Source organism: Narcine bancroftii, chromosome 11, assembly GCF_036971445.1.
Source record: "Narcine bancroftii isolate sNarBan1 chromosome 11, sNarBan1.hap1, whole genome shotgun sequence".
NCBI lineage: Eukaryota > Metazoa > Chordata > Chondrichthyes > Torpediniformes > Narcinidae > Narcine > Narcine bancroftii.
Window position 1 is genome coordinate 35,416,519 of NC_091479.1, and position 144,179 is coordinate 35,560,697.

Sequence of the window (144,179 nt, forward strand, 5' to 3'; positions counted from 1 at the left end):
CACTCGCCCCTCCGCCCTCTGGGTGAATATGATGCCCCTCAGGTCCTTTTCAAATCTTTCCCCTCTCAATTTAAACAATGTCCTCTGATTTTACATGTTGGGGAAAAAGGTGAATTACTTTAAGATTTCAAGATCTCTGAGGTCCCCCTCAGCCTCCTACACTCGAAGTAGAACAGTCCCAGTCTATCCAACCTCTCCTTTAATTCAAAGCCCCCAGTCTCAGGAACATCCAGATTTCAGAATTATTGTCCGAGTACATACATGACATCACATACAACCCTCAGATCATTTTTGTTGTGGGTCAGGCAGAATTACCACTTATTGGTCATGCAAACACAACTGGACTCAATGTTCTCATGTAAAGAACTAAAGGATTGGCATCTTGGCCTTCATAAATCAAAGTATTGATAGAGGAGTTGGGAAGTTATGATGAAGTTGTATAAGATGTTGGTGAGGCCAAATTTGGAGTATTGTGTGCAGTTCAGGGTCATTTAACTACAGGAAGGATATCAGTAAGATTGAAAGAGGGCAGAAAAGATTTACTAGGACGCTGCCAGTTCTTCAGGAGTTGAGTTACAGGGAAAGATTAAACAGGTTAGGACCTTATTCCTTGGAGCATCAAAGAATGAGGAGAGATTTGATCGAGGTTTACAAAATTCTGGGGAATAGACAGTAAATGAGAGTCGGCTCTTTCCACAGATTAGGAGAGAACATGGATTTAGGGTGAAAGGAGAAAGGATTTGGGGAACATTAAGGGGAACTCAGAAAGTGGTGGGAGTGTGGAACAAACTGCCAACTGATATGGTGAATGCCTGCTCACTCTTGAATAAATTGAATAGATTCACAGATGGGAGAGGTCTGGAGGGTTATGGACTGGGTGCAGGTCAATGGGACTAGCAGAATAATATTTTGGAACAGACTAGAAGGGCTGAACAGCCTGTTTTCTGTGCTGCAGTGTTCTATGTTTCTAACTGTAAGCAAATAAATGTAAACAAACTGCAATACAGAGTGAATAAAATAAAAACTCAATAAAGTGCACAATTGAGAATTCTTAAATGAATCCCTGATTGAGTTTGTCATTGAGGAGTCTGATGGTGGAGGGGGAGCAGCTGTCCCTGAACCTGGTGGTGCAGGGCTTGTGACACCAATACCTCTTTCCTGATGGTAGCAGCGAGAACAGAGCGTGTGCTGGGTAGTGTGGATCCTTGATGATTGCTGCTGCTCTGTGACTTAGGACAGATTAAAGCAAATCTCGTGCCATATTACAACAAAGGAATCTTGAATCTGAAATGGGGCAGGAGAACTGTTTAATGAGCAGGGGGATTGAGTGAGAGCAGACACAAGTGTAAATGAAAGGACAGAGTGAAGAGGTTCATGGGCAGAGTTTGTGTTGTGTCCCCATGTTGGGGTATGAAGGGTTTGTACTTTCCCCCCCATGACCTGTGTGGCTTTTTGCTGAGTGCTCCGGTTTCCTCCCACCCTCCGAAACATACTACGTTGGCAGGTTAATTGGGTGTGATTGGAGTAATCGAGTGGTTCGTGAGACACCACACTGTAACGTTCATATTAATACATTACATTTCTCTATGCTTGGCACATGTCTTTTCTCTTTTCTCGCTTATGTCACCCCTCAGCCTCTGTCATTCCAGGGCGATCAGTTCCCGTCGACGCTGCCTCTCTGATGACACAGCCCCAGTCCAGTCTAGAAATGATTTCTATTGACTGAAATGCAGCAGGAACTTCACAGACTAAAGGGTCACAATATCTGTCTGAATATCAAAACAGAACTCCAGAAGCTGGCGACTGCATGCATTAAATCTTTTGGTCTAACCCTATCAAGGATATTCCCCAACTTCTACCCATCTCACTCCCATTCCTTTACTGAAAATGATGCACTTACCTGCTGACGTCCACAGACACAAGACGTGGCAAGGGATCAAGACAATAACAGGCCACAAGTCAACCTTGCAAGTTACAAATAATGATGCCTCCCTTCTAGACAGACTGAACATCTATGCAGAGTTGGATGAGAAGAACAGGATTGTCATTGAAGAAAGCTCCGTGTCCCCATGATGAACAGGCCTCCTTCATAGCTGCAGGTGAGGTCAAATCAAGTTTACTGTCATCTGATTGTACAAGTGCAACCCAACAAAATAGTGTAGTCTGGATCTCAGTGCAAAACACGCAGACACAGAACTGGACACAACACAGATACCAACAAAACTGTGGTGGACCACTGCATTACATTCATTGTACTGGTTGGCCCACCCCTGATATTGTAACTCTTCCCCCTTCAGGATTCCTAATAAAGACAGTATCACCCAATCTACTCCCTCAGTACTTCGAATCGGGCCAACAGCATGCAAGATATGCCTGTAATTTTATAGTGATTAAAGCCTATTAATCTTGACTTCGGTTTGTCATGTCTAATTGATAGTGCTACAATTTAATCACTCTGTCTGCATGCCCTGGACAAGGCTATTCGAACAGAGAAGCTGGACACTGACCTCAATTATACAGAGGCCTCCATAAAATTTGGTCAGTGGCTGCCTGAACACCTTTCTGAGGTGACACGACGTTTGGAAAAATGTCAATAGGAGAGACCTGCTGTTTGCACAGGTCGGCCACCGCATCTTCCAGATGATGAGAGACTGAGATTTACTCAGCTGCTATGGCGCTCCTGAAAATGCAGTCCTTAGCCTCAAAGAATGTAATCAACACCAGATCCTTCTGGGCAGCCACCGTCATTCACCTGATGAGTCTGTTGATGAATACATTTGAGCCTTGTGGAAGCAAAGGTGAGCTTGTGGCTCACCGATGTTCTGGCAGCTGTCTACCAGGAGAACTGATCAGCGACGCCTGTGTGGCCGGCCTCGAGTCTGATAGTATCAGACAAAGGCTTTTGGTGAATGTCCTGCAGGACATGGTCAATCTTGCCAAGACACTAACATGGCCCAACTGAATGCAGAAGCTTATTCCACTGACAGGGCAGCAGACACATGGGGAGTTCAGGCAACACCACTTTGGGACATAGAAACATAGAAGATAGGAGCAGGAGTAGGTCATTCGACCCTTCGAGCCTGCTCCACCATTCAACGAGATCATGGCTGATCTTAAAGTTCAGTACCCCGTCCCCGCCTTCTCTCCGTAACCTTTAATATCCTTATACTGAAGAAATATATCTAATTCCCTCTTAAATATATTTAATGAACCTGCCTCTACTGCCCTCTGTGGCCATGAATTCCACAGATTCACCACCCTCTGGGTAAAGAAATTCCTCCTCATCTCGGTCCTAAATGGTTTGCCTATTATCCTCAAACCATGGCCCCGGGTTTGGGATTTTCCCAACATTGGAAACATCCCATCTGCATCCATTCTGTCCAGTCCTGCCAGAATTTTATATGTCTCTATGAGATCCCCTCTCAATCTTCTCAACTCCAGCGAGTACAATCCCAATTTGCGCAATCTTTCCTCATAAGTCATTCCTGCCATTCCAGGTATCAGCCTGGTGAATCGCCTCTGCACTCCCTCCATTGTAAGAACATCCTTCCTTAGATAAAGTGACCAAAACTGCACACAGTACTCCAGGTGTGGTCTCAGCAAGGCCCTGTACAGCTGCAGTAAGGTATCCTTGTTCCTATACTCAAACCCTCTTGATATGAAGGCCAACATACCATTTGCCTTTTTAACCGCCTGCTGTACCTGCATGCTGGCCTTCACAGACTGGTGTACAAGTACCCCTAGGTCTCTCTGCACTTCCCCAGCTCTTAAACTATTGCCATTCAAATAGTAATCTGCCCTCCGGTTTGTATTACCAAAGTGGATAACCTCACATTTATCCACATTGTAGTGCATTTACCATGTATCTGCCCAGTCCCTCAATTTATCCAAATCACACTGGAGCTTCCTGACCCCCTCTTCCGGGAGAAAGGGACCCCATGCAAGGGATAGACATTTTGGAAGTTGCAGACACACACATAGAATAGCAACTGAGACAGACAACAAACTTACACTGGCATCCATCATTCTAGGTCAGAGTAGCATACACCAATAAGCAAAGTCCACCATGAACATTGAGGTAAACGGCTGCATTTACAAACTACTTGTTCAACACAGGGTGCCCTGAATGTCGTGCCGACCCATATATTCTTGTTTTTAAAAAAACCTAAACTCTCCCTATCCAATAACCCTCTATTTTTCTTCCATCCCTGTGCCTGTCTAATGCCCCTAATGTTTGACCCTCCACCACTATCCCTGGCAAAGCATTCCAGGCACCCGCAACTCTCTGTGTAAAAATAACCTACCCCTGATGTCTCCCATAAACTTCCTCCCCTTCACTTTGTACACATGTCCTCTTGTCCTTGCTATTCCTGCCTTTGGAAACAGGTGCTGCCTCTCATAATCTTGTAGTCTGCTATTAAGTCTCCACTCATCTTTCTATGCCAAATCTTTCCTCCTCTCACCTTATTTAGAAGTCCTCTGGTATTCTCACCCCAGGATAAATGTGCTGGCTGTCCACCCTATCTGTGCCTCTCATCGTCTCATGGATCTCTATTAAGTCACCTCTCATCCTTCTTTGGTGTCCATAGAAAAGCCCTACCTCTGCTCACCTTGCCTTATAAGACTTATTTTCCAAATCAGGCCACATCCTGGTGAATCTCCTCTGCACCCTCTCCATAGCTTCCACCTCATTCCTAGAATGAGGTGACCAGGTGAAATATCCTCAGAAAAGGATATCCACTGCCTTTCAATATGAATTCACGACACTCAGCGAAGAAAATTAGTTAATATCTCATCCGATTTCATAAGTAGAACCTGATGAAACAGTGTCCTCTGGTTCTTGATGTAAAAACATGCAAACACACATCAGACACAAGACACATACAGAACAACGACACATCGACACAGAACCTACTTAGCAAAATGCTGGAAAACAATTCTGTGAGACGTCTCTTTTTCTACATTCGATGTAAACCCGTTACACCTCAATGCATGTCTGAAATACATTTATTAAAAATAAATATTCTTCACAAATCATCGAGTCATGAGAAGTTGATTCAGCAATTCATCCGTTGTTCAGCAGCTCTTCTCACTGCCTGTGGGAAGAAGCAGCTCCTCAGCCGGTGGGATCTGGCTGAAATCCTTCTGTATCTCTTCCCCGACATGAGGAGCTTCATCACTTATCACTTAGTAATCATCTATATACTGCAAATCTCGAAAATAAATCTTCCTAAATGAGTCCAATGTGACTGATTTCACCCCACCACCCCTCACATTAACAATAGGTCAGGAGACATAAATGGAGTATATATCTCTACTCTATTAATGAGACTTTTTTTTGGAACAATGCAGAATCTGGATCTGAATTTATTGTCATGAACATTTCACGGAATGTATTGTTCCGCAGCAGTATCACAGGTGGAAATATTGCTATAAATTACATTTTCAAAAGAAGAGAATATGAGATCGTGTCTATGGTTCGTTGAACATTCGGAAATCTGATAACAAGGTAAACGGACAGAAGCAGGTCACTAGGCCCATCGAGTCTGTTCCATGACTCTACACTCAGCTGAACCTTGTTCCAATTTCCAGCCTTTTCCCCAGGTCTCTTGATACCCTTACTAATGAGATACTTATCCATTTCCTATTTAAATTCTCCTCGTGATCTGACCTCCACTGCCTTGTGCGGCTGTGGGTTCCACAGATCCGCGACCCTCTGACTAAAGAAGTTCTTCCTCCTCTCTGATTGAATAATTTCTAATTTTAAGATTATGACCCTTGTCCTCGATTCACCCATCAAGGGAAATATCTAATCCGCATTCACTCTGTCAAAATCTTTCAACATTCAAAATATCTCTATGATATTCTCTTACACTCCAACGAATACAACCCATCAGGCACCAAATGTTCCCCATACGCCACCCCCTGCATTCCAGGAATAATCCTAGACAATCTTTGCACCCTCTCCAACAACATTACATCATTTCTGAGATACTCTCATTAACATCTCTCTGTCTTCTGGTATTTGCTCCTCTCACCCCAGGAAAATCTACCCTACCAATGCCCTCATAATCTTGTAGACCTCTATTGTCACCACTTATCCTTCTTCACTCCGAAGAGAAAAGCCCTAGCTCTGTTAAGCTTGCCTCATTTTTCAGTTCAGGCAACCTCCTCATAAATCTTCTCTGCACCTTAATAGTCTGAATCTTCCTGAGATTGCCTGATCTTGGAAGTGAAGCAGGCTTAGGACTTGGAGGGGAGACCGCCTAGAGACACCCGGTGCTGTAGATTTCTGAGGGGCGCTGGAGAAAGTGGCGACACTCTGTCCGCCTTCCCGTAGAATAAAGTTAAAGAATTTCATGTATGTTACATTCTCAATGTAGTGTTACATGATGATAGTGGAACATTTACATTTACCCTCTGCAAAACTTCCAGTAATGAGGAAACCAGAACTGAACACAATATTCTAATTGTGATCTAACAAGAGTTTTCTCGAGCTGTAACGTGACCTCTCAACTCTTGAGCTCAATCCCCAACTAATGAAGGCCAGAATACCATAAGCCTGAACGACCCTATCAACCTGCAAGGGCAACCTCGAGGGATCGGGAATTGATGGAACCACTCAGAAGTGGATGAAGTTGCATCCTGTAAAAATGTGTATCAGGAGACGGCAAGGCAGCCAGCAGGAACCAGAGGCTTTGAAATGATATAGGCTCGCAATACTGTCACTTTCTTCGTAGATGTTATCAGTTTATTGCCTTGTTACACAGAATAAAACACTTTGAATATGTCAACCACTGAGGTGACAACTGACAAACCTCTTCAACAGTCAGCTCTCCCTCATGCAGCATCGCTGTTTTGAGTAGAAGGCTGTTCTCACAAAAATAGCCATCACAAGCGGCACTTTGTTGCCCTTAGAATGCCTGGCACTGCTCCCAGCATGCACGGTGCTGCTCCCAGCATGCTCCAACCATGGCCGACCCCATGCCTGACAGCATTGGCAGAGCGAGGGTCACAAGGCCATGCCTCAAGGTTGCCGATGGTCGTAGTGTACAAACCTTCTGCATGACACACACTCCCCCACCCCAAGCTTCAAGAACAGTGTTCATGAAACAGCTATCAAGCTCTTGTGGACAGAGGAGAAGAAGCTGTCCTTGTGCTGTTGGGTGTTCATCAGGCTTCTGTACCTCCATCCCAATGGTAGCATTGAGAAGATGTCACAGGCTGGGGTGGGGGTCCTTGAGGGTAGAGTCTGGTTTCTTGAGACACCGCCTCTTGTAGATGTCCTCGATGGACAGGGGATTAATGCCCATGATGGCGCTGGCTGAGTTCACAACTCTATGTCGCCTTTTCCTGAACAGTGAACAGTTTCACATGTCTCTCCAACGAAGTGACCCAGGTGACCACCCTCCTGGAGATGTTGGCCAACGAGTCAGCAGTGTCACTGCACCAAACAAAGGACACTCTGACATGAACAGTTGTGGAGCTGAAGGAGAGACGTATGGTGGAAATGCCAAATCGGATGGCCCTGGACTACCTGCTGGCAGCTGTGCTGTCATTGGCCAGGAGGGCTGCACCTACATTCCCAAGGAATCCTCTAACATCACCCACCTGACTGACCACATTCGGGACTCGGTAGCCAAAATTCAAAAATCCAGGGACCAGATCCACCAGCATCACCACCTCATGGGGACCCTGGGGGCCATTTGGCTCCACGAGAGGCATTTGGGTGACTATCATTCACTGGGGGATTGCACTTATTTTTGTTATCATTGGTATAGTTATTCCATGACGTGATCGTCAATTTATATTCACATTTTCATTGCCCCGTTAGACCTTCTTATTACCTGTTGCACTTTATTGGCAATCAGTGTGTCTTCTAAAGGGGTGGATTGTCATGGAGAGGCAGTGTCCACCACCTGGTGGCGCTGCTGCGATCCTGTTCGGTGGACACACTACCTGCCAATCAAGGTCAAAGACTCACTCCAAGTCATCATGGTGACCCTTGCGATTGGCTCACCTAAATCCCCAGCAGCTGCAGTCCAGGCAGTCCGCCCAGACTCAGCCCTGACCTTCACCCAATTGGCCCACCTAAATCCCCAGGAGCTGCAGTCCAGGCAGCCCGGCCAGACTCAGCCCTGACCTTCACCCAATTGGCTCAGGTGAATCACCTCGACTAACCCCTGCTGAGCCCCTGCACTTGGCTTTCAGCATTGGCCACAGCAGTCAACAGGGCCCAGCCTGCCCCAAGAGATTGGCCCTCCCAGCACTGCCCCCAGAACTATAAAGGACCATGTTCCCCTTTGTTCTGCCTCTTTCGACTCCTCATGGCTAGTAAGTAGCATCTTCCACACTGGGTTGGGGTGAGTCGCGAGGTAAGGCAGCAAGAGCCATGTCCATACTGGTCAAAGGGTGGGGACTCATAGTATAACTTTGATCCTGAATTTTGAATGTGTAGGTTCATGTAATTTCCACCAGTCTCTGTCGGTTTCACCCTCCTTATTAGAAGTGTATATTTATTCCCTGCGTACTCTGTGTGTAGACTTTTGCCTAACATATCGACCCTGTTGTCCTGTTTCCATCCCCGAAATAAATGTGTGCTTTGTACCTCCGCTTTGGTCTGGTTCTTAATCTGTGGGACCCACACGAATCTGACAACAATGGAGGAGGGAAAGCAAAGTATGTCAAAATGTATTATTGCCTATGAACAGAGGCAATAGAATATTAAATTTATGTTATGACAGAGTATAAGATATTTTGAAGATGCTACATGGAAGAAATTCTTCAAACAATTAAACACAAATATGGAGAGGCCAGTGGGACCTTCTGTTTTCTCCCGCTTAGATCATTCTTAAGAGAAAGATAGGGACCAACACTGATTCCACCTAACATTAGTGAAATGGAACAAAGAGTTGGATGGGAAATACACCCAAATTTATCAATGAAATGTACGATGCTCTCCAGAGAGAAAATCCAAAACCAGGATAGCAGAGGTCAGGAGAAAGATGGGAGTCGGACTTGGATGTGACGATTTCAGAAAGAAGCTGTTCAGAGTGGTGTGAAGATTGAAATATACAAATTCAAGAAGAAATAGGGTCAGGATTGTGTCAAGAGTGTTACAAATATGATTAATGCCAGATATAAAATACAATTCTCCACATCAATTCTGCTATACTCCATATAAATTAAATGGACTTATCTCCAATATTTCTGAGAAATGTTTTCAATGTAATCAGGTGATCGGGACTTTTTTTTCCATTCGGTTTGGACCTGTGTAAAAGTGGAAGAATTTCAGTTTATTATTAGGACAAATTATGAAGATAAAAATACAAAAGGATGTGAGAATATTTGTGCTTGGTTATATATATGAAGCAGATACAAAACTGAAGTTGGATAAATATCAAGCAAACTTTCTGAGTCGAGCCATAGCAGCAGTGAAGAAATGTGCAGCACGAACGAGGGTATCAGAGAGTTTTGTAACAAGAGATGGGACACTGAAATGAAAAACTGTGTCACTATGTAACCATTTAACCATTTACAGAGCGGAAACAGGCCATGACATCCTCCACTAGCTCAATCCTCCTGATCTCCGCCAATATCCCTCTAACCCCCCTCACCTCCATGTACACATCCAACCTTCTCTTAAATGACAGAAGGGACCCTGCCGCAACAATCTCATTTGGAAGATCATTCCATTCTGCCTCCACTCTCTGAGTGAAGAAGCATCCTCTAAAATTTCTCCAGAAGTTTTGCCTCCTTACCATTAACTCATGGCCTCTTGTTCCAACCTTCCATTCCCTCACGGGAAAGTGTCTGTCTATGTCTTGTCTATCTATTCCTTTCATAATTTTATTCCCAATGAATAAACTCCCAGTCTCCTTAATCTCTCCCTGTAATCCAGATGCTGTAAGCCAGGCAATATTCTTGTAAATCTTCTCTGCACCTTCTCCACCTTATCTATATCCTTCCTAAAATTTGCAGAACAGAACTGAACGCAATTCTTCAAACCTGGCCTCACCAATGCCTTAAACAGCTGCACTCTAGTCTATGCTATGATTTATGAAGGCCAGCATGCCATATGCTTTATTAAGTACCTGGGAATCCACCTTCAGTGAACTCTGTACCATAACTCCAAGATCCCTCTGTTCCTCTTCATTCCTCGACCCCCTCCCCTTAACTGCATATGTTCTATTTATATTATTTTTCTCCGGAATGCAGCACCTCACACTTGTCAACATTAAATTCCTTCTGCCATCTTTTCCAAACAAACCAAATCCTGTCATCTAAAAAAATATACCTCACTATCCACCACTCCCCCTATTTTCGTATTGTCTGCATATTTGTTTGCCCAGTTCACCACACCCTCCTCTAAATCATTAATATTAAGGACCCAGCATCGATCCCTGAGGCACTCCACTTGTCACAGGCTTCCAACATGACATACAGTTGTCCACCATGACTCTCTGCTGTCTATCTCCCAGCCACCTCTGAACCCATCTCACTATCTATTAATCCCTAATGACTGAACCTTCCTAAATAACCTTACATGCAGAACCTTATCAAAAGCCTTACTAAAATTCAAATAGATATCTTCAGCCGCCCTACCTTCATCCACTTTTCTTGTCACCTCTTCAAAAAAACTCAACAAGATTCGTCAAACATGACTTTCCCTTCACAAACCCATGCTGGGTTCCCCCGATCAATCCCTGCCTATCCAGATATTTGAACATACTATCTTGAAGTATACCATCCATAATCTTCCCCACTCGGAAGTCAAACTTACTGGCCGATAATTACTTGGCCTACACCTACTGCCTTTTTTGAACAACAGAACAACATTTGCAACCCTCCAATCCCACGGCACCACACCCTCCTCCAGTGATCTTTGAAAAATCGCTGTCAGTGTCCCTGCTATTTGTTCCCTGACCTCCCTTATAGTCCTGGGAAAAATCTCATCAGGACCAGGAGACATCCACTTTAATTGACCCTAGAAGCTCCAAACCTCTCGCTTTACTAATTCCTATCCTTTCCATAACTAAGCCCTTTGCCTCTCATCTTGTATAGCCCTTTGACCCTTTCCCTCATGAATACAGACGAGAAAAAATTGTTCAATATTTCTCCATCTCATATGGTTCCTGACATAGTTCACTGGTCCCATCATCCAGTCGACCTATTCTATGTTGAACCCTCCTTTTACTGTTCACATATCTGAAAAAACCCTGAGGATTCACCTTCGCCTTATTAGCTATGGACACCTCATCCCTTCTTTTTACCTTTCTAATTTCCCTCTTCAAGTTCTTAAGAGTATGTCAAAATGATCACTGGATCCGAAGTTCTCCCTAACGCTCACCTCCGTCAGCTGCCCCATTGCATTCCCAAACAACAGATCAAACACTGCTCCCACTCCATTTGGCGTCTCAACATATTGCTGCAAAAAGCAATCCTGAATACAATGCATAAATACTAAGCCATCCTGCCCTTTTACTGATTGCATTTCCCAATCGATGTTTAGAAAATTGAAATCCCCAACCAACACCACCCTATTTCACCTGCATATATCACCTATTTCCTTGCACATTTGCTTTCCTAGTTCCTTTTCCCCATTTGGAGACCTATAATATACCCCATAATAGTAACCTCACCATTCTTATTTTTCAGCTCTACCCACACTGCCTCTCTTGACGAACCCTCCAGTCTATCTTGCTTTAGCACTGCTGTAATATCCTCCACACCTCCCCCTCTTGAACCACCAACTCTGTCACATCTAAAGCAGCGAAATCCTGGAACATTCAAATGCCAGTCACAACCTTCTTCCAACCATGTCTCGCTAATGGCCACAACATCATAATGCCACATGTCAATCCACACCTTTAGCTCATCCAGCTTCCTTGCTACGCTCCTCGCGTTAAAATAAATACAACTCAGGGATCTCCTACATCCTACCTTCTGCACATCCTCCTCTCTAGCATTCTCACAATTTTCACTGCAACATCTGTTTACTACTTCCTGCTTTTCCTCCCTCAAATTATTTAAACTTGTCTCTTTCCTTATTCTACTAACCCTCACCTTACTGTCCTGGCTAACCTGAAACCCTGTCCCCAACCATAATAGTTTAAACCCCTCCTGACAGCCCTAGCAAATGCCCCCACCAGGAGACTGGTCCCTCTGGGATTAAGATGTCACCCATCATTATGGTATAGGTCCCAGCTTCCCCAAAAATGTGCCAGTAGTCCAAGAACTTTCTCTCGGAATAAGTGGAACTGTAAGGAACATTCCAGGAAGAGGTTATCATCTGGAGAGCCCTGATGGGCCAAGTTTTATCAGCGAAACATTGAGGTGACTAATCGTGGTAGCTCAGTTGTGGAAATTTTGGAACAACAAATCTCTCTCTCTGAAAAACCAACGGAACTTTCCTGAATGGCAAAGCCTCGTGAACTTTATACATGTTCAATTCTGTGCACAGTATCAGAATTGCCTACAACCAGTGAACTTGGAAGAATGAGAAGTGAGATTCAACTGTGAACCAAATAACTTTTCTTAAATTTACAAACACATCATACACGTGCGCTTAGACTTAGAAGGGGATTAAGGTTAGTTAAGTTAATAGAGATAAGTTAAAGTTTGATTTTGTTTTCATGTTTAAAGATAATTAAAAACAACGTATCTTTATATAACTACTTGTCCTGGTGAACGTCTATTGCTGCTGGGTTTTGGGGTCCTTTGGGCTCATAACACCATAGTCTGGCAACGTACATGGACCTCCATCCCATTCCATTCATTTTGGACCCCCTCATGAAGAGGGAAACTTCTCTGATAACTGCTAGGGCAGAGGTGTGTGGGATGGGCCACACCTGCATCTCATGCAGCAGTACCGAGAGCACCTTGCACCTGATGACCTTGTTCTTCCCCATTACTGAGAGGGAGTGTCATTCCCACAGACACAATTTCTGGTGGACATTTACAATTGGCTCTGACCAATCCTTGTAGCATGCCTCAGCCCCTCCAAGCCAGTTCCCTGACACCTTCAGGTAGTCAGATCAGACTGTGAAGAGGACAGCGGATTGATTTACCAAAGTGCATTGCCTCGCTTTTGTTCCAGTTTACCCTGGAACATAAAATTGTATACTTCTGGGCCCAGCCACTTCCAGACTTGTGTACAACTCAGCCAGTCTTCCGGAACTGGGGGATCTCTGTGCTGCTCCCTGTCTCCAGGAGCTGGGTGTCTCTGCACTGTCCTTGTCTCCTGATATTGGTGCTTTGTTTTCTACCAGTCTCACAATTTCACATCGAATGGTCTTGCTCATCTTACATTGGGAGTCATGTGTACAGTTTCCTTATCTGAAGCGTGAGAAGTGCACAAAGATTGTCAGACTTGTTTCTGGCGTGTTTTTAGCGGGTGATAGGAGGAAAGTTTGAACATGGATCTCTTGGTCATTAGAAAAAATGGAGATGACCGTACAATATTATGAGAGGACACAGCAGCATGGATCGAGAGAGGATAATGCAAAAAAGTTGAACATCAACTGTCACAATTTCCCAATAACTGATCTGCTGCTTGAACTTTAAGAAATGTCTTCAAATGAAAATGTAATATCCTTGGAATTCTCTACCCTGTTGAAGGTTCATTTGAAATGGTGATCCATGGACTTGTGATGAGTTTATTGTCCTACACATTCGTAGAGGGATCATATGCATTGAACTTAGATGTAGATACTTTGAAAAAAGTAGCAGACATTAAATTGGAAGTGGTAATAAATATGAAGGAAAGATTGAGAATAAATAATCTCCCTTGCAATTGGCGTACAATGTATTTCTTAAGATCAGAGGAATCCTGGAGCCAGGACAAAGTGATCCTGTGTTTCCCAAGGATTTGATTGAGTTGTTGGGGTAGTATGAAATGGAATGGCAGAAGGGTCTCCTGCTCCTTCGACTCCCTGCTTTCTGTCTTGCGATGCTGATTGGGTGCGCCTGTGTGTTCGGTCGCTCGCTGATTGGTTCCTTCAGTTGCGCGAGCTCAGTGTTGATTCGGTGAAGCCACTATTGGATGAGACGCTGGAGTAGGGTTGGATTGATGGGCGGGTTCGCGGGCTGATTGGCTCCTGCTGTGAAGAGGCGGGACGTTGGGGGCGACGTCGTCTGCTCGGGGTCCGTCGCGTGGCCGCGGGCGCGAATGGGAAAAAGTTGGCGTCGGCGCCGGGACATTCCTCAGCCGCGCGGTCCAGGGAAAATGGGCGACCCGCAGCCCGCCGGGCCCCACCCGGGAGCGGCCGGTACCGGCGGGGTGTTTGGGTGGAGCTGAGGGGTCGGTGGGAAGCCTGATGGCGCGGACAGGGCGAGGCCGGAGGCCGTGGGGTAACTGGCAGCGGGAAGGGGCGTGAGAGGGGCAAGAAGAAATTTTCGAAGTCTGGTTGGCGCATGCGCGGTAGATTTGTGACTTGGCGTTGGGTGCGCGCATGTGCGGCTGATACGCACGTGCCGACTGAGGGCCACTCAGCAAAGCCTTTGCGGAAGCGCCAACTGACAAATCGCGCATGCGCACAGAAATTAAGATGGCTGCCCCCCAGCCGATGGACCCTGAGAAACTGAATCACAAAGTCAATCCGCACTTGTTGGATTTTACGTGTCCTATGTCTCTGTTCTCGTTTGTCAAATCATTTGATTTTTAAAATAGGCTCGAAGACTTCAGGGCTCCTCCTACGCGGGAAAACTCCGACTTGCGTCCATTGTGGGAGCTTTCGGGTTTCATTACGGTCGCAAGTCGGGGAGGACCTGTCGGGGTCATTGGGTCACTTAGGAAGGGATGGAAAACCAATCCATTTTTCTTTGCTTCCCAATGCTCATAGAATGAGTCTAATTCTATCAGTTTTTCCTGTTGTAGTATCACATTCTTCATAAAGTTAGATGTTATTTTTTTAAAGTTTAGTCACTTGAACAATTATGCTCCAATCCTTCTGATCCTAACGTACCATGAGTTTAAAATGTAATGTTTCTCAGTTACTTGTCCGAATGCCTTGAAAATATAGGGACTTTGGTGTTAACAATACAGAGTAAAGATTTCACCAATCCTTTTGAATTTATGATCTCTGGGATTTCTGGTCATGTTTTCTATTTAGGTTGGTGTATCTTGCAGACCTGTTTGGTTGCAGCAAGTAAGAAGTTATCACCTTGCAGCATCCACTGTGGCAGCACTACCAAATAAAGAGACACCCAAGGTGAGTGTAAAACAAAGACTGGCTTTACTGTTTTAAATTCCCCACGTGTGCTCGCTGGCCCACCCATTTCTGGTGACGTATCCCCCGACTTCCAGCTTTACGTCATTGCATCGTGGCATCACTCTCCAGTTGGATGCCGCTACGTGGAAGTGTAGGGCTCCTCAGCCCATACATGGTGCTAGGAGCGGGCTCTTTCTCAGCAGCTAATGGGAGTCCGTGCCATCTTGGACTATCCGAGTGTTGCAACGATTTGACCTCTTTTTGCTCACCCGGTCTCTTGGCGCACTACAATCTCAGTGTTTATAAGGGGGAAATTCTTTTAATGTTTCATTCAACTTTATTACAGAATTCTCCTTAGATTATCTGTGTAACATTGAAGGTTATGGGTTTTCATGAACAGGGATCATGATTTTACTCATAATTTGGTGAGCCAATAGATGGGACATTTTTTGCTCATGCCCCATGGGAATTGAAATAGAAATGATGTGACAAGATTAGGAAGGTTTGTTCACCCTTCTTTTTAAGGATGATTTTCATCTTGCTTGCTGAATTAAAATGTGATTTGTCAGTTCTTAATGGCAGCTGCCATATTGGCATTGCAAGGAGAGATGGGAAATGGGTCAGGTCCTTGGTGGTCCCAGTAATGCAACGTAGAAAGATGTCATGGGGCTGAATGTGGTTTAGGGAGGGAGAGGGTATTAATTTTTAGGAAACGTATGTGGCCAGACACCGATCAATATTTTTTGTCTAATAGAAACTCCTGCTGGTAGAAGCCATTTCCTACTTTGAACAGGCCCAATGTCATTATCCAAGTAAATATTGTTAAGAGCCCATCGGATCCCAAAACCCAGCAGCAATAGACATTCACCAAGTCAAGTCATTTTTAAAACAGAAGTTATTTTTAATCAAATTTAAACATGAAAATAGAATGAAACTTTAACTTAACTCTATACTTAACTAACCCAAATGAGCCCCCTTCAAATTCTAAGCACACATGTTTGTAATGTGTTTAAATTTAAGAAAAGTTATTTGGTTCACAGTTCAATCTCACTTCTCCTTCTTCCAAGTTCTCTGGATGCAGGCAATTCTTCTGCTGTGCACAGAATTGAACATTTCTAAATTTCACCAGGTTTTGGTGTTCAAAAGGTAAATGTTTTCCGTTCAGGAAGGTTCTTGTAGTGTTTGCAGAGAGTGATTTGTTGTTCCAGGATTTCCACAACTAAGGTACCTTCATTAGTCACCTCAATATCTGGCTGATGAAAATTGCCCCGTCAGGATCTTCCAGGTGGTAACTTCTTTCTGCAAGCTACTACAGAGTTCCATTCCTCATATTCCAAACAACAGGAGTTCTTTCTTCTGCTCAAGCTGTTGTTAGATAAACAAAACCCAGGTGTGACTTTCCTCTAAGCACCCTGCAAAAAAGTACTTGTAGATATCCTAGCTCCATTTCCAAACAATGGTCATTAATTTTATGAAATCAGTTCGATTAACACCTACATTTGAATGTCCATAACATTCTCCAGTGATCTTCAATATTTATTCAATCTTTCAAATAAGATGTTTTAAGATGTATGTGTGTGTATGTATGTAACCTACTCTAAATCTTACCAAAATCCAAAATATTACCAAATTCTCCAAATATATTTATTTATTACAATATCATGCATTTAAGAGACTCTAAGACAGGCATACATGGGTGAAAGAAAAACAGGGTTGTAGCAGACACACCGCCACCATCAGTTCACACACTTACCTGAGACGTCGCGGGCTAACAGTGCTGGGCACCAAAGTACAGTGAGTGGATCAGATGAAGCCCCTGTCTAAAGGCACGGGACACTAATGGCTTGTACCTTTAACCTGCAGGTCCTGTGGACCGGAAGGTGTTCACTAATGTTCTCATTGACAGGCAGGGAATAAAAGGTCCGTGTATGTCTGCAATAAACCACTCTTGAGTTGACAACCTTTGTATATGTTTGCCTTTATTTAGTAGCATCTTCCGCAGTAGCTGCTACAGGGTATTATTTTTTTGTTAGAAATATCAAGATCAATGCAACATCATGGGCCAAAGGGCTTGTACCGTGCTGTAATATTCTGTTATTGCTTGACTTTGAATATCTATTGTAAGCTCTGTGAGACTTCAATAATGTAGCAAATTTGCACAGCAACATTGCAGTCAAAAGTTTGTATCTCCTGTTTGACTTGAGCTTTTCACATTTTTACACAATGCTTTCTAGTTCTGGTCAGTAAGAAAATAAATATTGTGCATGTTGAATATGTCATGATGTCTGAAAGTAACACTGGAAAAGAGTCAGTAACACCAAGGTAAATAGCACCCTGTAGTGGCTGGTGCAGTTTCCTGATGGGCAGAAGTTATCCCTCAGTGGCTACAGTGATGTGAAAATGTGGGTAAATTATTTTGTATATGATTTATACATGGAAATATTAGTTGTTGTTTGTTCCAATTTCAAGTAGGTGTGGTTGAAAAGTGGGTAAGGATAGAAAATAGTTGGGGAACAAAAACTGAGGCTTGCATTTGATGGTGTGAAAGTCAAAATGGAAACTCAGAATAAGGCTAATCTGATTAAGCAAGACAGCGGCTCTTATACTTCCACCAGAAGTGAATCTCAAATTGAATTTTGAGTCATTTACGGTGGGTAATTTAAAAGTCTGTGGATTGTAAGACTAAATTAAGAGCCCTTTTTCCCCTGGCTGTGCTGAAAGATTGTTTTGTTTATTAACTAAATCTTTCTGAGAGGGAGAATAGACTGAAGCTGCTTTCCTACACATTGGTGGTGAATCTTGCAGTAGGATCTTTCAACTAATTACAGACTCCTAATTCCTCCCTGTCCTCGGGCATTTTCTCCTGCAATCTGCATCAGTCACCACCATCCAGCGATTCTCATGCAGGGTAAAGTTTCACAAACACCTCCTCCAACCATGTCTGTGCCCTCTGTGGCAGGAAACCCAATGCAGAGTAAATGACAGATTGGCTGAGCGCCTCCACTTTGATCACAATGGCCATCTTGGGTCATGGTCACAAGCCATTTTAAGTTCCATTCCATTCCCACACTGACCTTTGTCTTCTGCCTCCTCCATTGTCAGGGTGAGGTCAAATCCAGAGGAACCATGTCTTATTGCATTTGTGAATCGATAGTATGCATATGGAATTTTCCAAAATCATGTAACCTGCCCACGACCTCCCCCCTCCACAGGTTTCACTCTCTCTCCTGCTGATTCACCCAGTCGCCCTCGTATTCTCCCTTCCAAACCAGATGACAAATAAATGTGGGCAGAGAAATGGCAGATGGAGTTTAATTGAGACAAGTGTCTTGCACTTTGAGAAGAGTTGTAGTAGTGTTGCAATGAGGGATCTTGGGGTGCAAGCGCAAGCTCTTTGAAAGAGGCAACATAAGTGTAGGGTGTTAAAGAAAGTATTCTTCATTGAGCAGGGCATGAAGTTTAAATGTGATTAGGCCAAATTATGAGTATTTTCTGCAAATCTAGTTGCTGCATGACAAAAGGAGTTCATCAGGGGCTTGCTTGGTGAAGAGCATTGGGTCTGAGGAGAGGTTGGACAAATTTGGATAGTTTTCTCTGGAGCATTGGAGGCTGAGAGATGACCAGGTTGGAATTTATCCAATTATTGTAATCATGGAGAGAGTAGATTTCTTCTACCCCCACCCCCGTGGGAGATGTAAAAAAACTATGATGCCCATATTGAACATGAGAGGGAAAAAGGAGAGAAGTGAGACAGGGTTTCGCACAGTGAGGTGGGGGTCTGGCCCACGCTGCCAGGATAGTGGTGAAATCACCTCGATTTTAGAGGCATTTGGTTGGGCACATGAACAAGAGGGAATGGGTGATGTGCATGGACCATGTGCTGACAGATGGGATTAATTTAAATGAGCATCATGGTCACCACAGACATTGTTCACCAAATGGCCAATTCCTGGGCTGCTCTGTTGGGTGATGATTCATCTCTTTTCAAGGATTGTTGCCGATGGGCAGTAAACTTTTCACAGAGGTCTATCTCCAATGAATGTATTTAGAACATTTCCATGAGTTAATTCCCTGTAGAACAGCAGTTATCATTCAAGCTGTGTAGCCACAGCAATAATGCAAAGTTTGAAGGCCATCATTACTGAATCCATTTTAATCAGCCTTCACCTTGTACAATGTTCAGTTGAGACAACAAAATCAAAATGCAACTTTTAACCTCTAGGAAAGATGAGTAATCCTCTGTACCACAGAATTATTGCTGAAAAAATATTTGGAAAATTTTGTGAATTCAGCTTCCAAAGAGGTGATGAAGAGGAACCACAACATGATTTAAAAAATTAAACCCAGAACATTTATTAGAAGATGTTCATCACAATAAACATGTTCAGGTTCAGTAATGATCGATTCTAGAATGGCATGTGGCCGTAATAAAAGGAATGCAGGATAGATATATTCCAAGGAAAAAGGAATTAATGATTTGGATTGTGGTTTAAATGGTTTTGTAGCCAAATTTGCGGAGCTCACGAAGATAGGGGACAGAGTAGGAAGTGTAGAAACCGTAAAGTTGCAGAAGGATACAGACAGATTAGGAAACTGGGCAAAATGATGGCAGATGAGATTTAACACCGAGAAATATACAGTTGTACATTTTGGCAGTGGAAATAAACAGGAAGCATACTATTTGGATGGGATGAAAACTCAGACCTTGGATGTGCAAAGGGAACTGGGTGTCCTTGTGCAAGGAAGCCTAAAATTTAATGACCAGGTGAAATTGGTCATGAAGAAAGCGAATGCTATGTTGGCATTCATTTCAAGAGGAATGGTGTACAAGAGTAAAGAGGTGTTGATGAGGCTCTATGGGGCACCGGTGAGACCTCATTTCGAGTACTGTGTGCAGTTTTTGGCCCCCTATCTGAGAAAGGATGTGATGTTGTTGGAGAGAGTGCAGAGGAGAATGACGAGGATGATTCCCAAAATGGAAAGGATAACGTACAAGGAGTGTTTGACAGCTCTTGGGTTGTATTCATTGGAGTACAGGAAATTAAAGAAGAAATCTCATGGAGGCATTTTGTATATTGAAAGGTTTAGATAGGGTGGATGCGGGAAAGGTGGTTCCCTTGGTGCGTGAATCGAGGAGAAGAAAATTAGAGGTTATACATATAAAACAGAGATTAGGAAGAACTTCTTTCTCCAGAGGGTCGGGGATCTGTTGAACCGCTGCCGCATACAGTAGTGGAAGCCAGATCGCTGGGAGTATTTAAACAAGAAATAGACAAGTATCTCGTTAGTTAGGGCATGAAGTGATATGGGAAAAGTCCGGAAATTGGAAGGAGTGTAAAGTAGTTTCGTGTCAGTTTACAGAACAGACTCGATGGGCCTTGTGGCCTGGTTCTGTTCCTTTGTCTTGGGATCTTGTTCTCATTTGAGAGAGATTATTTGAGCTAACTGAGAAAAATGAAGGTAAAATTCTAGGCAGTTGTTAGAGTAGGTTATTAGTTTGTCATCTCTATGTAAAACTCCAAAACTATCTGTCACTTTGGAGCAGTGCCGGTCCCTCCAACCCCTGAGGAACGTAGATTTTCTAATATGTCATGTGTTCTTTCAGCTAGAAATGATTCTCTTATTCAAACATGGCCAGAGGTCACTCGCATTTTATTTCAGCTTCACATCATTTTGGGTGGGTTTTCTGTTGTAAATGTGGCAAATTCCAATTTGGGAGTAGATTTCTTGTCACATTTTTCAGTGATGTATTTGAGAAAAATGCTGTTATGTGGACTGCAGCTCTTGAATGCAAGTGAGCTGCATTTGTTGTCCTTCCAATGCCATCTGCTGCCTGACAAGCCTTCAACCTGGCTCCTGCCCTTTCCAAACCTTGCTCAAGTGTTTCCCTCACCTTATGACCCCATTATAATGGTGTGCAGACATGCAATAAGCCACCATATAAAGGCAGGGTCTATGAGACGCAGTCTTGTAATACCCCCGGATTATCAAAATCGCAAGCTTGGATTGGCAAGAGTTGGGCGTAGTCCACAGATCTGACAGCTGCTGTGCTTCACGGTTGCATATGGTTCTGATAAAAACTAGGGATTGGCGGCCTTGCAGAGATGATCGTCCCCTGAACAATTCCACTGTGCCTGACTGATACAATATTCCAAGTTCATAAGACTTCTCAGCAAACCTCCACGGCAAATATGCATTTGCTAAAATAGATCTAGTACGTCCTTACTATTGGATTCCATTTGAGTCTTCGGATGTCACGAAGACAGCAGTGATGCTCCCATTCGGCATGTTTGAGTTTCTGAGAATACCATTCGGTCTATGGAATGCAGCTCAGACGTTCCAGTGGTTCATGGACCATGAACTCACTGGCCTTGGGTTTTTTTTGGTGCTTGTGTTGATCGAGGAGATTCTGGTTGTAAGTGTGGATGAAGAGGAGCACAAGAGCCACCTTATCTCATTGTTTCCAAGGCTTGAGGAATGTGGCATCGTGATCAATCCCAGAAAAGTGTTTCTGGTGCTTCTGATCTTGTATTGTTGGGACCTAGAGTTATGAAACATGGTATTTTGACTGATGAATGGAAAGTGTATAGAATTTGAGAATTTCCAAACCCCCCCCCCCCCCCCTTTATGTTTGGCCAGTTTTGATGGTTTTTAGGTACAATGAATTTTTATTGCTGTTCCCTGGTGAATGCTGCAGCATCTCTATTACCTCTTGCTGAACGACTCAAAGGATCTGATGTCTGCTTCAAAAAGACATTAACTTTGGGAGACGATGCTGTTTATACTTTCCATGATGTGAACACTTCTAAGCTTGTACATCAAATGCCCAAGGCCTTGCTCTCTTACCACAGATGTATCTGTCAGTGCTGTGGGAGTAGTGTTCGAACAACGAGTCTGTGGGCAATTAGAACCTCTGGTGTTTTGTTTCACCCAAGCGGTCACTGGCTCAGGCAAAGTACTGTACATTTGGGCAAGAACTCTTAGCTATCTATCTCGCAGTGAAACATTTCAGGTTTTTTTTAAATTTATAGTTTTGTATACAGTTCAATATAATAACAGAATCGTATCCAAATGATACATTGATCAAAATAGAATAAAAAATAAATGATTTTACTGTACACAAAAGTGAGAAGAGAAAAAAATAAAAAAATACAGATCCAGGTGCAAAGCTACTGTATTAACAATTCCCTCCCAAAAGGAAAGGCAAGATATTAATAAAATATTAGATTTAAACCAACATGATAAGGTTCAACCATTAAGATTAAAGTAAAGTGGTGGGGTGGAGAAGTGAAAACATCAAATATCCAAACCCATAATATCTAAATATGGATTCTGTATTTTGAAGTATGTATCATATCCACTTCTAATATTATAAGTCACCTTTGCTAAGAGAATACAATTTTGCATTTCCCCACAATCAATTTTAAGATGGGATTCAGATTTCCATGGAATTGCTATACATCTCCTGGTCACTGCCAATGCAACTTATAAAAATAATTAATTGTTTTTTGAGATCTTGAATTAGTCTTCCAAATCATATACATTTCCCAAAAGTAAAAGCTCAGGTGTTAATGGAAAAGAGTTTTATAATTTGTTCCAAAAACTTGCCGACATCTTTCCAAAATGATGTCACCTTCAGACATGACCACAGAGAATGTATAAACGTACCAATTTCTGTGCCACATCTGAAACATAAATTTGAAAAAATTGGAATAAATTAATTGATGTAGCATTAAATATAATTGATGAATAAATTTGTAATTAACTAATCTATCGAAAACATTAATTACTGTCCCAACAAATGTCAGACCAGCAAAAAGGGTCAATTTCAGTTCCCAAATCCAATTCCCATCTTTCTTTTGATTTATTCAAGTCTGGGTTTGGAGATTCCTCTTGAAATAGTAGATACAATTTTGAAATAAATTTCTTTGTAATTCTCTCTAGAATCCCAATTTCCAATTCAATATTTCAGCTCTTTATTGGAAGGTCATCCTTTGACCATTTATACAGACCACCAGCCTCTTATGCATACTGTAAGTACAAGCACACATCTCTACTTGCCCAGAGAGATTCAGCACTTGGACTTCATCCTACAATTTTCATCGGACACACAGCACATCTGAGGAATGGTGAATGCTGTGGCTGGTGCCTTATCCAGGCGCGACATTACATACAACTATTGCCATCGATTTCACTGCCATGGCTCATGCACAGCACACTGATGCCGATTACATCAGGTGAAACCAGATCAACTCTGGTCTCCATCTTCAAGATGTGACCCTGGATGAATCGGGTGAAAAGTTGGTCTGTGTTTTTTTTTCCCCCAACAGGAAGGACTCTGCCGTTTGTGTAGCGGCTATGAGGCAGGGGATTTTCTCTTCACAATCTATCTGTTCCTGGTAGAAGAGCATCAATCAAACTGGTTAAGGAACATCTTACCTGGCTTTGTGTTAAATAGAATGTTGGATTACGGGCAAGGACTCGCTTGCTGGGTCAACACCCTAAAGTCTCCAGGCACATGAAATTCAAGCTGGATGATTTTGTTGTTTTGGATTCCTATTTCCAGCACGTGCACCTTGTGGCTTGGAAGGTCCACTTCCGCCATCTCAGCAATATACTTATCTGCTCACGTGTGAGGACTGGACTACCAGGTGGCAGGATGTAATTCCTAACATTGGCATCTCTGCAGAGACAATTGCTTGGGCTTTTGTGGATCATTGGATTCCATCTTTTGATGTTCTGGGCACTATTACAACAGATCAAAGGTCTCAGTTCGAATCAGCATTGGTCCGAGCTCTCACTAATCATCTGGGCACGACCTGAACTATCGCTAAGCATTTCAGGCCAACAGCTTCTTTGAGAATTTTAATTGACAATCGAAAGCAGGTGGCAATGCATCTACATGGAGCGAACGTTTGGCCATGGTTCTCCTTTGCATGTCTACTGCTGTTAGGGCAGATCATGGATGTTTAGTGATAGAGCTAGTCAATGGCTGTATGGTGACATTGCCAGGTGAGTTTGTGAATCTGAGTCCAGGCACAGTGCTCCACGAACAGGTCAGTTATCTTGATTGTCTTCGAGAGAATGATGTGGCAGAGAATGATTCCAACTGAAACGGTATCTTCTTATGAACCAAAGTAGCAACACCTCGAGCTTTCGAATTAAATGGAGATGAAAAACATGTCCGACCCAATCTATTTTCAATTTCATATGTTCTTTCTCAGACAAATGAGTTTCTTGCAAAAAAGCAAGATCAACCTTCCTTTTCTTTATATATGCCAATATTCCCTTCCTTTCAATCGGATTATTGTCCTTTAACATTAAAGATCACAAAATTTAAATGAGCCATAACTTAATTTCTTCCTGAGATTGACACTTAACACAGCAATTACAATTATATATATATATATTAAAAAAACCCAAACCCCACCTTTTGAAAGAAGAAAATCCTGTAAAAAACCTACGAGTATAAGAGTCGGATCCCCCTCTGTGAACCAGGTGCAGTTAATTCCACAAGTGGCAGATGACTTTAGAAGTAGCAGAGACGACCACCACCCCCCAACCGAACATTAAAACCCATCAGTCATCCCAGTGATAACACCTATATTGAGCTTGAGCTTCATCTTCAACATCACTCACCAATTCCTGTTCCCTTCCCAATCTTAACCTTAACCTCAGGCATTTTCCCCATCGATTTCTTAAAGTTTGGGAAGGAATTCGGAAAATTTAATGCACCAAAAGGACACTCAAATCATTGAGACTGATCTGGCCCATAAATCACCTTAAATACCGATGGATACCGAAAGTAAACTTATACCCTTTCTTCCACAGCACTGCTTTGACCAGATTAAACTCTTTCTGTCACTTAATAATCTCCTGACTTAAATCAGCATAAAATAAAACCCTATTTCCTTGATACATCATAGGGCTTTGATCATGGCGAGCTTTTTGAACTTTGATTTTCCAACTAATCAATGTTTTGTAACAAATCTCTCTTCTGGACATCCCAGCCTGTAAATAAATCCTCAATATGATCCATTCTCTCCGTATAATGGTCCACACAGTCCTTACAGTCAATAAAAACTTCTTCTATCCTCTTAAATTGATCTTGTCCATTGTCTGCTGTTAAACTCTTATTAATATCAACTTGAATAGATGTAATTTCTTCACACATACCAGCCATTTATTTCCTCTATAACAGCAAATTGATCATTTAAAGTTTCAAAACCTTAGTTCACAGAAGACATAATCTTTTCACTTGCTTGGATCAGTTCTGTAGACATGAAGTTGACTTCCATCCCTGTTACAGGGGCCTTGAAGACTGGGGAAGGTGTCTGTGGTAAAACAACAGCTTTCATTGGAGAAGGAGATGTTCTTAAAGCCTAAGGCCTTCCTTCAGTGAGTCCAACTGCAGCAAGTAGTCATTCTTGCTCTTCTTCTTCTCGAACTTCTGAGTTGTCCTCCTCCACCTCTTCCCTTCCACCTCCTACCTGGCAGCCAGACTGTGGATCAGATCCAGAAATTCTTTCAAGCGAGAACATCTTCAGATGCGCCACTGCGTACAGGCAGTCCCCTTCCTGGTAACTCGTGCTTGCATTCGGGCACTCACGCCCCACTCTACTTAGTCAAACCTGGCTCGTGCTCCTCCTGGCCCGGCCAAAGATCTCGGTGCTATCTTGCATCTCCGGATGTGCAGAGGATATAGACGTTTCTTCCAGCTGCTCCCGACTGATACATTGAGGCTTCAGATCCATGTCTAACTGGTCTTGAGGTTCCTTCTGGAAGGTCGGCCTTGCTTCTTCTGTACTTTTCACAAGTTGACAATCTAGTTTTTTTCTAAGTTCCTTGTTATGATATGGTATTGTATGTACTGACCAGTACAGGCACGGGCTGCCCCCCCACCCCCTCCTGATGACATCCTCTCCTAGACTCCTCCCTGAACTCCTCCCCTGTGACCCAGGCAATAAAGGTTGAGCCACCTCTTCCTTCCCTTCACTTTCCTCACTTGGACCCGGGTCTGCAGTCTTGTGTGGAATAAAGCCTATCGTTCCACTCAGTCTTTGTCTCTGTGATTATTGGGGCAACTGGTCGTGCCCAACACTGCTTTTTTCCTTTCCTCATTTCCAGAATCCTACTGTAGTAAATTACTGTTCAAAACATTGATAAAGTCAAAAAAGTCACTACAGTTCGAGTATTGAACAGTTCAGTCAGGGAGAGGTGTCTTCTCACGTCATTTTCCGATGCCCTCTTTCTATGACCCCCCCTCCCCTCAGCTGATCCTTGAACACCATCCAATCCAAGGACTCGAGGCAGTCCTGTAGCTGTCTTCCATCCCGTGACCACCTTCTGGTTGTCCTGATCTCGTAAGTGTTGTGAGCAATTTTAGGCCCCATTTCTAAGAGAGGATGTGATGGCCCAGACTTGTTTTACAAGAATGACCCTGGGGATGAGAAGAATAATGTTGGAGGAGCATTTGATGGTTCTGGGCCTGGACTCGCCCGAGTTTAGAAGGATGAGGCAGGACCTCATTGAAATCTGATAGTGAAAGGGCTGGATAGAGAGGATTTTGCCAGTAGTGGGAAAGTTTAGGACCAGTGGGCACAACCTCAGAATAAAAGGATGTCTGCTTAAAACAGAGATGGAGAAACCTTTTCATCTGGAGCAGTGATTTTCAAACTCCACCTCCCCGCCTCCCCCTCTCCCCAACACCGGCTCATATTCCACTAAATCCCTGTGCCAGAAGTTCTCTGTTAGTAAGGTATTAATTAATGTGGTATGTGATTGGAAAGAAAAAGTTTGAAAACCACTCTTTTAATTGTACGTCATTGACTTGTTCTGTGTGTGATTTCATAACTCCAGAGGAAATGGACAAATGACAATTTTTTTCAAGTAACATTTTTCCTTCACAATTGGGTCCACTGCAGTCTTTCTCAGCCTTTTTTCCCATTCATATGCCACTTTAAGCAATCTCTTACTCATTTTTCGAGACTCCAAGGAATAAAGTCCCAACCTGTTCAACCTTTCCCTGTAACTCAACTCCTGAAGACCTGGCAGCGTCTTAGTAAATCTTCTCTGCACTCTTTCAATCTTACTAATACCATTCCTGTAGCTCATTGATCAGATCTGCATGCAATACTCCAAATTTGGCCCCACCAACATCTTATACAACCTCACCATAACCTATTTTCTATATGTTAATTAATGAAGGCCAAGATGACAAAAGCTGTCTTTAGAACCCTGTCATCCTGTGACACCACTTTCATGGAATTATGTAACTGTGTTTTATCTCTTGCTGCCGATTTGTATAACTTCTCTGTTCAATTTCATAATGTTGCCTTCTAGACTATTTTATTGTGCCCCTTGATCTAGAGAGTTCTGGCAGAGCAAAACAATTTGTTTTCTTTCATCAGGTCAAATTTTGTCACATTAATCCAAAAACAAGTATTTTCACCATTCCTTCATTTCAAATTCTCTGATGCTGTCACATTGTACCTCACAGTGACGGCATCATGTTTGTCTTGTTTATCTTTTACTCCTCCATCCAGGCAGATGTGCTAATCAGCGAGTCGACTCCACTCATCCAGCATCACTGCCATTTCTGCTGCTCGGGCTTTTCATCCCAAATATTCACTTTGTTATTTCCCCTCTTCTTTTTCTCAGCAAAGAGAATCAGGTTTGTTTGATCATCTTTCTGAATCCCAGTGAAAGGTTATCGACCTGAAGGTTTTAACTCCGATTATTTTTCCAGTAGATGACCTGCTGAGTATTTCCAGCATTGAGTTTTTATTTAACTGCCTTGGTGTATTACTGAGTGCTTTGAATGGTAGAAGAAATATGGGTTGGGTTAAGTGGATATGTTTCGATCATGGATTGGGTTTAGAAAAATAGACGTAAAAGGGGAGGGTGCATGGAAATAGTTAAATCATCTTTTAAAATTGTTTTTTGAGCTATGATTGTTTTCCGATCTATGCGCAGTGTTCAGAATTAAAAATTTATTGTGATTAACATGTCACAAAATTTGTCATTTTGTGGCAACAACACAGGTGCAAATATTGTTCTAAATAACATTTTAAAAAAAGAAATCCATTTGTGCAAAATGAAGAATAAGTGAGGGAGTGACTGTGGTTCCTTGTCCATTCAGAAATTTGATTGGAAGAGGGGGAAAAGCTGTGTTTGTACCATTGGATGTTTGTCTTCAGGCTCCTGCACCTGTTTCCTTGGTGATAGCAGTGTGAAGAAGGCCTGGTCTGGGTGGCGAGGGTCCTTGAGGATAGAGATTGTTTTCTTGAGACTCTGCCTCTTGGAGAAGTCCTTAATACATGGGCTAAGGATGAAAGGGGAAAAGTTTAGTGGAAACATGAGGGGGAGCTTCTCCACACAAGGTGGTGGGAGAGTGGAACAAGCTGCCAGCTACATGAAGAAATGTGAGCCCCATGTTAGCATTGAAGAATTTGGACAAGTTCAGGGATACGAGGGTGTTGACAGGCTCTGGACTGGATGCTGGTCAGTGAGACAAGGCAGAATAAGAGTTCTTCAGTTGGTGCGTTAAACCATAAGACAGACAGCTGTGTACTCACCCATTTAATGGACTGCGCTTGGTGCAGCGTGCCGAGGAATGGCACGTTGATCTGTGGAGTCTCCTGCCGGAAAGTGTGGGATACTCACGGGGCTTAATTTAAACCTGCCGGCAGCAAACACTTCATGATGTCCCACCTTGTCTCGTGGAGCCTGGCACATATAACCATATGACAATTTACAGCACGGAAACAGGCCATATCAGCCTTTCGAGTCCATGCCATTTCACATGAACCACTCCACTCCCTAACCATTCCCCAGCCCCTTCCCACGCTCTGCCCATATCTTCCAACCCCCTCATATCCATGTACACATCCAACCTTCTCTTCAATGACAGAAAGGACTCTGCCACAACTATCTCTTCTGGAAGATCACTCCATTCTGCCACCACCACATAAGCATCTTATAACATTTCTCCTAAAGTTTTGCCCCCTAACCCTTAACTCATGCCCTCTTGTTCAAACCCCACCCCCCCCCCCCACCCTCAGAGGAAATAGTCTACTCATGTCGAGTCTATCTATTCCCTTCATAATTTTAAATACTTCGATCATAACTCCCTTCAACCATCGACGTTCCAATGAATAAAGTCGCAGTCTCCTTGATCTTTCTTTGTATTCTAGATGTTGTAAGTCAGGCAACATTTTTGTAAATCTTCTCTGCACCCTCTCCACCTTAACTATATCATTCCTATAATTTGGAAACCAGAACTGAACACAATTCTCCAAACCTGGCCTCACCAATGCCTTAAATGCTAGTCTATGCTATGATTTATGAAGGCCAGCATGCCATATGCCTTCTTAACAACCCTGACTACCTGGGAATCCACCTTCAGTGAACTCTGTACCATAACTCCAAGATCCCTCTGTTCCTCTTCATTCCTCGACCCCCTCCCCTTAACTGCATAGGTTCTATTTATATTATTTTTTCCGGAATGCAGCACCTCACACTTGTCTACATTAAATTCCATCTGCCATCTTTCAGTCCACTTTTACAAACAAACCAAATCCTGTAATCCAAGAAAACCTTCCTCACTATCCACCAGTCCTCCTATTTTCATATCGTCTGAATATTTGTTTACCCAGTTAACCAACCCTCATCCAAATCATGAATATAAATAATAAACAACAGGGGACCCAGCACCGATCCCTGAGACACACCGCTCGTCACAGGCTTCCATGCTGACAGACAGTTGTCCACCATGACTCTCTGCTGTCTATGTCCCAGCCACCTCTGAACCCATCTCACTATCTATTAATCCCTAGTGACTGAACCTTCCTAAATAACCTTACATACAGAACCTTATCAAAAGCCTTACTAAAATTCAAATAGATCTCATCAACCAGCCTACCTTCATCCACTTTTCTTGTCAACTCTTCAAACAAATCAACAAGTTTCGTCAAACATGACTTTCCCTTCACAAACCCATGCTGGGTGCCCCTGATCTATCCCTGCCTATCCAGATATTTGTATATACTATCTCGAAGTATACCATCCATAATCTTCCCCACTCGGAAGTCAAACTTACTGGCCGATAATTACTTGGCCTCCACCTACTGCCTTTTTTCAACAACAGAACTACATTTACAACCCTTCAATCCTGCGACACCAGACCCTCCTCCAGTGATCTTTGAAAAATCACTGTCTGAGACCCCGCTATTTGTTCCCTGACCTCCCTTAACATCCTGGGAAAAATCCAATCAGGACCAGGAGACTTATCCTCCGCTATTGACCCTGGAAGCTCCAAAACCCTCTCTTTACTAGTCCCTATTCTTTCCATAACTAAGCTATTCACCTCATTTATCTCACATAGTCCAGTGTCCCTTTCCCTTGTGAATACAGAAGAGCAAAAAATTGTTCAATATCTCCCCCATCTCATGCAGCTCCTCACAAACACATCGTCCACCGTTCCCATTTTCCAGTGGACCTACCCTATCTTTAACCCTCCTTTTACTGTTCACGTATCTGTAAAAACCCCAAGGATTCACTTTCACCTTATTTCCTATGGACACCTCATACCTCTTTTTGCCTTTCTAATTTCCCTCTTGAGGTTCTTTCTGCAATCTAAGTAAGGATCATACATCTCATCAATCTTTTGTTTCTTATATTTAGCATGGGCCTCCCTTTTATCCTGAATCGTTCCTAATTTTTCTAGAAAACCACGGCTCCCTTGAACTTTTAGTCTTGCCTTTCGTCCGATCTGGAACATAAAGATCCTGTACTCTCACTGACAGGCGGTGAGAATGGTGTTTTTACCATGGCCGTTGGGGTAAAAATGCCCATAAATGTGTCCCACCATTTACCTATTACAGCAAAAAGGCAGGAAACAAAAAAGCCGTCTACCATTAATGGCCTCGGCAGCTGGGACAAGTATGGGCCTATTGTATCTACAAGATGACGCTGGTAAGCACAAGTTTCTTGTAGGCACAAGTTTCTTGTAGACACAAGTGCTGAGGTCGGTTGGCTCCTGCCAACCTACTTTGAAATAAAAACCACAATAAATAACAACTCCAAGTTCACCGGTGTTTATCAATTCTTATACTGTGCACAGAATTCAACATTTATGAATTTTCACCAAGCTCTGGTACTTAAAAGTAAATGTTTACCCTCCAGGAAGGCGCTTGTTGGTTTCAGAGAGGGATTTCTTGCTCATTGGACACACAAAAACTGATTCCCTCTGATCAGCCACTTTGGGGTCTTGCCAAAGAAATTCGACCCATCAGGGTTTTCCAAATGATAACCTCTTCTGCAGGTCACCATTGAGTTCCTTTTGTTTCCCTTATTTCAGGTGAAACACTCGAGCCATCTATTTCCTCTTGTATGGACGACAAAGTTTTTCAACAGGCTGAACTGAGAACACACAACCCATCTTCAAAATGGGGTTTCAACAAGATGCCAGCTTGCCATCTCTCTCTCTCTCTCTCTCTCTCTCTCTCTCTCTCTCTCTCTCTCTCTCTCTCTCTCTCTCTCTCTCTCTCTCTTTTAGAAAAAAGCCTATTTGATCTCTCTGCTTGCAAAACCACATGACCTTCTTCGAACAGCAAACAGGTACAAGCCAGATGACTGCACTGGACCCAAACTTTTGAATCCAATCATCTCTTGCTTTAAAAACAATAATCCATTTACACCTGCTTTTGAAATTATTTAGCAAAACAGTCTCCTTGTTTTGTCTTTGCAAAGGCTCTCGGCGCCTGCATGACTCACTCTCAACAAAGCTCCTGCATTTTAAATAAAAGCTTTTTTGTGAAGTGTTTATGTTTGTTTGTAACCTACACAACTCCTATAATCCATCTCTTTCAAAAACCTATCTATATACAATGTAAAATATATAATCTGTCACAGGACAGATGCAGCAGAGGATTTGTGATAAAATCAATGGTGTCCTTGCAAAAGAAAAAAGTGGGAAGAGGTATAATCCACTTGGCTCTGGTGAGTGGAGTTTGTATTAATTTGAAACTTGAACCTATCTCTCTATTCCAGGAGACAATTTACTGATATTTAATTAAAAAGTGTCCTATCACACAAAATTGATTTTTTCCTGCTGTAAGACAGATAGATTCGCCATTGGCAGAAATTGCCTGAAATGCCTCTGGCAGACAGAGAAAGTCTGAGTGCTCCCCCACCCACGCCACCCCGAACCCTGGGCCAAGTCACTGAGTGTCTGTGGATTCTCTTTCAATGCTCACAGACCAATCCACGTCATTGGCAATGCGAGGCCCAGGTTTGAACCTCTGACATGATGAGGAACCATTTAGCACCCACTCGTATCCCAGATCTGATACCTAACACCCTTTTAGCCAGTTTTGAACCAGTCTCTAGCAGTCCATGGGCTGGTGTGAGTTCCTTGACTGCTTTGTCCAGAAGCCCACAGCCTGTGTGGGTTCCTCTCCTCAAGTCACCAACAGCCTGCCACCTATGTGGGTCTTTCACCTGCAGAACCCCTCACTGGTCTGCTTCCTTGGTCACTGACCTATGGATTGAATTCTCTGCTTCTGAGATGTTGGTGGGGTGTGGTCTTTCTGTTTTCTGGCGCCCTGCACTAGTCCTCCACTTCCACAGAGTTCGCGGTGTCGAGGAAATCTAACAAATCTAAATAAAAAAAATTCAACTGAGAGGAGAATCTCACATGTCTAGAGGAATGGAATGGGCATTATTACAAACTGAAGCCTAATATTTGAATAGTCAGGTGCCAAATTTGCAAAAGCATAGAGTATATATTTATCAAGCTATATGTATTTTTTTTCCAAAGGAATACAACTTTGAATATTTCCATGTCATATTGGCATCCCTAAAAAGTTAACATCTGATTTCCAAGAAAGTGCAAAACATTTCCTCATCACCGCTAACACAATTTGACAATTTCAATTGATACATTAGTAGTTTTAATTTGGGGCTTGTTCCTTCAGTATTTCCTAATACAAATAAGGTTGGATTTTGCGGAAAAACATCTCCTGTAACTTGTTCCAAAAATTTTGTAATTCTCCCCAAAAAGATCTTGCATTAGGACAAAGATAAGTTGAATACAAGAAAGTTGCGACATCTTCACCACACCTAAAAGTTTGATCTGATAATTCTGATTTTATTCTATTCAGTTTCACTGGTGTAAGAAGTAACTGTAGAAGAAAAACTAGTTGTGAATTCCTTCCTCACTGCTGCAGAGTGGATCTCTGGTCAATAGTTCCAGACTGCTGAGTTGAAGTGAATTTTTACAACTCCCCTGGATCAAGTGATCTCTATTGGAAATCAGCTTCTTGAGGAGCTTTTCAAATCCAACAGCCTGAGTCACCTGACTCCAGGTGCAGCTTGACATAAACTCATGATGCAGACTGTTTTCTGAGAATGGAATACAAGAGGAGGGTTGTCTAGGTCTTCTGCAGGATAGAGATCACAAGATATAGGAGCAGAAGTAGACCCGTCGAGTCTGCTCCACCATTCTTCCACTCATCCCTACTCCCCAGCTTTCTCCCCATTACCCTTGATTCCGTGACGTATCAAATACCTGTCAAAATCTGCCTTAAATACACCCAATGACCTCAATTGCACAGATTCACGATCCACTGACAAAATCAATTTTTCTACATTTGTTTTAAATTGACACCCTTATATCCTGTAATTATGCTCTCCTGTCCTAGAATCTCCTACCAATGGAAACATCTTTGGCATATGTACTCTGCCCAAGCCTTCCAGCATTTGAAATGCCTCTGAGGTCCCCCTTACCCTTCTGTACTCCAACTAGTACAGTCGAAGAGTCGACAATTGTTCCTCATACACTAACCCTTTCATTCCTGATATCATTCCAGTAAATCATCTCTGATCTTCTCAAACACCAGCACATCTTTTCTCAAATACGGCACCCAAAATTCTAATTCTGATTGAATGGAAAGGGAATTCTCCAACGACACAAACACAACAGTGAAATGATATTATGTCTTGTTGATATTTACAAAAAATTAATGAACGGTCAATTAATAATTTTCAAAAGATACCGGGACCCATTAATGGACTATTATCATAACCTAAAGAATTCGGATTGTTCTGAAGCTTGATGCTGTGTTACGAGACCAGAGGATCCCAAAACCCAGCAGCAGTAGATATTCCCCTAGACAAATGGGGACTTAAACAAAAGCTGATTTTAATTATCTTTAAACATGTTTAACTTATCACTATTTTACTAACTTACTTTACCTAACTTACCCCCCCTCCCTCTTCTAATTCTAAGTGCACGTGTGTGTAATGTGTGTGTAAGTTCAGAAAAGTTCTTTGGTTCATTGTTCAATCTCACTTCTCATTCCTCCAAGTTCACTGGTTGCACGCCATTCTTCTACTGTGCATAGAAACCAGGTTTGGTGCTCAAAAGGTAAATAATTACTGTTCAGGAAGTTTCTTGTTGGTTTTCAGAGAGAGGTGTGTTGTTCAAGGAAGTATTAGGGTGTTTTTGACTCAACGTACCAGCATCTGAAGTCCGTTATCTCTTCAGAAAAGCTCTGATAGCTTTAGCGTGGAGCAGAGCTGGACCAGGATTTTGCAGGTATTTAGGGGAGTGTGTGGGCAGGGTTTGTTCTGGACCAACAATCTCACCAAATGACTCTGCTTGAAATCAAGATTCAAACCATTTTGAGGAATACAACAGGAATTGTTCAACAAGAGCCTGGTGATCCCTGAGGAGGAGTTTTCTTTCAATAGTGGAAATGATTTTTTTTAAACCCTGTTAATATTCCTGATACAGATCTTTGTATTTAACTTTCAGGTTGCTATCTGTTGTTAACTTGGAGGCCTTTAATGGGGTGACTGGGTGGAATCTTTGCTTTAACCAAGCAGTTCTCTTGCAATTTTCCAGCTGTAGGATGCAGTGCAGTTGCTTGCAAGTTTAGCAAGTGGGATGATGATGTGAAACTGCAAGTCACAGCGTCATTTTTGTTTTTGAAAATGCAGATGTGAAATTTTAACTTTGGTCTCCTTGGTTTGCTTAAGTTTACAGAGGAGACGTTGGGTCAAGCTGAGAAGACAGAGTTGGATGCCCATTTGGCGAATCGGCTGGGCAAAGCAGAAAGCACAAAATGAGGGGCTGAAAAAATAATGAAACAGACTGAAGTGCCGTTGAACCCAAACCCAGGTCAAGAATTTAATTTTGTGCTGTGTACTTAAGAGACCAAACGATTTGGGCTTTTAGTGGTGACCTATTTAAATGAAAAAAATCTGATTAGGATTAAAGTTTTTGGAATGTTTGGAAGGTGCCACAAAAAATGGAGCATATAAATTAGATGTTGTAATTAAGGTAAATGAACAATACAATGAGCCTGGTGTCACAGTGCCTCCCTCTACCGTACATCACCATTAAACCTTCTCCCCAATATGAACCTGATGTCAAAGTATCTGACACAGTTAATTGAACATCACTGTTAAACCTTCTCACGAATGTGAATCCTGTCTCATAGTTTCTGATTCAGTCTATAGTCCATCAACATTAAACTTTCTCCCCCCTGTGAACCTGCTGTAATACTATATGCCTCAGTGAACCTTCTCCTCACTGTGAACTTGGTGTCACAGTATCTGACACAGTTCATCACTGTTAAACCTTCTCCCCACTGTGAACCTGGTGTCACAGTATCTGACACAGTTCATCACCGTTAAACCTTCTCCTCACTGTGAACTTGGTGTCACAGTATCTGACACAGTTCATCACCGTTAAACCTTCTCCCCACTGTGAACCTGGTGTCACAGTATCTGACACAGTTCATCACTGTTAAACCTTCTCCCCACTGTGAACCTGGTGTCACAGTATCTGACACTGTTCATCACTGTTAAACCTTCTCCTCACTGTGAACCTGGTGTCACAGTATCTGACACAGTTCATCACTGTTAAAGCTTCTCCCCACTGTGAACCTGGTGTAACAGTATCTGACACAGTTCATCACCGTTAAACCTTCTCCTCACTGTGAACTTGGTGTCACAGTATCTGACACAGTTCATCACTGTTAAACCTTCTCCTCACTGTGAACTTGGTGTCACAGTATCTGACACTGTTCGTCACTGTTAAACCTTCTCCTCACTGTGAACCTGGTGTCACAGTATCTGACACTGTTCATCACTGTTAAACCTTCTCCTCACTGTGAACTTGGTGTCACAGTATCTGACACTGTTCGTCACTGTTAAACCTTCTCCTCACTGTGAACCTGGTGTCACAGTATCTGACACAGTTCATCACTGTTAAACCTTCTCCCCACTGTGAACTTGGTGTCACAGTATCTGACACTGTTCGTCACTGTTAAACCTTCTCCTCACTGTGAACCTGGTGTCACAGTATCTGACACTGTTCATCACTGTTAAACCTTCTCCCCACTGTGAACCTGGTGTCACAGTATCTGACACTGTTCATCACTGTTAAACCTTCTCCTCACTGTGAACTTGGTGTCACAGTATCTGACACTGTTCGTCACTGTTAAACCTTCTCCTCACTGTGAACCTGGTGTCACAGTATCTGACACAGTTCATCACTGTTAAACCTTCTCCCCTCTGTGAACTTGGTGTCACAGTATCTGACACAGTTCATCACTGTTAAACCTTCTCCCCACTGTGAACCTGGTGTCACAGTATCTGACACAGTTCATCACTGTTAAACCTTCTCCCCACTGTGAACCTGGTGTCACAGTATCTGACACTGTTCGTCACTGTTAAACCTTCTCCTCACTGTGAACTTGGTGTCACAGTATCTGACACAGTTCATCACTGTTAAACCTTCTCCCCACTGTGAACCTGGTGTCACAGTATCTGACACAGTTCATCACCGTTAAACCTTCTCCCCACTGTGAGCCTGGTGTCACAGTATCTGACACAGTTCATCACCGTTAAACCTTCTCCCCACTGTGAACCTGGTGTCACAGTATCTGACACTGTTCATCACTGTTAAACCTTCTCCTCACTGTGAACCTGGTGTAACAGTATCTGACACAGTTCTTCACTGTTAAAGCTTCTCCCCACTGTGAACCTGGTGTAACAGTATCTGACACAGTTCATCACCGTTAAACCTTCTCCTCACTGTGAACTTGGTGTCACAGTATCTGACACAGTTCATCACTGTTAAACCTTCTCCCCACTGTGAACCTGGTGTCACAGTATCTGACACTGTTCATCACTGTTAAACCTTCTCCTCACTGTGAACCTGGTGTCACAGTATCTGACACAGTTCATCACTGTTAAACCTTCTGCCCACTATGAGCCTGGTGTAACAGTATCTGACACAGTTCATCACTGTTAAACCTTCTCCCCACTGTGAACCTGGTGTCACAGTATCTACCTCAGTCAATCATACATCACTTTTAAACCTTCTCCCCACTGTGAACCCAGTGTAACAGTATCTTCCTCAGTCTGCTGTACATCACCATTAAACCTTCTCACTACTGTAAGCCCGGGTCAGAGTACTTGCCTCAGTCAACCATACATCACCGTTAAACATTCTCACTTCTGTGAACCTGGTGTCTCAGTATCTGCCACAATTTATCTTACATCACTCTTAAACCTTATCTCCTTGGAAACCTGTTGTCAGAGTTTCTGCCACCATTTATCGTACATCACTGTTAAACCTTTTCATTGCTCTGAACCAGTGTCAGATACAGCGACACCGGGTTCACCGGACATCAGCGATAAACTTTCTCCCCACTGTGAACCCAATGTCTCAGTATCTGTTTCAGTCTCCCGTGTATCAACATTAAACCTTCTCCCCACTGTGAACCTGTGTGGCAGTTTGTGCCAGAGTTCGTTGTACATCACCATTAAACCTTCTCTCCACTGTGAACCTGTGTGGCAGATTGTGCCAGAGTTCGTTGTACATCACCATTAAACCTTCTCCCCACTGTGAAACTGATGTCACAGAATCTGCCCCAGTTTATGTTACATCACTGATAAACCTTCTCCCGACTGTGAACACGGTGTCACAATATCTACCTCAGTCTACCATATATCACCGCTAAATCCTCTCCCCACTCTTTACTCAGTTTCACAGTATCTGCCTCATTCTACCGTACATTACTGTTAAACCTTCTCACCACTGTGTGTCCAGTTTCACAAATCTGTTTCAGTCTCCCGAAAATCACCATTAAAATTTCTCCCCACTGTGAACTCTGTGTCACTGTATCTGCAACAATGTATCTATCGTGTGTCACCATTAAACCTCCTCCCCACTGTTAACCCGGAGTCACAGTATCTGCCTCAGTCTACTCGACATTACCGTTAATCTATCTCTCAACTGTGAATCCAGTGTCACAGTATTTGCCACATTATACCATACATCACCGTTAAACCTTTTCCCCACTGTTGACCTGATGCCACAGCATCTGCTGTAGTTTATTGTACATCACTGTTAAACCTTTTTAATACTGCTGTTAACCCGGTCTCACTGTATCTTCCTCTTTCTTCTGTATATCACCGTTAAACCTTCTCCCCACTGTGAACCTGGTGTAACAGTATCTGCCTCAGTCTGCTGTACATCACCGTTAAACCTTCTCACTACTGTACGCCTGGGGTCTGAGTACCTGCCTCAGTCAACCATCCATCACAGTTAAACATTCTCACCTCTTTGAACCTGGTGTCTCAGTATCTGCCACAGTTAAATCACTGTTAAACCTTATCTCCACTGGAAACCTGTTTTCAGAGGTTCTGCCAAAGTTTATCATACATCACTGATAAACCTCCCCACTGAGGTCCCGGTGTAACTGTATCTTGCTCAGTCTGCCGTACATCACCATTAAACCTTCTCCCAACTGTGAATCTGGTGTCACAGTATCTGCCACAGTTTATCGTACATCACTATTAAACCTTCTCACTTCTGTGAACTAATTTTCATGGTATCTGCCAACATTTACCGAACATCACTACTGTGAACCCTGTGTCATAGTATCAGTCTCAATCTACCGAAAATCACCATTAAACCTTCTCCCTAATGTGAACCCACTGTCACAGGATCTGCCTAAGTCTACCGTACATTAATGCAAACCTTCTCCCTACTGTGAACCCGGTGTCGCTGTATCTGCCCCAGTTTAACATACATCACTTTTAAACCTTCTCCCCATTATGAACCCAGTGTTTCAGTATCAGTCTCAGTCTCCCATGTATCACAATTAAACCTTCTCCACACTGTGAAACTGATGTCACAGTATATGCCAGAGTTTTTTGGACATCACTATTAAACCCTCTCCCCACTGTGAACCCAATGTAACTGTATCTGCCTCAGTCTCCCTTATATCACTTTTAAACTTAGTCCCCACTGTGATCCTGGTGTCACAGTGTATGCTAAAGTTTTATGTCCATCACTGTTTAACCTTCTCACTGCTCTGAACCCAGTGTCACAGTTTCTGTCCCAGTCTACCATACATCACCATTAAACATTCTCCGCACTGTGAACCTGTTGTCACAGTATCTGCCACAGTTTATTGTACATCACTGTTAATCCTTCTCCCGACTGTGAACCCAGTGCCACAGTATCTGTCTCAATCCACCACACATCTGAGTTAAACCTTCTATTCACTGTGAACCTGGTCTTCTAGTCTCTGCCACAGTTTATTGTACATCACTGTTATACCTTCTTAATACTCTGAGCTCGGTGTCACAGTATCTTCCAAGTTCTACCAAACTTACCATAAACATTCTCCCCAATGTGAACCTGGTGTCAATGTACATGACACAATTTATCATACATTACTGTTAAACATTATCCCCACTGTAAACCTGGTGTCACAGTATCTGTCTCAGTCTACCAGACATCACCATATTACCTTCTCCCCACTATGAACCTGGGTCACAGTATCTTCCTCTGTCTTTCGTACATCACCATTAAACCTTTCCCAACTGTGAAACTTGTGTCACTTTATCTGCCACAGTTTTTTTTTACATCACCATTAAATCGTCTTCCAACGGTGAACATAGTGTCTCAGTATATGCCAGAGCTTATCGTAAATCTCTGTTCAACCTTCTCACTCCTGTGAACTCGGTCTCACAGTTTCTGCCAAAGTCTACCGTACAGCACCCTTAAATATTCTCCCCACTGTGAACCTGGGATCACAGTATCTGCCTCAATGTACTGTACATCACTGGTAAACCTTATCCTCACTGTTAACCTGGTATCAAAGTATCTGACACAGTTTATCGTACATTACTGTTAGATTTTCTCACTGCTGTGCACCCAGTGTAACAGTGTCTGTCTCAGTCAACCATACATGATCATTAAAGCTTCTCCCCCTATGAACCTGGTGTCACAGTATCTGACTGAGTTTATCATACATCACCGTTAAACCTTCTCACTGCTTTGAATCCAGTGTTACAGTATCTGCCTCAGTCTTCCGTACATCACATTAAATATTCTCCCCAATGTGAACCATTTATCACTGTTTCTGCCATAGTTTATCCTACATCACCGTTAAACCTTCTTCCTACAGTGAACCTGGTGTCACAATATCTGCCACAGCTTATCTTAAATATCTGTTCAACCTTCTCACTCCTGTTAACTCAGTCTCACAGTATCTGCCAAAGTCCACTGTACATCACCATTAAAAATTATCCCCACTGTCAACCTGGGGTCACACCATCTGCCTCAATCTACTGTATATCACTGTTAAACCTTATCCTCATTGTTAACCTGGTATCAGAGTATCTGACACAGTTTATCGTACATTACTGTTAGATTTTCTCACTCTGTGCACCCAGTGTAACAGTGTCTGTCTCAGTCGACCGTACATGATCATTAAAGCTTCCCCCCCTGTGAACCTAGTGTCACAGTATCTGACTCTGTCTTCCGTACAACACTGTTAAACCTTATCCCAACTGTACACTTGGTGTTATGGTATCTTCCTCAATTTACCATATATCACCTTTAAACCTCCTCCCCACTGTGAACACAGTGTCACAGTATCTGCCTCAGTCCACTGTACATGACCATTAAACTTTCTCCTCACTGTGAACCTGGTGTCACATTAACTGACACAGTTTATCATACATTACTGTTAGATTTTCTCACTCTGTGCACCCAGTGTAACAGTGTCTGTCTCAGTCGACCATACATGATCATTAAAGCTTCTCCCCCTATGAACCTGGTGTCACATTATCTGACACAGTTTATCGTACATTACTTTTAAACCTTCTCACTGCTGTTAACCCAATGTCACAGTGTTTGTGAAAATTTATCATACATCTCTGTGAAACATTCTCCCCACTGTGAAGCTGGGGTCAGGTTACCTGCCTCAGTCTGCCAGGTACAGCACCAATTGCTCTCAGCCAAATGTGCTGTAGTTGAGTTTGGGTGGCCAGAGGTTACTGCTCAAGAAGGCCAGGGGCTGCCATTGCCCTTCAATGAATTGCTCCAGTGCGCCCCCTACTGCTGTGCTGGATGCATCTACTGTGAGAGTGGTGGGTGTCCCTGGCCTGGCGTGTACCACAAGGATTGTGTTGGCCAGTGTGTCCTTGGCCCTCTGGAACACCTCCAAATCCTCATTGTCCCAGGTAATGTCTTTACCTTTCTCCGCATGATGTGGGCCACCACTGGTATGAATTGGTTATAAAAATTAATTGTACTGGTGAATTTATGGTGTGTTTGGGTAAGCACTGAACAGCCTCTACCTTTTCAAGCAGGGGCTTAGTTCCATGCCTGTTGATTTGATGCCCCAGGAAGTCAAACGTTTCCAACCTGAACTGGCACTAAGTAAGGTTTATAGTGTCCAAATTGCTACAGTCGAGTGCACAGACGCCTTAGATCACACATGTCAAACTCAGGCCTGCGGGCCAAATTTGGCCCGTGATATAATTATATTTGGCCCGCAAGATCATATCAAATATGTATTAGAGCTGGCCCGCTGGCCGCCGTGCCAATATAGCGCATGCACAGCTAATACTACAAATCCCAGAATGCTTTGCAAATACATTGGCGCTGACCCGTCAGCCCGCTAATCGTCCCCACCTCCTCTCTTTACTTTCATTAGGATCTGCGACCTGTCGCCAAACTCACATGTAATAAACCCCTTACGAAAAATGGCCAAACGAAAGACAGAAAACAGAACCTTTCAAGACAGGTGGAAGGCAAACTCTGACCCCACAGTTTGATGAATTTGTATCTTTTTCCTATATCTGACATGATCATCTCTAATCTATTCATTTATTCTTCTGTACTTTTAATTCTTCTTTTTATTTCATTAAATTCTTGTAATTGCCATTCTTTTACTGATTCCATATATTCTTTAAAAAAAATATATCCATTGTCTTGCCCTTCCCTTCTTCTTCCATTTCTCTGTGTTCTTCTTCTTCTTCTTCCTCTGGGTTGGTCATCTGTTGTTTCCTCGATTTATTTTTACTCTCTTCTTTCTTGTTCTCGTTGTTTTCTATGTTCTCTTCTTGATGTTGTGCTGTGGCTGTCATTCTCAGCTGTGGAGATCGACTCCTTAGCTGATCCCCCCTCCCGTCAGTGTTTTTTTTTTGTCTTGCACATCACGCATGTGCGAGGAGTCACGCCAGCGCAGTTGCGCACTTTTGCTTGGCTCCGCGAGCCATTTTTGTAGTCCCGAGCTCAGGACTTTGACTGACCTGAGGGAGCAGGCTTCTCTCTCCGCAGCGGGCTTCCTCGGACAGGTAAGGCCTTCACCTTCTTCTTCTGATGTCTTTTCTTCTTCTCTTCTTCCCGTTGCTTTCGACTTTTCTTTCTTCGCTGCCATTTTCTTCCCACCTTTACTTTCACTTTATTTTAATTTTTGTGTTTGTGCCTTTGTGTTTTCAGTGTTTTTTTTAAACTTTTCCGGAGAGGGCTGGAGTTCCCCGACTGGCTACTACTCCATCACGTGACTCCTCCATCTGACACAGTTTATCGAACATTACTGTTGAACATTCTCCCCAATGTGAACCTGGCGTCACAGTATCTGCTACAGTTTATTGTACATTATGTTAAACATTCTCCCTACTGTGAACCTCGTGTCACAGTATCTGACACAGTTTATCGTACATTACTGTTAAACATTCACCCCACTGTGAACCTGGTGTCACAGTATCTGACACAGTTTATTGTACATTATGTTAAACATTCTCCCTACTGTGAACCTGGTATCACAGTATCTGACACAGTTTATCGTACATTACTGTTAAACATTCTCCCCAATGTGAACCTAGTGTCACAGTATCTGACACAGTTTATTGTACATCATGTTAAACATTCTCCCTACTGTGAACCTGGTGTCACAGTATCTGACACAGTTTATCATACATTACTGTTAAACATTCTCCCCAATGTGAACCTGGTGTCACAGTATCTGACACAGTTTATTGTACATTAGGTTAAACCTTCTTCCCGCTGTGAACCTGGTGTTACAGTACCTACCTAAGTCTACTGTTTATCACCGTTAAAACTTCTACCCACTGTGAATCTAGTGTCACAGTATCTGACACAATTTATCGTACATTAATGTTAAACATTTTCACTCCCGTGAACCCATTGTATCTATCTCAGTCCACCGTACATCACCGATAAACATTCTCCCCACTGTGAAGCTGGTGTCAGAGTATCTGCGTACGTCTATCGTACATCACCATTAAACATTCTCCCAACAGTGAAAACAGTGTCACTTTCTCTGCCACAGTTTATCATACAGAACTGTTAAACGTTCTCCCCACCATCAACCCCGTCAGTGTCATAGCATCTGCCTCAGTTTCTCGTACATCACCAGTAAACCTTTTCCCCACTGTGAGGCTGATTTTACTGTACCTACCACAGTTTATCGTACATCACCATTAAACCTTCTCCGCGCTGTGCATTTAGAGCCATGGTATCTATCTCAATTCACCGTATATCATCATTAAATATTCTTCCCACTGTGAACACAGTGTCACAGTATTTGCCTCAGTCTTCTGTACATCACCGTTAAACTTTATCCCCAATGTAAACCATTTGTTAAAGTTTCTGCGAGCATTTATCATACATTACAGTTAAACCTTCTCTCCATTGTGAACACTGTATCATAGTATCTGCCTCAGTCTACCATACATCACTTTTAAAACTTATCCCCACTGTGCACCTGGTGACACAGTATCTATCTCAATTTACCATACATCAGCGTTGAACCTTATCCCCCAATGTGAACAATTTGTCAAAGTTTATGCCACCGTTTATTGTACATCACAGTTAAACCTTCTACCTACTGTGAACACTGTGTCAAGGTATCTGACACAGTTTATTGGACATGAGTACTAAACATTCTCACTACTGTGAAACAGGTATCACTGTATCTGCAACAATGAATCGTGTATCACTGTTTACCCTCCTTCCCACTGTGAACCTGGTGTCAAATTATCTGTCTCAGTCTATCGTACATCACCGTTGATCTATCTCTCAACTGTGAACCCACTGTCACAGAATCTACCTAATTCTACCGTACATTAATGTTAAACCATCTACCTACTGTTAAACCGGTATCACTGTATCTGCAACATTGAATTATGTATCACCGTTAAACCTCTTTCCCACTGTGAACCTGGTGTCACAGTATCTGCCCCAGTTTATCTTACATCACTGATAAACCTTCTTCCGACTGTGAACCCGGTGTCACAATATTTACCTCAGTTTACCACATATCACCAATAAATCCTCTCCCCACTGTTTACCCAGTTTCACAGTATCTATCTCAGTCAACCATACATCAGCGTTAAACCTTCTCCCCACTGTGAACCCAGTGAAATAGTATCTGCCTCAGTCTCCCGAAAATCACCATTAAAATTTCTCCCCACTGTTAAATCTGTGTCTCTGCACCAATGTATCACGTGTCACCTTTACACCTCCTCCACACTGTGAACCCGGTGTCACACTACCTGCCACAGTTCATTGAACCTCACTATTAAACCGTCTCACTAATGTGCACCCGGTTTCACAGTATCCATCACAGTCCACCGTACATCTCCGTTAAACCTTCTCACTACTCTGAACTTGTTGTCACAATATCTGCCATATCTACCGTACATTAAGTTAAAAGTTCTCCCCAATGTGAACCATTTGTCACTGCTTCTGCCATAGTTTATCGTACATCACAGTTAAACCTTTTCACTGCTGTGAACCCATTGTCTCAGTATCTATCTCATTATCATTAAACCTTCTCCGGACTGTGAACCTGGTTTCACAATATCTTATACAGTTTATCATACATTAGTGTTAAACCTTCTCCCTGCTGTTAACCCAGTGACACAATGTTTGTGACAGTTTTTCGTACATCTCCGTGAAACATTCTCCCCACTGTGAAGCTGTGGTCAGATTACCTGCCTCAGTCTGCCAGATACAGCACCGATTGCTCTCAGCCAAAGGTGCTGTAGTTGAGTTCGGGTGGCCAGAGGTGTCTGCTCAAGAAGGCCAGGGGCTGCCATTGCCCTTCAATGAATTGCTCCAGTGCGCCCCCTACTGCTGTGCTGTAAGCATCTACTGTGAGAGTGATGGGTGCCTCTGGCCTGGCGTGTACCAGAAGGATGGTGTTGGCCAGTGTGTCCTTGGCCATCTGGAACACCTCCAAATCCTCATTGTCCCAGTAATGTCTTTACCTTTCTCCGCATGATGTGGGTCACCACTGGTATGAATTGGTTATAAAAATTAATTGTACTGGTGAATTTATGGTGTGTTTGGGTAAGCACTGAACAGCCTCTACCTTTTCAAGCAGGGGCTTAGTTCCGTGCCTGTTGATTTGATGCCCCAGGAAGTCAAACGTTTCCAGCCTGAACTGGCACTAAATAAGGTTTATAGTAAGTCCAAATTCCTGCAGCCGGGCGCACAGTCGCCTTTGGTGGTCTCTGTTTAGCTTCATTGCCACCATCTTGATATCTTGTGGTTACTGCCACCCTCTGCTGTTGGAGAATATATTCCTTGGTCTCAGCCCCTCAATGTGACTAAGAGCCCCTTAAATGCCCCTAATGTTTTGGCCTTCACTCCTGGCAAGGCATTCCTGGCACCCACAACTTTGGGTAAAAGAAAATACCCCTGATATCTCCCCTAAATCTTCCTCCCTTTGCTTTAGACAGATGTCTTCTAGTGTTTGCTACTCCCATCTGGGTTTCAGGCAAACTGAAGGGCATCTTTCACTGAGTTTCTGGTTTTCCAGCAGTTCTGGATGTCTGTCTCTGGATACTCTGCTCCGTGGACCACCCCACAGTATCCCATCAAGTCCTAGAGCCTCTGTGTCAGACATTCTCTGCTGACCACTGCCTGACAGACTTGTGGTCAAAAGTGTTTGTCTATGAAACCATTCCCAGGAAGGTGAAGGGGCAAAGTCCTGTTGACTGGGTCATTGAGCAGCACCAGGGCCAGACCACTCTTTCGCAACACCTGAGCCAGGTAGAACCTCAGCACATAACGCCATTTGGTGCCCTTGCACTTTGGTTCCAAGCACAGCCACACACAATGATGTCCATGCTGGTTACACCCTTGTCCCCATTGATTGAACATACATGGTCCTTCTCCAGGCTCTATCCATTTTGGACCCCCCACTTGAATAGGAAATCTGCTTTGGGAATTGCCAGGGTGGTGGTGTGGGGATGGGCCAAACCTGCCCCACGTGCAGCAGGACCGAGAGTTCCTTGCACCTTGCAACTGATGATCCGATTGACAGAGTTGGGCGTCTCTGTGGTTCTCCCTATCTCCTGGAGCTGGGGGTCTCTGTACTGATCCCCATCTCCTTGAGTTGGTGCTTTGTTCTCCACCAGCCCCACAAGACAACCAAGACCCTTGGATGGAGAGCAGAGGTGCAGAGAGATCAGTGAGAACACGGGTAGTTTCAACAGTGTGGGGTCCATCCAGGTGCCTGATAACAGGAGGAAACCAAGGGGGAAGGAGGATGCAGGACATTCATTAGCAAGACATTGCAAGAGAGTGGATTCCTCGAACTCTTGAGGGGAGGTGTTGATTGATCCATCGGTTTAGGTGGGGCAGGCTATAGACATGGCAGCTGACTGGAATTGTCAGGGGGATACTGAGACCTGGGAGAGGAGGGGAAGGAGGGAGCAGTAGTGTTCTGATGAGAGAGTGTTGAGGGAGAGGCAACATGGGTGGAACCTCAAGGTAAGGGACCCCTGATTGTTTGCAGTGATGGCATTTGTAAATAGGTATCCAGCACAGAGCCTCTTTGTCCCCCTGCCATCAGGAAGGAGATATGGAGGAATAAAAGCAGGACAGCCAGGCAGCTTCTTCCCACAGGCCTTGAGATTGACAAGGCAACATGAGCTGTCTGGGAGCAAAGAATGAAAAGGGGGAGAGGAATATGGACGGATTACAACAGCTCAGCCAGCAAGAGAGAGGAGCCGAAGGGCCTGTTTCTGTGTTGTCTATCTGGACCAGCCTTTGGAGTTCAAGCTTAAAAAAACCCAACCATTTTTAAATTTAATAATGACGGTGCAGAATGAATAAAGAGAAAGGTTGTCTGTCCAGCAGCGAGCATCAAAGGCACTTCCTGAAACGGAGGCTCTGAAACCACAGGGAGCTTCTAGCCGGAATGAGGCCCGACTTCTGCTAGAAGGAGGAGAGGAGAAGCAGGGATAATGTAGGGGAAGGGGTGGGGAAGGGAGGGGGTAGAGATACCTTCCTCCATTCACCTCCCTTTTCCTCCACCCTGTTCCCTGTCCTGGGTAAACTTGTACCTCTCACTTTGTTCGTTTTAGATTGGTCACAGTGTTCGAGCTACCATAAGAAAATAGACACCAACACCGAGAGCAGTTCAGTTTAAACAAATGTTTATTACAAATTCAAAAGCTGATTTCAAAATAAATTATGCAAGCCCTTCCCAATTATACTTATCAACGCCTGGACTGGTCCCAACTGCCGAAGCAAGGCAATGACTGCACACTTGTAATAGGTTGTCGGTGCGCTGGTTGCAGCTTCTCCACCTCCCTTGACCAGGACGTTAGCTGGACTGTAGAAGTTCTTCTTGCTGAAAGATGTTGCCACCTCTCGGAGAGTCTCAAACTTCAGCAGCGGGACCATGGCTTATATTACCCAAAAACTGCTTACCCAAGCATCTATTCCCAGCGCAGTAAGAAAGATAAGCGAGCAAGCTAGCATGTTAGGCTTCTAAGAAATAACATAATTTTTAGCTTATCACTTTGAATACAATGGTTATTTTGCATCAAGGCTAGGGATTAAGGTCTGTGACCAAAACAAGAAGAAAGATTAAATGTTCTTGGTACACAGATGTCCTTTCGTCAGATAACTGCATCTCTGGTCCCTCGGTGGAATTTAGCTTAAGTCTGCTGATTCTAAAACACAAGCAGGTTCTCAGCCTTGCAGAAGCAAAGGTTGCAAAAGTTAAAAAAAAATACGGTTTTAATCTTCCATTACATTCCCCTCCCCATTCCCCTGCCCATTATCCTCCCCATTTCCTTCTCCCGCTCGCCTCCCGGTTCCCCTCCCCCTTCCCATTCACCTACTCCTAACTCTAACTCCTAACAAACCCTAACCTTAACACGACCGATACCCCCTATCACTACTCCACATCCCCTAACTCTACCCCTACCCTGTCCCCTAACTCTATCTCTACCCCTACGCCGTCCCCTAACCCCAACCCTAATTCTACCCACCTTCCTCTAAACACTCACCGCACCTCTATCTCCTACTCCTAACCCCTTCCCCTAAACCTAATACAAACCCACTTCCCCAAACTCTAATCCTAACCTTAAACCTAGACCTAATCCTTGCCCATGTCTCCTAACCCTAACCATGATGTTACCTCAATCCCGGCCCTAACCCTTATTCTCACCCAACCCAAGCCTAAACCCTACCCCTATCCCCTACACCTCTCTCCTTCCCCAAACCATACCCCTTACCCCTATCCCATACCCACACCCCCAAGCCTACCCCTTACTCACCCCGCTTCCATTACCCTCTTTCTCCTACCCCTTTCCCCTACCACTCCTTCCCCTAGGTTAGGGTAGGAAGGGGAAAGGGGGGGGAAGGGGAGGTGAAAGGAGGAGGGCTGGGGTTAGGGCATAGATGTGAGGGAAGGGGAAGGTAAGCAGGAGGGGGTTGGGATGGAGGAGGTGTAGGGGAGAAAGGGGGTGTGGGTGAAAGGACATGGAAGATGCAGGGAATGGGGTTGGCAGGGCCAGAGGGAGAAGAAGGGGAGAGATTCAGGCCATCATGATGTTGTCCGTCCTCTGTTCAGCTGGGATGCGAGGTTCTTCTGGACTCGTGTCTTGTCTCTGAGATCGCTCCTTCTCCTGGGAAGAGAAATACGAGTGATAGAGATGCCGTCTCCGAGGCCTGATCACAATGACTTTGGAGGGTCCCAACTCTTCCCCCCATCACCACCCTCCCTACCCCTACACACTAGGGCCTTTCCACTTCCTCTGCTTTACCTGAGGAAGTGTGTTTTCGAGAAAAGCACAATCTATCTGTGCAGAGCTCAGAGCACCGTGTCCCCATCAGGCAACACCCTGGTTCACCACTACATGACAGCAAGATGCTGGACAAATCATGGATGGATCAGTCGAGTCCCTTCAGCTGACCCATCTGAACCTACCCCACAACAATATTACCCTTCCCTCCCTCACACCAGTACCCTCTGTTTTTCTTTTAATCCTGTCCCCATATTAAAATCTTTTTTATGCCTTTTTTTGACCAGCCTCCTTTAAATCAAATATTATAACAATTAATATCAAATCACAACATTATGTATTTACAAATATATGTTGATAACATATAAAAAAGAAAAGAAAGGAAAAGAAACTAAGATACGACTGTAGCGGCGGCTACTCTGTTACTGAATGACCTCACAAACAGACGGGTTGAGTTTAATGAGCAAAAACTCCTTTATTCAGGTCTGCCTGGCTGGTCTTATGCTCCGAGCCCGGACCTGGCTGAGAAGCACACCGGGGGCCCTGATGTCACTGGGGGGTCACGTGGGCCGCAGGTTGCGGGCTTCTGAGTCTGGTGCCGAGGTCGGCGAGAAACCCCCGACAGCGCCATTTTGGCTGGCTGCCCCGCCACGTGCGTGACATGAGGGGCTGGATCGCCTGCCTCATGGCTTGCCGCCACACACCCCCCCCCCAGAACCGGCGTCAATGGCCTTTTTTTCTGGGCAGCCTCGCTTCTTGGGTTGAGCCGCAACCACTGCCTCGTTGGGATCGAGGTGTGCTTTCTTTAATCTGTCCACAGTAAACATTTCCCTCTTTCCACTGATGTCTGGTGTGAAGGTGGATCCCGAATGCTGGATGACTCTGTACAGCCCTTCATATAGTCTTTGAAGGAGTGCTGTGGAAGGGCCTCATCTGATAAAAAACATACTCTGCGGAATACAGCTCACTGGGGATGTAAGAGGCCTGTGTGCTATGTCTGGGCGGTGGTGGGGGTGTGAAGGAGTCCAACTGGGCCTGGAGGCAGAGAAGTAAACCGTGCAGTAACTGTTGCAGGTTGTGAGGTGCATTGATAAACTCACCAGGCAGGGCTAGTGGTTTACCGTAGACCAGATCAGCAGATGACATTTGCAGGTCTTCTTGGGTGTCGAGCAGATTCCCAGGAGGACCCAAGGCAGCTCATCCACCGAGTTGGGGCCAGTGAGGCAGGCCATAAGTGCCGACTTAAGTTGGCGATGCAATCGTTCGACCAGTCCATTGGCAAGTGGGTGATAGGCCGTTGTGTGATGCAGCTCAATTCCCAGTCTGTTGGTGAGCTGTGCCCAGAGTGAGGTGGGCCGGGATGCCGAACCAGGTAACCCAACCTGCTTGGGAGCAGGAGTCCGTGGAGGCATCTGGCATCGGGATCACCTCAGGTCAACGAGTGGTGCAGTCTACCACTGTGAAAGGATAACAATTACTTTGGGAAACGGGTAAGGGGCTGGCAATGTCCACATGTATGTGGCTGAAAAGTCTCGGACGTGTTCAAAATCCTGCACGGGCATTCTGGTGTGCCTGTGTACTTTGGAAAGCTGGCAATGGGTGCAGGTTCTGCCCCAGTCCACAATCTGCTTTCGAAGCCCATGCCAGACGAAGTGTTCTGCCACCATATGAACCTTGGACCTGATGGAAAGGTGGAAAAGGTCGTGGATATGATGAAGACTTGCCTGCGCCACTGCTGGGGAACCACTGGTCACAGGGTGCTCATCACTGATTGGATTCGGGAGGATCTGGCACTGCAGGCCAAAATGGCGCTGTCGGGGGTTTCTGAAGGCCTGCATCTCCTCGTCGGACTTCTGATCCGGGACAAGCTGGTCATAGTCTAGTCTGGGTATCAGCGAGCAAATGACCGGTTGGGAGAGCGCTTCAGTAACCACATTGTCTTTCCCTGCCTTGTGCTGAATGTGGGTGGTGAACTCCGATACAAAGGACAGGTGACGGTGTAAGTGGGCCAACCAGGGATCTCTAGCTATAGCGAGAGCTTGAGTGAGGGGCTTGTGGTCGGTATAAATTGTGAAATGCCTCCCCTCCAAGAAATAGTGAAAATGAGGCACAGCAAGGTACATCCCCAGCAACTCAAGGTTGAAAGCACTAGACTTGCGGTCTGGCGGATGAAGAAGTTGGCTAAAGAATTCCAGTGGTTTCCACTGTCCATTAACCTGCTGCTCCAAGACAGCACCAATGGTAGTGGCAGAGGCATTGATGGAGAGCACCATAGGAAGGTCGGTGCGTGGGTGGAGGAGCAGGGTAGGCTTCACGAGGGCAACCTTCGTGGCTTTGAATGCCCTGTTGGCCTCTGGAGTCCAGGCGAGTATCTTGTCCTTGGTGAAGTGTGTCTGCATCATGTGTGCAGCTCCTGGAATGAATCGGTTATAGAAGTTGACCATACCTGCGAACTCTTGTAGCCCCTTGTGGTTGTCCGGGCATGGAAAATCTCTGATTGCAGTGACCTTCATAGCAGCTGGTGTAGCTCCTTCGGCCATGATGATGTGGGCCAGAAACTTCATGGACACTTTCCGGAACTGGCATTTGGCCAGGTTCATTGTTAGGCCAGATTTGGCCAGTCGGGAGAAGTGGGTGTGTAGGTGAGACTTGATTTGTGCCCAGTCTCTGCTGGCGACAAGAATGTCATCCAGATAAATGAACATGATATTCAAATCCCTGCGCACTGTATTCATGAGGTGCTGGAAAGTCTGGTTGAAGTTCTTGAGCTCGAAAGGCATGCTTAGAAATTCGAACAAGCCGAAGGGGGTGATGATGGCCGTTTTGGGGATGTCCTCAGGCTACAATGGGATTTGATGACACACGCGCACCAGATCGACCCTGGAGAATAACCTCGCGCCATGCAGATTGGCCGTAAAATCCTGAATGAGAGGGATGGGGTAACGGTCAGGTACTGTCGTGTCATTAAGCCATCGCTAATCTCTGCAGAGGCGCCAGCCACAAGAGGCTCTGGACCAGGTGGAGCGGCGAGGCCCCAGTTCCTGCAGATGCGAGAACTCCTCTTTCGCTATCTGGAGCTTATCCGGCAGGTTTAACAGTAATGTATAATAAACTATGTCAGATATTGTGACACGAGGTTCACATTGGGGAGAATATTTAACAGTGATATACGGTAGAGTTTGGCAGATACTGTGACATCAAGTTCACAGTAGTGAGAACGTTTAACAGTAATGCATGATAAGCTGTGGTAGATACCGTGATACCAGGTACACAGTTGGAACAAGGTTTTATGGTGATGTAATATTAACTGTGGCAGATAAAGTGACATCAAGTTCACATTGGGGAGAAGTTTATGGTGATGTACGGAAGACTGACGCAGATACGGTGACACCGCATTCACAAGAAGGAGAAGGTATATCAGTGATGTACAATAAACTGTGGAATATACTGTGACTCCAAGTTTACAGTGGGGAGAAGGTTGAACTCTGATATACGATAAATGGTGGGAAAAACAGTGAAAAATGGGTCAACGTGGGGAGAATATGATGTACAGTCGACTTTGGCAGATACTGTGACACCGTGTTCACAGTATTGAGAAGGGTTAACAGAGATGTGCGGTAGAATAAGGCAGATTATATGACTCCTGGTTTACAGTAGTGAGAAGGATTTAAAATGATGTACAATAAACTGTGGCAGATACTGTGAAATCTGGTTCACAATGGGGAGGAGGTTAATGGTGATGTACGGGAGACTACGTAGATACGTTGATACTGGGCTCAGAGTAGGAAAAAAAAGCTTTATTGGTGATGTATGGGAAACTGAGGGAGTTACTGTGACACTGGGTTCATAGTGGGGAAAATGTTTAACAGAGCTGTACGATAACCTTTAGCAAACACAGTGACACCAGGTTCACATGGTGGAGAATGTTTAACAGTGATGTACAATAAATTGTGGCAGATACAATAACACCAGGCTCACATTTGGGAGAAGGTTTACTGATGATGTACGGTAGACTTTGGCAGACTCTGTAACACCAAGTTCACAGTAGTGAGAAGGTATAATAGTGATTTACGATAAACTATGGCAGTTCCAGTAAAAACGGTCTCACACTGGGGAGAAGGTTTAATGGTGATGTGTGGTAAACTTAGGCTGATACTTTAACACCAAGTTAACAGGGGGAGAAGGTTTAACGTTGATGAACGGTAGAGTGAGGCAGAAACAGAGGGCTGTGAAGGTTTAACAGTGATTTACTATAAACTGTGTCAGATACTGTGACAAGATGGCGCAGAGGGTAGACATGTGGTTCCACCGTTCCCCAGTTAGACTATTAAATGCTCAATTTTAAAAGTTGTAAAATTGATTAAAAATACTGTTTATAGACTTTGGAATAGTGGAGGATCGAAATAGCTGCAAATTTTTAAAAAAGTGAAAACTCAGTTACAGAAGAAATTACCTTACAAAAGTGTTGAAGAATCGAGGCCTAGTTCAAGTTGAAGCAACGGAGTCGTTGACTGGAGTCCCCAAGCCTCAGAAGACTCCTGCCCGGCTTAGTATTACAGCGGCGCCATCTTGTGCAATCACAAGATGGTGCAGGCTCAGCGATGATTTCGGCCGGTTTCAACTCATACGCTCGTTAACTCGGGGGCGAGGACGGGCCAGCTGCGTGCCTGCAGCATTGCCTGGTGGTCCGGGTGTGCGCAGTGTAGCGTCGGAAGACACACCTGCGCGGTGGGTGGCCCTATCAGGCATGCGCCATGCGTCGAGGGTCCACGAACCTTTGGAGAAGGTGTGGGCTATGGGGAAGCCCGAGCGATGGCCAGCTGATGAGGTAGGCATGCTGTTGTCGGGTGTCCAGACCTGCAGCCGCACTGGAAGAGGACTTACTGCTTTGGAGGAAGAAGAGAGCTCAACTTCATTTGAATTTGAAGAACTGGGGACTGAGGCAAAAGACGGTCGGCCTCAAAGGGAGATGATGGATCCTGGACTGGATTCTGTGTTTCCAATTCTGGAAGGGATTGCTCAGCTCATGGAAGATATGGCAAATATATCAATGCAGATGACTCATCAGATGAATCAAGGATTTTCAGAAATGAAAACTAAAATGAACACTGTGTGTGAAGAAATAACTTTTATGAAGCAAGATATTAATGTAGTTAAGAGTGATGTTACGAGATGGACACGATCAGTGGATACTGTGCAAGAACATTTTAAAAAGATTGAGGAGGCTTTCTTGAATGCAAGGGTCAAGTGGAGCGTAATAGAGAAAAAATGGAAATAGTGGAAGATCCTTTTGTAGATTGGGGGATTCAGAAGAAGGAATTATTGAAGAAGTTTGGCTCATTAGAAAACCAAAGTCGTAGAAATAATGTTAAGATAGTAGGTCTTCCGGAAGATATGGAAGGTTCGGATCCGGTGAAGGTTTTGAAGAAATGGATCCCAAAAGTGTAGGGCAGGTAATTCATTCCAGATGTACTGGAATTAGATCGAGCAAACAGAGCGTTAAGGAAGAAACCGTTTCCAGGCCAATTACCACGAGCAGTTTTGATTCGCTGTTTTAAGTATCAAGACAGAGAGGGGATCCTCCGATTGGTGGTGCAGAAAACACGGCAAAATCAGGCTCCACTGATGGTTCAAAATAATAGGGTTTTTTTTAATGCAGATCTGAGTCAAGAAATTATCAGAAGAGACCGAGAATTTAATTCAGCCTAAGAAGTATTGTGGCGAAAGGGATATAAATTTGCTTTTTGTCATGCGGCAGTATTGAAAGATTTTTATGGGAAATTTTAATCTCAGTTTTTTGAAAATGACCATGATGCTTTAATATTTGCTAATTCATTGCCAGATGTACGAGGAAATGGGTGATCGTCACCATTGTCACCGAAGGGAAGGTTCAATGGGAATGGAAATGGGAAGATTGGAAAATATGGAAAGAATGGGAAAAAAGTTGAATTGACGCAAAGTCTTCTCGATATTGAAGATCCGGAACAATCATTGGGACTGGAATCATTGCGTTGAATGTTTTTGTTTCAGTCCTTTGTGAAAGTCTGACTGGGGGTGGGTGACACTGAGTCCTTTAGTCACTTGCCACTTGTGGACTTTACCACACCCAGATTTTTAGGGGGCTACTACTTTTGAGTAGATTGTTTTGGGATTGATTTTTCTCTTTTTTTTTGGAATTTTAAAAATAGGTGGGGATTCAATACAACGAGACTTAGAAGGGGAGCATTATTTTATAGTAGGATTCACATTTGTGAGAAGGTTTAACAGTGATATACTATGAACTGTGTCAGGTACTGTGACACCAGGGTCACAGAGGGATCAGATTTAACGGTGATGTACAGTATGTTGAGGGAGATAATGTGACACCAGATGCATAGTGGGGATAAGTTTTAATGGTGATGTACTGTAGACTGAGGCAGATACAGTGACACCAGGTTCAGAGTTGTAGAGGGTTTAACGATGATGTACAGTAAACTGAGACAGATACTGTGACACTGGGTTCACAGCAGTGAGAATGTTGAATAGTAATGTCCGATAAACTGTGTCAGATACAGAAGTTTAACAGTCATGTACGGTAGACTGAGGTAGATATTGTGACACCAGGTTCACATGGGAATAAGGTTTAACGATGATGTATGGTATGTTGAGATAGATAATGTGACACCAGGTGCACAGTGGGGATAAGGTTTAATGGTGATGTACTGTAGACTGAGGCAGATACAGTGACAGCCGGTTCACAGCAGGGAGGAGGTTTTATGGTGATGTAAGGTAGACTTTGGCAGATACTGTGACACCGAGTTTACAGAAGTAAGAAGGTTTAACTGTGATGTACAATAAACTGTGTCAGTTAACGAGACACCAGATTCACAGTGGGAATCAGGTTTAACAGTGATGTATGGAAGGCTGTGGCAGAAACTTCGACACATGGTTCACAATGGGGAGAGGTTGATCACTGATGTACGATAAACCGTGGAAGATACTGTGACACCAGGTTCATAGTGGGGATAATGTTTTACGGTGATGTACGGTAGACTGAGGCAGAAACTGTGAGACAGGATTCACATTTGTGAGAAGTTTAACAGTGATGTACTATAAACTGTGTCAGATACTGTGACGCCAGGTGCACAGTGGGTATAAGGTTTAACGATAATGTACGGTAGACTGAGTCAGATATTGTTACTCCGGGTTTTCAGCAGTGAGAAGGTTTATGTACAATAAACTGTGGCAGATACTGTGAAAGCACGTTTACTATGGGAATAAGGTTTAATGGTGATAAAAAAATAAACTGTGGGAGATAAAGTGACAGAAGTTTCACAGTAAGAAGAAGGTTTAACGGTGATGTAAAATAAAATGTGGCAGTAAAATAAAATGTGGCAGATAAAGTGACACCAGGTTCATATTGGGGAGAGGTTTAATGGTGATGTACGGAAAACTGAGGCAGATACTGTGACATCGAATTCACAATGGGGAGAAGGTTTATCAGTGATGTACGCTAAACTGTAGAAGATACTGTAACCCCAGGTTCACAGTGGAAGCTGATTTAGCAGTGATGTACGATAAACTCTGTTAGATACTGTGACCCCAGGTTCAGAGAGGGAAGAATGTTGAAGGTGATGTACGGTTAACTTAGACAGATAATTCTGACACCAGATTCACTGGAGTGAGAAGGTTTAACAGTGATGTACAATAAATTTTGGCATATACTTTGACATTGTGATGGTACAGATCTATCACCAATGTATATAGTGTATATAGTTACAGTATCTAGACTGTGTTTACAGCGATTGGCTGAGAGCTTAGCCACGCCTATTGTCTGGGCCTTAAAGAGTTGTGCCCCTAGCCAGGTCGGATCATTCCGGACTGGTCGGCCACCTGTGAAGAGCTCCTGTCTTTTGCTAATAAAAGCCTTGGTTTGGATCAACAAGTCTTTGATTCTTTCAACGAGCTCTACAGACATCAAGTTCATATTGGGGAGAAGGTTTAATGGTGATGTATGGTAGTGAGGCAGATACTGTGACACCAGGCTCTTTGTATTGTTCATTTATCTTAATTACAACATCTAATTTATATGCTCAATTTTTTTGTGGCAACTTCTAAACATTCCATGAACTTCAATTCTAATCAGATTTTGTTCATTTAAATAGGTCACCACTAAAACCCCAAATCGTTTGGTCTCTTAAGTACACTGCACAAAATTAAATTCTTTACCTGGGTTTGGTTCAACGTCACTTCAGTCTGCTTCATTATTTTTCAGTCCCTCGTTTTGTTCTTTCTGCTTTGCCCAGCAGATTCGCCTAAAGAGCATCCAACTCTGTCTTCTCAGCTTGACCCAACATCTCCTCTGTAAACTTAAGCAAACCAAGGAGACCACAGTTAACATTTTCACATCTGCATTTTCAAAAACAAAAATGGCGCTGTGATTTGCAGTTTCACATCATAATCCCACTTGCTAAACTTGCAAGCAACTACACCACATCTTACAGCTGGAAAATTGCAAGAAAACTGCTTGGTTAAAGCAAAGATTCCACCCAGTCACCCCATTAAAGGCCTCCAAGTTAACAACAGATAGCAACCTGAAAGTTAAATACAAAGATCTGCATCAGGAAGATTAACGGGCTTTTAAAAAAAAATTCCACTGTTGAAAGAAAACTCCTCAGGGAACACCAAGCTCTTGTTGAACAATTCCTGTTGAATTCCTCAAAATGGTTTGAATCTTGATTTCAAGCAGAGTCATTTGGTGAGATTGTTGGTCCAGAACAAACCCTGCCCACACACTCCCTTAAATACCTGTAAAGTCCTGGCTCAGCTCTGCTCCATGCTAAAGCTATCAGAGCTTTTCTGATTATATAACGGTTTTCAGATGCTGGTTCGTTGAGCACAAATAAACACTAATGCTTCCCTGAACAACACACCTCTCTCTGAAAACCAACAAGAACCTTCCTGAGTGGTAATCATTCACCTTTCAAGCACAAAAGTCTGGTGAACTTTTTATATGTTCAATTCTGTGCACAGTATAGGAATGGCCTGCAAACAGTGGACTTGGAGGAATGCGAAGTGAGATTGGACTGTGAACCAAAGAACTTTTCTGAACTTACACACACATGACACACACGTGCACTTAGAATTAGAAGGGGGGTAAATTAGGTAAAGTAAGTTAGTAAAATGGTGATAAGTTAAAGTGTAATTCTGTTTTCATGTTTAAAGATAATTAAAATCAACTTTTATTTAAGCAACTATTTGACTTGGTGAATATCTATTGCTGCTGGGTTTTGGGATCCTCTGGTCTCGTAACAAAGCACCAAGCTTCAGAACAACCCGAATTCTTTAGGTTGTGATAATAGTCCATAATTGGGCCCCAGCATCTTTTGCAAGTTATTATTTGACTCTTTAATAATTTTTGGTAAATATCAACAAGACATAATATCACTTCACTGTTGTGTATGTGTCGTTGGAGAATTCCCTTTCCATTCAAACAGAATTAGAATTTTGGGTGCCGTATTTGAGAAAAGATGTGCTGGTGTTGGAGAAGGTCAGAGATGATTTACTGGAATGATATCAGGAATGAAAGGGTTAGTGTATGAGGAACAATTGTCGACTCTTTGACTGTACTAGTTGGAGTACAGAAGGATAAGGGGGTCCTCAGAGGCATTTCAAATGCTGGAAGACCTAGGCAGAGTACATATGGCAAAGATGTTTCCCATGGTAGGGGATTCTAGGACAGGAGAGCATAATTACAGGATAAAAGGGTGTCAATTTAAAACAAATGTGGAACAAATTATTTTGTCAGTCGGTCATGAATCTGTGGAACTGAGGTCATTGGGTTTATTTAAGGCAGAGATTGACAAGTATTTGATTAGTTAAGAAATCAAGGGTTATGGGGAGAGAGCTGGGCAGTGGGGCTGAGTGGAAGAATAGTGGAACAGACTCGAAGGGCCTACATCTGCTCCTATATCTTGTGATCTATATCCTACTGGAGACCGAGACAACCTTCCTCTTGTATTCCATTCTTAGAAAACAGTCTGCGTCATGAGTTTATGTCATGTGAAACCATTTCCAATTGAATCCCATGTTACAAGCAACCCACACTCCTCCGGAATGTTTGTTCTCATGTTATGCCATTTTAACCAATTCATTAAGATAGCTAAAGACAGCTGCGTTTCTCTTAATGCAAATTCTACATTGATAGGACTACAGCTTCCTCATTTTAAAAATTAGTATCGAGCAGCTCAAATGAGATTTCTTGCTTCTTTTTTTGAAAGGGAAAAAATTGCCATGGGTTAAAATTGAATCAAATAAAATAGGAGAGAGGAAAAGCAGAAGAATTTATATCCAAGTGGGAATTGAAATTAATGGTTGGTGATAAATATAAACCATTGTTGAAACATTTGATTAATATATGGAATAAAATGAATGATGAAATTGGTGTAAGTGGATATACAAATCCTCGTCTCTTTTTTGAAGGATCATCAATTTCTGAATAGCTGGTTTCGTAAGGGGATTATAAATGTTGAAGATTGTGATGAAAGGGGTCAAATAATGTCATTTGAGCAACTGAGAAATAAATATCATATAACTCATCGCAATCTTTTTTGCTCTTTCCAACTAAGGACATATTTGAAGGATAAGTTAGGACCAACCATGTTATACTGAAATAGAAATTCCTTATAAAGAGGAATTATTAAAATGTTTACTTCGATAATGTATTCTTTATTACAAGTAGGAACTTTTAAATGAGGAGTTCATAAGTCTAGACAAACATGGGAAATGGATTTGAATGTTGTAGTAATGAATGATATAAATTAGTTCAGTATAATTCTTTTTACATCAGTCATGGAGCAGATGTCAGCAAGGATTTTATCTGAAAGCTACACCTGGAATCAGGTGACTCACGCAGTTGGATATGAAAAGCACTGTAGGAAGCTGATTTGGCAACAGAGATCACTTGATCCAGGGGAGATGTATGAATTCACTTCAACTCAGCAGTCTGGAACTATTGACCAGAGTTCCACGCTGCAGCAGTGAGGAAGGAATTCACAACTAGTTTTTTTTCTAGTTACTTCTTACACTAGAGAAATTGATTAGAATAAAATCAGAATTATCAGATCAATGTTTTAGGTGTGGTGAAGATGTAGCAACTTTCTTGCATTCAACTTAGCTTTGTCCTAATGTAAGATCTTTTTAGGGAGAATTAGAAATTTTTTGGAACAAGCTACAGGAGATGTTTTTTTGCAAAATCGAACTTTATTTTTATTAGGAAATATTGAACGAACAAGGCCCAAATTAAAACTATTAATATATCAATTGAAATTTGTTAAATTAGCCTTAGTGGTGATGAGGAAATGTATTGCATTACTTGGAAATCAGATATACTTTTAGGGATGCCAAGATGACATGCAAACATTCAAAGTTGTATTCTTTTGGAAAAAATTACATATAGCTTGAGAAATATATACTCTATGCTTTTGCAAATTTGGCACATGAATATTCAAATATTAGGTTTCAATTTGTAATAATGCCCTTTCCATCCCTCTAGACATGGGAGATTCTCCTCTAAGTTGTAAAATTTTAATTTAGATGTGTTAAATTTCCTCGGCACCGCGAACTCTAGGGAAGCGCAGGACTAGCGCAGGGCACCAGAAAACAAGAAGACCAAACCCCATCAACATCTTAGAAGCAGAAGATTCAATCCACAGGTCAGTGACAATGGAAGCAGACCAGTGAGGGGTTCTGCAGCTGAAGGACCCACACAGGTGACAGGCTGTAGGTGACTTGAGGAGAGGAACCCACGCAGGCTGTGGGCTTCTGGATAAAGCAGTCAAGGAACTCACACCAGGCCGTGGATTCGTAGAGACTGGTTCAAGACTGGCTAAAAGGGTGTCAGACCTGGGATATGAGTGCTGAAGGGTTCCTAATCGTGTCAGAGTTTCAAAACTGGAGCTCGCATTACCAATGGCTTGGATTGGTCTGTGAGCATTGAAAGAGAATCCACAGACCCTCAGTGACTTGGCCCATGATTCGGGAAGGTGGGGGTGGGGGAGAGTGACTCTCTTTTCCTTCCTTCTCTGACTGCAAGAGGCATTTCAGGCAATTTCTGCCAATGGCGAATCTGTCTGTCTTTCAGCAAGAAAAAAGCAATTTTGTATGATATGACACATTTTAAATACATGACAGTAAATTGTCTCCTGAAATAGAGAGAGAGGTTCAAGTTTCAAACTATTATAAACTCCACTCACCAGAGCTATCTGGATTATACCTCTTCCCACTTATTTTTTTGCAAGGACACCATTGATTTTATCACAACTCCTCTGCTGCATCTGTCCTGTGACAGATTATCTATATGTTATATTGTATGTAGATATGTTTTTGAAGGATAGATTGTAGGAGTCGTGTAGGTCACAAACAAATACAAACACTTTGCAAAACAGCTCTTAATTAAAATGCAAGAGCTTTGCCAAGAGTGAGTCATGCAGGCGCCGAGAGCCGTCGAGAGCCTTTGCAAAGTCTGTTTTGCTAAATAATTTCAAAAGCAGGTGCAAAATGGAATATTGTTTTTAAAACAACATATTATTGTACTCAGAAGTTTACTGTTCTAAGAAGGTCATCTGCTTTTGCAGGCAGAGAGGAGACACCAAATAGGCTTTTTGCTAAAAGAGAGAGAGAGAGAGAGATGGCAAGCTGGCATCTTGTTGAAACCCCATTTTGAAGACGGGTTGTGAGTTCTCAGTTCAGCCTGTTGAAAAACCTTGTTCTACATACAAGAGGAAATTGTTGGCTAGAAATGGTGTTTCACCTGAAATAAGGGAAACAAAAGGAACTCAATGGTGACCTGCAGAAGAGGTTATCATTTGGAAAACTCTGATGGTGAAAGTTTCTTTGGCAAGACACCAAAGTTGCTGATCAGAGGGAATCAGTTTTTACTTGTCCAATGAGCAAGAAATCCCTCTCTGAAACCAACAAGAGCCTTCCTGGAGGGTAACCATTTACTTTTAAGCACCAGAGCTTGGTGAAAAGTCATAAATGTTGAATTCTGTGCAAAGTATAAGAATTGATAGATACCGGTGAACTTGTAGGAGTGTCAAAGAACTTTATACACATTAAATACACCTGTGCTTAGAATTAGAAAGGGTTAATGTTAGGCAGTTACATTAATAGTGATAGTTTAAAGTTTGATCCTGTTTTTTTGTTTAAAGGAAATTAAAAAGACATTTGTTGAAGTATTCATTTATCTTGGTGATTTTCTATTGCTGCTAGGTTTTGGGGTCCTCTGGGCCTGTAACAACCCTAAGTTTAGGTCCTCATACGAGGATACCCAAAATGTCTTATTTCTTCAATAATTGCTGATTCCCCCATACTGTCATTGATAAAACCTGCACCCATATCTCCAATTATCTTTCTGCCTTTACCCCACCTCCTTTCCGGCAGAACACGGACAGAATCCCTCAGGTTTCTCACTTACCACCCATCAGCTGCCACATCTGACACATTATCCTTTGACACTTCCAACTTCAGCACCATCCTCTAACCTGCTACATCTAACCCGCTCCACTCATATCCTTTTTTTCATAGGTGCACGTATTTCTGTGACTCCCTCAACGGCACTTCCCTCTCCACCCACCATCAACTAACGCACTCCCCATTGTAACTGCAGAAATTGCCAAACTTGTTCCTACATCTCCTCTCACTTCCATCCAAGGCCACAATCAGGCCTTCCAGGTGAGGCAGAGCTTCACGTGCACCCCATCCAACCTAATCTAATACATTTAGTAGACTCAGTTGACCTCAATATCAGCAAGACCAAATACAGACTGGGTGGCCATTTTGCTAAATACATGTGCTCTGTGGATCTAAACTTGAGCTTCCTGTGACCTACCATATCAATTCTCGAACCCTTCCAGCAACATGTCTGTTGGCCCGATCCTTCGCTAGGGTGAGGGCAAACAAACTTATAGAAAACACATTATATTCCTCCTGGGCAGCCTTAAACTCTACAGCATGAACACGAATGTTTCTAATTTAAGCAGCCACTCACCTCTGTCTGATTTCACTGTTTCCATCTCTTGATCTACTGCCCATTTGAATATATTTACTCCTTTGAGGTAGAAGAGTTGACAGTGGTGTTTTCCCCATATAGTTTACCTTTGAACAACTGGCAAAATTAAGTGGCAGTTGTTGCAGAATGAATGGGGTTATTGTTCAAAATCTGCCTGTGATGGAAAGTATTCTTGGACTGAATAGACATCTGGGCAAAATGGCTATTTTACGACAATCTGTACATGATTGTACATCCTAAAGTACAATGACTACTTCTATCCACTAAAGATTGTTAAAGAGCAAGAATAGATAATACAATCATGTAAAATTCCCATCCATACAGCACACGTATTAATACACAAAACAATCACACCTCCTCATCGGTCAGGAAGTGCCTACACTTCCCAAGGAGGCTGAGGAGGTCAAGGCCAACAGCTCTCATCCTGAGATTTTACACGAGCGCAGTTAAGTCTCCTGTCTGGCTGCATCATTGGATGGTCCAGTAGCTGTAAAGCATCAGATAGGAATGATGCAGAGTTGTGAGGATCACTGGGGTCTCTCTTTCTTCTGTAGATGACATTTACTGGGAGTGTTGTTCAAATAGGGCTCAAGGAATTGTAAAAAGACCATTTCCACCCAGTGCACAGCATCTTTAACCACGTCCATCATCAAAATCAGGACTGTCAGGCTGGGGAATAGCTTCTTCCCACAGGCTGTGAAATGGATGAAAAGTATCCTGTAAGTGCGATAATGCTCCCAAATATTTATATATGTAGCAGCTACTTCGATAGAGCTATGAAAGCAACACGCACAGGGTGTTAGTCAACACAAGACTGCTTTATTCAGACTTTGCAGTCTTCTTTTATTTACTGTGTGTCCCGGCTCCATGGGAGAAAGTGGGACATCATTATGAGTTTGCTGCCGATCCACGGAACCAGAGGTTTAAATTAAGCCCTGTGAGTGTCCCGCGCCTTCCGGCAGGAGAATCCACAGATCAGTGTGCCATTCCTTGGCACGCAGCACCACGCGAGGGTGGTCAATTAAATGGATGAGTATCCAGTTCTCTGTCTTATGATTTCACGCACCCACCAAAGAACCTTGCCCACTCGACCCACTAGACAGCTGCTACATCAACACCCATCCCAGAACTGTCGCCAGAAACTAAAACACCAGCTGCTGTTCTCCCCGCACCCCAATCAGATAGCATTAATCCCAATGAACTTTGCTTAGTTATCTGATTGTCCCGTCCTTCCTTAGAACTATTTCCCTTGCTACTCACACCTCCCATACTAACAGGTAAGTAAAATTCCTCTTACCGGGATCCAGTAGCTATTCCTAGCGTGCTTCCTTAACGTCCTCCTGTCGTTTGTTCTCAATGCCTCTTCTCGGATATCACTCGCTTCAACTACTGACCAGTCACCCGTTGTCCGTGAGTCCAGCTGAATCAGCCGGGGTGCACCTACCCTCGTCGTCGGGCACTCTGTCAGTGGAGGGAGTGGGATCCCGGACGACCCCCATTTATTAGAAACAGAAGTACCTTCACAGAAATTGCTCGAGACAAAAATTGAGAACAAAGAACATTTATTATATAACAATGTAAAGTTGGGTGAAGGTTGAGCTTGCAGCGAACCAGCTGGTGGTCAGTGTGGCATTCCGCGCTAGGCATGACCCTGGTGTGGAGCACATCTCGTTTGTCACTTTCTCGCACCAGGATGTAGTCCAGGAGGTGCCAGTGTTTGGATCGGGGATGCATCCAGGTGGTCTTAAGGCTGTCCCTCTGCTGAAAAAGGGTGTTTGTAATGACAAGCCGCTGTTCTGTACAGAGCTCCAACAGGAGGCGCCCAACAATGAAGACGCTGTTTACATCCGGTACCGCACGGATGGCAGTCTCTTCAATCTGAGGCGCCTGCAAGCTCACACCAAGACACAAGAGAAACTTGTCCGTGAACTACTCTTTGCAGACGATGCCGCTTTAGTTGCCCATTCAGAGCCAGCTCTTCAGCGCTTGACGTCCTGCTTTGCGGAAACTGCCAAAATGTTTGGCCTGGAAGTCAGCCTGAAGAAAACTGAGGTCCTCCATCAGCCAGTTCCCCACCATGATTACCAGACCCCCACATCTCCATCGGGTACACAAAACTCAAAACGGTCAACCAGTTTACCTATCTCGGCTGCACCATTTTATCAGATGCAAGGATCGACAATGAGATAGACAACAGACTCGCCAAGGCAAATAGCGCCTTTGGAAGACTACACAAAAGAGTCTGGAAAAACAACCAACTGAAAAACCTCACAAAGATAAGCGTATACAGAGCCGTTGTCATACCCACACTCCTGTTCGGCTCCGAATCATGGGTCCTCTACCGGCACCACCTACGGCTCCTAGAACACTTCCACCAGCGTTGTCTCCGCTCCATCCTCAACATCCGTTGGAGCGCTTACATCCCTAACGTCGAAGTACTCGAGATGGCAGAGGCCGACAGCATCGAGTCCACGCTGCTGAAGATCCAGCTGCGCTGGATGGGTCACGTCTCCAGAATGGAGGACCATCGCCTTCCCAAGATCGTGTTATATGGCGAGCTCTCCACTGGCCACCGTGACAGAGGTGCACCAAAGAAAAGGTACAAGGACTGCCTAAAGAAATCTCTTGGTGCCTGCCACATTGACCACCGCCAGTGGGCTGATAACGCCTCAAACCGTGCATCTTGGCGCCTCACAGTTTGGCGGGCAGCAACCTCCTTTGAAGAAGACCGCAGAGCCTACCTCACTGACAAAAGGCAAAGGAGGAAAAACCCAACACCCAACCCCAACCAACCAATTTTCCCCTGCAACCGCTGCAATCGTGTCTGCCTGTCCCGCATCGGACTTGTCAGCCACAAACGAGCCTGCAGCTGACGTGGACTTTTTACCCCCTCCATAAATCTTCGTTCGCGAAGCCAAGCCAAAGAAAAAAAAGTTGGGTGCTTCCCCTTACCCTGGGAATACACACATACACTGGGGCTTACCCAACTTTTATACAGTTTATTTCAGTATAGAAGTACCCTCCCCTTACATTCTTCTGCCTCCTGGATAGGTTTGGCATTAGGCAATCCTGCCTGCCTACGTGCTGTTTCTGTGAACTTGGAGGACCAGGGGGTATCCTGTCTGTGTCCCATCATGTCATTATCCTCATTGTCCTTATTCACACCTTCACAACCCTCTGGGCTTACTAATTCTTATATGCAGAACTTGCTAATTCTGTCTAAGGCTTACTAATTACATATGCGGAACTTGCTGACTCTCTCTAAGGCTAGAAGACACTTACCTTATTCAGACTAACTTTACTTCCTACATTCTATCATCTACCCTCTATTCATACTGGCTTTCTTCATTACACCTATTATCATATTAGTTTTACTCATCTCTCACATTCCTCACTTTTATTTTAGCTACACTTCGTGAATTCTCAACTGGAATGTATTACTTGTAAACCTGGTCTTTTTCCCAGCGAGTCAGTAAACGAACTGCAGTCTCAGCATCATCAGAGAGAATTTGGGAAACATACATCCTTTGGGTTATAGTGATCTGACGAGGGGTCCGTTGAATTAAATACTGCACACAAGTCTTTAAGCAGGGGAGCACCATAATGGCCAGAACAGCGAGTCCAGCTGCTATAAGGGCTGAGGGTATCAGACTCCAGTTACCAATAAAAAGTCTAGTCCATCCCACACCAGACCAAGGTTGCCAAGTCTGAACCTGGGCATGGGAAGATTTTCGAACTCCTGAAGAAGTGTCTTTAACCGTCTGACTGTTGTGAGCATCGTCATTAACCTGTCTTTCACCAACGTTGCCTTCAGCTGCCAACGAGTAATCGAGAGCCAGGCGGTTTCGTTGAACTGTGGGCTCGTATCTGTCGTCTTTCTTCAGCCCATAAATGCAGGGCCATCGCTGTCTGTTCGGTGATGATCTCCAAGGCTGCCTAGAGTCTGATTAAACGATTTAAATGCCAAGCAGCTCTGGTGTTCTGGAGCAGCTAAAGTCATTTACAACTGGAACTCCCCTTACAGTGGTGGTTTTTTTAACATTCCGAATGTCTGTGTGACCCAAAGGATGATTTACAAGAGACCAAGTTGGGGAGGGGTGTTTCTTGTCACTTAACCTGTGAGATGCAGCCTGTCTGTGAACATTAGCATAAATATCACTGAACCTGTGAGTTGCAGCCTGTCTGTGAACATTAGCATATGTATTCACTCTATCTCGTCTACATGTACAATCCTGACTAACATTCTGTCTGTCCTTGTCCCACTATCTTCTTTGTGCTATCTCTTTAAAACTCCTCTTTTTAATACCTGTAGAGGCCGAAATACAAATACAAATCAAATCTACTCCCCTAGGGTCATTCTGTTCCCCTGATTCATGTTGGGATCCTATATTAACCCATACCCAACTATGACTATACTCTATACATGCGCCCTGTCTATATTCTAAAGGTAAATATTTGTCACCTCTGCTGTCCCTGTTCCAGGAGGACTTAATACATTGTGAGCAATTTGGTGATTTCCCAAGAATTGGGAACCAACAAGTAAACAAAACAACAAATCGTTAAAACAGCATTACAGCACTTTTTCCCGGCGTAGTGTAACTTTCAGATCAGAAGGATGAAGGACTGCACGCCAGGTGGAGGGTAGATTATCAATGTCGTTAGTCTGTGGATCAGTAGCTCGTTTAATTTGTTGGATGTGGCTCCATCCCTTTATTTCGTTCGCTCGGCAGTGTCTGTAATCAAAAGTACACAATAGGAGCCATCCCAGACAGGTTTTAGTTGGTGATCTTGCCATGCTTTTATATGTACCCAATCACCAGGTTTAATAGAATGAATAGGATACTCCAGGGGTGGGCAGTAACAGCTGCATGTCTATTTTCTCCGTGAGCGCAGCCTGTTTGGCAGCTGCATCTGCCTGTCTGTTCCCCTGTGCTTCAGGACTGTCACCACTTTGATGGCTTTGTACATGAACTACAGCTATTTCCTCAGGTAATGTAGGAGCATCTAGAGATTGGACAATTAAGTTTTCATGGATCAACTTTTCTCCTTTTCCAGTTATCATTACCCACTCTTTCCAGATCTTCCCAAAGGTGTGCACTACACCAAAAGCGTACTTTGAGTCTGTGTAGATTGTGCCCACCTTGTTCTCTAGACCCTGGAGAGCTCTGCAGAGGGCATACAATTCACAAGATTGTGCTGACCAATGACCGGGGAGGCGACCGGCTTCAATCACCACTCCTTCTTTCCCATCCACAACACTATACCCGCTATAGCGAGTGCCATCAATGCAATGGGAAGATCCATCAATAAACCACCTTTCACCCTCTTGTAAAGGCTCATCGCTTAAATCCTCTCAAACTTTGGTCTGTAAATCTATTACCTCTAAACATACATGGTCTAACTCATTTATGGTATTGTCAGAATTTGGAGAAACCAAGAAAGCTGCTGGATTGTGTTCTTTATTCGTAATCAGGGTCAAATCATCCCTATCCATTAGGATCGCTTCATATTTTAAAATTCTAGAGTCTGTGAGCCACCTTCCAGCATGTTGTAAGAGAATATTGCGGACTGTGTGAGGTGTGTGAACTATCATCGGGGCACCAAACATAATCTTTCATCCTTCCTCAACTAAAATAGCAGTGGCTGCGATGGCTTGAACACACTCTGGCCAACCACGACAAACAGGGTCTAAAACGTTTGACAGAAAAGCACCTGGCTGTCTACAGCCTGCCCTCTCTTGTGTTAGTACTCCGGTGGCAACACCTCTTTTCGCATTGGTATATAGTTCAAATGGCTTATTTGGGTTGGGTAAAGCCAACACTGCGGCACTAATAAGGCGCTGTTTCACCAAGTTAAAATCTTTAATCTCTTCCTCTGTCCAGACAACAGTTTCGCCCCCTAGAATCGTGAGTTTATCATAGAGAAATCTGACCAGGCTAGAATAATTTTCAATCCAGATTCTACAGTATCCCACTAAACCAAGGAATTTCCTAAGTTCTTGGGCATTCTTGGAAGGGGGAATCTGTAGAATACCACATATCCTTTCTGGACTTATTTTCCTAGTTCCCTGACTTACCAGATGACCTAATTATTTAACTTCTGATTGAACAAATTGTAATTTGGATTCATTCACCCTGAGACCCTTATTCTCCAGAAAATTCAAAAGTTCAACAGTATACTGTTTAGCTAATTCGTACGTTTTTCCCGTAATTAACAAATCATCAACATATTGTATCAACTGACAATTCTCTCTCCGAGGAGCCTCATCTAGTATTTGTTCTAAGACCTGGCCGAATAAATTTGGTGATTCTGTAAAGCCCTGGGGAAGAACAGTCCACCGTTATTGATTCTTACGTCCAGTAAAAGGATTTTCCCATTCAAAGGCAAACATGTCTCTGCTCTCTGTTGCTAACGCATAGGTCCAGAAAGCATCTTTGAGGTCAATCACACTAAACCATTTACTATGGGGATCGATTTTACCCATTATTGTATAGAGATTAGGTACAACCGGGTGACGGGTGAGAATAACTTTGTTCAGCTCCCTCAAGTCCTCCACTAATCGATAGGTACCGTCTGGTTTTTGGACAGGTAAAATTGGGGTATTAAAAGGTGACATACAAGGTTCGAGTATACCATCTTTCACCAACTGGTCAATTACTGGCTGCAGCCCCTTTTGGCCCGCCATAGGAATTGGATACTGTTTTCGTCTAATTACTTGCTCAGAATCTTTTAAAGTAACTTGCAGGGGAGGAATATCTAACACACCTCTATTGCCTCTTTCTGTCCATACTCCAGGATTTATTAGTTCTCGATCTTCCTCGCTTAATACATACAATTGAACCCTGATACCTAATTCCTGTGGACTGGTGCCGATAGCCAATTGGTCCTGTAAATCTCGTCCCAACAGGAAAACTCCAGCTTGGGGAACTAGTAAAATATCCTCTGTTATTACCTTTTCTCCCATTTGTATTCTTACATCTCTTAATACAGGGACTGTAAAGTCTCTTCCTCCTACTCCCGAAATCATCACGGACCCCTCTATCTTAACACCCTTGGGAGGTTGTAAAATACTAGACCGTGCTGCCCCAGAATCTACTAAAAAGGTCATCTTGTCACTGTGGGGTCCTATGGTTAAATTTACCAATGGTTCTCTGTGCAGCCCCACGGTGTGTATTGACTGAGAACCGTGACACCCCCCCCCCCTATTCATAGTCTTCTTCTATCTGTCGGACTCTGGCTTTACCCTATCCTTAATTTAGTCTATGGGTCATATGAGTCCAGCATGTTTGTTAAATGAAGTGATAGGAGAATCAGTTTATTACACAGCATAAGAATAAAGCTTAACAGATCTTTGGTTCAGTCGTTAGTTCATAGGTCACCTGCACAATGAGCTATTCCCCAAGACTGACCTCTACTGTCCAGTCTCTACAGTTTATATAGATCAACCTTATACAGAACAAAAGTTGGCTTCCTTTGCTAGATTTCTTGCATAAGATTTATCACAAGTAATTTCCTGCTCTGCAGTTATCTGGGGTGTAGAGCTCCCATCTTAATCCTCAAGATCAGAATATCCTGTTGTTTTGATCAGAAATCAATTTATACCCCAGATATTTCTCATTATTTCTTTGTTCTAATCTGGCCATATTCTTCTGTTCTACTCAACACCTCCTTCTGTCTTAGCTTCTTACTGATTCGATTCTCTTTGTTTCTGACAGTCTCTGTCACGATTCTTTTTGTTTGTGCTAATCAACACCTCCTTTTGCCTTAATATTCCTACTAAATTGTTTCATACATAATCCTCTCTTGGGAGCATGCAATTCTAAACCTACTGGAATCAGCCAACTTTGCTACATACTTTGGCTGCCCCTTACTTACATTACTCTTTCCCTTCACCATGAGGTAAATACTAAATTGTTACATAATACTGGATTCATGTATACAAACTGAATAGTACATAAGCATATATTCTACATATTTTCTATGATTAATTAACCCCTATATTCCAACACATCAGTGCGTAAGGTCGCGTCTCCCTGGCTTGCATTGGGCATTCTCTCTTAAAATTACGCACCTCCGGACTAGTCAGGGGCACATTTACAAAACCGAGACCCCCTCCCATGGGAACTTCCCGTAAAGGTCTCATCCAGTTAATTTCTGGCTTATCCTCTCCTTTATAATGTCTAAATTTCTGCTCTCCGGGAAATGAATCAAAAGGTTCTGCCCTTCCCTCCTGGAGGGTCTCACACTGTTTTGAATCAAAGTCTCCTCCCTCTCTTGTCAATTGAGGTGGTAATCTAGTACTTTGTGAACAGGTCATCATACCACCCCTACTTTCTTCTCCTTTCTTTAGCTGTGGGGGAGGAGGGGAAGGTGCAGAAGGGTAGAGCATAGGAGGGGGGGGGAAAGATAGGAGCCGTCATAGGAGGAGCATAAGGTGGAGGAAGGGAATGTAAAACATCCCATCCTTGTGTTTCAGGGACAAAAGGTTCCTTATCTTTCTTGTCCTTGCATTCCTTTTCATTCAAAACCAGTTGATCAAACGATCCCCTGAGCCAGCAGGCTGCATATTCCCTGCTCTCAAGATTATCTCTTTGGTTTTGACAGAGCCAGATGTTCAATGCCTGACACATCCAGTGATCCTCGGATCTGAGCTTTGGCCAATATACTGAACTCCCTTTAATTGGACTTTTAACCCATTCCAAACAGGAATACCTGACCATGGTCTGTTTGTCCTTCCCACGGGTTCTCCCTGCACCCCAATCAGATAACATTAATCCTAACGGACTTTGCTTGGTTATCTGATCCCCCCATCCTTCAGTAGGACTCTCTTCCTTACTACTCACACCTCCCATACTAACAGGTAAGTAAAATTTCTCTTACCAGGATCCAGTAGCTATATCTAGCGTGCTTCCTTAATGTCCTCTCGTTGTTTGTTCTCAATGCCTCTTCTCGGATATCACTCGCTTCATCCACTGACAAGTTACCCTTCATCCGTGAGTCCAGCTGAATCAGCTGGGGTGCACCTACCCTCATTGTCGAGCACTCTGTCAGTGGAGGGAGTGGGATCCCGGACGAGCCCCCATTTGTTAGAAACAGAAGTACCTTCACAGAAATTGCTCGAGACAAAAATTGAGAACAAAGAACATTTATTATACAACAATACAAAGTTGGGTGCTTCCCCTTACCCTGGGAATACACACACACACTGGGGCTCACCCAACTTTTGTACAGTTTATTTCAGTATAGGAATACCCTCCCCCTTACATTCTTCTGCCTCCTGGATAGGTTTGGCATTAGGCAATCCTGCCTGCCTACGTGCTGTTTCTGTGAACTTGGAGGACCAGGGGGTATCCTGTCGGTGTCCCATCATGTCATTATCCTCATTGTCCTTATTCACAACCCTGTCTTTGTTCTAATTCACACCTTCCCAACTCTCAGGGCTACAACCTCTTCATATGTAGAACTTGCTAATACTGTCTAGGGCTTACTAATTACATATGCAAAACCTGCTAATTCTATCTAGGGCTAGAAGACCCTTATCTTATTCAGACTAACTCTGCTTCCTACATTCTAATATCTATTTCTTATCCTGTTCATACTGGCTTTATTCATTTTCCCATCTATCTATATTAGTTTCCTCATCTTCATATATTTTTATCAGTTTTACTCATCTCTCACATCACCATTCCTTATCATGACACGAATACGATATGGATCGGGTTCTACTCCATGCCTTTCCTTATCTGCATAGAGCTGCTGCCGGAGTTTAATATTACGGCAGAATATTTGGACATGCTTATCTTCCCATTCTTTGGCTCTGTACTGACTGGTGCGAACAATTTCACTCATCATGGAACAGCGTTGTCGCATGGCTTCTAGCTCCTCCTCTAATTGCTTTCTCTTGTGCTGAGATTCTACTTCTCTTTGAAATGATTCTGCTTCACGCTGAACGGAGTGGCGTAAGGCTGTGGCCAGCAACCAAAAACTATCCGTTAGCATCCCCTTTTTATCAGGAAATTTTCTTTCTCGAAGGAGTGTGGCAACCCGCTCTCCCAGAGGTGCACTTGATGGGTCTAACTTCTCATCCCAACTAATGGGTGGTCCCAGCAAAGACAGGGTATTGGCCAACATGCCAAACCCATCGTCTTTGGGAGTCCATCCAGGAATCAAGAACTACTCAGGGCTCACTTCTTTCTCGGCGAAACATCTTGAGACCAACCCTGCTCGCAGCCCAGTTGTCTTGGGTAAACTTATACCTCTCACTTTGTTTGTTTTAGATTGGTCACAGTGTTTGAGCTACCGAAAGAAAATAGACATGTTAGAAATAGAAGTACCTTAACAGAAATTGCTCGAGACAAAAATTGAGAACAAAGAACATTTATTATAACAACAATGCAAAGTTGGGTGCTTCCCCTTACCCTGGGAATACACACACACACTGGGGCTCACCCAACTTTTATACAGTGAATTTCAGTATCAGAATACCCTCCCCCTTACATTCTTCTGCCTCTTGGATGGGTTTGGCATTAGGCAATCCTTCCTGCCTACGTGCAGTTTCTGTGAACTTGGAGGACCAGAGGGTATCCTGCCGGTGTCTCATCATGTCATTTTAATCACAACCTTGCCCTTGTCCCCATTCACACCTTTCCAACTCTCAGAGCTACAGTCCCTTCAGAAGCAGAGTTCGCTAATCCTGTCTAGGGTTTATTAATTTAATATGCATAACTTGATAAATCTGTGTATGGCTTACTAATTATATATGTAGAACTTGGTACTTCTGTCTAGGGCTAGGAGACCCTTATCTCATCCAGACTATCTCAACTTCCTACATTCTATTATTCCTTACCTCTCCTTATCTTATTCATACGGTGGGCTCACTGATCCTGTCGAAAAGACTAGAAGGTTCTTATCTGACATAGGCTGACTCTGCTTCCTGCATTCTAATTTCCATGCTTAGCCTGTTCATACTGGTTTAATCCATCACTCCACATGTCTGCACTAGTTTCCCCATCTTTCATATTTTTATGTCAAGTTTCCTCATCTCTCACATCCCCGACTTGCGACCGTAATGGAGGCCGATGGATCAGTCAGATCCCACAATGGTCGCAAGTGTGAGGAGTCCTGAAGCCTTAGAGCCTATTTTTAAAATCAAATGATTTGACAAACGAGAACAGAGACACAGGACTCGTCAGACCCAAAATGTGCGGATTGACTTTGTGACTCAGTGTCTGGGGGTCCATGGGCTGGGGGCAGCCATCTTAATTTCAATGCACATGCGCGAGTCCTTGGTTGGCCCTTGCGCAAAAGGTTCGCTCGTTGGCCGTCCGTTGGTACATGTGTATCAGCCGCACATGTGCGAACCGAACACCAAGTCGCGAACCCACCACGCATGCGCCAATCTCCTTCTTATCTCCCCCCCGCCTGCCCCCTCCCTCTGAGCAGCCCCCAGCCTCGCCCTGTCGGCGCTATCAGGCCCTGCACTGACGCCTCGGATCTGGGGCCTGGCGGGCTGCTGGACTGCGTGGCTGAGGAAGGTCCCGGCGCCGCCACTAACTTCTTCCATTTTGCGCTCGCGGCGACGCAACGAACTCCGAGCAGGTGAGGCCGCCGCCAACATCCCACCTCCTCACAGCAACAGCCAATCAGCCCGCGAACCCGCCCATCAATCCAACCCGACTTCAGCGTCCAAACCAATAGCGGCCTCACCGAATCAACCCATTGGCTCGCACATTTAATACAACCAATCAGCGAGCGAGCGAACACACAGGTGCACCCAATCAGCATCGCAAGACTGAAAGCAGAGCCAGTGGAAGGAGCAGCAGACCATTCGGCCCATCAACTTACAACTACCCCAACAACTCAATCAAATCCTTGGGAAACAGGATCACTTTGTCCTTGCTCCAAGATTCCTCTGATCTCAAGCAATACATTGTACCCGAACTGCAAGGGAGACTATTGATTATCAATCTTTCCTTCATATTTATTACCACTTACAATTTAATGCCTGTTACTTTTTTCAAAGTATCTGCATCTAAGTTTGATGCATATTATCCTGCTACGAATGGGTACGGCAATAAACTCATCACAAGTCCATGGATCCCAATTTCAAATGAACCTTCAACAGGGGAGAGAATTCCAAGGATATTACATTTTCATTGAAGACATTTCTTCAAGTCCAAGCAGCCGATCGGTTATTCGGAAATTGTGACACCTGGTGTTCGGCTTCTTTGCATTATCCTCTCTCAATCCATGCTGCCGTGTCCTCTCATAATGTTGTCAGGTCATCTCCCTCGTTCCCAACGACAAAGAGATCCATATTCAAACTTTCCTCCTATCACCCGCTTAAAACAAACCAGAAACAAGTCTGACGATCTTTGCTGCACTTCTCACGCTTTAGGTGAGGAAACCATACACGTGACTCCCGATGTAAATGAGGAAGACCATTTGATGTGTAATTGGAGTGTGCGCGCTACTGTTAAGTGTGGAAAGAAGGACACACAGTCAAGAAATCAAAGTCAAAGACTCCTTTATTACACTGGCAGCTCTACTTCTATTCTCTCCCCGCTGCTGTCAATTGGAGTGATGTCACAGTCGTGCCGGCCTCCAATTGGTCAGTGTTCCCATCTTTGTTGATTCCTGCTGTGTGGGTTCGCCCCTGGGACGAAAGTTGTTGGTCCCCGTTGACTCTGCGCGGTCACCACGTTCATCGGCCATCTTGTGTACAGGTTGGCATCCCAGTTAACATGATCCCCCCCCACCACCCCAGAACCAGTGATTGGAGCACTGTTCGCTGCTTTCGGTCACCTATATCTGCGTTGTGGGGGCTGAGTGGAGACCAGTTTGCTAATGACCAGATGTGGTGGCTTGAGGTGTTCAATGGTGAAAGTCTCTTCCTTCACACCGATATCCAGCACACTTACCATGAAGTGTGGAATGAACAATACACACCCAAGAAGTCAAAGTCGAAGAATGGTTTGTTGAACTGGAATCTCTTGTATACTCTCCCGCTGCTGACGACAGGACTTACGAGACGGCAGCACTGGCCTAGGATTGGTGGGTGTTCCCGCCATTGCTCATTGCTTCCCGCTGTGCAGGATGTCACTTGGGATGAAGTTTGTTGGTTTTCACGCGATCTTCGCAGTCACCGGGTTTGTCAGCCATCTTGTGTACTGGGTTGCATCCCGGTTAGCACGAGGCAACAACCATATATTATGGAAGAATGTGGAGCCCACATTTACAAAGGGTGGGTGTGAATATTCCATTTCTCCTTTAGGCCTCAGTTTATGAAAAGGGACATTAAAGTAATCAGTGCTCCCATTGGTGGTCCCTTGTACTCATTTTTCTTCTTTTCCTTTTAGCAAGGGGATGGAGGGGGCGATGGGGGTGGTCTATGGGGGGATTTCTTTCTTCTTTCTTTTAACTATGCCACATGTATTTGTATTTGATTTGTTTCATTATTAAGTGTGTGAATTCTTTGGAACCAGACTTTTGGAACACCTTTTCCAATTTCCAAATTTGTTTCCAGCTCTTCTATTTCTTTTTTTTAAAACTTTATTTAAAATTTTATGACATTAATAAAATAAAAATTACATTTAAAGAAATAATAAAAAATAAGATAATAAAAATTAGAATACTACATCATTAAACTAGACAAATTAACCCCCCCAATAATTATAACACAACATTAATCATCTAATTTAAAATTAGTCCTACCCTCCCCCCCAAAATAAAGAGTGAAGAATTAATTAACAATATTGTAAATAAAATAGAAAAAACCCCACTTACAAAAAAAGGATAAAACTTACCAACAAAAAAAATTACTAACAACAAAAAAAATATCAATACTAAAATAATACCCTTAAACATATATTTAAATCAAACATAATTCATGTATTTAACAAATGAAATCCACTTTAAAACTAAGTTCAAATATTAAAATCATATATCAACCACATATCCGTTATTCAAAAAAATCATAATTAATAATACATAAATGCAGAATTTCCATTAATACCAAGTTTCCTTCATAATTCATCAAGAGAACAAAAACATCCCTTAGAAAAACAATCAAATACACTTTTTATTCCCTTCCCCTCCCCTTATATAAAAAAGAAAAAAAAAGAAAAAAGTTCAAACTCTTATAAAATTCTCCATATTCTTCATTTATAACATCCTCAAAATTCTCTATCGAAATTAACTTAATTTTATTAAACTCTTCTGCCTCAATGTATTTGTACTTAATTTTCCTCTTTTTCTTCTTATCACCTTTCCCCTCATCTTCCTCATCATCGAATTCAACATCCTCAATTTTTGACTTATTATCTTCTGTGACATCATCCTCTTAAAAAAGAAAGAAAAAAAGAGAAACCCCCCCCCAAAAAAAAGAGAAAAAAAAGGAGAGAGAAAAAAAACCTCCTAATTCCCTCTCAATTACAATCAGAAAACAAAAAGAGTTAAAAAAAATATTTATTTAAAAAATAATAATAATAAAAAAAACCTTCACTTCTTAACCCAAAAATTAAAAAGAAAAAAAAACAGGTCGGAGGTCACAACTACCCCCTCCTGTTTAAACCGCCCAAAGCAGTAACTCCCCCAAAATATTGGGTGTGAGATAACTCACAGGTAGCTGATGACTTCTGGAAACTAGTGCCCACCCAGTTCCCTCTCCCAACTCCCATTTCATTGAACTATCATCATTATTTAAACTATTTATTTTTTTAAATCAACGTTACCACTTCGGTCACCATTGCTTCCATTTCTTTTAAAAAACCGGATCCCACCTTACATCTCTACTCTCTTTGGAGAAAGGACTACATCGTTCCTGAAACTGCATGATTGGTAGAGACTGAGCAAAGTCCATAACCTCTTTAGGATTGTCAAAGAACTTTGGCTAATTTCCATCCTAAAAAATCTTCAGTACTGCAGAATACCTGAATGTTCCCTTATGTCTTTTTTTTCCACAACCGTTCTTTCACAGAATTAAATTTGCGTCATTGAAACATAATTTCTTGACTCAAATCTTGATAGAAGAAAACAGGATTATTCTGAACCATCAAAGGAGATCTATTTTGCTGGGCATTTCTAATAGCCGTACGTAAAATTGTCTCTCTGTCACAATAGTTTAAACAACGGATCAAAATAGATCTTGGATTCTCTCCTGAAAAAGAATTTCTTCTTAAAACTCTATAAGCACGTTCCAGTATTAAACCTTCAGGGAATTTATCCTGTCCTAACACTCGTGGAATCCATTCAGTAAATTTTTTTCTTGGATCTGGTCCTTCTATGCCTTCTGGCAAACCAACAATTTTCACATTGTTCCGTCTAGATTGATTCTCCAAATAATCAACCTTTTTTGCTAAATTTTTATTTTGGATCTGCAATGTTTCAATTATTCTATTTTCATCTTGCATTTGATCCTGTGCATCGACTAAACCTTGATCACCCATTTCAAATCTTTCAATGGTTTCAAGCTTAAAAGCTCCATTAATGACTTCCGCCATCGCATTAATCTTGGAAATAAACAGGTTCACAAAATTAGCTAAGTGACTCGATACAGAATATATCTTATCTTCAAGATCCTTAACAGACATTTCAACAGAAGTAGATTCAGGCATAATGGGGTCTTGCTGTTCCTTAGAGACCACGGGATCTTCTGTCCCTTCCCTTAATTTAGTATCTTTTCTAGCAGTTTGACTTTGTATAAAAATCCCTCTCAAAGTCCCCCCAGCAATGCCAGGAGACTGAAGATCAGGGTTATCTTTAAGCCAAATCTCTTTAATCATCTTCACTGTATCGATGTCTGGAAAAACCGTTGTAATTGAAGATGCATTTTGCAGCGCCACCACTGTAGCAGTCGAATGACAGCTCTTTAACTCTCCAGCTGGTGGCGCCCCAGCTGATTCAACTGTCCAAGTCTCAGTAACAACACCTGCAGTGACCACCGTGCGAAACATTGGCACCCGTCCCGCCCCTTGTTCTGAAAGCTGTTGAGTGCGACCTTCAGAGAGCCTCACCGGCTTAAAACGAAGCTTCAATGCCGAACTCTGCACGTCCTCCTCTGGATCCATTCTATGCTGAGTCCTGGCTTCTTATAAACATGTAGGCTCAGACAATTTCGGAAAATGTAGTTTTTTAACAGTCTGTTGATATTTTCTTTTACCTTTTTTTTTGCAGATAAACCATTAGGCACTAATCCAACACCTCTTATTATTTATAAACTTTTAAAAGAACGTTAACGGGCACTTAAAGACAAAACAATAAATCAGAGTCAAGAGAGATCTGGAAGGCACGTCTGTTCCCTACGCCATCTTGCCACGCCCCCATGATTCTATTATATTGAACTGTATACAAAATTATAAATATAAATTTTTTTAAACTGAAATGTTTCACTGCGAGATAGATAGCTAAGAGTTCTTGCCCAATTGTAGGATACTTTGCCTGAGCCGGTGAACGTTTGGCTGAAAAAAAAATGCCAGAGGCTCTAATTGCCCACAGACTCGTTGTTCGAACACTGCTCCCCACAGCACTGACAGATGCATCTGTGGTAAGAGAGCAAGGCCTTGGGCATTTGATGTACAAGCTTAGTAGCATTTGTAAGAACAGTGTTCACATCATGGAAAGCTAACACAGCATCATCTCCCAAAGTTAATGTCTTTTTGAAGCAGACATCATATCCTTTGAGTCGTTCAGCAAGAGGTAATAGAGATGCTGCGGTATTCACCAGGGAACAACAATAAAATTCCTCGTACCTAAAAACCATCACAACTGGCCAAACGTTCCTAACGGGGGGAGGAAATTATCAAATTCCATGCACTTTCCATTCATCAGGCAAAATACCATGTTGCATAACTCTAGCTCCCAAACATACAAGATCAGAAACACCAGAAACACTTTCCAGGGATTGATCACGGTACCACATTCCTCAAGCCTCGGAAACAATGAGATAAGGTGGCTCTTGTGCTCCTTTTCATCCACACTTACAACCAGAATCTCCTGGATGAACTTAAGTACTAAAAAATCCAAGGCCAGTGAGTTCGTGGTCCATGAACTGCTGGAATGTCTGAGCTGCATTCCATAGACCGAATGGTATTCTCAGAAACTCAAACATGCCGAATGGGAGCATCACTGCTGTCTTTGTGACATCCAAAGACTCAAATGGAATCTAATAGTAAGCATGTACTAGATCTATTTTGACAAATGCATATTTGCCGTGGAGGTTGGCTGAGAAGTCTTGTAAATTTGAAATATTGTATCAGTCAGGCACGGTGGAATTGTTCAGGGCACAATTATCTCTGCAAGGCCGCCAATCCCTAGTTTTTTTCAGAACCATATACAACCTTGAAGACCAGCAGCTGTCAGATCTGTGGGCTACGCCCAATTCTTGCCAATCCAATCTTGCGATTTTAAGATAATCCGGGGGTTTTACAAGCCTGCGTCTTATGGACCCTGCCTTTAAATGGTGGCTTATTGGATGTCTGTACACCATTATGATGGGGTCACAAGGCAAGAAAAACCCTTGAGCAAGGCTTGGAAAGGGCAGGAGCCAGGTTGAAGGCTTGTCAGGCAGCAGATGGCATTGGTAGGACAACAAATGCAGCTCACTTGCATTCAAGAGCTGCAGTCCACACAACAGCATTTTTTTCCAAATACATCACTGAAAAATGTGACAAGAAATCCACTCCCAAAAAGGAATTTGCCACATTTACAACTGAAAACCCACCCAAAACGATTGTGAAGCTGAAATGAAATGTGAGTGACCTCTGGCCATGTTTGAATAAGAGAATCATTTGTCACTGAAAGAACACATGACATATTAGAAAGTCTATGTTCCTCATGGGTTGGAGGGACAGGCACCGCTCCAAAGTGACAGATAGTTTTGGAGTTTTACATAGAGATGTCAAACTAATAACCTACTCTTAACAACTGCCAAGAATTTTTTCCATTTTTCTTAGTTGCCTTCAATAAACTCTCTCAAATGAGAACAAGATCTCAAGACAAAGGACAGAACCAGGCCACAAGTCCCGTCGATTCTGCTCCTTAAACCGACACGAAACCACTCTGCACTCCTTTCAATTTCCGGACTTTTCCCATATCCCTGAATGCCCTTACTAATGAGATAGTTGTCTATTTCTTGTTTAAATATGCCCAGTGATCTGGCTTCCACTGCTGTATGCGGCAGCGGTTCCACAGATCCATGACCCACTGGCTAAAGAAGTTCTTCCTAATCTCTGTTTTATATGGATAACCTCTAATTTTCTTGTCCTCAATTCACCCACCAAGGGAACCATCTTACCCGCATCCACCCTATCTAAACCTTTCAAGATACAAAATGCCTCAGTGAGATAACTTCTTTAATTTCCTGTACTCCAATGAATTCTTCACTACCAATTTCACCTGGTCATTAACTTTTAGGTTTCCTTGCACAAGGACACCCAGGTCCCTTTGCACATCCAAGGTCTGAATTTTCATCCCATCCAAATAGTTTATTTCCACTGCCAAAATGTACAACTGTACATTTCTCGGTGTTAAATCTCATCTGCCATCATTTTGCCCAGTTTCCTAATCTGTTTATATCCTTCTGCAACTTTACGGTTTCTACACTTCCTACTCTGTCCCCTATCTTGGTGACCTCTGCAAATTTCGCCACAAAACCATTTAAACCACAATCCAAATCATTAGTTTCTTTTTCCTTGCAATATATCTATCCTGCATTCCTTTTATTATGGCCACATGCCATTCTAGAATTGATCATTACTGAACCTGAACATGTTCTTTGTGATAAACATCTTCAAATAAATGTTCTGGATTTAATTTTTTTAAATCTCATTGTGGCTCCTCTTCATCCCCTCTTTGCAAGTAGAATTCACAAAATTTTCCAAATATTTTTTCAGTAATAATTCTGTGGTACAGAAGATTACTAATCTTTCCTAGAGGTTAAAAGTTGCATTTTGATTTTGTTGTCTCAACTGAACATTGTACAAGGTGAAGGCTGATTAAAATGGATTCAGTAATGATGGCCTTCAAATGTTGCATTATTGCTGTGGCTACACAGCTTGAATGATAAACTGGTGTTTCTACAGGGAATTAACTCATGGAAATGTTCTAAATACATTCATTGGAGATAGACTTCTGTGAAAAGTTTACTGCCCATGGGCAACAATCCTTGAAAAGAGATGAATCATCACCCAACAGAGCAGTCCAGGAATAGGCAATTTGGTGAACAATGTCTGTGGTGACCATGATACTCATTTAAATTAATCCCATCTGTCAGCACATGGTCCATACACATCACCCATTCCCTCTTGTTCATGTGCCCAATCAAATGCCTCTTAAATCATGGTGATTTCACCGCTATCCTGGTAGCGTTGGCCAGACCCCCACCGCACTGTGCAAAAACCTCCCTCACTTCTCTTCTTTTCCCCTCTCATGTTCAATATAGGCATCGTAGTACTTTTACATTTCCCACGGGGTGGGGGGGGGGGGGAAGAAGAAATCGACCTTCTCCAGGACTACAATAATTGGATAAATTTCAACATGTCATCTCTCAGCCTCCAAAGCTCCAGAGAAAACTATCCACATTGCCACTTTCAAGGAGCTCGCACTTGCACCCCAGAATCCCTCATTGCAACACTACTACAAGTCCTCTCAAAGTGCAAGACAGTGAATATTCCTTTTCCTTTGGGTGTTGTTTCCTCCATATATCCAAAAGTTGCATTTCATGCATCTATTTAGTTATAAATTTGGTTACTTTGTTCTTACTGTTAATTTTTTTCCCAGTTTGAATCCAAATTCAGGTTGAAATCCCCTTCTATTAGTATGTTCCCTTGCGTGTCTGCTATCTTCAAAAAAATATCTTGCATAATCTTTTGATCTTCTTCGTTAGGTGAATATACATTGGGTAGATTCCAAAACTCCGAATATATCTAACATTTTATCATTACATATCTCCCTGCTGGATCTATTATTTCCTCTTCTATTTTAATTGGTACATTTTTACTGATTAATATAGCTACTCCTCTAGCTTTTGAATTATACGATGCTGATGTTACATGTCCTACCCAATCTCTCTTTAATTTCTTGTGCTCCAATTCAGTTAAATGTGTTTCTTGCACAAATGCTATATCAATTTTTTTCTTTTTTCAGTAAATTTAGCAGTTTCTTCCTTTTGATTTGGTTATATATTCCGCTAATATTTCAAGTCATATAGTTCAACGTAGCCATTTCATACATTGTTTATCTTCCCTTTCCGTTTCCTCATCATCACCTTTCTTTCTTATCCATTTCTGCTTTCTTGTTTTGAACACTTTATAAGACAACATTTCTAAAACATCAAACATTTTCCTTATTCTGCTATTTAAAACTTCTTTAACCCCATTCTCCCCTCCCCCTCCTGAGTTGCCCTTTATTCCTTGTCAGGCAACCACGTCTCCCCTGTCCATTTGGATTTGCGAATTCACTCGAAAGCGTCAACTGATTTTGCAGTGACCGTAACTCCTCTCCACCCAACCCCTTCCCGAGAAGATTTCAATTTTCATATATATCAAAAGTCACTCTTTTAATTCCCTCGTTATTCCCTCTATTCCCTTTCATTCCCTTATTAATTCTTATCTATACTATATATTTTCCTCTAAATACGGATACATTCATGTATACACATATATACATACACATCTATATGTATATATATATATATATATATATATATATCTATATATATATATATATAGATATATATATATATATCTATATATACCCATATACACACATACATATAGTTCGTGGTCATTTTTACTCTCATTATATGTCTTCATCTCTCTGCTTGTTTTGTAGTTGTTCTGCAAATTTCCTTGCTTCCTCTGGATCCGAGAATAGTCTGTTTTGTTGCCCTGGAATAACTATTTTAAGTACCGCTGGGTACTTTAACATAAATTTATATCCTTTTTTCCATAGGATCGTTTTTGCTGTATTGAACTCCTTCCTCTTCTTCAGGAGTTCAAAACTTATGTCTGGATAGAAAAAAAAAATTGACCTTTGTATTCCAGTGGCTTTTTGTCTTCTCTTATTTTCTTCATTGCTTTCTCCAATATATTTTCTCTTGTTGTATATCTTAAGAATTTTACTAAAATGGATCTTGGTTTTTGCTGCGGTTGTGGTTTCAGGGCTAGTGTTCTATGTGCCCTCTCTATTTCCATTTCTTCCTGTAATTCTGGTCGTCCTAGGACCCTGGGGATCCAATCTTTTATAAATTCTCTCATATTCTTGCCTTCTTCATCTTCCTTAAGGCCCACTATCTTTATATTATTTCTTCTATTATAGTTTTCCATTATATCTATCTTCTGAGCTAACAGCTCATGTGCCTCTTTAACTTTTTTATTAGATTCTTCTAATTTATCTTTTGTCCTCTACTTCCATTTCTACGATTATTTCTCGTTCTTCCACATTTTCCACTCTTTTTCCTATCTCTGATATGACCATTTCTATTTTATTCATTTTTTCTTCTGCACTCTTAATTCTTCTTTTTATCTCATTAAATTCTTGTAATTGCCATTCTTTCACTGATTCCATATATTCTTTAAAAAAAGATATATCCATTGTCCTGCCTTTCCCTTCTTCTTCCATTTCTCTTTGTTCTTCTTCTTCTTCCTCTGGGTTGGCCATCTATTGTTTCCTTGTTTTCTTTTTGCTCTCTTCTTTCATGTTGTTGTTATTTTCTATGTTCTCTTCCTGTTGCTGTGTTGCAGCTGTCACTCTCAGCTGTGGAGATCGACTCCGCAGCTGTTCCCCCCTCCTGTCAGTGTGTTTTTTTTTCATGCGCATCGCGCATGTGCGGTTGCGCAGTTTTACTCGGCTCCGCGAGCCATTTTTGTAGTCCCGAGCTTGGGAATTCCACCGACCTTAGGGAGCGGACTTCTCTCTCCGCGGCGGGCCTCCTCGGACAGGTAAGGCCTTCACCTTCTTCTTCCGACGTTCTTTCATCTTCTCTTCTTCCCGTTGCTTTCGACTTTTCTCTCTTCGCTGCCATTTTCTTCTCACCTTTACTTTTACTTTGTTTTAATTTTTATTCTTGTACCGTTGTGTTTTGTGTGTTTTTTTTCAACTTTTCCGGAGAGGGCTGGAATTCCCTGACCAGTCTCTACTCCATCACGTGACTCCCTCCTGTGACACCACTTTCATGGAATTATGTAACTCTGTTTTATCTCTTCCTGCCAATTTGCATAACTTGGCTGTTCAATTTTATAATGTTGGCTTCTGGATTATTTTATTGTGTCCCTTGATCAAGAGAGTTCTGGCAGTGCAATGCAATTTTGTTTTCTTTTGTCAGGTCAAATTTTGTCACATTGATCCAAAAACAAGTATTTTCACCATTCCTTCATTTCAGATTCTCTGCAGCTGTCGTATTGAACCTCACAGTGACGGCATCATGTTTGTCTTGTTTATCCTTTACCCCTCCATCCAGACAGAGGTGCTGATCAACCAGTCGAATCCACTCATCCAGCACGACTGCCATTTCTGCTGCTCGGGCTTTTCATCCCATCTCTTCATTTTGTTATTTCCCCTCTTCTTTTTCACAGCAAATAGAATCAGGTTTATTTGATCATCTTTCTGAATCCCAGTGAAAGGTTATCGACCTGAAGGTTTTAACTCCGATTATTTTTCCAGTAGATGACCTGCTGAGTATTTCCAGCATTGAGATTTTATTTTACTGCCTTGGTGTATTACTGAGTGCTTTGAATGGGAGAAGAAATGTGGGTTGGGTTAAGTGGAGATGTTTCGATCATGGAGTGGATTTAGAAAAATAGACGTAAAAGGGGAGGGTGCATGGAAATAGTTAAATCATCTTTTCAAATTGTTTTTTGAGCTATGATTGTTTTCTCCTCTTGCAATTTTGGTAGTTCAATTTTAGCGAGAAACTCATCTATTTTGTCTTCTTTCCCTTCAATCTCAGTTCAGTATAATTCCTCCTAGAATTCCTTAAAGTTTTCATTGATCTCTGTTGGGTTTTATGTAATTTTTTTTGTCTTTTTTCCTTGATGCCAAAACCGTTCTTTTAGCTTGTTCTGTTTTAAGCTGCCAAGCTAGTATTTTGTGCATTTTTTCTCCTCACTCGTAATACTTCTGCTTTATTTTCATTATGTTCTTCTCCACCTTATACATTTGTAGTGTTTCATATTTTTTTTTGTCTGGCAATTCTCTTCTTTTTGTTGTATCTCCCCTTGATGCTAGATCTTTTTCTGTACTTACTATTTCCCTTTCCAGCTGTTCTATTTCCCGATTGTAGTCCTTTTTCATCTTAGTTACATAACTTATTATCTGCTCTCTGATGAAGGCTTTCATTGCATCCCATAATATAAATTTGTCTTTCACTGATTCCATATTTATTTCAAAGTACATTTTAATTTGGCGCTCAATAAATTCTCTAAAACCCTGTCTTTTAAGTAGCATGGAGTTTAATCTCCATCTATATGTTCTTGTTGGGATGTCCTCCAGTTCTAATGCTAATAACAGGGGTGAGCGTTCAGATAACAATCTAGCTTTATATTCCATTATCCTAACTCTCCCTTGGATATGGGCTGACAACAGGAACAGGTCAATCCTTGAGTATGTTTTATGTCTACTCGAATAATATGAGTATTCCTTCTCCTTTGGGTGTTGCTTCCTCCATAGATCCAAAAGTTGCATTTCCTGCATTGATTTAACCATAAATTTGGCTACTTTGTACTTTCTGCTAGTCTTTTGTCCAGTTTTATCCATCTTTGAATCCAAATTAAGGTTAAAGTCCCCTCCTATCAATATATTCCCCTGTGTTTTTACAATCTTCAAAAAAATATTTTGCATAAACTTTTGATCCTCTTCATTAGGTGCATAGATATTGACCAAATTCCAGAGTTCTGAATATATCTGACATTTTATCATTAAATATCTCCCTGCTGGATCTATCATTTCCTCTTCTATTTTGATTGGTACATTTTTATTGATTAATATAGCTACACCTCTGGCTTTTGAATTAATATGATGGTGCTGTTACATGTCCTACCCACTCTCTCCTTCATCTCTTCTGTTCCACTTCAGTTCGATGTGTTTCCTGCACGAATGCTATATCTATTTTTTCAGTAAATTTAATATCCTCTTCCTTTTGATTTGGTTATGTATTCCATTAATATTTATAGTCATATAGTTCAACATAGCCATCTCATACTTTGTTTACATCTCATTTCCGCCTCCTCACCACCACCTTTTCCCCATTTCTCAGTTTTCTTTTTTTGAATGCACTGAATGACAACACTTCTAAAACATAAAATATTTCCACCATTCCCACATCTATAATTCCCTTAAACCCAACTGTCCACCATCTCTGAGTCACCCCTTGTCCCTTGCTGGGCAACCACAACTTCCCTCTCCATTCGGACTGCGAACCCGTTCGCAAGTGTCAACTGATTTCGCAGTAACTGTTATTCTCTCCCACCCAACCCCCTCCAGAAAAGACTTTTATCTTCACATTATAACAAAGCTCCTACTCGTTTCTTCTCTTTTTCTTTTTATGTTTTATTTATTTATTTGTTAACTCCTCCTCTTTTCTTTCCCCCTACTCCCTGACTTCCCTTTTCTTCCCTCCTTTAGTTCTTATTTATACATTATTTTTACATCTTCATATATAGTTTACCGTCATTCTTTGTTCTTGTTACATCTCTTCATCTTTCTATCTGTCTTGCTGGTGTTCTGCAAATTCTCGTGCATTCTCCGGATCCGAGAACAGTCCATTTTGCTGCCCCGGGTAACTATTTTAAGCACCGCTGGATATCTTAACATAAATTTAAAGCCTTTCTACCATAGGATCGATTTTGCTGCATTAAACTCCTTCCTCTTCTTTAGGAGCTCCAAACTTATGTGTGGGTAGAAAAAAAATTGACCTTTGTATTCCAGTGGTTTTTAGTCTTCTCTAATTTTATTCATTGCCTTCTTCAATATATTTTCTCTTGTCATGTATCTCAGGAATTTTACTAAAACGGATCTTGTTTTTTGTTGTGACTGTGGTTTCGGGGCTAATGTTCTGTGTGTGCTTTCTATTTCCATTCCTTCCTGCATTTCTGGCATTCCCAGGACCTTTGGGATCCATTCTTTTATAAATTCTTTCATATCTTTGCCACCTTCATCTTCCTTAAGGCCCACTATCTTTATATTGTTTCACCTACTATAGTTTTCCATTATATCCAACTTCTGGGCTAACAACTCCTGTGTTTCTTTAACTTTTTTGTCACTTTCTTCCAATTTTCTTTTTAGGTTGTTCACTTCCATTTTTACCACCATTACACGTTCTTCCACATTATCTGATCCTTTCCCTACATCTGTTATGACCAGCTCTATTCTACTCACTTTTTCTTCTGTACTTTTCATTTCACTAAATTCTAGTGTCAGCCATTCTTTTAATGCTTTCATTTGTTCTTGAAAAATAATTTTTCTTTATGTACTCTCCATTCATTTTACCTCCTATTCCTCTGTGCAGAGCTTGGTGTTCTCCTTCTTCTTCTTCTGTGTCTGCTCTTGGGTTTGTGTCTTCTGTTTCTCTTCCTTGTATCTGTATCTCTTTGGACTTTCTGGATGAGCTGCTTGTCTCAGTTTGTTGGGTTTTTTTCCATGGTTTCTTGATGTTGGTCCTCTTCTTCTGGGCTGTTTATCTGTTGTGTCTCTTGCTTCCTTTTTTCTTTCAGATCCCTCCCTTTCCATTTGCTTTCTTTATCTTCCGACTGGGAGCCCTGCTGTCGGGCATCTCACAGCTGTTGGTGCTGTGGAGTTTAACTCCACAGCTGGTCCCCCTCCCGTCAGTATTCTCCTTGTCATGCACATCGCGCATGCACGATTCTTCGCGCATCCGCAGTGGTGCACCCCTATTTGGCTCCGTGAGCCATTTTTGCAGTCCCACAGTTGGTGGGTCACGACCCTGCGGGGTCTCCACTCACCTCGGGGAGCGGGCTCCTCTTTCCACGGCGGGTCCCTGCTTTTTCGTGCAGGTAAGGCCTTCACTTTCTCTTCTGGCGTCTTTATTCTTTTCTTCCTGTTGTTTTGGCTTTTCTTTCTGAGGAGCCATTTTCTCCAAACCTTTATTTTTTATTTGTTATGATTTGTGTGTCTGGGGCTGTAATGGAGGACTAAAACCATGTACACAGATGCTTTTTGCTTATATGGAACTGACGACACTGGGTCCACATGCAGGTCACCTTACTTTCAGAACTAGCAAATGTAATTAAACTCAGCCATGGGGATTTATCTGAAGATAGACTTTGAAATGGAATTCCACTGTGAGGCCCAGGGAAAGCAGTTGTCAAATGCAACACTCTGAAATTGACGAATTGGTCACAACCTGTCTTGCTCGAGAAGTTTTAATAAGTCTTTTTATCTACGAGATAAACGAGGAAATCATAACATCCTGGTTCCATAATAATTAATCTTCTAAATTGTAGAATATAATGTTCAGTTTTGATTTTGACTGACAAATGTTAGAAGGAGGAGGCGCATGATTAATTGTTTTTGGGGTATATAAGCCTGTGGTCCTGCTGCTTAAGTTTAGACTCTCCGAGGGGTGGGAACACCCCTTGTCAAGAAGGAAGAACAGCCTGAGTCCAAGCAACGTCCCGGTCGGGGGAGGTGGAGAAGCTGCTACCGGCGCCCTGACAACCTACTACAAGTGTGCAGTTGTAGCCTCGCTTCGGCATTTGGGACCAGCCCAGGCATTGATAAGTATAGTTGGGAAGGGCTTGCATATTGTAGTGTGAAATCAGCTTTTGAATTAGTAATAAACATTTGTATAAACTGAACTGTTCTCGGTGTGTGTTTGTCTATTTTCTTTCGGTGGCTCAAACACTGTGACCAATCTAAAATGAACAAAATGAGAGGTATAAGTTTACCCAAGACAGGGGCTTTGCTTTTTCTTCACTTATTTCCTTTTTTTCTGGAGAGGGCTGGTATTCTCCTACCGGCCCCTACTCCATTACATGACTCTTCCAGTTTATCTTTCTTATTGAGGGGGATTCCACAATGTAACTTTGTTATTTGAATGAATTCATCAGAATGAACATGTGATGTGATTTTTACCCGCCGTCTAACCTTGTAAGTGAGTGAGTCCCACCTTTTGACCTTGTTTTCTCATTGGAGTTCGACATTGAAAATGTTTTGTTAGTGAGTTCCACAGTGTAACCTTGTGATGTGAGTGAGTTCCAAAGAATAATCATGTTTTCTTTGTGAATCCCATATTGTAAACTTTATGTTAGTGAGTCCCACAGTGTAATCATGTCTTCTTTATGAATCCCACATTGTAAATGTAATGTGAATGAGTCCCACAGTGTAAACTTGTTATGTGAGAGATTTGCACAGTATAATCTTGTTGACTTAGTGAATCCCACATTGTAAATGTTATGTGAGTGAGTCCCACAGTGTAAACTTGGTATGTGAGAGATTTGCACAGTATAATCTTGTTGACTTAGTGAATCCCACATTGTAAATGTTATGTGAGTGCGTCCCACAGTGTAAACTTGGGATGTGAGTAATTTTCACAGTGTGACCTGGTGATGTGAGTGAGTTTCAAGGTGTGACATTTTTATGGAAGTGAACTCCACAGTGTCAACCTGTAAAGTTCTTGAGTCTCAGAGTATAAAATTGGGATGTTAAAATGGAAAGGAACTACAAACACTAAAATAAATGGCATTTTGGGAAATGTTTAATCTTTGTTTTCACAAGCTATGAACTGTGTTGTGTATAAATTAACAACACATGTAAAATGATTTTTCTTCAAGAAAACAAATGTACATCAGGAAATTCACATCCACATTTCCATTTTAAAAAAGCCTAATATAAATGCTATAATGAAACTACAAACATTAAAATAAATGCTTTTTTGGGAATTGATTAAACATTGTTTTGACATCTATGAACTGTCATGTTTAAATATTAATAGCACATGTAAAACAGTTAAAGAAGTTGAAATATGTACTTTTCAACCAGAAACCAGAAAGTAGTTAAGGAAATTCGCATTTAAGTTTCAATTTCATCAAGGATTCCACAGTGTCAACCTGTCAGGTTAGTGAGTCTCCGGCGGCTGGCGTCCTTGCGGAGACTGTCGACGACTCAACGAGGCAACCATTCCTGACCGTTACCCCATCCCTCACATCCAGAACTTTACGGCCAACCTGCATGGTGTGAGGGCTTTCTCCAAGGTTTACCTGGTGTGCAGATATCACCAGATCCCAGAGCACCCTGAGGACAGACCCAAGATGGCCACATCACCCCCTTTGTCAATATAAGCATCTGTATGAGTTAACCCTTGGATTACCAAATTAATCATCCTTTGGAATGTAGCAGGGGCATTTTTCATGCCAAAAGGTAACACATTATACTCATATAAACCAGATGGAGTTACAAAAGCCGAAATATTCTTTCCTCTCCCAGTTAAAGACAGACACCAGTAACCTTTCAACAAATCCAACTTAGTAAGAAATTTAGCTTTGCCAATTTTATCAATACAGTCATCTGTTCTTGGAATAGGATAAGCATCTGTTTTAGTTACTGAATTAACCTTCCTGTAATCTGAACAGAACCGAATAATTCCATCTGGTTTCGGTACCAGAATACAAGAAAAAAAAACCTTCTGAGTTTGAAGGTCTAATATTTGAAGGTCTAATATTTGAAGGTCTAATATTTGAAGGTCTAATATTAATAATGTAATATTCCACCTCCTGATCTATGATTTTACTCCTTAATGTATATACTATATGGGTGTTGATTCATGGGACTTGCTTCTCCCACATCTACATCATGATAAATCACTGATGTCTTTTTTTGGCACATCAGGAAACAAATTTGTAAATTTCAAAATTAATTCCTTCAATTGCATCCGTTTCTTGTGATTTAAGATGACCTAACTTTTCCTCCAAATTTTCCAAAATTTCTGAGTTCGATAGGCACTCAGGAACCATGGTTTCTTTAAGGTTACCCTCACAAGATTTTGTTTCCATAATCTTGTGATCGATAACTTCCTCAACCCTGTCTACAGCAAACACCTGAAACAGATGGTTCTCCACTCCCCTTATCCTCATAATAAGGTTTGGTGGTGGTGCACATCTCTGTGAATGAACCGGCCCTGTTTGTACCGCTGTCAGGGCTTGCTTATTGCCTCGTGGCCTCAGTTTGTGTCCTGGGCCACTTAATGACGTCACCACTGCGTGGGGCAGAACTCACGTTGGCTTTAAATTGGGGCGCTCCAAATTCAGATAAACAATTGTCCTTGAAATTCCATCAAGTCCTGTGGTGTTTTCTGTGTGTAGCGGCCACTACATTGGTGAACCTGCAGAGCCCAGATGACATCTGGTCTCAAAACATGGATTCCTCGGCGATCAGCACTCTCTCTGTGAAGCTCCCCCATTCTGGACCTACCGGCCCCGCACATGGATCAGGCAGGTGGAGGTGGATCTTCAACTCCGGCAGATCACCTCGGACTCCACCATGTTCTACCACATGGTGAGTGCCCTCAACAAGGAAAGAGCAGCTAGAGTTGCTGATCTGATCCATGATCCCTCTGAGGAGGGCAAGTGCATCACCCTCAAAACCCTTCTCCTCAGCATCTTTAGACTCTCCTGTCGGCAGCACGCAGCCAGGCTGATGCACCTCAATGGCCTGGGGGACAGACCTATATAGTATATACATTAAGGAGTAAAATCATAGATCAGGAGGTGGAATATATGTTGAGAAATTACATTATTAGACCTTCAAACTCAGAAGGTTTTTTTTTTCTTGTATTTTGGTACCGAAACCAGATGGAATTATTAGATTTTGTACAGATTACAGGAAGGTTAATTCAGTAACTAAAACAGATGGTTATCCTATTCCTAGAACAGATGACTGTATTGATAAAATTGGCCTTGATGGACGAGATGCTTGCACTGATAGAAGGTCACAGACCCTGCCTGATGCTTGAGTAAGCCTTCCTCGAACAAATGCCAGAGGACATCCCGTTCCTGCAAGCAGACAAGGACTTCTCAAATCCCAGGACGGTCGCAGCCCATGCCGATGTGTTGTGGTGGACGATGAGAGAACGAGGCCACCATGAACCAGGTCACAACCCCTGTGCCCGAACGACCACAGCCCACCCCCAGACAGAAGACGGAAGAGCACCAGTCAACCTTGTGCTTCTACAGGGGCACAGTTCCTACTTCTTCAAAGCCGCCACCATCATCCCTGGGCCGAAGAAGTCATCAGTTCTTTCCTCAGTGACGGCTGCCCTGCTCCATTTACATCTACCATCATGAAGTGCTTTGAGAGTCTCATCATGGGGCACATCAACCTCCTGTTGCTCCCCTCACTGGACCCCCTGCCATTCGTATATTGATCAAACTGCTCTATGGATTATGCCATCACCACCTCCCTCCATTTAGCCTCACCCATCTGGAAGCAAACACAGGTCTGTTGGAATGCTGTTCATTGACTTCACTTCAGCCTTCAACCCAATCAGACCTCAGTACCTGATGGAGACGTTGAACCTGCTGGACCTAAACACTTCCCTCTGCAGTTAGATTCTTGACATCCTGTGGGGGAGATCTCAAGCATTCTGGGTCACAATCAGGACTTCCCAGATCATCACCCCTCCCCACCTCCCCCGGGCTGTGGGCTTGTCCATTGGTGTCTACTCTGCTGACCCATGGCTGTGCAACTAGACTCAGCTCAAACCATATCCTCAAGTCCATTGATGATGCGACCGTGGTGGGCCTTATCAGCAAGAATGATGAGTCAGTGTTGAGGTGCAGTTGCTAACAGACTAGTGCAGAGCCAACAGTCTATATCTGAATGTTAATAAAACCAAAGAGATGGTTGTCCACTTCAGGGAGGCCCGAAGGATCTCTGTTCACTGACCACTGACGGCTCCACCGTTGAGGTTGTGAAAAGGACCAGGTTTCTTGGTGTGCGTTTGGTGGAGAATCTCCCCTGGTCCTCAACACCAGCTCCATTATCGAGAAAGCCCAGTAGCATCTCTTCATCCTCTGAAGGCAGAGGAAAGTTCATCTCCCACCCTCCATCCACACGACATCCTACAGAGGATGTATTGAGAGGATTCGGAGCCATTGCATCACACTCTGGTTTGGAAACTGTACCACCTCAGACCTCAAAACCCTCCAGAGGATAGTGGAATCAGCAGAGAATATCATTGAGGTCTCTCTTCCTGCCATGATGGACATCTACAAGGCAAGATCCACGTGGAAGGCAAATAATATGGTGAAAGACTTCACACACCCTTCTTGGAAATGGTCTCCATTCTTCCATCTGGAAGGAGCGTTCGGGCCCACTCATCCAGATTGTGTAACAGCTTTTATCCGCAAGCCATCAGGCTCCTCTATTCCGAGAACATATGTGTACTCGTATATCATGGGTTTGTTTTCGTGGGTTTTTAAAAAAATTGTCTTATGACTTAATAGTTCATTTCGATTTATGTCAATATGCTTCTTGTTCCTGGAGAAACCCTCTCTCATCTTTCCTGTGATATTAATGGGAATGGTTTGAATGATAAATAAAGGTGACTTGACCACTTGGATTTCCTTCCCTTCAGACCCCAAAGAGTACGGATTGGCAAACTCATCTCCTCCACAATCAGGAGCGGAGAGTCACAGGGTGGCCAATTCCATCTCCTGCTCTATTCTCTTTGCACCTATGACTGATTAAGAAATTACATTTTCCAATCACTTATTAGCAAATGATACCACAGCAGTGCACTGTATAAAAAGGGTCAATGGGTCAGCACACAGGACGGAGACAGAAATCTTGGCTGAAGCAATATAACACCCACTGTCTGCGTCAAAGAGCTGATTGTGGACTTCAGCAATGTGTGACAGAGTATATAGATATGTTTTTGGGAGATCAATTGGGAAAGGTTTGTTAGAGCACTGTTCAGGTGTCCCAGCTAGATTCATCCTTTATGAGTGACGAGCCACCTGCTGGTGAGGGGTAACAGGAAGTCCTCCCTATGGCGCTCCATTCCATCCAGTCGCTACTATGTACCATGACCAACACTACTCGTCACAAGCTCTTACTCAATTTGGAAAGTAGGTCGACATCGAGAACAACACTCCCAACCTGGATCACCACTCCGGGTCCAGTCCTTCTCAGGAAGCACGTGAGGAGAAGCAAGAACCGACCCCCTGGTGGAAAGGGCGAACCTGCTCCACACCAATCCCACGTATGCCTTTGTGGATACCCGGATGGGAGGGAGAACACGGTCTCCATCAGGCCCTGGTAACCACCAGATCAAAGGGTCTGTTGCCTCAGGTGCCCTGCAAGTCACGGAGCTCATTCTCACAGCCCCCAGTCAGGGCCTCGGGGGATCCAGATCAGGAGGAAAGTGCATCCCCCTCCACCATTAAGCCAGAGGACCAGCCCACCTCTCCTCCCTCACAAGGGGACCAGGAGACCCAAGGAGCCTAAGGCCCCCCCCCCCCCCAGTGCTAAGGTGCTCCACCAGGATCTCCAGGTCCCCGCATCGCTTAATTCTGTAAATTTGTAAATGTTTATTTTTCAACTTTTCTTCTGAACCCATGATCTCTGTCTTCATTCACAGACCCTAAATTCTACAAGAAGGGGTGAATGCAGTGAACTGGGATTCACTGGTAGTGTGTTGCGCTGATACCTGGCCCGGCCTCCTGGCTCTGCCCCATCTAACCCTGTTTTCCTGCCTAAACAGAGAACCCTTCCGAAGATGTCTGTGAGATCCTCCCATAGTTATAAGCTAATCAAAGCATTTATTCCCCCTCCAGTTGTGCGAGCTTTGATTCACGTGACAGTTTGTAGTTGAGGAGTCTGATGGTGGAGGGGGAGCAGCTCTTTCTGAACCTGGTGGTGCGAGGCTTGTGGCATCGAGACTTCTTTCCTGATGGTGCCAGTGAGAACAGAGCATGTTCTGGGTGGTGTTCATGCCCGATGATTGCTGCTGTAATATTGTCGCTGATGATGTGTAATATTACATTTCTGTCTGATTACATGACAATAAATTGTATCGAATCTGATCTGAAAGCAAGTGTTTCCCACTCAGCTGTGGGGAGTTTGGGAGTGAGCTGTCTTCTTTAACTGCAGCCATCTCCTCATCACCCTCTCACTTTCTTCCATCCATGTGCCTAAGACCCTCAGACTCTTTTAGATGTCCTGACTGTACCAGCCTCCACCTCCCAGGTCAATCATTCCAGGCACCCACTCCTCTCAATGTTTGGTTCTGATGTCTCCCCTAAACATTCCTCCCCTCACTGTGTACAGACGTTACCTGGTGTTTGCTACTCTCCCAAACTGGGGGAAGGTGCTGGTGGTCCACCCGATCTATGCCTCATCATCTTGTAGACTTCCAAGGCCCATCTCATTCTTCACTTCAAAGGGAGAAGCCCAAGGTCTTTGAACCTTGCCTCACAAGGCACATTCTCCAATCCAGACAACATCCTGGTCCATCTGCTCTGCAGCCTCTCCAAAGATTCACCTGTTCCTTCCTGTAAAGAGGTTGTCCAGATTGGAAAAGAAGTGATGAGGCAAGGTAAGTAAAGCTGGGCCTTTTCTTTTTGGAGGCAGAAGGATCAGAGGAGACTTAATAGAGGTCTCCCAGATTCAGAGAGGCATAGATAGGGTGGGCAGCAAACGCCTGTTTCCCAGGGCAGGAATAGCAAACACCCGAGGACGTGTGTCCACAGTGGAGAGAGGGGAATTTCGGTGATCCATCAGGGGTAAGTTTATTTTAAGCAGAGTTGTGGTGGCCTGGAATGGAGGTGGAGGTTGAAACATTAGGGGATTTAAGAGACTCGTAGACAGGCACATGGATAAAGAAAACAGGGTCGGGAAAGTTTTGTATTGGAATATATGGGTCAGCACAATATCGAGGGCCAAAGGGCCTGTGCTGTGTTTTGCAGGAAAGTGCACAGTAATATTTTTTTCCAAAAGATCAGGTTGTATTTGACAAAATGTGTGGTGTTTTGGGATCAAAAACCACAACTTTGCAGGGCCGAAATGTGGGCAGTTTTCATTTAAAAAGCCCAAACTGTGATTTACAAATTGTGTGTTTTGGTTTAAAAACCATGTCTGTACTTTGCAAAAGATGAGACAATGAGACCTAGGAGCAGGTCGGCCATTCAGACCATCGAGTCCGCTCCACCATTTCATCATGAACTGATCCATTCTCCCACCATCCCACTCCCCTGCTTCTCCACACAGCCTTGGTACCCTGACTGTTCATAGAGCTGGGACTGGGAGAACATGGCAGCACTGGCGGAGCTGCAGACCCACGGAGAGCGGAAACCCAGTGCTCCGTCGTGGGCTCCTACCATCTAGTCTGAATGCTGTTGGATCCGGAAAGGCTTTAAAAGACCTGTAAATTGACCTGACGCTGGTTTTATTTTAAAAATGTTGCAGCCGTGGGGGCCGCCTCCAGGATAGCAGGGCCTATGATTGGCAGCAGCCAGGAGAGGTGAGAGACTTCGGGGAAGCAGAGGACTGGCTCAGGGCACCAGGAAATGGGGAGCCCAACCCGGTTTAAGAAGGAGATGAAGAGGAGGTGACCCCTGGGACAGGATCACAGCGGCAGCCCAGAGAGGGGTTCTGTGGTTGAACCCACAGGCGGGGGGGGGGGGGGGGGTGGGGGTGATTCGAGGGAAGGAAACTCCTCAGGCTGTGAGCTGCTGACGAGTGCAGTTGAGGGATTCACGGGACTGCAGGAGACTGGCTCAAGATTGGCCGAAGGGGATCCAGGGATCTGAAGCAGGATGAGAGAGGGGGCCGAGGTCCCTGAAGGGTTCCTCATCATGATGGGGGCTCAGATCTGGAGCTCAAGCTGCTGATGGTTTGGACTAGATTCTGTGTGGTAACAGGGGCTATGGGAGGGTTGGAGCCAAATTGACGGACGCTCAGTGACTCTGGGGAGGTCTCATTTGCTTCTCTTTCTCTGACTGTAAAGAGGTGCTTCAAGCAATTTCTGCCAATGTCAAATCTGTCTGCCCTACAGCAGACGAAAAACAAATTTTGTGTAATGTTGCACTGTCTTTATTACATGGCAATAAATTAAATCTTAACTCTTGGAAATGTGAGAGAGATCTGACTCTTTCGTTTGTCCACACAGAGAGTGGTACTGCCTGGAATGCATTGCCGAGGGTGGTGATCGAGGCTGGGACAACCAGGACATTGAAGACTCTTTGACAGGCAGATGGATGTAAGGATAATAAAGGGTGACGGGTGTAAGGTGGGGAGGGTTTAGATTGTTATGGAGAAGGTTTACGTCGGTCAGCACAACATCGTGGAATGAACGGCCGGTCTGTGCTGGAATGTTCTGTGTTCAATGCTGTTGAGCAAATAAGGAGGGTTCCAACAGTCCCAGTCAGGATGGTTATAAAGATGGGGACAGATGTGGCTTTGCTGAGGGCCCCTGCTTCAGCTCCAACTCTTCCCAACAAAGCCTGTGCACCGTGTACATGGCTCAATGTCCGTGGGACCTTCTCTCATGGTCTTGTATTTCCTTGTGACAGGAAAGGAGGGGACTTGAGCTCTGCTTCCCTGTTCTCTCCCAACAACTGATCCTAATTCTCCTCATATTTTTGCTGAATCATTACAATTAAACACAGTTTGAATTTCCAGACTTTACTGTGCATTCCCTGAAAAAAATTATTTCCCGCCACTCAGATCTTTTCACAGAGTCATAAAGATTCCCAGCGTAGAAACAGACCCTTTGGGCCAACTTCAGATTCAACCCTGAGATTCTTGTTCCTGGAGGCGAGGCAGAGTTACCACTTCTTGGTCATGCCAAAAAGAACCAACTCAACCTACGCAGCGAAACAAATAAAGAACAATTGGGAACAAATGGTGCCATATAGATTCCGATTTATTGACAAGTACACACATAAAAACTCAGAGATTCATTTTTCCTCTGGACAGACACAATTACCACTTATTGGCAGTCAAAGAAAACTGTACACAACATACACATTTAATCCCATGAAGAACTGTAAACAAAGTGTACAATACATTGGAAAACAATCGCTGAAGTCCAAATATAAGAGTCCTTAAATGAGTCCCGTAACCCCACTACCCAGAGCCGCTGTAACCCCACCACCCATAGCCGTCGTAACCCACTACCCATAGCCACCGTAACCCCCACTACCCAGAGTCACCGTAACCCCACTACTCAGAGCCACCGTATCCCCACTACCCAGAATCACCTTAACCCCACTACCCAGAGTCTCCTTAACCCCCACTACCCAGAGCCACCGTAACCCCACTACCCAGAGCCACCTTAATCCCACTGCCCAGAGCCAATGTAACTCCACGACCCAGAGCCACCGTAATCCCACGACCCAGAGACACCGTAAACTCATGACCCAGAGCCACCGTAACCCCACTACACAGCCACCGTAACCCCACTACCCAGAGCCGCCGTAATCCCACTACCCAGAGCCACCGTAACCCCACTACCCAGAGGAACCGTAACCCCACTACCCAGAGGAACCGTAACCCCACCTCCCAGATCCGCAGTAACCCCACTATCCAGAGCCGCCGTAACTCCACTACCAAGAGGTGCTGTAACCCCACTACCCAGAGCCGCCGTAACCCCACTACCCAGAACATCCGTAACGCCACTACCATGAGCCACAATAACCCCAGCAACCAGAATCACCGTAGCCCCACTACCCAGAGCCACCGTAAACCCATTACCCAGAGCCATCATAACCCCCATTACCCAGAGCCACCATAACCCCACTACCCAGAGCCACCGTAACCCCATGACCCAGAGCTGCCGTAACCCCACGACCCACAGCCGTCATAACCCCACCACCCAGAGCCGACGAAACCCCACTACCAAGAGCCGCTGTAACCCCCAGTACCCAGAGCCACCATAACCACACTAACCAGAGCCACCGTAACCCCACTTACCAGAGCCACCGTAACCCCACTACCCAGAGACACCGTAACCCCACTACTCAGAGCAACCGTAACCCCACTACCAGGAGTCACCGTAACGCCACTACCCAGAGCCACCGTAACCCCACTACCCAGAGCCACCGTAACCGCTCTACCCAGAGCCACCATAACCCCACTACCCAGAGCCACCATAACCCCACTCCCAAAGCCACCGTAATCCCACTACCAAGAGCCGCCGTAACCCCACGACCCACAGCCGCCGTAACCCCACCACCCAGAGCCGACGTAACCCCACTACCAAGAGCCGCTGTAACCCCCAGTACCCAGAGCCACCGTAACACCACTACCCAGAGCCACTACCCAGAGCCACCGTAACCCCATTACCCAAAGACACCGTAACCCCACTACCCAGAGCCACCGTAACCCCACTACCCAGAGTCACTGTAACCCCACTACCCAGAGCCGCCGGAACCCCACGACCCAGAGCCGTCGTACCCCACGACCCAGAGCCGCTGTAACCCCACTAGCCAGAGCTGCCGTAACCCCACCACCCAGAGGGGTCTTAACTCCACCATCTAGAGCTGCCATAACCCCACCACCCAGAACCGCCGTAACCCCACTACCCAGAGCCACCATAACCCTACTACCCAGAGCCACCGTAATCCCACTACCAAGAGCCGCCTTAACCCCCAAGACCCAGAGCCGCCGTAACTCCATGACGCACAGCCGCCGTAACCCCACGACGCAGAGCCGCCGTAACACCACGACCCACAGCCGCCGTAACCCCACCACCCAGAGCCGACGAAACCCCACTACAAAGAGCCGCTGTTACCCCCAGTACCCAGAGCCACCGTAACACCACTACCCAAAGACACCGTAACCCCACTACCCAGAGCCACCGCAACCCCATTACCCAGAGTCAACGTAACCCCACTATCCAGAGCCACCATAACCCCACTACCCTGACACCGTAACCCCACTACCCAGAGCCACCGTAACCCCACTACCCAGAGCCACCGTAACCCCACTACCCAGAGTCACTGTAACCCCACTACCCAGAGCCACCGTAACCCCAAGACCCAGTGCCGCCGTAAGCCCAAGACCCAGAGCCGCCGTAACTCCACGACACAGAGCCGCCGGAACCCCACGACCCAGAGCCGTCGTAACCCCACGACCCAGAGCCGCTGTAACCCCACTAGCCAGAGCTGCCGTAACCCCACCACCCAGAACCACCGTAACCCCACTACCCAGAGCCACCATAACCCTACTATCCAGAGCCACCGTAATCCCACTACCAAGAGCCGCCTTAACCCCCAAGACCCAGAGCCGCCGTAACTCCATGACGCACAGCCGCCGTAACCCCACGACCCAGAGCCGCCGTAACCCCACGACCAACAGCCGCCGTAACCCCACCACCCAGAGCCGACGTTACCCCACTACCAAGAGCCGCTGTAACCCCCAGTACCCAGAGCCACCGTAACACCACTACCAAGAGCCACCTTAACCCCACTACCCAGAGCCACCGTAACCCCACTACCCAAAGACACCGTAACCCCACTACCCAGAGCCACCGCAACCCCACTACCCAGAGCCGACGTAACCCCAAGACCAAGGGCCGTCATAACCCCAAGACCCAGAGCCGCCGTAACTCCACGACACTGAGCAGCCGGAACCCCACTACCCAGAGCCGTCGTAACCCCACGACCCAGAGCCACTGTAACCCCACGACCCAGAGCCGCTGTAACCCCACAACCCAGAGCCGGCGTAACCCCACAACCCAGAGCCACCATAACCCCACTAGCCAGAGCCGCCAAAATCCCACTAGCCAGAGCCGCCGTAACCCCACCACCCAGAGGGGTCTTAACCCCACCATCTAGAGCTGCCATAACCCCACCACCAAGAACCGCCGTAACCCCACCATCTAGAGCCGCCGTAACCCCACTACCCAGAGCCACCATTACCCCACTACACAGAGGCACCGTATCCCCACTACCCAGAATCACCGTAGCCCCACTTCACAGAGCCACCGTAACACCACTACCCAGGGTCACCGTAACCCGACTACCCAGAGCCAATGTAAGCCCACTACCCAGAGCCACCTTAATCCCACTACCCAGAGCCACCGTAACACCCATGACCCAGCGCCACTGTAACCCCATTACCAAGTGCCACCGTAACCCCACGACCCAGAACCACCTGTAACCCCACTACCCAGAGCCGTCGTAACCCCTCTACCCAGAGACACCGTAACTCCACTACCCAGAGCCACCTTAATCCCAATACCCAGAGCCACTGTAACCCCACGACCCAGAGCTACTATAATCCCACTACCCAGAGCCACCGTAACCCCACAACCCAGAGCCACCGTAACCCCACTACCCAGAGTCTCTCTAACCACACTACCCAGAGCCGCCGTAACCCCACCATCTAGAGCTGCCATAACCCCACCACCCAGAACCGCCGTAACCCCACCATCTAGAGCCGCCGTAACCCCACTACCCAGAGCCGCCGTAACCCCACCACCCAGTGCCACCGTAACCCCACTACCCAGAGCCACCATTACCCCACTACACAGAGGCACCGTATCCCCACTACCCAGAATCACCGTAGCCCCACTTCCCAGAGCCACTGTAACCCCACGACCCAGAGCTACCATAATCCCACAACCCAGAGCCACCGTAACCCCTCTACCCAGAGCCTCTCTAACCACACTACCCAGAGCCGCCGTAACCCCACCACCCAGAGGGGTCTTAACCCCACCATCTACAGCTGCCATAACCCCACCACCCAGAAACGCCGTAACCCCACCATCTAGAGCCGCCGTAACCCCACTACCCAGAGCCGCCGTAACCCCACCACCCAGTGCCACCGTAACCCCACTACCCAGAGCCACCATTACCCCACTACACAGAGGCACCATATCCCCACTACCCAGAATCACCGTAGCCCAACTTCCCAGAGCCACCGTAACCCCACTACCCAGGGTCACCGTAACCCGACTACCCAGAGCCAATGTAACCCCACTACCCAGAGCCACCGTAATCCCACTACCCAGAGCCACCATTACCCCACTACACAGAGGCACCGTATCCCCACTACCCAGAATCACCGTAGCCCAACTTCCCAGAGCCACCGTAACCCCACTACCCAGGGTCACCGTAACCCGACTACCCAGAGCCAATGTAATCCCACTACCCAGAGCCACCGTAATCCCACTACCCAGAGCCACCGTAACCCCACTACCCAGAGCCGTCGTAACCCCTCTACCCAGAGTCGCCGTAACACCCACTACCCAGAGCCACCGTAACACCCATGACCCAGCGCCACTGTAACCCCACCATCTAGAGCCGCCGTAACCCCACTACCCAGAGCCGCCGTAACCCCACCACCCAGTGCCACCGTAACCCCACTACCCAGAGCCACCATTACCCCACTACACAGAGGCACCGTATCCCCACTACCCAGAATCACCGTAGCCCCACTTCCCAGAGCCACTGTAACCCCACGACCCAGAGCTACCATAATCCCACAACCCAGAGCCACCGTAACCCCTCTACCCAGAGCCTCTCTAACCACACTACCCAGAGCCGCCGTAACCCCACCACCCAGAGGGGTCTTAACCCCACCATCTACAGCTGCCATAACCCCACCACCCAGAAACGCCGTAACCCCACCATCTAGAGTCGCCGTAACCCCACTACCCAGAGCCGCCGTAACCCCACCACCCAGTGCCACCGTAACCCCACTACCCAGAGCCACCATTACCCCACTACACAGAGGCACCATATCCCCACTACCCAGAATCACCGTAGCCCAACTTCCCAGAGCCACCGTAACCCCACTACCCAGGGTCACCGTAACCCGACTACCCAGAGCCAATGTAACCCCACTACCCAGAGCCACCGTAATCCCACTACCCAGAGCCACCATTACCCCACTACACAGAGGCACCGTATCCCCACTACCCAGAATCACCGTAGCCCACCTTCCCAGAGCCACCGTAACCCCACTACCCAGGGTCACCGTAACCCGACTACCCAGAGCCAATGTAATCCCACTACCCAGAGCCACCGTAATCCCACTACCCAGAGCCACCGTAACCCCACTACCCAGAGCCGTCGTAACCCCTCTACCCAGAGTCGCCGTAACACCCACTACCCAGAGCCACCGTAACACCCATGACCCAGCGCCACTGTAACCCCACGACCCAGAACCACCGTAACCCCACTACCCAGAGCAGTCGTAACCCCTCTACCCAGAGACACCGTAACTCCACTACCCAGAGCCACCTTAATCCCAATACCCAGAGGCACTGTAACACCACGACCCAGAGCTATCATAATCCCACTACCCAGAGCCACCGTAACCCCTCTACCCAGAGCCTCTCTAACCACACTACCCAGAGTCACCGTAACCCCACAACCCAGAGCCACCGTAACCCCACTACCCAGAGCCACTGTACCACCATAACCCCACCACCCAGAGCCACCGTAACCCCACCACACAGAGCCACCCTAACCCCATCACCCTGAGCCACCGTAACCCCACTGCCCAGAGCCACCATAACCCCACTACCCAGAGCCTCCGTAACCCCACTACCCAGAGCCACCTTAATCCCAAAGCCTAGAGCCACTGTAACCCCACGACCCAGAGACACCGCAACCCACTACCAGGAGTCACCGTAACGCCACTACCCAGAGCCACCGTAACCCCACTACCCAGAGCCACCGTAACCGCTCTACCCAGAGCCACCATAACCCCACTACCCAGAGCCACCATAACCCCACTCCCAGAGCCACCGTAATCCCACTACCAAGAGCCGCCGTAACCCCACGGCCCACAGCCGCCGTAACCCCACCACCCAGAGCCGACGTAACCCCACTACCAAGAGCCGCTGTAACCCCCAGTACCCAGAGCCACCGTAACACCACTACCCAGAGCCACTACCCAGAGCCACCGTAACCCCATTACCCAAAGACACCGTAACCCCACTACCCAGAGCCACCGTAACCCCACTACCCAGAGTCACTGTAACCCCACTACCCAGAGCCACCGTAACCCCAAGACCCAGAGCCGCCGTAAACCCAAGACCAAGAGCCGCCGTAACTCCACGAGACAGAGCCGCCGGAACCCCACGACCCAGAGCCGTCGTAACCCCACGACCCAGAGCCGCTGTAACCCCACTAGCCAGAGCTGCCGTAACCCCACCACCCAGAGGGGTCTTAACTCTACCATCTAGAGCTGCCATAACCCCACCACCCAGAACCGCCGTAACCCCACTACCCAGAGCCACCATAACCCTACTACCCAGAGCCACCGTAATCCCACTACCAAGAGCCGCCTTAACCCCCAAGACCCAGAGCCGCCGTAACTCCATGACGCACAGCCGCCGTAACCCCACGACCCAGAGCCGCCGTAACACCACGACCCACAGCCGCCGTAACCCCACCACCCAGAGCCGACGAAACCCCACTACAAAGAGCCGCTGTTACCCCCAGTACCCAGAGCCACCGTAACACCACTACCCAGAGCCACCTTAAACCCACTACCCAGAGCCACCGTAACCCCACTACCCAAAGACACCGTAACCCCACTACCCAGAGCCACCGCAACCCCATTACCCAGAGTCAACGTAACCCCACTATCCAGAGCCACCGTAACCCCACTACCCTGACACCGTAACCCCACTACCCAGAGCCACCGTAACCCCACTACCCAGAGCCACCGTAACCCCACTACCCAGAGTCACTGTAACCCCACTACCCAGAGCCACCGTAACCCCAAGACCCAGTGCCGCCGTAAACCCAAGATCCAGAGCCGCCGTAACTCCACGACACAGAGCCGCCGGAACCCCACAACCCAGAGCCACCGTAACCCCACTACCCAGGGTCACCGTAACCCTACTACCCAGAGCCAATGTAAGCCCACTACCCAGAGCCACCTTAATCCCACTACCCAGAGCCACCGTAACCCCACTACCCAAAGACACCGTAAACCCACTACCCAGAGCCACCGCAACCCCATTACCCAGAGTCAACGTAACCCCACCATCCAGAGCCTCCGTAACCCCACCACCCAGAGCCACCGTAAACCCACCACCCAGAGCCACCATAACCCCACCACACAGAGCCACCCTAACCCCATCACCCTGAGCCACCGGAACCCCACTTCCCAGAGCCACCGTAACCCCACCATCCAGAGCCACCGTAACCCCACCACCCAGAGCCACCGTAACCCCACCACCCAGAGCCACCGTAACCACACCACCCAGAGCCACCCTAACCCCACCACCCAGAGCCACCCTAACCCCACCACCCAGAGCCACCGTAACCCCACTACCCAGAGCCACCATAACCCCACTGCCCAGAGCCACCATAAACCCACTACCCAGAGCCACCGTATCCCCACTACCCAGAGCCACCGTCACCCCACCACCCAGAGCCACCGTAACCCCACCACCCAGAGCCACCGTAACCCCACCACACAGAGCCACCCTAACCCCATCAGCCTGAACCACCGTAACCCCACTTCCCAGAGCCACCATAACCCCACTACCCAGAGCCACCGTAACCCCACTACCCAAAGCCACCGTAACCCCACCATCCAGAGACACCCTAACCCCACCACCCAGAGCCACCCTAACCCCACCACCCAGAGCCACCGTAACCCCACTACCCAGAGCCACCATAACCCCAATGCCCAGAGCCACCATAAACCCACTACCCAGAGCCACCGTAACCCCACCACCCAGAGCCACCCTAACCCCACCACCCAGAGCCACCCTAACCCCACCACCCAGAGCCGACGAAACCACACTACCAAGAGCCGCTGTAACCCCCAGTACCCAGAGCCACCGTAACCACACTAACCAGAGCCACCGTAACCCCACTTCCCAGAGCCACCGTAACCCCACTACCCAGAGACACCGTAACCCCACTACCCAGAGACACCGTAACCCCACTACCCAGAGCCACTGTAACCCCACTACCCAGAGTCACCGTAACCCCACTACCCAGAGCCACCGTAACCCCACTACCCAGAGCCACCGTAACCGCACTACCCAGAGCCACCATAACCCCACTACCCAGAGCCACCATAACCCCACTCCCAGTGCCACCGTAATCCCACTACCAAGAGCCGCCGTAACCCCACAACCCACAGCCGCCGTAACCCCACCACCCAGAGCCGACGTAACCCCACTACCAAGAGCCGCTGTAACCCCCAGTACCCAGAGCCACCATAACACCACTACCCAGAGCCACTACCCAAAGACACCGTAACCCCACTACCCAGAGCCACAGTAACCCCACTACCCAGAGCCACCGTAACCCCACTACCCAGAGTCACTGTAACCCCACTACCCAGAGCCACCGTAACCCCAGGACCCAGAGCCGCCGTAAACCCAAGATCCAGAGCCGCCGTAACTCCACAACACAGAGCCGCCGGTCCCCACGACCCAGAGCCGTCGTAACCCCACGACCCAGAGCCGCTGTAACCCCACTAGCCAGAGCTGCCGTAACCCCACCACCCAGAGGGGTCTTAACTCCACCATCTAGAGCTGCCATAACCCCACCATCCAGAACCGCCGTAACCCCACTACCCAGAGCTACCATAACCCTACTACCCTGAGCCAACGTAATCCCACTACCAAGAGCCGCCTTAACCCCCAAGACCCAGAGCCGCCGTAACTCCATGACACACAGCTGCCATAACCCCACGACCCAGAGCCGCCGTAACCCCACGACCCACAGCCGCCGTAACCCCACCACCCAGAGCCGACGTAACCCCACTACCAAGAGCCGCTGAAACCCCCAGTAACCAGAGCCACCGTAACACCACTAACCAGAGCCACCTTAACCCCACTACCCAGAGCCACCGTAACCCCACTACCCAAAGACACCGTAACCCCACTACCCAGAGCCACCGCAACCCCACTACCCAGAGTCAACGTAACCCCACTACCCAGAGCCGACGTAACCCCAAGACCCAGGGCCGTCATAACCCCACGACCCAGAGCCGTCGTAACCCCACGACCCATAGCCGCTGTAACCCCACTAGCCAGAGCTGCCGTAACCCCACCACCCAGACGGGTCTTAACTCCACCATCTAGAGCTGCCATAACCCCACAACCCAGAACCGCCGTAACCCCACTACCCCGAGCCACCGTAACCCCACAACCCAGAGCCACCGTAACCCCACTACCCAGAGCCACCGTAACCCCACTACCCAGAGCCACCGTAACCCCACTACCCAGAGCCACCGTAACGCCACTACCCAGAGCCACCGTAACCCCACCACCCAGAGCCACCGTAACCCCACTACCTAGAGCCACCGTAACCCCACTACCCAGAGCCACCGTAACCTCACTACCCAGAGCCACCGTAATTCCACTACCCTGAGCCACCGTAACCCCACCACCCAGAGCCACTACACAGAGCCTCCGTAACCCCACCATCCAGAGCCACCGTAACCCCACCACCCAGAGCCACCGTAAACCCACCACCCAGAGCCACCGTAACCCCACCACACAGAGCCACCCTAACCCCATCACCCTGAGCCACCGGAACCCCACTGCCCGGAGCCACCGTAACCCCACCATCCAGAGCCACCGTAACCCCACCACCCAGAGCCACCCTAACCCCACCACCCAGAGCCACCGTAACCCCACTACCCAGAGCCACCATAACCCCAATTCCCAAGAGCCACCGTATCCCCACTACCCAGAGCCACCGTAACCCCACCATCCAGAGCCACCATAACCCCAATTCCCAAGAGCCACCGTATCCCCACTACCCAGAGCCACCCTAACCCCATCACCCTGAGCCACCGTAACCCCACTTCCCAGAGCCACCGTAACCCCACTACCCAGAGCCACCGTAACCCCACTACCCAGAGCCACCGTAACCCCACCACCCAGAGCCACCGTTACCCCACTACCCAGAGCCACCGTAACCCCACTACCCAGAGCCACCGTAACGCCACTACCCAGAGCCACCGTAACCCCACTACCCAGAGGCACCGTAACCTCACTACCCAGAGCCACCGTAACTCCACTACCCTGAGCCACCGTAACCCCACCACCCAGAGCCACTACACAGAGCCTCCGTAACCCCACCATCCAGAGCCACCGTAACCCCACCACCCAGAGCCACCGTAAACCCACCACCCAGAGCCACCGTAACCCCACCACACAGAGCCACCGTAACCCCACTACCCAGAGCCACCGTAACCCCACTACCCAGAGCCACCGTAACGCCACTACCCAGAGCCACCGTAACCCCACCACCCAGAGCCACCGTAACCCCACTACCTAGAGCCACCGTAACCCCACTACCCAGAGCCACCGTAACCTCACTACCCAGAGCCACCGTAACTCCACTACCCTGAGCCACCGTAACCCCACCACCCAGAGCCACTACACAGAGCCTCCGTAACCCCACCATCCAGAGCCACCGTAACCCCACCACCCAGAGCCACCGTAAACCCACCACCCAGAGCCACCGTAACCCCACCACACAGAGCCACCCTAACCCCATCACCCTGAGCCACCGGAACCCCACTGCCCGGAGCCACCGTAACCCCACCATCCAGAGCCACCGTAACCCCACCACCCAGAGCCACCGTAACCCCACCACCCAGAGCCACCATAACCACACCACCCAGAGCCACCCTAACCCCACCACCCAGAGCCACCCTAACCCCACCACCCAGAGCCACCGTAACCCCACTACCCAGAGCCACCATAACCCCAATTCCCAAGAGCCACCGTATCCCCACTACCCAGAGCCACCGTAACCCCACCATCCAGAGCCACCATAACCCCAATTCCCAAGAGCCACCGTATCCCCACTACCCAGAGCCACCCTAACCCCATCACCCTGAGCCACCGTAACCCCACTTCCCAGAGCCACCGTAACCCCACTACCCAGAGCCACCGTAACCCCACTACCCAGAGCCACCGTAACCCCACCACCCAGAGCCACCGTTACCCCACCACCTAGAGCCACCGTAACCCCACCACCCAGACCCACTACACAGAGCCTCCGTAACCCCACCATCCAGAGCCGCCGTAACCCCACCACCCAGAGCCACCGTAAACCCACCACCCAGAGCCACCATAACCCCACCACACAGAGCCACCCTAACCCCATCACCCTGAGCCACCGGAACCCCACTTCCCAGAGCCACCGTAACCCCACCATCCAGAGCCACCGTAACCCCACCACCCAGAGCCACCGTAACCCCACCACCCAGAGCCACCGTAACCACACCACCCAGAGCCACCCTAACCCCACCACCCAGAGCCACCCTAACCCCACCACCCAGAGCCACCGTAACCCCACTACCCAGAGCCACCATAACCCCACTGCCCAGAGCCACCATAAACCCACTACCCAGAGCCACCGTATCCCCACTACCCAGAGCCACCGTCACCCCACCACCCAGAGCCACCGTAACCCCACCACCCAGAGCCACCGTAACCCCACCACACAGAGCCACCCTAACCCCATCACCCTGAGCCACCGTAACCCCACTTCCCAGAGCCACCATAACCCCACTACCCAGAGCCACCGTAACCCCACTACCCAGAGCCACCGTAACCCCACCATCCAGAGACACCCTAACCCCACCACCCAGAGCCACCCTAACCCCACCACCCAGAGCCACCGTAACCCCACTACCCAGAGCCACCATAACCCCACTGCCCAGAGCCACCATAAACCCACTACCCAGAGCCACCGTAACCCCACCACCCAGAGCCACCCTAACCCCACCACCCAGAGCCAGCCTAACCCCACCACCCAGAGCCGACAAAACCCCACTACCAAGAGCCGCTGTAACCCCCAGTACCCAGAGCCACCGTAACCACACTAACCAGAGCCACCGTAACCCCACTTCCCAGAGCCACCGTAACCCCACTACCCAGAGACACCGTAACCCCACTACCCAGAGACACCGTAACCCCACTACCCAGAGCCACCGTAACCCCACTACCCAGAGTCACCGTAACCCCACTACCCAGAGCCACCGTAACCCCACTACCCAGAGCCACCGTAACCGCACTACCCAGAGCCACCATAACCCCACTACCCAGAGCCACCATAACCCCACTCCCAGAGCCACCGTAATCCCACTACCAAGAGCCGCCGTAACCCCACAACCCACAGCCGCCGTAACCCCACCACCCAGAGCCGACGTAACCCCACTACCAAGAGCCGCTGTAACCCCCAGTACCCAGAGCCACAGTAACACCACTACCCAGAGCCACTACCCAAAGACACCGTAACCCCACTACCCAGAGCCACAGTAACCCCACTACCCAGAGCCACCGTAACCCCACTACCCAGAGTCACTGTAACCCCACTACCCAGAGCCACCTTAACCCCAAGACCCAGAGCCGCCGTAAACCCAAGACCCAGAGCCGCCGTAACTCCACGACACAGAGCCGCCGGTCCCCACGACCCAGAGCCGTCGTAACCCCATGACCCAGAGCCGCTGTAACCCCACTAGCCAGAGCTGCCGTAACCCCACCACCCAGAGGGGTCTTAACTCCACCATCTAGAGCTGCCATAACACCACCATCCAGAACCGCCGTAACCCCACTACCCAGAGCCACCATAACCCTACTACCCAGAGCCAACGTAATCCCACTACCAAGAGCCGCCTTAACCCCCAAGACCCAGAGCCGCCGTAACTCCATGACACACAGCTGCCATAACCCCACGACCCAGAGCCGCCGTAACCCCACGACCCACAGCCGCCGTAACCCCACCACCCAGAGCCGACGTAACCCCACTACCAAGAGCCGCTGAAACCCCCAGTAACCAGAGCCACCGTAACACCACTAACCAGAGCCACCTTAACCCCACTACCCAGAGCCACCGTAACCCCACTACCCAAAGACACCGTAACCCCACTACCCAGAGCCACCGCAACCCCACTACCCAGAGTCAACGTAACCCCACTACCCAGAGCCGACGTAACCCCAAGACCCAGGGCCGTCATAACCCCACGACCCAGAGCCGTCGTAACCCCACGACCCATAGCCGCTATAACCCCACTAGCCAGAGCTGCCGTAACCCCACCACCCAGACGGGTCTTAACTCCACCATCTAGAGCTGCCATAACCCCACAACCCAGAACCGCCGTAACCCCACTACCCCGAGCCACCGTAACCCCACAACCCAGAGCCACCGTAACCCCACTACCCAGAGCCACCGTAACCCCACTACCCAGAGCCACCGTAACCCCACTACCCAGAGCCACCGTAACGCCACTACCCAGAGCCACCGTAACCCCACCACCCAGAGCCACCGTAACCCCACCACCTAGAGCCACCGTAACCCCACTACCCAGAGCCACCGTAACCTCACTACCCAGAGCCACCGTAACTCCACTACCCTGAGCCACCGTAACCCCACCACCCAGAGCCACAACACAGAGCCTCCGTAACCCCACCATCCAGAGCCACCGTAACCCCACCACACAAAGCCACCCTAACCCCATCAACCTGAGCCACCGGAACCCCACTGCCCGGAGCCACCGTAACCCCACCATCCAGAGCCACCGTAACCCCACCACCCAGAGCCACCGTAACCCCACCACCCAGAGCCACCATAACCACACCACCCAGAGCCACCCTAACCCCACCACCCAGAGTCAGCCTAACCCCACTACCCAGAGCCACCGTAACCCCACTACCCAGAGCCACCCTAACCCCACCACCCAGAGCCACCCTAACCCCACCACCCAGAGCCACCCTAATCCCACCACCCAGAGCCACCGTAACCCCACTACCCAGAGCCACCATAAACCCACTACCCAGAGCCACCGTAACCCCACCACCCAGAGCCACCCTAACCCCACCACCCAGAGCCACCCTAACCCCACCACCCAGAGCCACCCTAACCCCACCACCCAGAGCCGACGAAACCCCACTACCAAGAGCCGCTGTAATCCCCAGTACCCAGAGCCACCGTAACCACACTAACCAGAGCCACCGTAACCCCACTTGCCAGAGCCACCGTAACCCCACTACCCAGAAACACCGTAACCCCACTACCCAGAGCCACCGTAACCCCACTACCCAGAGTCACCGTAACCCCACTACCCAGAGCCACCATAACCCCACTACCCAGAGCCACCGTAACCGCACTACCCAGAGCCACCATAACCCCACTACCCAGAGCCACCATAACCCCACTCCCAGAGCCACCGTAGTCCCACTACCAAGAGCCGCCGTAACCCCACGACCCACAGCCGCCGTAACCCCACCACCCAGAGCCGACGTAACCCCACTACCAAGAGCCGCTGTAACCCCTAGTACCCAGAGCCACCGTAACACCACTACCCAGAGCCACTACCCAAAGACACCGTAACCCCACTACCCAGAGCCACCGTAACCCCACTACCCAGAGCCACCGTAACCCCACTACCCAGAGTCACTGTAACCCCACTACCCAGAGCCACCGTAACCCCAAGACCCAGAGCCGCCGTAAACCCAAGACCCAGAGCCGCCGTAACTCCACGACACAGAGCCGCCGGAACCCCACGACCCAGAGCCGTCGTAACCCCACGACCCAGAGCCGCTGTAACCCCACTAGCCAGAGCTGCCGTAACCCCACCACCCAGAGGGGTCTTAACTCCACCATCTAGAGCTGCCATAACCCCACCACCCAGAACCGCTCTAACCCCACTACCCAGAGCCACCATAACCCTACTACCCAGAGCCACCGTAATCCCACTACCAAGAGCCGTCTTAAGCCCCAAGACCCAGAGCCGCCGTAACTCCATGACACACAGCCACCAAAACCGCACGACCCAGAGCCATCGTAACCCCACAATCCAGAGCCACCGTAACCCCACCACCCAGAGCCACCGTAACCCCACCACCCAGAGCCACCGTATCCCCACCATCCAGAGCCACCGTAACCCCACCACCCAGAGCCTCCGTAAACCCACTGCCCAGAGCCACGTTAACCCCACTACCCTGAGCCAACGTAACCCCACTACCCAGAGCCACTGTAACCCCACTACCCAGACCCACCATTACCCCACTACCCAGAGCCACCATATCCCCACTACCCAGAACCACCTTAAACCTACCTCCCAGAGCCACCGTTACCCCACTACCCAGATCCACCGTAACCCCACTACCCAGAGCCACCGTATCCCCACTACCCAGAGCCACTGTAACCCCACTACCCAGAGCCACCGTAACCCCACAACCCAGAGCCACCGTAACCCCACTACCCAGAGCCACCGTAACCCCACTACCCAGAGCCACCGTAACCCCATGACCCACAGCCATCGTAATCCCACTCTCTGCAGAGGTCTTTCTGGTTGGGATGTGCCTTTGTTTTTGCTCATTTGAAAACAGCTTAAATGTACTTATAAATACTACTGATATTATTCTACGTTCCAAAATATTCCAAATTCTGGTAGTGTCTGTTCCACAGGATGTCGGATAAATGATTGAGCACCTGGAAACAGAAAGATGAAAGTGTTAGAGAAGAGGAATCAAACTATTATATAAACACTATATCATAACAGTCAAATGACAACAAAGTCATAAAAACTTCAACAATTATAACATATGGCGAATTGTAAAAAGTCACAAAATTATATAATACGACAAATTCTATCCTCTCCCCTTCTGAACTTCTCAGGTAAGTACAAATCATTTCACTACCATTAAAGTAAAACACAAAATAATAAAGCAAGTTTCTAGTGATCACATAAATTAGGAAAATATTGAATAAAAGTAGCTCATAAACAGAGAAAGTTTAAATGTGATCAAGGTAGAAGAACATCGGAGATTCCCCAAAGTATCTTTTCCTTTAGCAGGCCCTTTCTACAACCAGAAGGACTATTACACAGCTGACATCCGTCAGGAGGCCCAGTCCAAATCCGGCACCTGCAAGACAGACCATCCCACAACAGGCACCTGGCTGGCGGTCCATTCCTCATCTGGCATCTGGGAGGTGGACTATCCACACCTGGCAGGTGGTCCATTCCACATCTGGCAAGCAGACCATTCCATATCTCGCAGGCAGACCATCGCACATCTGGCAACTGGTAGGCGGACAATTCCACATCTGGCAGGCGGACCATCCCACATCTGGCAGAAAAGCTATTCCACATCTGGCATCTAGCATCAGGAACATTCCACATCCGGCATTGAAAGGTGGACTATTCCACATCTGGCATCTGGCAGGCCGACCATTCCACATCCGGCATCTCGTAGCAGAAACATTCCACATCCGGCATCTGGCATTTGGAGAATTCCACATCAAGCAGGAGGAAGATACTACTGGGGTCATGACCAACTCACACATACCAGAACCAACACCAAATTAACTAATGAGTCGTCAGATGTTCGCGAACGTCAAATTCCTAAGCATTAAAACTCTGAGGATCTGTCATGGAGCCTCCATGGTGATGCTTTCACAAAAAACCCTCACCATTGGCAATACTGTGTGATGTGCCTGAGGAGATTCATTATCACAATGAAACCACCTTAACCTCCACAGGTGTACTATGCAGATCATTCTGGTAGGTTGGATCACTGCCTGGTCTGGAGGTGCCATCTCTCAGGTAAATGATAATTTCGAGAGGGTGTTTAACTCTCCCTGTAACATCACAGGCACCAGAATTCACTCCAGTCAGAATCTATACATGACATGCTGTCTTAAAATAAAAGTCTCTATCATGTAAAACCTCCACCACCCAGACCATAACTTCCTCACTCTACTATCATTGGATAAGGTACTGGAGCCTGAGGAATAGAGGTCAATGCCACAATGTCAGTTTCTTCCCTGATGCCACCAGATCCTGTATAATCAATGAGCCAAAGACACAGCCTTGCTTTTTTGTGCACTGTTAACTTTATTTTTAAGTCTAGTTCTGAACGATGGTTATAAGATGAATGTTTTCTCCATCCTGCTGCCCCAAATCACCAAATATTAGGACATGTTCTTGACAATAAATCCTGATTCTGAACCTGACAAGATATGAAAGGTATCTTCACAAAAAGTGGAAATAGGTGCATGAGAACAAAAAATATGTAAATAATTACCTTCCCAGCAGGAGGCACACTGCACATCCGGCATCCGGATTGAGGCTCTTTCCACATCCGGCAGGAGGACTATTCCACATCCAGCATCCGGCAGGAGTCCCGTTCCACATCCGGCAGGAGGCCCATTTCACATCCGGCATCCGGATGGAGGCCCATTCCACATCCGGCAGGAGGACTATACCACATCCGGCATCTGGCAGGAGGCCCAATCCACATCCGGCTGGTGGCCCCTTTCATATCCGGTACCCGGCAGGAGGCCCATTGCTTCAAAGGCATGAGGCTCTCTTTTAAAATATTTTCAGTGGCCTTTACAGAAACAGGAAACAAACAGAAGCCATTAATCAATGGTAATACATAAAAAGGAATATTCAGATAAAATACAAATTATAAAAATAAATTGATAATGTCTAACCATTATATCATAACAAACAGAAATAAAGTGATAAACATTTAAACAATTAAAACATATGTCTAATAGAACATGATTTAAGGAGTATACTATACTCAAAATTCCTTCCCCTTCCCTTCTGAAGTTCTTTAGTGAGTACATAAAATTTCACTACCATTAAAAAACACAAACATATAAAGCAAGGTCCAAGTGATTAAATGTTACAAAAACTTTGAATTAAAGTGCCCATGGACATAGAATGTTTAAATGTGAATCTGTGGAAGAACATCTGATTATTCAAAGTTAGGCCTGCCACCATATCACAGAGTAATTGAGTGTTTTTACGGGCAACAGCATCTTTCCAACTCATCAATATTAAACGTCGAGCAACAAGGGAGATAAAAGAGACTGCATGTGGTTAATTCATAGTTCAATTCATTTAGGTAGTCTCTGTTGATTCAAAATGAGCAATATTAGATTAGTTATCAACTTCAGGACGTCCTTCAATACCACTGTTCCCTCAGTGCTGGTCAAAAATCAACTAACTTTATCCCTCTGTAACTCACTCTACAATTGGATCTTTGACATTCTCATTGGAAGACCACTGTCAGGACGAATTGGAAACAAGGTCTCTTCCCCACTGATCATCAACACAGGCGCAGTCCAAGGATGTGTGCTTAGCCCCCTGCTCTACTCTCTGCAAACCCATGACTGTGTGTGGTGAGTCATAATTCCATTGCTATCGACATGTTGGCTGATGACACCAGAATGGTCAACAAACAATAAATGGCAATGATGAAGCGAAGAAGGAAGGACATAGATCAGCTGGTTGAATGCTAACAAATCAAACCATTCACTCAATGTCAACAATACAATGGATAAGATTTTGGATTCAGCAGGAAGTCAAAAGAACACGACCCAGTCTTCATGGAGGTGTCAGGAGTGCAGATGTTCGCGAACATCAAATTCCTAAGCATTAAAACTCTGAGGATCTGTCATGGAGGCACCATGGTGATGCTTTCACAAAAAAGCCTCACCATTGGCTATACTGTGAGATGTACCTGAGGAGATTCATTATCGCAATGAAGACACACCTTAACCTCCACAGGTGTACTATGCAGATCATTCTGGTAGGATGCATCACTGCCTGGTCTGGAGGTGCCATGTCTCAGGAAAATGATAATTTCGAGAGGGTGTTTAACTCTCCCTGTAACATCACAGGCACCAGAATTCACTCCAGTTAGAACCTATACATGACATGCTGTCTTAAAATAAAAGTCTGTATCATGTAAAACCTCCACCACACCAGACAATAACTTCCTCACTCTACTATCATTGGATAAGGTACTGGAGCCTGAGGAATAGAGGTGAATGCCACAATGACAGTTTCTTCCCTGATGCCACCAGTTCCTGTATAATCAATGAGCCAAAGACACAGCCTTGCTTTTTTGTGCACTGTTAACTATATTTTTAAGTCTAGTTCTGAACGATGGTTATAAGATTAATGTTTTCTCCATCCTGCTGCCTCAAATCACCAAATATTAGGACATGTTCTTGACAATAAATTCTGATTCTGAACCTGACAAGATATGAAAGGTATCTTCACAAAAAGTGGAAATAGGTGCATGAGACCAAAAAATATGTAAATAATTACCTTCCCAGCAGGAGGCACACTGCACATCCGGCATCCGGATTGAGGCTCTTTCCACATCCGGCAGGAGGACTATTCCACATCCAGCATCCGGCAGGAGTCCCGTTCCACATCCGGCAGGAGGCCCATTTCACATCCGGCATCCGGATGGAGGCCCATTCCACATCCGGCAGGAGGACTATACCACATCCGGCATCTGGCAGGAGGCCCAATCCACATCGGGCTGGTGGCCCCTTTCATATCCGGTACCCGGCAGGAGGCCCATTGCTTTAAAGGCATGAGGCTCTCTTTTAAAATATTTCAGTGGCCTTTACAGAAACAGGAAACAAACAGAAGCCATTAATCAATGGTAATACATAAAAAGGAATATTCAGATAAAATACAAATTATAAAAATAAATTGATCATGTCTAACCATTATATCATAACAAACAGAAATAAAGTGATAAACATTTAAACAATTAAAACATATGTCTAATAGAACATGATTTAAGGAGTATACTATACTCAAAATTCCTTCCCCTTCCCTTCTGAAGTTCTTCAGTGAGTACATAAAATTTCACTACCATTAAAAAACACAAACATATAAAGCAAGGTCCAAGTGATTAAATGTTACAAAAACTTTGAATTAAAGTGCCCATGGACATAGAATGTTTAAATGTGAATCTGTGGAAGAATATCTCATTAATTCAAAGTTAGGCCTGCCACCATATCACAGAGTAAATGTGTGTTTTTACGGGCAACAGCATCTTTCCAACTCATCAATATTACACGTCGAGCAACAAGGGAGGCAAAAGAGACTGCATGTGGTTAATTCATAGTTCAATTCATTTAGGTAGTCTCTGTTGATTCAAAGGGAGCAATATTAGATTAGTTATCAACTTCAGGACGTCCTTCAATACCATTGTTCCCTCAGTGCTGGTCAAAAAGCAACTAACTTTATCCCTCTGTACCTCACTCTGCAATTGGATCTTTGACATTCTCATTGGAAGACCACAGTCAGGACGAATTGGAAACAAGTTCTCTTCCCCACTGATCATCAACACAGGCGCAGTCCAAGGATGTGTGCTTAGCCCCCTGCTCTACTCTCTGCAAACCCATGACTGTGTGTGGTAAGCCATAATTCCATTGCTATCGACATGTTGGCTGATGACACCAGAATGGTCAGCAAACAATAAATGACAATGATGAAGCGAAGAAGGAAGGACATAGATCAGCTGGTTGAATGCTAACAAATCAAACCATTCACTCAATGTCAATAAAACAATGGATAAGATTTTGGATTCAGCAGGATGTCAAAAGAACACGACCCAGTCTTCATGGAGGTGTCAGGAGTGCAGATGTTCGCGAACGTCAAATTCCTAAGCATTAAAACTCTGAGGATCTGTCATGGAGCCTCCATGGTGATGCTTTCACAAAAAAGCCTCACCATTGGCTATACTGTGAGATGTACCTGAGGAGATTCATTATCGCAATGAAGACACACCTTAACCTCCACAGGTGTACTATGCAGATCATTCTGGTAGGTTGCATCACTGCCTGGTCTGGAGGTGCCATGTCTCAGGAAAATGATAATTTCGAGAGGGTGTTTAACTCTCCCTGTAACATCACAGGCACCAGAATTCACTCCAGTTAGAACCTATACATGACATGCTGTCTTAAAATAAAAGTCTGTATCATGTAAAACCTCCACCACACCATACAATAACTTCCTCACTCTACTATCATTGGATAAGGTACTGGAGCCTGAGGAATAGAGGTGAATGCCACAATGACAGTTTCTTCCCTGATGCCACCAGTTCCTGTATAATCAATGAGCCAAAGACACAGCCTTGCTTTTTTGTGCACTGTTAACTTTATTTTTAAGTCTAGTTCTGAACGATGGTTATAAGATGAATGTTTTCTCCATCCTGCTGCCCCAAATCACCAAATATTAGGACATGTTCTTGACAATAAATCCTGATTCTGAACCTGACAAGATATGAAAGGTATCTTCACAAAAAGTGGAAATAGGTGCATGAGAACAAAAAATAAGTAAATAATTACCTTCCCAGCAGGAGGCACACTGCACATCCGGCATCCGGATTGAGGCTCTTTCCACATCCGGCAGGAGGACTATTCCACATCCAGCATCCGGCAGGAGTCCCATTCCACATCCGGCAGGAGGCCCATTTCACATCCGGCATCCGGATGGAGGCCCATTCCACATCCGGCAGGAGGACTATACCACATCCGGCATCTGGCAGGAGGCCCAATCCACATCCGGCTGGTGGCCCCTTTCATATCCGGTACCCGGCAGGAGGCCCATTGCTTCAAAGGCATGAGGCTCTCTTTTAAAATATTTTCAGTGGGCTTTACAGAAACAGGAAACAAACAGAAGCCATTAATCAATGGTAATACATAAAAAGGAATATTCAGATAAAATACAAATTATAAAAATAAATTGATAATGTCTAACCATTATATCATAACAAACAGAAATAAAGTGATAAACATTTAAACAATTAAAACATATGTCTAATAGAACATGATTTAAGGAGTATACTATACTCAAAATTCCTTCCCCTTCCCTTCTGAAGTTCTTTAGTGAGTACATAAAATTTCACTACCATTAAAAAACACAAACATATAAAGCAAGGTCCAAGTGATTAAATGTTACAAAAACTTTGAATTAAAGTGCCCATGGACATAGAATGTTTAAATATGAATTTGTGGAAGAACATCTGATTATTCAAAGTTAGGCCTGCCACCATATCGCAGAGTAATTGAGTGTTTTTACGGGCAACAGCATCTTTCCAACTCATCAATATTAAACGTCGAGCAACAAGGGAGGCAAAAGAGACTGCATGTGGTTAATTCATAGTTCAATTCATTTAGGTAGTCTCTGTTGATTCAAAAGGAGCAATATTAGATTAGTTATCAACTTCTGGACGTCCTTCAATACCATTGTTCCCTCAGTGCTGGTCAAAAAGCAACTAACTTTATCCCTCTGTACCTCACTCTGCAATTGGATCTTTGACATTCTCATTGGAAGACCACAGTCAGGACGAATTGGAAACAAGGTCTCTTCCCCACTGATCATCAACACAGGCGCAGTCCAAGGATGTGTGCTTAGCCCCCTGCTCTACTCTCTGCAAACCCATGACTGTGTGTGGTGAGCCATAATTCCATTGCTATCGACATGTTGGCTGATGACACCAGAATGGTCAGCAAACAATAAATGGCAATGATGTAGCGAAGAAGGAAGGACATAGATCAGCTGGTTGAATGCTAACAAATCAAACCATTCACTCAATGTCAACAAAACAATGGATAAGATTTTGGATTCAGCAGGAAGTCAAAAGAACACGACCCAGTCTTCATGGAGGTGTCAGGAGTGCAGATGTTCGCGAACGTCAAATTCCTAAGCATTAAAACTCTGAGGATCTGTCATGGAGCCTCCATGGTGATGCTTTCACAAAAAAGCCTCACCATTGGCTATACTGTGAGATGTACCTGAGGAGATTCATTATCGCAATGAAGACACACCTTAACCTCCACAGGTGTATTATGCAGATCATTCTGGTAGGTTGCATCACTGCCTGGTCTGGAGGTGCCATCTCTCAGGAAAATGATAATTTCGAGAGGGTGTTTAACTGTCCCTGTAACATCACAGGCACCAGAATTCACTCCAGTTAGAACCTATACATGACATGCTGTCTTAAAATAAAAGTCTCTATCATGTAAAACCTCCACCACACCAGACCATAACATCCTCACTCTACTATCATTGGATAAGGTACTGGAGCCTGAGGAATAGAGGTCAATGCCACAATGTCAGTTTCTTCCCTGATGCCACCAGATCCTGTATAATCAATGAGCCAAAGACACAGCCTTGCTTTTTTGTGCACTGTTAACTTTATTTTTAAGTCTAGTTCTGAACGATGGTTATAAGATGAATGTTTTCTCCATCCTGCTGCCCCAAATCACCAAATATTAGGACATGTTCTTGACAATAAATCCTGATTCTGAACCTGACAAGATATGAAAGGTATCTTCACAAAAAGTGGAAATAGGTGCATGAGAACAAAAAATAGGTAAATAATTACCTTCCCAGCAGGAGGCACACTGCACATCCGGCATCCGGATTGAGGCACTTTCCACATCCGGCAGGAGGACTATTCCACATCCAGCATCCGGCAGGAGTCCCGTTCCACATCCGGCAGGAGGCCCATTTCACATCCGGCATCCGGATGGAGGCCCATTCCACATCCGGCAGGAGGACTATACCATATCCGGCATCTGGCAGGAGGCCCAATCCACATCCGGCTGGTGGCCCCTTTCATATCCGGTACCCGGCAGGAGGCCCATTGCTTCAAAGGCATGAGGCTCTCTTTTAAAATATTTTCAGTGGCCTTTACAGAAACAGGAAACAAACAGAAGCCATTAATCAATGGTAATACATAAAAAGGAATATTCAGATAAAATACAAATTATAAAAATAAATTGATCATGTCTAACCATTATATCATAACAAACAGAAATAAAGTGATAAACATTTAAACAATTAAAACATATGTCTAATAGAACATGATTTAAGGAGGATACTATACTCAAAATTCCTTCCCCTTCCCTTCTGAAGTTCTTTAGTGAGTACATAAAATTTCACTACCATTAAAAAACACAAACATATAAAGCAAGGTCCCAGTGATTAAATGTTACAAAAACTTTGAATTAAAGTGCCCATGGACATAGAATGTTTAAATGTGAATCTGTGGAAGAACATCTGATTATTCAAAGTTAGGCCTGCCACCATATCACAGAGTAATTGAGTGTTTTTACGGGCAACAGCATCTTTTCAACTCATCAATATTAAACGTCGAGCAACAAGGGAGGCAAAAGAGACTGCATGTGGTTAATTCATAGTTCAATTCATTCAGGTAGTCTCTGTTGATTCAAAAGGAGCAATATTAGATTAGTTATCAACTTCAGGACGTCCTTCAATACCATTGTTCCCTCAGTGCTGGTCAAAAAGCAACTAACTTTATCCCTCTGTACCTCACTCTGCAATTGGATCTTTGACATTCTCATTGGAAGACCACAGTCAGGACGAATTGGAAACAAGGTCTCTTCCCCACTGATCATCAACACAGGCGCAGTCCAAGGATGTGTCCTTAGCCCCCTGCACTACTCTCTGCAAACCCATGACAGTGTGTGGTGAGCCATAATTCCATTGCTATCGACATGTTGGCTGATGACACCAGAATGGTCAACAAACAATAAATGGCAATGATGAAGCGAAGAAGGAAGGACATAGATCAGCTGGTTGAATGCTAACAAATCAAACCATTCACTCAATGTGAACAATACAATGAATAAGATTTTGGATTCAGCAGGAAGTCAAAAGAACACGACCCAGTCTTCATGGAGGTGTCAGGAGTGCAGATGTTCGCGAACGTCAAATTCCTAAGCATTAAAACTCTGAGGATCTGTCATGGAGGCTCCATGGTGATGCTTTCACAAAAAAGCCTCACCATTGGCTATACTGTGAGATGTACCTGAGGAGATTCATTATCGCAATGAAGACACACCTTAACCTCCACAGGTGTACTATGCAGATCATTCTGGTAGGATGCATCACTGCCTGGTCTGGAGGTGCCATGTCTCAGGAAAATGATAATTTCGAGAGGGTGTTTAACTCTCCCTGTAACATCACAGGCACCAGAATTCACTCCAGTTAGAACCTATACATGACATGCTGTCTTAAAATAAAAGTCTGTATCATGTAAAACCTCCACCACACCAGACAATAACTTCATCACTCTACTATCATTGGATAAGGTCCTGGAGCCTGAGGAATAGAGGTGAATGCCACAATGACAGTTTCTTCCCTGATGCCACCAGTTCCTGTATAATCAATGAGCCAAAGACACAGCCTTGCTTTTTTGTGCACTGTTAACTATATTTTTAAGTCTAGTTCTGAACGATGGTTATAAGATTAATGTTTTCTCCATCCTGCTGCCTCAAATCACCAAATATTAGGACATGTTCTTGACAATAAATTCTGATTCTGAACCTGACAAGATATGAAAGGTATCTTCACAAAAAGTGGAAATAGGTGCATGAGACCAAAAAATATGTAAATAATTACCTTCCCAGCAGGAGGCACACTGCACATCCGGCATCCGGATTGAGGCTCTTTCCACATCCGGCAGGAGGACTATTCCACATCCAGCATCCGGCAGGAGTCCCATTCCACATCCGGCAGGAGGCCCATTTCACATCCGGCATCCGGATGGAGGCCCATTCCACATCCGGCAGGAGGACTATACCACATCCGGCATCTGGCAGGAGGCCCAATCCACATCCGGCTGGTGGCCCCTTTCATATCCGGTACCCGGCAGGAGGCCCATTGCTTTAAAGGCATGAGGCTCTCTTTTAAAATATTTCAGTGGCCTTTACAGAAACAGGAAACAAACAGAAGCCATTAATCAATGGTAATACATAAAAAGGAATATTCAGATAAAATACAAATTATAAAAATAAATTGATCATGTCTAACCATTATATCATAACAAACAGAAATAAAGTGATAAACATTTAAACAATTAAAACATATGTCTAATAGAACATGATTTAAGGAGTATACTATACTCAAAATTCCTTCCCCTTCCCTTCTGAAGTTCTTCAGTGAACATAAAATTTCACTACCATTAAAAAACACAAACATATAAAGCAAGGTCCAAGTGATTAAATGTTACAAAAACTTTGAATTAAAGTGCCCATGGACATAGAATGTTTAAATGTGAATCTGTGGAAGAATATCTCATTAATTCAAAGTTAGGCCTGCCACCATATCACAGAGTAAATGCATGTTTTTACGGGCAACAGCATCTTTCCAACTCATCAATATTACACGTCGAGCAACAAGGGAGGCAAAAGAGACTGCATGTGGTTAATTCATAGTTCAATTCATTTAGGTAGTCTCTGTTGATTCAAAGGGAGCAATATTAGATTAGTTATCAACTTCAGGACGTCCTTCAATACCATTGTTCCCTCAGTGCTGGTCAAAAAGCAACTAACTTTATCCCTCTGTACCTCACTCTGCAATTGGATCTTTGACATTCTCCTTGGAAGACCACAGTCAGGACGAATTGGAAACAAGGTCTCTTCCCCACTGATCATCAACACAGGCGCAGTCCAAGGATGTGTGCTTAGCCCCCTGCTCTACTCTCTGCAAACCCATGACTGTGTGTGGTGAGCCATAATTCCATTGCTATCGACATGTTGGCTGATGACACCAGAATGGTCAGCAAACAATAAATGGCAATGATGAAGCGAAGAAGGAAGGACATAGACCAGCTGGTTGAATGCTAACAAATCAAACCATTCACTCAATGTCAACAAAACAATGGTTAAGATTTTGGATTCAGCAGGATGTCAAAAGAACACGACCCAGTCTTCATGGAGGTGTCAGGAGTGCAGATGTTCGCGAACGTCAAATTCCTAAGCATTAAAACTCTGAGGATCTGTCATGGAGCCTCCATGGTGATGCTTTCACAAAAAAGCCTCACCATTGGCTATACTGTGAGATGTACCTGAGGAGATTCATTATCGCAATGAAGACACACCTTAACCTCCACAGGTGTACTATGCAGATCATTCTGGTAGGTTGCATCACTGCCTGGTCTGGAGGTGCCATCTCTCAGGAAAATGATAATTTCGAAGGGTGTTTAACTCTCCCTGTAACATCACAGGCACCAGAATTCACTCCAGTTAGAACCTATACATGACATGCTGTCTTAAAATAAAAGTCTCTATCATGTAAAACCTCCACCACACCAGACCATAACTTCCTCACTCTACTATCATTGGATAAGGTACTGGAGCCTGAGGAATAGAGGTGAACGCCACAATGACAGTTTCTTCCCTGATGCCACCAGTTCCTGTATAATCAATGAGCCAAAGACAGCCTTGCTTTTTTGTGCACTGTTAACTATATTTTTAAGTCTAGTTCTGAACGATGGTTATAAGATTAATGTTTTCTCCATCCTGCTGCCTCAAATCACCAAATATTAGGACATGTTCTTGACAATAAATCCTGATTCTGAACCTGACAAGATATGAAAGGTATCTTCACAAAAAGTGGAAATAGGTGCATGAGACCAAAAAATATGTAAATAATTACCTTCCCAGCAGGAGGCACACTGCACATCCGGCATCCGGATTGAGGCTCTTTCCACATCCGGCAGGAGGACTATTCCACATCCAGCATCCGGCAGGAGTCCCGTTCCACATCCGGCAGGAGGCCCATTTCACATCCGGCATCCGGATGGAGGCCCATTCCACATCCGGCAGGAGGACTATACCACATCCGGCATCTGGCAGGAGGCCCAATCCACATCCGGCTGGTGGCCCCTTTCATATCCGGTACCCGGCAGGAGGCCCATTGCTTCAAAGGCATGAGGCTCTCTTTTAAAATATTTTCAGTGGCCTTTACAGAAACAGGAAACAAACAGAAGCCATTAATCAATGGTAATACATAAAAAGGAATATTCAGATAAAATACAAATTATAAAAATAAATTGATCATGTCTAACCATTATATCATAACAAACAGAAATAAAGTGATAAACATTTAAACAATTAAAACATATGTCTAATAGAACATGATTTAAGGAGGATACTATACTCAAAATTCCTTCCCCTTCCCTTCTGAAGTTCTTTAGTGAGTACATAAAATTTCACTACCATTAAAAAACACAAACATATAAAGCAAGGTCCAAGTGATTAAATGTTACAAAAACTTTGAATTAAAGTGCCCATGGACATAGAATGTTTAAATATGAATTTGTGGAAGAACATCTGATTATTCAAAGTTAGGCCTGCCACCATATCGCAGAGTAATTGAGTGTTTTTACGGGCAACAGCATCTTTCCAACTCATCAATATTAAACGTCGAGCAACAAGGGAGGCAAAAGAGACTGCATGTGGTTAATTCATAGTTCAATTCACTTAGGTAGTCTCTGTTGATTCAAAAGGAGCAATATTAGATTAGTTATCAACTTCTGGACGTCCTTCAATACCATTGTTCCCTCAGTGCTGGTCAAAAAGCAACTAACTTTATCCCTCTGTACCTCACTCTGCAATTGGATCTTTGACATTCTCATTGGAAGACCACAGTCAGGACGAATTGGAAACAAGGTCTCTTCCCCACTGATCATCAACACAGGCGCAGTCCAAGGATGTGTGCTTAGCCCCCTGCTCTACTCTCTGCAAACCCATGACTGTGTGTGGTGAGCCATAATTCCATTGCTATCGACATGTTGGCTGATGACACCAGAATGGTCAGCAAACAATAAATGGCAATGATGTAGCGAAGAAGGAAGGACATAGATCAGCTGGTTGAATGCTAACAAATCAAACCATTCACTCAATGTCAACAAAACAATGGATAAGATTTTGGATTCAGCAGGAAGTCAAAAGAACACGACCCAGTCTTCATGGAGGTGTCAGGAGTGCAGATGTTCGCGAACGTCAAATTCCTAAGCATTAAAACTCTGAGGATCTGTCATGGAGCCTCCATGGTGATGCTTTCACAAAAAAGCCTCACCATTGGCTATACTGTGAGATGTACCTGAGGAGATTCATTATCGCAATGAAGACACACCTTAACCTCCACAGGTGTATTATGCAGATCATTCTGGTAGGTTGCATCACTGCCTGGTCTGGAGGTGCCATCTCTCAGGAAAATGATAATTTCGAGAGGGTGTTTAACTGTCCCTGTAACATCACAGGCACCAGAATTCACTCCAGTTAGAACCTATACATGACATGCTGTCTTAAAATAAAAGTCTCTATCATGTAAAACCTCCACCACACCAGACCATAACATCCTCACTCTACTATCATTGGATAAGGTACTGGAGCCTGAGGAATAGAGGTCAATGCCACAATGTCAGTTTCTTCCCTGATGCCACCAGATCCTGTATAATCAATGAGCCAAAGACACAGCCTTGCTTTTTTGTGCACTGTTAACTTTATTTTTAAGTCTAGTTCTGAACGATGGTTATAAGATGAATGTTTTCTCCATCCTGCTGCCCCAAATCACCAAATATTAGGACATGTTCTTGACAATAAATCCTGATTCTGAACCTGACAAGATATGAAAGGTATCTTCACAAAAAGTGGAAATAGGTGCATGAGAACAAAAAATATGTAAATAATTACCTTCCCAGCAGGAGGCACACTGCACATCCGGCATCCGGATTGAGGCACTTTCCACATCCGGCAGGAGGACTATTCCACATCCAGCATCCGGCAGGAGTCCCGTTCCACATCCGGCAGGAGGCCCATTTCACATCCGGCATCCGGATGGAGGCCCATTCCACATCCGGCAGGAGGACTATACCATATCCGGCATCTGGCAGGAGGCCCAATCCACATCCGGCTGGTGGCCCCTTTCATATCCGGTACCCGGCAGGAGGCCCATTGCTTCAAAGGCATGAGGCTCTCTTTTAAAATATTTTCAGTGGCCTTTACAGAAACAGGAAACAAACAGAAGCCATTAATCAATGGTAATACATAAAAAGGAATATTCAGATAAAATACAAATTATAAAAATAAATTGATCATGTCTAACCATTATATCATAACAAACAGAAATAAAGTGATAAACATTTAAACAATTAAAACATATGTCTAATAGAACATGATTTAAGGAGGATACTATACTCAAAATTCCTTCCCCTTCCCTTCTGAAGTTCTTTAGTGAGTACATAAAATTTCACTACCATTAAAAAACACAAACATATAAAGCAAGGTCCCAGTGATTAAATGTTACAAAAACTTTGAATTAAAGTGCCCATGGACATAGAATGTTTAAATGTGAATCTGTGGAAGAACATCTGATTATTCAAAGTTAGGCCTGCCACCATATCACAGAGTAATTGAGTGTTTTTACGGGCAACAGCATCTTTTCAACTCATCAATATTAAACGTCGAGCAACAAGGGAGGCAAAAGAGACTGCATGTGGTTAATTCATAGTTCAATTCATTCAGGTAGTCTCTGTTGATTCAAAAGGAGCAATATTAGATTAGTTATCAACTTCAGGACGTCCTTCAATACCATTGTTCCCTCAGTGCTGGTCAAAAAGCAACTAACTTTATCCCTGTGTACGTCACTCTGCAATTGGATCTTTGACATTCTCATTGGAAGACCACAGTCAGGACGAATTGGAAACAAGGTCTCTTCCCCACTGATCATCAACACAGGCGCAGTCCAAGGATGTGTCCTTAGCCCCCTGCACTACTCTCTGCAAACCCATGACAGTGTGTGGTGAGCCATAATTCCATTGCTATCGACATGTTGGCTGATGACACCAGAATGGTCAACAAACAATAAATGGCAATGATGAAGCGAAGAAGGAAGGACATAGATCAGCTGGTTGAATGCTAACAAATCAAACCATTCACTCAATGTGAACAATACAATGAATAAGATTTTGGATTCAGCAGGAAGTCAAAAGAACACGACCCAGTCTTCATGGAGGTGTCAGGAGTGCAGATGTTCGCGAACGTCAAATTCCTAAGCATTAAAACTCTGAGGATCTGTCATGGAGGCTCCATGGTGATGCTTTCACAAAAAAGCCTCACCATTGGCTATACTGTGAGATGTACCTGAGGAGATTCATTATCGCAATGAAGACACACCTTAACCTCCACAGGTGTACTATGCAGATCATTCTGGTAGGATGCATCACTGCCTGGTCTGGAGGTGCCATGTCTCAGGAAAATGATAATTTCGAGAGGGTGTTTAACTCTCCCTGTAACATCACAGGCACCAGAATTCACTCCAGTTAGAACCTATACATGACATGCTGTCTTAAAATAAAAGTCTGTATCATGTAAAACCTCCACCACACCAGACAATAACTTCATCACTCTACTATCATTGGATAAGGTCCTGGAGCCTGAGGAATAGAGGTGAATGCCACAATGACAGTTTCTTCCCTGATGCCACCAGTTCCTGTATAATCAATGAGCCAAAGACACAGCCTTGCTTTTTTGTGCACTGTTAACTATATTTTTAAGTCTAGTTCTGAACGATGGTTATAAGATTAATGTTTTCTCCATCCTGCTGCCTCAAATCACCAAATATTAGGACATGTTCTTGACAATAAATTCTGATTCTGAACCTGACAAGATATGAAAGGTATCTTCACAAAAAGTGGAAATAGGTGCATGAGACCAAAAAATATGTAAATAATTACCTTCCCAGCAGGAGGCACACTGCACATCCGGCATCCGGATTGAGGCTCTTTCCACATCCGGCAGGAGGACTATTCCACATCCAGCATCCGGCAGGAGTCCCATTCCACATCCGGCAGGAGGCCCATTTCACATCCGGCATCCGGATGGAGGCCCATTCCACATCCGGCAGGAGGACTATACCACATCCGGCATCTGGCAGGAGGCCCAATCCACATCCGGCTGGTGGCCCCTTTCATATCCGGTACCCGGCAGGAGGCCCATTGCTTTAAAGGCATGAGGCTCTCTTTTAAAATATTTCAGTGGCCTTTACAGAAACAGGAAACAAACAGAAGCCATTAATCAATGGTAATACATAAAAAGGAATATTCAGATAAAATACAAATTATAAAAATAAATTGATCATGTCTAACCATTATATCATAACAAACAGAAATAAAGTGATAAACATTTAAACAATTAAAACATATGTCTAATAGAACATGATTTAAGGAGTATACTATACTCAAAATTCCTTCCCCTTCCCTTCTGAAGTTCTTCAGTGAACATAAAATTTCACTACCATTAAAAAACACAAACATATAAAGCAAGGTCCAAGTGATTAAATGTTACAAAAACTTTGAATTAAAGTGCCCATGGACATAGAATGTTTAAATGTGAATCTGTGGAAGAATATCTCATTAATTCAAAGTTAGGCCTGCCACCATATCACAGAGTAAATGCATGTTTTTACGGGCAACAGCATCTTTCCAACTCATCAATATTACACGTCGAGCAACAAGGGAGGCAAAAGAGACTGCATGTGGTTAATTCATAGTTCAATTCATTTAGGTAGTCTCTGTTGATTCAAAGGGAGCAATATTAGATTAGTTATCAACTTCAGGACGTCCTTCAATACCATTGTTCCCTCAGTGCTGGTCAAAAAGCAACTAACTTTATCCCTCTGTACCTCACTCTGCAATTGGATCTTTGACATTCTCCTTGGAAGACCACAGTCAGGACGAATTGGAAACAAGGTCTCTTCCCCACTGATCATCAACACAGGCGCAGTCCAAGGATGTGTGCTTAGCCCCCTGCTCTACTCTCTGCAAACCCATGACTGTGTGTGGTGAGCCATAATTCCATTGCTATCGACATGTTGGCTGATGACACCAGAATGGTCAGCAAACAATAAATGGCAATGATGAAGCGAAGAAGGAAGGACATAGACCAGCTGGTTGAATGCTAACAAATCAAACCATTCACTCAATGTCAACAAAACAATGGTTAAGATTTTGGATTCAGCAGGATGTCAAAAGAACACGACCCAGTCTTCATGGAGGTGTCAGGAGTGCAGATGTTCGCGAACGTCAAATTCCTAAGCATTAAAACTCTGAGGATCTGTCATGGAGCCTCCATGGTGATGCTTTCACAAAAAAGCCTCACCATTGGCTATACTGTGAGATGTACCTGAGGAGATTCATTATCGCAATGAAGACACACCTTAACCTCCACAGGTGTACTATGCAGATCATTCTGGTAGGTTGCATCACTGCCTGGTCTGGAGGTGCCATCTCTCAGGAAAATGATAATTTCGAAGGGTGTTTAACTCTCCCTGTAACATCACAGGCACCAGAATTCACTCCAGTTAGAACCTATACATGACATGCTGTCTTAAAATAAAAGTCTCTATCATGTAAAACCTCCACCACACCAGACCATAACTTCCTCACTCTACTATCATTGGATAAGGTACTGGAGCCTGAGGAATAGAGGTGAACGCCACAATGACAGTTTCTTCCCTGATGCCACCAGTTCCTGTATAATCAATGAGCCAAAGACACAGCCTTGCTTTTTTGTGCACTGTTAACTATATTTTTAAGTCTAGTTCTGAACGATGGTTATAAGATTAATGTTTTCTCCATCCTGCTGCCTCAAATCACCAAATATTAGGACATGTTCTTGACAATAAATCCTGATTCTGAACCTGACAAGATATGAAAGGTATCTTCACAAAAAGTGGAAATAGGTGCATGAGACCAAAAAATATGTAAATAATTACCTTCCCAGCAGGAGGCACACTGCACATCCGGCATCCGGATTGAGGCTCTTTCCACATCCGGCAGGAGGACTATTCCACATCCAGCATCCGGCAGGAGTCCCGTTCCACATCCGGCAGGAGGCCCATTTCACATCCGGCATCCGGATGGAGGCCCATTCCACATCCGGCAGGAGGACTATACCACATCCGGCATCTGGCAGGAGGCCCAATCCACATCCGGCTGGTGGCCCCTTTCATATCCGGTACCCGGCAGGAGGCCCATTGCTTCAAAGGCATGAGGCTCTCTTTTAAAATATTTTCAGTGGCCTTTACAGAAACAGGAAACAAACAGAAGCCATTAATCAATGGTAATACATAAAAAGGAATATTCAGATAAAATACAAATTATAAAAATAAATTGATCATGTCTAACCATTATATCATAACAAACAGAAATAAAGTGATAAACATTTAAACAATTAAAACATATGTCTAATAGAACATGATTTAAGGAGGATACTATACTCAAAATTCCTTCCCCTTCCCTTCTGAAGTTCTTTAGTGAGTACATAAAATTTCACTACCATTAAAAAACACAAACATATAAAGCAAGGTCCAAGTGATTAAATGTTACAAAAACTTTGAATTAAAGTGCCCATGGACATAGAATGTTTAAATATGAATTTGTGGAAGAACATCTGATTATTCAAAGTTAGGCCTGCCACCATATCGCAGAGTAATTGAGTGTTTTTACGGGCAACAGCATCTTTCCAACTCATCAATATTAAACGTCGAGCAACAAGGGAGGCAAAAGAGACTGCATGTGGTTAATTCATAGTTCAATTCATTTAGGTAGTCTCTGTTGATTCAAAAGGAGCAATATTAGATTAGTTATCAACTTCTGGACGTCCTTCAATACCATTGTTCCCTCAGTGCTGGTCAAAAAGCAACTAACTTTATCCCTCTGTACCTCACTCTGCAATTGGATCTTTGACATTCTCATTGGAAGACCACAGTCAGCACGAATTGGAAACAAGGTCTCTTCCCCACTGATCATCAACACAGGCGCAGTCCAAGGATGTGTGCTTAGCCCCCTGCTCTACTCTCTGCAAACCCATGACTGTGTGTGGTGAGCCATAATTCCATTGCTATCGACATGTTGGCTGATGACACCAGAATGGTCAGCAAACAATAAATGGCAATGATGAAGCGAAGAAGGAAGGACATAGACCAGCTGGTTGAATGCTAACAAATCAAACCATTCACTCAATGTCAACAAAACAATGGTTAAGATTTTGGATTCAGCAGGATGTCAAAAGAACACGACCCAGTCTTCATGGAGGTGTCAGGAGTGCAGATGTTCGCGAACGTCAAATTCCTAAGCATTAAAACTCTGAGGATCTGTCATGGAGCCTCCATGGTGATGCTTTCACAAAAAAGCCTCACCATTGGCTATACTGTGAGATGTACCTGAGGAGATTCATTATCGCAATGAAGACACACCTTAACCTCCACAGGTGTACTATGCAGATCATTCTGGTAGGTTGCATCACTGCCTGGTCTGGAGGTGCCATCTCTCAGGAAAATGATAATTTCGAGAGGGTGTTCAACTCTCCATGTAACATCACAGGCACCAGAATTCACTCCAGTCAGAAACTATACATGACATGCTGTCTTAAAATAAAAGTCTGTATCATGTAAAACCTCCACCACACCAGACAATAACTTCCTCACTCTACTATCATTGGATAAGGTACTGGAGCCTGAGGAATAGAGGTGAATGCCACAATGACAGTTTCTTCCCTGATGCCACCAGTTCCTGTATAATCAATGAGCCAAAGACACAGCCTTGCTTTTTTGTGCACTGTTAACTATATTTTTAAGTCTAGTTCTGAACGATGGTTATAAGATTAATGTTTTCTCCATCCTGCTGCCTCAAATCACCAAATATTAGGACATGTTCTTGACAATAAATTCTGATTCTGAACCTGACAAGATATGAAAGGTATCTTCACAAAAAGTGGAAATAGGTGCATGAGACCAAAAAATATGTAAATAATTACCTTCCCAGCAGGAGGCACACTGCACATCCGGCATCCGGATTGAGGCTCTTTCCACATCCGGCAGGAGGACTATTCCACATCCAGCATCCGGCAGGAGTCCCATTCCACATCCGGCAGGAGGCCCATTTCACATCCGGCATCCGGATGGAGGCCCATTCCACATCCGGCAGGAGGACTATACCACATCCGGCATCTGGCAGGAGGCCCAATCCACATCCGGCTGGTGGCCCCTTTCATATCCGGTACCCGGCAGGAGGCCCATTGCTTTAAAGGCATGAGGCTCTCTTTTAAAATATTTCAGTGGCCTTTACAGAAACAGGAAACAAACAGAAGCCATTAATCAATGGTAATACATAAAAAGGAATATTCAGATAAAATACAAATTATAAAAATAAATTGATCATGTCTAACCATTATATCATAACAAACAGAAATAAAGTGATAAACATTTAAACAATTAAAACATATGTCTAATAGAACATGATTTAAGGAGTATACTATACTCAAAATTCCTTCCCCTTCCCTTCTGAAGTTCTTCAGTGAACATAAAATTTCACTACCATTAAAAAACACAAACATATAAAGCAAGGTCCAAGTGATTAAATGTTACAAAAACTTTGAATTAAAGTGCCCATGGACATAGAATGTTTAAATGTGAATCTGTGGAAGAATATCTCATTAATTCAAAGTTAGGCCTGCCACCATATCACAGAGTAAATGCATGTTTTTACGGGCAACAGCATCTTTCCAACTCATCAATATTACACGTCGAGCAACAAGGGAGGCAAAAGAGACTGCATGTGGTTAATTCATAGTTCAATTCATTTAGGTAGTCTCTGTTGATTCAAAGGGAGCAATATTAGATTAGTTATCAACTTCAGGACGTCCTTCAATACCATTGTTCCCTCAGTGCTGGTCAAAAAGCAACTAACTTTATCCCTCTGTACCTCACTCTGCAATTGGATCTTTGACATTCTCCTTGGAAGACCACAGTCAGGACGAATTGGAAACAAGGTCTCTTCCCCACTGATCATCAACACAGGCGCAGTCCAAGGATGTGTGCTTAGCCCCCTGCTCTACTCTCTGCAAACCCATGACTGTGTGTGGTGAGCCATAATTCCATTGCTATCGACATGTTGGCTGATGACACCAGAATGGTCAGCAAACAATAAATGGCAATGATGAAGCGAAGAAGGAAGGACATAGACCAGCTGGTTGAATGCTAACAAATCAAACCATTCACTCAATGTCAACAAAACAATGGTTAAGATTTTGGATTCAGCAGGATGTCAAAAGAACACGACCCAGTCTTCATGGAGGTGTCAGGAGTGCAGATGTTCGCGAACGTCAAATTCCTAAGCATTAAAACTCTGAGGATCTGTCATGGAGCCTCCATGGTGATGCTTTCACAAAAAAGCCTCACCATTGGCTATACTGTGAGATGTACCTGAGGAGATTCATTATCGCAATGAAGACACACCTTAACCTCCACAGGTGTACTATGCAGATCATTCTGGTAGGTTGCATCACTGCCTGGTCTGGAGGTGCCATCTCTCAGGAAAATGATAATTTCGAAGGGTGTTTAACTCTCCCTGTAACATCACAGGCACCAGAATTCACTCCAGTTAGAACCTATACATGACATGCTGTCTTAAAATAAAAGTCTCTATCATGTAAAACCTCCACCACACCAGACCATAACTTCCTCACTCTACTATCATTGGATAAGGTACTGGAGCCTGAGGAATAGAGGTGAACGCCACAATGACAGTTTCTTCCCTGATGCCACCAGTTCCTGTATAATCAATGAGCCAAAGACACAGCCTTGCTTTTTTGTGCACTGTTAACTATATTTTTAAGTCTAGTTCTGAACGATGGTTATAAGATTAATGTTTTCTCCATCCTGCTGCCTCAAATCACCAAATATTAGGACATGTTCTTGACAATAAATCCTGATTCTGAACCTGACAAGATATGAAAGGTATCTTCACAAAAAGTGGAAATAGGTGCATGAGACCAAAAAATATGTAAATAATTACCTTCCCAGCAGGAGGCACACTGCACATCCGGCATCCGGATTGAGGCTCTTTCCACATCCGGCAGGAGGACTATTCCACATCCAGCATCCGGCAGGAGTCCCGTTCCACATCCGGCAGGAGGCCCATTTCACATCCGGCATCCGGATGGAGGCCCATTCCACATCCGGCAGGAGGACTATACCACATCCGGCATCTGGCAGGAGGCCCAATCCACATCCGGCTGGTGGCCCCTTTCATATCCGGTACCCGGCAGGAGGCCCATTGCTTCAAAGGCATGAGGCTCTCTTTTAAAATATTTTCAGTGGCCTTTACAGAAACAGGAAACAAACAGAAGCCATTAATCAATGGTAATACATAAAAAGGAATATTCAGATAAAATACAAATTATAAAAATAAATTGATCATGTCTAACCATTATATCATAACAAACAGAAATAAAGTGATAAACATTTAAACAATTAAAACATATGTCTAATAGAACATGATTTAAGGAGGATACTATACTCAAAATTCCTTCCCCTTCCCTTCTGAAGTTCTTTAGTGAGTACATAAAATTTCACTACCATTAAAAAACACAAACATATAAAGCAAGGTCCAAGTGATTAAATGTTACAAAAACTTTGAATTAAAGTGCCCATGGACATAGAATGTTTAAATATGAATTTGTGGAAGAACATCTGATTATTCAAAGTTAGGCCTGCCACCATATCGCAGAGTAATTGAGTGTTTTTACGGGCAACAGCATCTTTCCAACTCATCAATATTAAACGTCGAGCAACAAGGGAGGCAAAAGAGACTGCATGTGGTTAATTCATAGTTCAATTCATTTAGGTAGTCTCTGTTGATTCAAAAGGAGCAATATTAGATTAGTTATCAACTTCTGGACGTCCTTCAATACCATTGTTCCCTCAGTGCTGGTCAAAAAGCAACTAACTTTATCCCTCTGTACCTCACTCTGCAATTGGATCTTTGACATTCTCATTGGAAGACCACAGTCAGCACGAATTGGAAACAAGGTCTCTTCCCCACTGATCATCAACACAGGCGCAGTCCAAGGATGTGTGCTTAGCCCCCTGCTCTACTCTCTGCAAACCCATGACTGTGTGTGGTGAGCCATAATTCCATTGCTATCGACATGTTGGCTGATGACACCAGAATGGTCAGCAAACAATAAATGGCAATGATGAAGCGAAGAAGGAAGGACATAGACCAGCTGGTTGAATGCTAACAAATCAAACCATTCACTCAATGTCAACAAAACAATGGTTAAGATTTTGGATTCAGCAGGATGTCAAAAGAACACGACCCAGTCTTCATGGAGGTGTCAGGAGTGCAGATGTTCGCGAACGTCAAATTCCTAAGCATTAAAACTCTGAGGATCTGTCATGGAGCCTCCATGGTGATGCTTTCACAAAAAAGCCTCACCATTGGCTATACTGTGAGATGTACCTGAGGAGATTCATTATCGCAATGAAGACACACCTTAACCTCCACAGGTGTACTATGCAGATCATTCTGGTAGGTTGCATCACTGCCTGGTCTGGAGGTGCCATCTCTCAGGAAAATGATAATTTCGAGAGGGTGTTCAACTCTCCATGTAACATCACAGGCACCAGAATTCACTCCAGTCAGAAACTATACATGACATGCTGTCTTAAAATAAAAGTCTGTATCATGTAAAACCTCCACCACACCAGACAATAACTTCCTCACTCTACTATCATTGGATAAGGTACTGGAGCCTGAGGAATAGAGGTGAATGCCACAATGACAGTTTCTTCCCTGATGCCACCAGTTCCTGTATAATCAATGAGCCAAAGACACAGCCTTGCTTTTTTGTGCACTGTTAACTATATTTTTAAGAGTAGTTCTGAATGATGGTTATAAGATGAATGTTTTCTCCATCCTGCTGCCTCAAATCACCAAATATTAGGAAAATGTTCTTGACAATAAATCCTGATTCTGAACCTGAGCAGATATGAAAGGTATCTTCACATAAAGTGGAAATAGGTGCATGAGACCAAAAAATATGTAAACAATTACCTTCCCAGCAGGAGGCACACTGCACATCCGGCATCCGGATTGAGGCTCTTTCCACATCCGGCAGGAGGACTATTCCACATCCAGCATCCGGCAGGAGTCCCATTCCACATCCGGCAGGAGGCCCATTTCACACCCGGCATCTGGATGGAGGCCCATTCCACATCCGGCAGGAGGACTATACCACATCCGGCATCTGGCAGGAGGCCCAATCCACATCCGGCTGGTGGCCCCTTTCATATCCGGTACCCGGCAGGAGGCCCATTGCTTCAAAGGCATGAGGCTCTCTTTTAAAATATTTTCAGTGGCCTTTACAGAAACAGGAAACAAACAGAAGCCATTAATCAATGGTAATACATAAAAAGGAATATTCAGATAAAATACAAATTATAAAAATAAATTGATCATGTCTAACCATTATATCATAACAAACAGAAATAAAGTGATAAACATTTAAACAATTAAAACATATGTCTAATAGAACATGATTTAAGGAGGATACTATACTCAAAATTCCTTCCCCTTCCCTTCTGAAGTTCTTCAGTGAGTACATAAAATTTCACTACCATTAAAAAACACAAACATATAAAGCAAGGTCCAAGTGATTAAATGTTACAAAAACTTTGAATTAAAGTGCCATGGACATAGAATGTTTAAATGTGAATCTGTGGAAGAATATCTCATTAATTCAAAGTTAGGCCTGCCACCATATCACAGAGTAAATGTGTGTTTTTACGGGCAACAGCATCTTTCCAACTCATCAATATTACACGTCGAGCAACAAGGGAGGCAAAAGAGACTGCATGTGGTTAATTCATAGTTCAATTCATTTAGGTAGTCTCTGTTGATTCAAAGAGAGCAATATTAGATTAGTTATCAACTTCAGGACGTCCTTCAATACCATTGTTCCCTCAGTGCTGGTCAAAAAGCAACTAACTTTATCCCTCTGTACCTCACTCTGCAATTGGATCTTTGACATTCTCATTGGAAGACCACAGTCAAGACGAATTGGAAACAAGGTCTCTTCCCCACTGATCATCAACACAGGCGCAGTCCAAGGATGTGTGCTTAGCCCCCTGCTCTACTCTCTGCAAACCCATGACTGTGTGTGGTAAGCCATAATTCCATTGCTATCGACATGTTGGCTGATGACACCAGAATGGTCAGCAAACAATAAATGGCAATGATGAAGCGAAGAAGGAAGGACATAGATCAGCTGGTTGAATGCTAACAAATCAAACCATTCACTCAATGTCAATAAAACAATGGATAAGATTTTGGATTCAGCAGGAAGTCAAAAGAACACGACCCAGTCTTCATGGAGGTGTCAGGAGTGCAGATGTTCGCGAACGTCAAATTCCTAAGCATTAAAACTCTGAGGATCTGTCATGGAGCCTCCATGGTGATGCTTTCACAAAAAAGCCTCACCATTGGCTATACTGTGAGATGTACCTGAGGAGATTCATTATCGCAATGAAGACACACCTTAACCTCCACAGGTGTACTATGCAGATCATTCTGGTAGGTTGCATCACTGCCTGGTCTGGAGGTGCCATCTCTCAGGAAAATGATAATTTCGAGAGGGTGTTTAACTGTCCCTGTAACATCACAGGCACCAGAATTCACTCCAGTTAGAACCTATACATGACATGCTGTCTTAAAATAAAAGTCTCTATCATGTAAAACCTCCACCACACCAGACCATAACTTCCTCACTCTACTATCATTGGATAAGGTACTGGAGCCTGAGGAATAGAGGTCAATGCCACAATGTCAGTTTCTTCCCTGATGCCACCAGATCCTGTATAATCAATGAGCCAAAGACACAGCCTTGCTTTTTTGTGCACTGTTAACTTTATTTTTAAGTCTAGTTCTGAACGATGGTTATAAGATGAATGTTTTCTCCATCCTGCTGCCCCAAATCACCAAATATTAGGACATGTTCTTGACAATAAATCCTGATTCTGAACCTGACAAGATATGAAAGGTATCTTCACAAAAAGTGGAAATAGGTGCATGAGAACAAAAAATAAGTAAATAATTACCTTCCCAGCAGGAGGCACACTGCACATCCGGCATCCGGATTGAGGCTCTTTCCACATCCGGCAGGAGGACTATTCCACATCCAGCATCCGGCAGGAGTCCCATTCCACATCCGGCAGGAGGCCCATTTCACATCCGGCATCCGGATGGAGGCCCATTCCACATCCGGCAGGAGGACTATACCACATCTGGCATCTGGCAGGAGGCCCAATCCACATCCGGCTGGTGGCCCCTTTCATATCCGGTACCCGGCAGGAGGCCCATTGCTTCAAAGGCATGAGGCTCTCTTTTAAAATATTTTCAGTGGCCTTTACAGAAACAGGAAACAAACAGAAGCCATTAATCAATGGTAATACATAAAAAGGAATATTCAGATAAAATACAAATTATAAAAATAAATTGATCATGTCTAACCATTATATCATAACAAACAGAAATAAAGTGATAAACATTTAAACAATTAAAACATATGTCTAATAGAACATGATTTAAGGAGTATACTATACTCAAAATTCCTTCCCCTTCCCTTCTGAAGTTCTTTAGTGAGTACATAAAATTTCACTACCATTAAAAAACACAAACATATAAAGCAAGGTCCCAGTGATTAAATGTTACAAAAACTTTGAATTAAAGTGCCCATGGACATAGAATGTTTAAATGTGAATCTGTGGAAGAACATCTGATTATTCAAAGTTAGGCCTGCCACCATATCACAGAGTAATTGAGTGTTTTTACGGGCAACAGCATCTTTTCAACTCATCAATATTAAACGTCGAGCAACAAGGGAGGCAAAAGAGACTGCATGTGGTTAATTCATAGTTCAATTCATTCAGGTAGTCTCTGTTGATTCAAAAGGAGCAATATTAGATTAGTTATCAACTTCAGGACGTCCTTCAATACCATTGTTCCCTCAGTGCTGGTCAAAAAGCAATTAACTTTATCCCTCTGTACCTCACTCTGCAATTGGATCTTTGACATTCTCATTGGAAGACCACAGTCAAGACGAATTGGAAACAAGGTCTCTTCCCCACTGATCATCAACACAGGCGCAGTCCAAGGATGTGTCCTTAGCCCCCTGCACTACTCTCTGCAAACCCATGACAGTGTGTGGTGAGCCATAATTCCATTGCTATCGACATGTTGGCTGATGACACCAGAATGGTCAACAAACAATAAATGGCAATGATGAAGCGAAGAAGGAAGGACATAGATCAGCTGGTTGAATGCTAACAAATCAAACCATTCACTCAATGTCAACAATACAATGGATAAGATTTTGGATTCAGCAGGAAGTCAAAAGAACACGACCCAGTCTTCATGGAGGTGTCAGGAGTGCAGATGTTCGCGAACGTCAAATTCCTAAGCATTAAAACTCTGAGGATCTGTCATGGAGGCTCCATGGTGATGCTTTCACAAAAAAGCCTCACCATTGGCTATACTGTGAGATGTACCTGAGGAGATTCATTATCGCAATGAAGACACACCTTAACCTCCACAGGTGTACTATGCAGATCATTCTGGTAGGATGCATCACTGCCTGGTCTGGAGGTGCCATGTCTCAGGAAAATGATAATTTCGAGAGGGTGTTTAACTCTCCCTGTACCATCACAGGCACCAGAATTCACTCCAGTTAGAACCTATACATGACATGCTGTCTTAAAATAAAAGTCTCTATCATGTAAAACCTCCACCACACCAGACAATAACTTCCTCACTCTACTATCATTGGATAAGGTACTGGAGCCTGAGGAATAGAGGTGAATGCCACAATGACAGTTTCTTCCCTGATGCCACCAGTTCCTGTATAATCAATGAGCCAAAGACACAGCCTTGCTTTTTTGTGCACTGTTAACTATATTTTTAAGTCTAGTTCTGAACGATGGTTATAAGATTAATGTTTTCTCCATCCTGCTGCCTCAAATCACCAAATATTAGGACATGTTCTTGACAATAAATTCTGATTCTGAACCTGACAAGATATGAAAGGTATCTTCACAAAAAGTGGAAATAGGTGCATGAGACCAAAAAATATGTAAATAATTACCTTCCCAGCAGGAGGCACACTGCACATCCGGCATCCGGATTGAGGCTCTTTCCACATCCGGCAGGAGGACTATTCCACATCCAGCATCCGGCAGGAGTCCCGTTCCACATCCGGCTGGAGGCCCATTTCACATCCGGCATCCGGATGGAGGCCCATTCCACATCCGGCAGGAGGACTATACCACATCCGGCATCTGGCAGGAGGCCCAATCCACATCCGGCTGGTGGCCCCTTTCATATCCGGTACCTGGCAGGAGGCCCATTGCTTTAAAGGCATGAGGCTCTCTTTTAAAATATTTCAGTGGCCTTTACAGAAACAGGAAACAAACAGAAGCTATTAATCAATGGTAATACATAAAAAGGAATATTCAGATAAAATACAAATTATAAAAATAAATTGATCATGTCTAACCATTATATCATAACAAACAGAAATAAAGTGATAAACATTTAAACAATTAACTCAAAATTCCTTCCCCTTCCCTTCTGAAGTTCTTCAGTGAGTACATAAAATTTCACTACCATTAAAAAACACAAACATATAAAGCAAGGTCCAAGTGATTAAATGTTACAAAAACTTTGAATTAAAGTGCCCATGGACATAGAATGTTTAAATGTGAATCTGTGGAAGAATATCTCATTAATTCAAAGTTAGGCCTGCCACCATATCACAGAGTAAATGTGTGTTTTTACGGGCAACAGCATCTTTCCAACTCATCAATATTACACGTCGAGCAACAAGGGAGGCAAAAGAGACTGCATGTGGTTAATTCATAGTTCAATTCATTTAGGTAGTCTCTGTTGATTCAAAGGGAGCAATATTAGATTAGTTATCAACTTCAGGACGTCCTTCAATACCATTGTTCCCTCAGTGTTGGTCAAAAAGCAACTAACTTTATCCCTCTGTACCTCACTCTGCAATTGGATCTTTGACATTCTCATTGGAAGACCACAGTCAGGACGAATTGGAAACAAGGTCTCTTCCCCACTGATCATC

At 44.6% G+C, this 144,179-nt stretch overlaps 1 long non-coding RNA gene across 1 annotated transcript; it reads left to right on the forward strand.

The window, feature by feature from the left end:
* The first annotated feature begins 15,131 nt into the window (after positions 1-15,131).
* Positions 15,132-99,499, forward strand: LOC138745170 (uncharacterized). The gene is made up of 3 exons (XR_011346086.1): positions 15,132-15,212; positions 98,777-98,866; positions 99,334-99,499. It is a non-coding gene; the product is annotated as an uncharacterized lncRNA (long non-coding RNA).
* The last annotated feature ends 44,680 nt before the right edge of the window (positions 99,500-144,179 follow it).